Here is a 144,179-nt window from a genome sequence, read left to right as displayed (position 1 = left end):
CGAGACCAGAGAGAAATGGAAAATACAGCCTGAACAAACTTAAACGTGAACGAGAAAATTCCCCAGGCACATCAAAAAACACCAGGATGTCCGGTCGGGTTTCGCAGTACGAAGCTAAGCGTGATTTTCTGGCTGTTCTGACCCACAATCCTCTTCTCTAAGCGCTCAGGCTGCGACAGATCGGAGCGAGGGTCAAAGTTCAAGACGCACAATCGAAACAAGTAAAAATAAAAAGAGTGCCTTCAGAAAGCAGCCAGCACTGCTCCTTTGTCGGCTGATCTGAGAAGATCTAAAAGGTTAAAACTGAAACACAATCAAATTAGAACAAAACAAAACAAACATCAGCAGATTGCTGGAAAATGGAAAAAAAGATCATTTATGAAACAGAAATATGATTTGTTTGTTGAAAACCATCGTGTTAATTACCAAAACAATGTGATATACATTCAGAAAACAACACATCTTTATATTATCTAACAGGTCACAGAGGTGGTGCAGCGCCTCCGTCACGTCTGCTTACAGTCACTGAGAAGAAGAAGAAGAAGAAGAAGAAGAGGAAGAAGAAGAAGAAGAAGAAGAAGCGGGCGGGAGGCGGGATAAAGATTTTCTGCAGTCTGGCGACAGATGTGAAATAATATTACATAAATGTAATAATTTGTTTCACTATCACGCAGGTTAATTAGTTTGTGGAAATGGGTAACCTATTTCTCATTGGGTAATTTGTCACACACTGACGAGGTAGCCAATCAGTGACCCTGCTGCTGGTGGGATCATTTCTCCCAGAATGCTGTGCAGCGAGTGTGTCGCAGGAAAATGTGGGAGCGAGCCAATGTTTACCTCCTATTTATTTCACACAAATAAATGAAATCAGTCAATAAACCATCCAAGGGTGAATATGGCTCTCTCTACCCGGATTATGAATGAGAGCTCATTAATTTTCCCGTGTGTGTGTGTGTGTGTGTGTGTGTGTGTGTGTGTGTGTGTGTGTGTGTGTTTGTATACATGCATGTGTGTGTTTGTGTGTCCTCATGTTATATTTGTGTGTAATAATGCACGTGTGGATGAAATGATGTGAATCGACGTCTGAAGGTTTTTGTGATCATCGCGACAAAATACGGAAACTCGTTTGACATTTTGGTGAATAAGTGAATCTGTATTTTTGACGAACGTTAGATAAAAAGATCAAATTCTGCTCTGTTATGAAAACATCTTATTGGCTACTTCTCAGGTGGATTCACCTTTTTTTAAACGTAAAAAAACGACTTTTCTCATATGACTGAAAATTTCCACATGAAACGTTTAAACTTTCTTGCGGGAATCACAGACATTAATACACGATTTGCTTTTTTTCCTCCTATGTGGATTATCTGCTGACAGTAAAGCTATTAGCCAGCTGGTGGTTAGCTTAGCTTAGCTTAGCTTAGCTTAGCCTAAAGACTGGATTCAGAGGGAAACAGCTAGCCTGGGACCGAAGCCAGACGTAACACCTCGTCGTTATGACAGTAGAATAAAATCTTGTCTGAGTTTGGGAGGTTGGAGGAATGTTGGTGGCTTCACACCCACGTTATGAATCCAAATTCATGGGAAGTTTAATGTTTTCTGACAGGCAGAGTCCAGCGGCGTCTTGGTGATTGTGATGCCAGATGGCGGCGAGAAAATTCCATTTGAAGGTTTTATTAATTCTCGTTAAAACGTCGAGGTTCTCCGACGCCGTCTTCGCCGCGCGGCTGACGAGGCTGACTGACATCTCGCTGCTCCCTCCATTTGTCATTGTTTGAAAAGGTCTTAATTGTATTACATGCAAATGAAGAGATTTGATTTTTGCCCATTATCTATTCATAAGAGAAAATGAACAGAACATTAGTGGGTCACCAATTGAGGGAGGAGGAGGGAGGGATGGGGAGGAGGAGGAGGAGGGGGAGGAGGAGGAGGAGGAGGGAGGAGGGGGAGTCAGTCAGACAGAGAGGAAGACGGTACAGATTAAACTGCGCTGTACGTCTTCTGACTTTCTGTTTCTGTACATAAGCAATCCTTCCATCCTCTTGTTCGAAGTGTGTGTGTGTGTGTGTGTGTGTGTGTGTGTGTGTGTGAGGTCAGGCCTGATAATTAACCTCTGATGACTGAAACACGCCGATTACAGTCAAACTCACGTGACAAATCAAAGTGACAAGCTTCCAACACGCCCCGGCGTCGTCCCCGCGGTCAGCCTCAGACCACGATCGCCTGGATTACGTGCCACATATATAATAATCAGACCTGCGTGCACTTTAATTTGATCATATGGTCATAAAAAGAGTTTAAAGGGTCAGTCGAGAGAACAAACAACAGTGTAAAGGTTTAGTTTTTTGTGTGAAAGAAAGAATGAAAGAACAGGAACCACCATCACTTTCATGTACGTTTCTGCAAACCATCATTACGTTACATTTGTACGTTTAAACATTTCTCCATTTTGTGTCGTTTCACGTTGAGATTACATGAATGCTAAACAAACTGCCAAGCCAGAGACCACTGTTCAGGATGTTTCAACATTTGTAAGCATGAAACCAACATGTTAGCAGCACATCCCCTCAACAGAGATCTTTGACGAGATGTTTGTGCCTGAAAAGACGTCGTGACAGTTTCCACCTGTCTTACCTGTGTGTGCAGTCGTCTAACTGCTACGAAAAACAGGAAATCTTTAATCAAATATTTGGACATTTTCCAGCCCTGTTTGTCTCAACAAGCGCAGAAACATTAAACTATAAACTGAAACGTATCCCCAGTTTGCATAAGCGAACAAAACCAACGTTTATTCTGCCGATTGCGTCGATAACGCTGTAGAGAACCTGAAGAAGAAGCAGGACTTCCTGTCCGTCGTCAGCTGTGGATGTGAAGCCGCTGCCGCCTCGCACGGATCAGCGCCAGGCGTCCACACGCAGGGCGGCTCACGGGTAAAGCAGGACACAGTGAAAGCCTGATGAAGAGGGACAGTGAAGTGTGTTGGTCAAGAATGAGACTCTCTCTTCTAGGAGACCCTCCGAGCCCGAGCGAGGCAGTCTGTTATCGAATGCTGTTGTTAAATCACAGCTTAATTCCTCTTCCATCATCATAACCATTTGTTTTCCTCAGCGGGGGAGAGGGGGATGAGGTCCGGAGGAGGCAGCCGGCACACTTTCTCTTTACTCTTGACTCTTGCTCTTCAGTGCTGCCAGTGTTTCTGGTGGCCATCGCATCACGACTTCACCTCCGAGCTGATTCCTGCCATTGGTCATGTTTGACACCTGGTCTGCAGCAGGCGGAGGCGGCTGCACTCAGGAAACACTCGTTTTATAACCTCTCTCTTTCCTTTCTCTCCTCTCCTTAACTTTATAGGAGCTTTTGTCACTTTCCTGGCAGCATCCGATCGTTGTCGCTTGATCGAAATACTTCAACAACTTCCAACACTGTTCACTGTTTCCAGAGGATGAACCCAGACCTTGTGATGCATGATGTCATCTCACCAGGTGTGTTTCAGCTTCAGGCGGGTTCAGAAGTGACGACCAGCGAGAGAAGTGACAGCTCGTCCGGAGGTTAGCGTAGCCGCTTTAGCATCAGATCTATCAGAACAAAGAACGACTCTGGAAAAGACGTTTTCTGTCGTCTCTCCGCGGACTCGTCTGGTCGGAACGCTCGTCAGCTGTTGATCTGATTGGTTGAAGTTAGCGTTTATAGACGCTGAATGACAGATGATTTGTCCGATCCCCTGCTGGGCACCGTCAAGATTTCACTTCTTCTATTGGATGGATTCATGTTCCCCAGAGGATGAACCCTCCTGACTTTGTTTGTCGATCCTCTCACTTCTCCTCTCGAGCCACCACGAGGTCGATGTCGAGGTTCTGAGTTGGATGTTCTGTGGGTTGACTGGTATCAACACTTTGGTCTGGACTGAAGAATCTCGTTGTCCCCAGAGGATGAATCCTGAGTTTTCATCAAGTGTCACCATGAGGTTGATATTTTTGTCTGGATGGATTTTCTCAGACTGTTTAACAAATATTCATGTTCCCCGAAGGATGAACTGTAATTAGTGATAATAATCTTATTTTCCATCTGGTGACATCATCAGATCAGAACTTTAATTTGTCCAAAACTTTAGTTCATGGTCAAATACAACCAGAACGAAAACATGAATTATTAATAACTGTAAAAGTGTTAAGATATTACTTTAATTAATATATATGTCAAAATATTTGGATATTAATGTACTTTAATAATCTAAAGTAGAGGTACAAGTAAATAATACGTATAATTACATGTATGTTTATATTCTGGTTGACAAATTCAGCGTGATGATCAGAATTAATGTGAGTTTTTTAATCCAACTGGTGAAAAAACTATATTCTAAAATGTGACATGAAATCTGAAAAGTAACTAAATGTATTTGTGTAACTATGTATATTGTGTTATTTACTTGTTTGTTGTCTTGTGTGGTGGATTTACCTCCTCCAGCAAAACGAATTTAAATAAATATGTTGTAAATAAAGTTTTCACGTGATGTTGTGGAGTAAAAAGTAAAATATTTGCCTCTCAGATTTAGTGGAATGGAAATACTCAAGTACACAGTATTCAAATGTACTTAGTTACATTCCATCACTGGCTAATTAGTAGATGTTAGCATGCTAACGGGGAGCTAAGATGGAGCACATGTTAAACATTAAACCCGCTAAACGTCTCATTACGGGCGTGTTAGCATCCTGACATTAGCATGTAGCTCAGAGCGAGTTCAGCCGCCGTCCTGCAGCTTCAGTTCTCGGCTCACGTTCCTTCACATCCTCTGAATTAATCCCACAGACTCACAACACTTCTCTACATATTTGACCTATTCATCCAGACATCTGACACACAGTTAAACAAACAGAGCGTCGCCCGTCCCCAAATCTAAAACCCATTCCCTCCACCTCACCCAATCGCTCTCCCCTAACCCTCCTCCTCCTCCTCCTCTCTGCAGCTGCCCTTGAGCTTTTCTATTACCGCATGGAAAGCACCTCGCAGCCCCTGACAAGCGCGGCGGATCGACACTAAATCAGAAATCAGTGCCAGCCGCAGATCTGAGCCACCATGAAGGTCACAGGCCCTACACTGCATGTCGTCTCAATCGGGGGAGCAGGAGTAGACACAGCTAGGGTGATGTGTGTGTGTGTGTGTGTGTGTGTGTGTGTGTGACTGTGTGTGTGACTGTGTGTGTGATGTGTGTGTGTGTTAACAGAGGAGGAGAGTGGAGGATGGAGGATGGAGGATGTGAAGAGAGACAGCAGGTCAACATGAACGCATGAATCCAGGTGGAGGAAACAAAGAGAAGTGAAATCACACGAGAATCAAACAAACCATTTTGATGTTTTGAAGATTTATGCTCATGATTCAGATCAACACAACAGGAGGCTCCTGGTTCTGGTTCTCTGTGGTTCATGGAGGTGTGAAGCTTCCTCTCATCTCATGGGATTGTCACACACTGCCATCTAGCTGCACAAAGGAGGACGACGCCTGTTTAAACTGCAGCTGACTGTGTTGGAACTTCATATTTCACCTCCAAAAACAACAAAAAATAGAGTTTTACTTTGGATGTTTTTTGTGACATCACGGCTTGTTTTGAACACAATGAACGAGTTCTGTGGACAAAGACAGACTTTTAATGTGAAACACTTTTAGAAAGAGGCGTCCTCAGCTGATTACAAACATTTAGATAATAAAATGTGAGTTTAAATATGGAAGTATCACTGAAATCTGAACATCTGATGAATTCAGGTTCAAACTTCTTGTTTCATGTCGTTGACGTTTTAGAGTCAAAGGTTTTTACAGATTTCTCTTTTCATCTCCTCATAAATCATAAAATACTGTCGGCAGCCACGAAAAGAAATCAATTATTTCCATGTTTTTAAAATTGTCTATAATGACAATAACATTTTATCTATAATCTTCTATAAATCAGGCTGTGAAACTCTGGTGACTGTCAGAGAGGCTGAAGTGAAGAATTCTGAGAAAAACTCATTTTAATATTCTGGATTTTAAAATTCAGACATTTTAGACAGAAACTGGTGAAGAGGAAACAAATGTTAACTCACATGTCTCATCATTAAAACTCCCCCGATGATCTAACTGAATATGTAAACATTTCCATAAATGTTCAGAGGAGAAATATGAACTCAAATTAACACCTAGATTTTTATTTTTTGACATTTTCTTCTCACTAGATGAGAAGAAGAAATCTGATCAGAATATGAAAAAATGTCTTAAAATCAGACGGTGAAAATATTCAGCGCGACACACGATGAGCAGAAAGTGAAATCCATCCAAACCAAATGTTGTTTTACTTTATAAGGTTCTTCACTCTAAAACCCCAATTAGTTAATTGAACTCCAAACCACTGTTGGAACTGATTACATAGACAAACTGCAGTAACATTCACTCAGTTTCTCAAGTTAAATGACCTTTAATCAGTAATATGAAGTGTTTTTCTCAAGTTATTTAGTTCTCACAGTAAAAACAAAAGCAGGTACAGCTAACATACATTTTTTATATGGAGTTTTTCAGTTAATGTTTACTTTTATGTTTCAAGGTGAATGAACGTGTCTAAAGTCTGTTACAATTGATTAACACGAGGTTGTAATAACATACTGGGTACTTGGATCATTTTAAACACATGCAGACAATTAAAATGCAATTCACTGTTTTATTGATCAACCATGAAACATTAACCAGACAATATTTATATTGTTTTGTAAAATTCTGTGATTAAACATGATTATATGCAGACTTTTAACTGTGATGTTAGTGAAAATACTTAATATTATTAATAATAATAATCAGTCAGACCTGGTTACACTGATTACATATTTAGAGATTCTGTGATGAAGATTTTATTTCAAGAAGATTTTAAATCTTTAAATCTGTCGTAATTAATTATTCATTATTCGATGGGTGTCAAAGAGTTTGATTTTCTTTTCTTTTCTTTTAAAGAAGTCAAAATTGCACAGAAACACTGTTGTTTGGTCACCACATGTACGTTGTTGTTATCTGCTATATCACTGTTGACTAATACAATAAGAACAATAATCATGTGCAGATATTATCCAGTAAATCATCAGCTTATCAACTTTAAAGGATAACAGAATAAATAGTTTTTATTCTTTGTGATCTATTCTGGCACTGTGACCATAAACCTTGTCCCTGATTTTGACTTTATAACTGGAGAATGTTTTGTTTTGATTCAGTAAAAGTGATATTAACCTAATTATTCTCTCAGCATAAACCAACAAACCAACAAATCCAGATTTAATAGATCAATTCTTCTGTTATTATATCTGAAGCTGAGCATGCAGCTGATGTTCATTGTGTTTAGTTAATGAACACATGATGAACTCTTTGTTCCTGTAACAAAGAATAAAACACAACCAGCAGTTTGTTGTGCTTGCTTCTCTTTTTTTTATCGTCCTGGATGAATCGCGTCCCTCCAAAGCTTCCGTAGTTTGAGTCACATGAGCGGTTTGTTGTGGTCGTCAGTGAATTTAACCTCTTTTAAAAACATGCAGCCGGCTCACAAACTGCTGCTGAAACGTCACATTCACTGACGTGTGTTTAAATTATCCGGTTAACGTAACGAAGCGTGTCATCTTCTCATAATTACCGATAATTAGCGCGGTAATAATCGAGCGGAAGTGTCTCGTGTTTCTGTTTACGACCGTTATAGCGTAATGACGTTAGCTTGTTTGTTATGCTAACGTTCGCGCTAGGCTAGCTATGATTCCGGCTCGTTTTCAGATTAATATATAAACGGACTTCATTCTGCTCATCAGTTAGTCGTTAATCGTTAATATTGACGTCATGCTGCGGTGGATCCTCGGTGGTCGCGAGGCTCAGGGCTCCGCGGAGGTAAGAGAAGTAACGGAAGCTAACGTTACCTGAGACAAGCTAATACTGAAAGTGTAAGCTAGCTGTCAAGAACATTAAAATGTACAAACTGTGAGGTAATTTATTACAGTTCCAACATGTCCAGAGTGAACAAACGCTTCTAACACGGGAAATAAGACGTGAAACATGAGCTAGCTGTCACGTTACTCCACCAGCTTCATGTTTAATGTGTCTTATTACTCTTTTTATCTCGATGTGATGAATGATGATGATGTCTGAGCTGATGCATCATGTTACTGTCTGATCTCCACAAGCTTCATGTGTCTGTAGAATAAGATCTGCGAGACTGACGAGCACTGATGGAAGTAACTGAGTATATTTACTCAAGTACTGCGATTCTAAGGTACTTGTACGAGTACAATTGAGGGAACTGTTGTAGTTTTTTTTACTCCTCTACATGAATGCAGTGTTGGGAAAGTTGTTTTCAAAATGCAAAATATTACATATGATTAGTTACCTTCATTTCAGCGTTACTGTCTGAGTAGAGTAATGGATTACTTACTACTTTAAACAAAATACCCTCATTTCAGTCACACAGAGACTGAACACAGAACTTGTAGTCTCGGCTGTATTAACGAACAGGTTCTATATTAATATGTTAAAAAAAAACAACAGTACACGCCTCACTTCAGTAACAGGCATTGTAACATGTTATGTGACATAACTGTAGTAATATATTACTGAAATATTATTAGTAACGTGTTTTATCTCGCTGTCACCGCTAAAAGAAATATATTGATGTGTTACCCAACACTGCATTTATTTAAAGTCAGTAAGTAAGTAAAGTTTATTTGATAAAGCAGCGTTCACACAGCGAGGTCACAAAGTGCTTCATGAATAAAATCAGTTTACATATCGAACCAACAACATGAACTCCTCTCAAATCAAAAACAAAACTCAGTCAGATGAAATAATCTGACAGTGAAGTGAACGAAGCAGCGCTGGAAATGTTCAGGAATCCTGAAGGATGATTGATCGAGTCGGCTGTTAGAATAGTTTCATACTGAACAACATCCAACACATTTCATACATGTTGAGCAGATAATAAATTTTTTTTACTACCAATTCAAGAAATTGCTATAAATTTGCATTCCTACTAGTTAATTTGCTGAAGAGCTGCAAAATAAATCGATTTACTTAGTTGTCAACTATTAAATGAATCCCAAATTACTTTGATAATCTATTTCAGTTAATAAAAGATAAAAAAATAAGTAAGAACAATCTGATTTCAGCTTGTTAGCTGTGAATATTTTCTGGTTTCTTTCCTCCTCTGTGACTGTAAACTGAATATCTTTGGACATTTGAGGATGAAACACCCATTGACATTTTCTTTTTCAACCAAACCACTAATCGATTAATGTGGAAAATAATCAACAGTAAGAGGAACTGTTTGTTGTAGCTGTAATAATTCAGCGTCTCTGAGCCCAGAGAGTGAAACCATCTGCCGAGTTTAAAGGAGGAATGGAAACAAAAGACGAGTCGCTGATATTCAGCGCAGCTCTGGACTCCCTCGGCTCTCTCTCGGCCTGTTTGTCTCAACACTTTCCCTCGTGTGTCTGCAGAAAAGCCCCGTGTTGTGCATCGGAGAGGAACAGCCCAAAAACTGGTTCACTGAGCTGCAGGTGCTGAAAGGACATTTTGACATTGTTCGATTTCTGGTGCAGATTGATGACTTCAGGTAAGCGGAGCACGACCCCCCCTCTCTCCTCTCTCTCTAACCTCTCTCCTCTCTACCCTCGGCTGGCCTCTATCCCTCTGTGATTGACAGGAGATCCTCACCTACGGAAAACTTACAGAGCATGACAAGAGCCCAATCATCACCGCTGTGTGATTGTGTGTGTGCAGTGTACAGTAGAGCTAAAGCCTGTTAATGCTGTGCACACACACATGCACCTGCTCTCCTCTCGGCGCTGCTTTGTGGAAGCATGCTGCACACTGGCATGGTACAGTGCGTCTGCATAAGTGCTCAGATTGGGATTTATAACACAACTAAGTGTGTGTGTGTGTGTGTGTGTGTGTGGGGAGGTGGGGAGGTGGGGTCGCGTCACGCCTGGTCTCCCCCAGTAATAACCCCCTCCTCTGGGCCTCGTCCTCTCCGCTCACAGGTCCTCAGTCGGGGGCAAAGGCCAGAAAATTCTCTCCAGATTGCTTTTGAAGTCCGAAAATGTATCCTGGACAGTTCCTCCCTTCTTATTTTTACCTCTCTGTTTTATCCTGCTCATCCTGTCTGTTGATTTTGGGAACAGGGCGGTGGATGGGTGAGGGTCAGAGGCCAAGTGAAGGTGGAGAGCCTCAGGACAGATGTTTTTCTAAAGAAGTCTCAGGTGGAGACGGAGCTACTGGAAGTTATTATTAACCTGGAGGCTGTTCAGACCCGGTTTCATTATCCACCCCGAGTGATCCGATCACAAGAGGGAGTCCTCTGAAACAAGAAGAAGAAGAAGAAGAAGATAAGAGAGCCCAAACATGTCGTTTACATTACAGTGAACCACGTGGAACTCAGGCAGTGTGTGATCCATTCTGTCTGCTGTTCTGTCTCCTTCTTCTTCATCTTCTTCTTTGTCACTGTCATCTACATCCTTCTTTCTTCTGTCTTCTTCTTCTGTCTTCTTCTTTCTTCTGTCTTCTTCTTCCGTCTTCTTCTGTCTTCTTCTGTCTTCTTCTTCTTCCCTTTCTTCATCACCTTCGTCTTCATCCTTTTTTCTTCTATCTTCTTCCTCTTTTTCTTCTTCTTCGTAGCTGTCGTGTTTATTTTTCTGTCTTCTTGTTTCTTCTTCTGTCTTCTTTCTTTTCTTCTTCTTCTGTCTTCTTCCTTTTCTTCATCGCTGTCATCTTCATCCTTTTTTTCTTCTGTCTTCTTCTTCTTCTTCTTCTTCCAGAATGTGGTCACATGCAGCTCAGGCCACCGCTGAATGTGTTTTGAGTGCTCGGATCTCAGATGTGTCCTCAGTGCGTCTCCCTGACAGTCACATCTGTACTCTGAGCTCCAGCTGTGATCAGATCACTCAGCACTGATGATATCATGTCAGGTACGAGTCCACATGTAAGAGACGACTCATGGCTTCCATCTTGTTTTGCAGATGTGCCTCAGCAGGAGACGACGGCCTGGTTCTGGTCTGGAATATCGAGGTGACACATTTGTAACTGTAGTATTTCAGAGCGTTGTGATGCTGCAGACGACACAGTGCAGCTAATTGCTTTCTCTCCTGGTGCCCGTCAGACCGGAGAGAGGCTGCAGGAGCTGCGAGGACACTCTCAGCAGATAACAGCCATGACCACCTTCACCTGTGATGACGGACTCACCTCGCACACCTCGCTCATCACGGCGTCCTCAGACAGAAGTCTCAGCGTATCCTCTTACAACACAGACGCTGATCAGTCGTATGTCATCGTCGTGTTCTGAGTTCAAACTTGATTTCCTTTAACTTCACATGTCAGCTGTGGGACCCCGATACAGGAAACAGAGTTCAGACCATTTCAGACCTTCAGTCCTCTGTGAAGGTACATGTTTAATAGTTACACACTGTCAGCTGCAGCACTGACAGTACTCCAGTGCTGTTATAACACCAACAGTAGATGTTAGCAGGATCACTTTAACCTCTCAGTCAGTATAAACACGATCTGAGGAGAGTTGCATGAATTAATAAGGTTATTATTCATATTTATGGTCTAGAATTGGATGCTGTTTATTGAATATTGCAGTTATAGTACAAGCTAATTCTTAATGGATCCTTCAGTTGATGATTTTACCACTTAAATCAATCAGAGTCACGACTGAGGCAAAACACAAACCAACAAAAATCAAATTCTACTTAAAAAAAAAAAAATTCCAACATAAAAAAAAACAAAACAAAATCTCCTAAAAAATGTTTTCAACTTTTTCACAGATGGAAAAAAATAAATCTTTGGTTCATGTGTTTGTGTGTGTGAGACAAGAAAAAAATCAGTATGAATGTTTTTTTCCACTCAGTTTCACAGATGGAAAAAAAAATTCTCCAAATTAGTTTTTGTGCATTTTCACAGATGGAAAAGACAAAGAAGTGACAGTAATGTTACTGAACCTGTTCGATGTACGTAGATGTTATTAAAACTCTCAACATGAGCATAAGCACAAAAATAAACACACAGATTTTCTTCTCTGAATGTTTTAACAACAAAAAAACTAAATTACTTATAAAAACAGGAGAGAATTGATCACCAGAGGAACAGAATGGCTCACCGGGCGTCAGATCATGTTTCTTTTGTTTTCATGTTCAAACCTATATAAAGTCTATGTATTTATGGGAAGACGGCAAACATTCCTCATGACCAGACTGACCGTTAAAGTGAAACTGACGAGCAGTGAGAACATTGTTTGTGTACACAGAGTTTACTAAAAAGAAGGTTTTTGAACAACTCACGTTAGCAGTAGCTTGTTCCGCTCGCCGCCGTCCTGCCAGTGGAGAAGTGTCGATCTCAGAATGTGACGTAACCTGGAGGACAGTTAAGGTGGAACGCTCCTAAAGCTTAGTTCCATATAAATGCAGGATAATTTGTTGTTTTGTCGTTAGTGAAAAACAATATTGACCTTGTAGTTGAAAAAGGAGCCTCATATAAGAAACAATACTAAAATCAAAAGCTGGAAAAGTCACGTGAGATCTGGCGTGGATAGTTGTTGCTGGAAGACAGTAGTTCCACCATAACTGTCCTCCAGGTTACGTCACATTCTGAGATCGACACTTCTCCACTGGCAGGACGGCGGCGAGCGGAACAAGCTACTGCTAACGTGAGTTGTTCAAAAAGCTTCTTTTTAGTAAACTCTGTGTACACAAACAATGTTCTCAATGCTCGTGTTCATGTGTAGAGACGCTGGTGATGCTACCAGCAAAGTTTCATGTTGTGTCGAGACTTCTTACTGTTTTAAACAGAGAGATTTTGATGCTATCATAAAAGTGCCCGTAGCACTCCCACTGAAAATGAGTTTGACCTGAAAACGAAAATACAGTAAATCTTAAAATTGCCTCTTTAGTCGTAATTATGCTTTTACACAAAGGTTTGACTCATATACATTCACAGAGTTTCACTTTAATAAAAAATCTCACCTTCAGTCTTTCCTGGTGAGAACATGTCTGAATGCTTCGTGCAACAAAATCTTTAAGAATTTAAAAAGATAAAAAATTGCACCGTAGTTTAGAAAGAAACTAATATAAAGCATATAGATATAAACATCTTGGTGCCTAACGTTGGAGTTTCTTGGATATTTCCGCCGTCTGCTCAAACTCAATTAACTCTGTTGACGAGAAATGAAACGGAGTGATTAAAACGTCGACTCTCACGGTTCTTCTGCCAGTTATGATGGAAGATAAAACTGGTAATTATCTCGTCTTGATCATAGTTGTAGGTTAATTGCATCACCTGTAGGTTAATTCTATTAGAGTTCTTTTCATGGCTGATGTTAAAACGATCACACGTTCCTCACATGGCTGATCCATGGTGTGTCTCCGCAGTGTTTGCTGGTGTTGGAGCGTCTGTGTGTGTGGATCTCCGGCGGTGAGGAGTTGTGTGTGTGGAACAAAGACTTCCAGCTGCAGTGCCACAAACAGAACCACAGCGACACCGGTGAGCACACTGTCACAGTGAAGGTGCTGCTTGTTGCACCAGCGCCGCTCCCCCCTGACTCTGCTGTTTGCACACAAACTGATGAGTGTTGTCGACGTGTTTGTTGGCATTTTGCAGGAATAACGGCTTTGATAGAGCTGCCCAAGAACTGCCTCGCCGCCGCCATGGATAAAGAGATCGGTGAGAGACGGTAATGTTCTGTAACATCAGTTTATGTTGTGAGCAGACGGATGAAAACATGTTGTGTTCTCTGCAGCGATCTACAGGCTGACGGTCTCCACTGACTCCTCTCTGTCTGTGGCTGAGATCCGATGTCTGTCCGACCACCAGGACCAGATCCGATCTCTCATCAACGTCAACGGTCAGTCGGACAGGAAACAAAGTGTCGCGTCCAGTTCCTCAGATATCCAGCTTCCTCCAGGAAGTGGAGACAAACTGTTAACACATTTACAGCCAATCACTGCAGGTTCTGTGTGACCTCGCAGTTACTTTTCTGCAAGTTTCAACAATAATAAAAAACACTGCAGGCGTATCCAGCTGCAGCCAAAACATAATGTGAAGGAAGTTTATTCAAATCCAAATCAAGTTCTTGACTGATTTAGTTACAGAAGATCAAAACTACATCTTCATAAATATTGTATCTGAGGAGTTACATGCGCCTATATTTCAGATATTTAAATGATTTTACAAGACGACAGACTTTTATTGTTTTATTCCACTTAAAACTGCAGAGACAGACGCCTCCATTATCATACCTTTCACAATAAAAGCCCGAGATAGAACTTCTTACACGGGAAAACTTTAAATCAATCAAACTATTTTACTATATCACAATTTATGTTTTAACAACAGTTACTGTCATTATTTCTTCATAATGTCTGGCAAAATAAATAATGATATTTCTTTTATTTTGTTTTCCTTTACCACCTTTTGCTGAGACGACACACTCATCTCATATTTACACACAAAAAATTGCCACTATGTTACTGATGTTACCTTTAACCGTTAATGGAGGTCGTATAAATCTGGGATATGAATCAAGGCGTCGTTGCCAGTTTGTGTGACAAAATCTGTTTATATGTGATAAAGAAAAAAGTCTCTGTATAAAGAATACAGACGAGGAGCACGTGTGTGTGATTGTACTGAAAAGGGAAGCTACCTTACACAATTTCTACTCGCAAAGAACGTCTGAAAACATCAAAACATTCATCGTGATGTTCTGCTGTGAAATCAGACATATTCAGGGCAAAGCAAGTTTATTTGTATAGAATAATTCAGACACATAAAAAGACATTAAAATACATACAAACAAGCAGGAAGACACCAAGAAACAAAACAAGTTCACAAAATAGGAAAATAAGCTTGAATAGAAGATGTTAAAAGAGAGAAGACTAAAGAATAAAAGTCACAGTCTTGATTTAACAGACGTGAGACGATCAGACCTGCAGTTTGTTCCAGACGTGGTTCAGAATAACTGAGCGCTGCTTCTCTGTGTTCAGTTTGACTCTCTGGACTGAAAGCGGATCAGAACCTGACGACGTGTTTGTATTATTTTCCCCTCGTGTTCCTCAGACGGGCTCTTCGCCAGCGGCTCTCATGCTGGCGAGCTCATCTTGTGGGACGCCATCGACTGGAACATCCTGGCCTATGAGCACATCCTGTGGGAGGAGTCACAAGCCTGCGCTCAGGCCGAAATACGATTGGCCGCTCCCAAACCCAGCGAGATGTCCATCCAGCACCTGACCACCAACGGGAAGGTGAGGAGGACGAGCGTGTCACGTGGAGAATGATTCCTACGTTGTTCTGATGTTGATCCATGATGTATGTGTGTTGTGAAGCTCATCCTGGCGGCGGTGGGCAGCGGCCTGTACGTGTACAGCGTTCTGAGCAAGATGGTGGTCGCCTACAGGAAGGTCGCTCATGACTCCAATGTCTTACACACCATGCTGCTGTCCGACAGGTGAGACATCACACACTTCCTGCTGCTGTCCGACAGGTGAGACATCACACACTTCCTGCTGCTGTCCGACAGGTGAGACATCACAAACTTCCTGCTGCTGTCCGACAGGTGAGACATCACACACTTGTGTGACAGGGATTATTTACTTCAGAGGATTCGTTTTGTCTTTGGATGAATATTTTATTTACCAGTTTGCTTCTGTGAACGAACTGTTTGACCTTTGACCCCTTCAGACACAATGATCTCTTCTTACAGCCCTCCTGTCCTCAGCTGCACATCTGGACCAGCTGTGACACTTCAGCCAAAGACAGATTGAATCCCTTTTATTAGAATACATTTTAGTTTCACACAGACATTAAATTAGTTCGTCGTCTGTTTTTCTCTTCTGTTAATCGTCTTGATCTCTCTCAGGTTTGGAACCTGCAACAAGCGTGAACTTCACCTGTCGTCCACACGAGGGCGCCGCCGCTCTTCTTCTTCTTCTTCTTCACTAGAAACTAAAAACAGAAGTCCAGATCACAGTGAAGATAAAATCAAAAGTCAATTTGATTCTTATGTTTTCCTAATCAAGTAATCTATTACTTTCTCTCATTAGATAATGTTGTCTGGATCTTTGTGCACCAAAACATTTACATGATGGTTTTTGTTTGTGTGAACTAAAATCAAGGAAACAAACTTCAGTTTATGTTGAGTTCTGGTGCATTAACATGAAAACTTTAACAGCTGCAGCGCTGAAGATGAATCCAATCCAATAATATTTGTTTTAAAACAAAAAGAAACAGCAAACATAACCAAACACTGACTGACTGTTTATATCAGTGTCTGCACCTGATGAACCGAACATAAACAAATACATTCATGAAGATTTCATGACTTTAATCCTCGTAACAGAAGAATCCTGTTATTAAATACACATTTTTCACTGTCGTAGAGCGCGTTTTAGAATAAACGATGAATTGATTAGTTGTGAAAATACTCTCAGACACAGCTGAAGTGAACCGACCACATCTGCGTCCTGATCACCACACAGAGCAGCAGTTGTTGAGATTTCCGCGTCTCTCTGTGTTTCAGTGAACTCATGTCGTGCTCTGAAGACGGCAGCGTGAGGATGTGGGAGATCCAGGACCTGCCGCTACCTGCTGAACCCGCCTCCGCAGGTGAGACACACGTAAACGTCACGCAGGTACATCGAGGAAACGGGATACTCTTTCTTTTGTCGTATGAAACGGAAAGAAATATCAGGAATTTTTTTTTCCCCCATGTGTAAAAACAATAGAGTTTGTTTTAGGACAGTTAGTTTTGGACAAAAAGTGGGAAGAATTTGCGTTTTCTCGAGCAAAATGTTTGTCCTGAACATTTTTTTCACATATAAATAGAATATTTGTCTGAAACTTATTTTAAGATCATTTTTCTCCAGTGTTTTCTTTCTGTTCTGCACACAAAGGAAAGAAGAAAACAAATGTTACCTGAAAAATTTGGTTTCACACATGAAAATACTTTTTTTCAGGAGAAATATTTCTCTTGAAATTTTGTTTTCACTTAGTTTGACACTGGAAAATATTGTTGTTTTTTTCCCTCCTGACATCTTTTTCATTCTCATTCAATTTCACACAAAGAAATACAATAACTGAAAACAATTTCTCCTTATAAACTGCTTCACTTAGTTTCACACATGGAAAACTGGGAAAAAAATGGATTTAAAAAACTTTCTCCTGAAAACACAGGAGAAAATAAATAATTTGAGGCTGTGTGTGTGAAAAATTAATGAGAGAAAAAATAGCAGGAGAATAAATCTTCCAACTCTTTTTTTCATTTTCAAAATTTCAGGACAAAAATTTTCCTGTGAAAATTTTTCAAGATCATTTTTGGCTGATTTTTATTTATTTTTTTTAAAGTAGAAAGTCGTTCCCAGTTTAGGAGACTGACTTTGGCTCAGGTGACACTTCTTCAGGAGGTTTCTGATCTGTGAAATCAGGTGAAATTTTCTCCTGAAAAAACATTTTCCAGATAATTATTATATATTTTTTTTTTCCCAAGTGTGAAACCAAATGAGAAGAAAAAAAGTTTTCTGGAGATAAAACTTATTTTTCGCTGAATGTTTTATTTTTCATTTCCACACATGAAAAAACAAAATGTAATTCCCTGATTCCGGCTTGTTAAATGTGAATATTTTGGTCTTTGGTTTTGACGGCGAGACGTTTGAGGACGTCGTCTTTAGTTTTGGGAAACATTGATCAGCGTCTTCTGGATCAAACAGCTGATGGATGAAGTGGTTAGCTGCAGTCTGAGTCTCCTCTCTGTGTCCTGCAGGGTTCTTCGGGATGTGGACTTTCAGTCGGTCAAACAAACAGACCGGTGCTCCGATAAAGAAGGTCACGGACGTCCCGAACATCCGGATGCTGGAGCTGACGGGCGATCTGATCGGACACTCGGGGGCCGTTCAGGTAAGATTCACGTCGTACGAACTCTTCTGCTTCGTGGTGTCACAGCAGCGTTTTAACGATCTTCTGCTCGTGTGTCAGATGTTCGTGAACTTCGGGGAGAACGGTTTGGTCACGTGTTCGGCGGATCACCTGCTGATCCTGTGGAAGAACGGAGAGCGGCAGTCTCACCTGCGCAGCCTGGCGCTTTTTGAAAAGCTGGAGGAGAGCGGAGGACTCTGACCTTTAACCTCTAACCGCTGAGTCGCTGCCTTAAGACGAGCAGAAGTGATGTTGTCGATGTTACTGATGATTTACTGTGATGACTGTTTGTACTGAATGATCATGTGATGGTTGTTGTTTGTCTCTTCGTTGAATCAAAGTATTAAATTAAGTTCTAAAAACTCAAAGTAAAAATACCTCATCTCAGAAACTACTGGCCTCGTTTTTATTTCCAGCCTGGAGAGTTTCTGTGACGGGTCGCCACGTCAGGGCGAGCAGGTGTTCTGTTCTGTGTTCTGTTGGCGGCTGCTGCCTCGGTCCATTGTTCTGTTTCACACACAAATTATCTGGAAAATGTTTGAAATGTTTTCTTCACACTGTTCTGCAGGTTATTTTTAATTGTCACATGAATCTAGAAAGAAATTATCATGAAAATAAATGTAAAAAAAATTTTGGGAAAAAAAGTTTTTTTAAATGTAATTTTTTGTGACTTTTTTTTAGGTAAAAATAATTTTGGGGAGAATTATGTTGGGTGCAGATCTATCAACAAAAACAAACAAAATATTTTGTTATTTATATATTTTTTGTATGAAAACTTTTACTTTTTTAAAAATGTTTTCCTCTTGAAATCTTTTACTTTTCATTTAAATTAACAAAAAAAATTTCCTTAGTCCCTCAAGAAAAATTCTTAGAATAAACAATTTTTTGGGCTTGTAAAAATTTACAGGACAAAAGTAAAAAGACATTTTTGGGGCTTTTTCTCTGCATGTTTTCTCCTGTTTTTTACTCAGGAGACTTTTTTGGGAGATTTGATTTTTTCCACGTGTGAAATTGAGTGAAGAGCAATTTTAAGGACAAATTGTTTCAATTTTCAAATGTTTCACTTTGATGCAGCATGTAATCTGTGAGGTAATGAGTAACTGAAGTAAATCAAATAAATCTAGTGTAAGAATATATTTGACCCCAAAATGTGGTGGAGTGGAAGAATGATGTAACAAAGTGAAAATACTCAAATACCCCAAATTGTATGTGAGTAAAAGTAAAGATAACAGATGCTACAGCGAGATATTATTTAAAGAATCTTTAATGGTCTCACAATACATGTGTGTGTTTGACAAACATCAAAATAAGACATCGTAATCAGAGAGCAAACTAAACGTCTCAAACATCTTCAGCGACTCTGATGAAGCTTTTATTTGTCTTCTACGCAGTAAAATCTTCACCACGCGTTACAGTTCTCACGGCCGGAAATGATTTGTCTTTGAAAAATAGTTTGTACTGCAAATTACATCATTTTCTAATTATTGTTCTGTTTAGAAATGATACAAAACAGCAGAGGATTGGCACGTTGTCGCGGCCGTCGGTGTCCGAGATGAAGGAGAGGAGACAGAAACACCGCGAAGGCCGATCGTTACGCAATCTGGTTCTGAGCTCGGACGACTCGGAGCGAGCGAGGCGTCCGACGACCGGCTGCCGTCTCAGCTAATTGAAATCATCGCATTCAGTCAGTGCAGCTCGCAGAAAAGGCAAGTTTTCTATCCCACGCGCAAATCTGGAAATCGTCTTTGTGAATAGAAATCTCTCGTTATCGACTAGCAAAAATATTCTCTCAGGATCAGTGAGAGCGGTCATGAAACATTCAGAGCGGAGCCGCGATTCACGTCACTGTAGAAAACTCTTCTTTTACAGACGTCGAGCAGAAATCACTCCTGCGACAAAAACAAACAAACAGCCAAAACAAAAAAGGAACATCAGCAACATGAAAGCATTAAAAATGATCATCCAGGTGAGTATTTACAGGACAGCAGGTACGTTAGGTAGTTTACAGTGTATCGCGACAGTAGCAGAACTGAACAGTGAGACTTGATTAAGGCGTTCGTTAAGACCTCGGTCATCAGTTTAATCACTTCATATCAAACATGGACGGGACCAGTTTGTCTCCTTAAAGGTGTAGTTTGTAAGAAATGGCCAGAATTAAAAAAGGTAGCTCGTAATCTATAAGGGGCAGCGTAACCGCTAACTGCTGCTCGCTACACTCTTACAGCAGACAGAAGTGGAACTACAGAGTGCTGCAGGAATGAGCCGCAAAACCTGACCTCCCGTCCCCTCATCATCAGAGATTTTCATGTTTTGTGTTACGATATAAAAAGCATAAAAAAAACCACGTCAGGTCTGAATTTAAAGAAATGTTTACGTATATTAAAAGCGCTGGTTGCTAACAAGTAGCTAATGCAGCGACAGGTTGAACAAAGGGGATAATCTGCTGAAGTTAAAGAGAGAAGAAGAAAAAATTCAGGAGAAAAATAATGAAACCGAGCGGACAAAAAAAGATTTAATAAAAAAAAAATTGTGTGAAACTCATGAAAAAAAATTCCAAGGGGAAAAACAAGTGTTGAATAATAAAATTCATTAAGAAGAATTTTTATTAGCAGAAAAAAAAAATTGTCGGAAAAAAAGTTTTTTGTGTGAAACTGAAAAATAAAATTCAGGCGAATTTTTTTTGAGCAAGAAAAAACTTTTTTGTGAAAGCGGGCAAATTGTTGCTATGACATTTAAAATTCTTAAGGATTTTTTTTTTTTTTTCTCCATATTTATGTTTGAAAGCAAGTTTTTCTTTTGATGGAAATTTATATTTAATTCATGTGAAAAAAAATCTTGAGAAGATTTTAAAAAATAACTCCTGGAGAAAAATAAATGAGTGAAATTAAGTTCAGAAAACATAACGAGGAATCCTGTGATTTTTCTTTTCAGGAGAAAAAAAAATAACATGAAAAGTTTTTCTTTGTGAATTTTTCTTGAGGAAACTTTTTGAAAATGTACATGTGAGACGGAGAGAAACAAAATGTAGGAGAATAAAAATTCATGTGAAAAAATAAATGTTTTCTTGATGTGTGAACTAAGAGGGAAAAAAAATCGGGTGATTTATTTTTTGTATCTGAATCAGTGAAACTTTTTAGAGGTGGGGAATGTTTTAAACTTAAATTCTGGCCATCTCTCACAAATTCGCCTCTTTAAAGTGAAATAAAACAAACTAACTGAATTCACATCTGATCCGACTTCAGCTGATTCGGGATTTGTCTCGTCGTTGGAGGATGAAACGTCCGAACCTATCGTGACAGAACGATCAACACGGACCACAAAGCAACAAACCTGAAGTCGTATTCTCTAAAAACATCTAACACATGTATGGCTTCTCTTGTGTTTTCTCTCTCACAGACAGGAGGAAGTAAAATACTTTAGTTTGTGTAAAGATGACCAAAGAATAAGGCACCTGTAAAGAGCTCTCTGTGCCTTTGGTTAACTCGTTAACACTAACGGTGTGTTTCCTGGACGAACACACACTGAACACACACCACAACACGTCCTCCGTCACTCACACTGAGACCAGAACGATAAAACATGATGGAATTAACACAACGTCACCGAAGCAGCTCAGGTAGTTCATCTGCAGATTTAACCTCTAATTAACATTTTAAATACAAACATCTTTATAAAATAACATCAGTGTGCTGCTGTAGGAACAGCTCTCCAACACCAGCTCAGCTTTAAGGGTTCAATGTAAGAAGAACGCTCCATGTTGATCAGCAGATCTAAAGAAAATTAAATGTGAGGATTTGCTCCTTATCTTTGTCTCAGACTTCTTACTCCAGACTACAGAGGAGTAATATTTCCTGTTGATCTGATCTGGAAAATGATGATTGATTTCATGTTTGTGTCGTACTTCTGCAGCGCCGCCCTGTCGCCACCAGAGGGCAGACACACAACACGACCTTTCATTGTGTTTCTCTCAATCCAAATAATCTGAAAATCATGTGCTGAAATACCAAATGACTGCGAGGTGACGTGCAGCTGCAGGTTGTTGGATTTAACTAAAACAATGTGAGAGCAGACCGACGCTGCAGCCGGATCAGAACACGGATCTCCTTCATATTCACACCCAACGTTTATGTTGTTCAGATGCTCGTCAGTCAGATTTGTTTCTTCTTATGAGGTGAAAACTTCTACAGTTAGTGTCACAAAGCAACATCTGATGTGTTTATATAACTGGGTGAAGGAGCAGTTCAATAAAATATATATATGTAGTCCTCCTCTCCTCCTCCTGAGGATATAAAGTCCTCCTCTCCTCCTCCTGATGATATAAAGTCCTCCTCTCCTCCTCCTGATGATATAAAGTCCTCCTCTCCTCCTCCTGATGATATAAAGTCCTCCTCTCCTCCTCCTGATGATATAAAGTCCTCCTCTCCTCCTCCTGATGATATAAAGTCCTCCTCTCCTCCTCCTGATGATATAAAGTCCTCCTCTCCTCCTCCTGATGATATAAAGTCCTCCTCTCCTCCTCCTGATGATATAAAGTCCTCCTCTCCTCCTCCTGATGATATAAAGTCCTCCTCTCTCCTCCTGATGATATAAAGTCCTCCTCTCCTCCTCCTGATGATATAAAGTCCTCCTCCTCCTCCTCCTGATGATATAAAGTCCTCCTCTCCTCCTCCTGATGATATAAAGTCCTCCTCTCCTCCTCCTGATGATATAAAGTCCTCCTCTCCTCCTCCTGATGATATAAAGTCCTCCTCTCCTCCTCCTGATGATATAAAGTCCTCCTCTCCTCCTCCTGAGGATATAAAGTCCATCCTCTCCTCCTCCTGATGATATAAAGTCCTCCTCCTCTCCTCCTGATGATATAAAGTCCTCCTCTCCTCCTCCTGATGATATAAAGTCCTCCTCTCCTCCTCCAGCTCGTCTGCGGTGATCACAGTCTGCAGCGACCAAACTTCTCCTGACTTTCCATCAGCAGGTGGAGGAGAAAACGTTCTGACATTCAGGTTTGACAAAGATCTCCACCGTCTGCTTCCACAGAGCACAGAGGACGATGACATGGAGGATTTTACCATAACAGCAGATTTCTGGGTGAGATATTTCACCACAAGCTACACGATCTTTAAATCCAGCAATCGTCACCAGAGATGGCTGGTTCTCCCTCCTGATTGGACCCTGGTACCCGGCTCACCGTCTCTGGAGCTCGTTCTCTCTGTTCGGGGCCCGGCACAGGATGGATCATTCAGGATTTGGTCCCAGACACAAGTCAACGTGTCAGTCAGATCACAGCTCCTCAGAATGAATCAGTCCAGCTGAGCACCTTCACATGTTGGTGGTCTGAAGAGGGAGTTGTGAATCATCACGTCTCTTCCACACAGACAGATGCAGAATGATAAAAAAAAAATACAGACTGAAAAGCAAAAACAGCAAAAGGAGCTCAAACTGAAAAGGTCCCGATTAGCTAAAGTGCAGGTTTGTGGTGTGTCACACTGTATGGTACAGATTGTCAGGTGAGGTCCACACAGGTGCTATTAGGAATACTTAACAGGGCCGTAAAAAGTGGCAACAGAGAGTCGACGGGCCCTCAAATGACAACCTGTTCTCCTCCGACTCCACACCAGCTCCACTCCAGAAAAGAGGCTGTGATTTGAGATGGAAACGCGTCTCAGCGTCCGTCAGTCAGTGATGTCCGCTCTGCCCGTACCGCCCGAGTCCAGAGTCGCCTGGGCGGTCCACAGAGCTCCGTCGATTCACCGCTGAAGAGACTTCAATGTTCCAGCGAGGGCCGCACCGTCTGTCCCGCCCCGCTCAGAGCGACAGAGGCGACGAGGAGTCGGTCAAGAAGGAGGAGGACGCAGACTCTTACACTTCATCTCGTCCAAGCCCTTCCAGTACTTGTAGTTCTCCGACAGGTGTTCCATGAGACCCGGCAGGCAGGCGAAGGCTGCGAGAGACAGAGAGGAGACAAACCATGTCACATCCAGGCTGAAACTTAAAGGGTCATTTCACCAGTTTTACACATTAAAGTGTGTTTACAGAAAAAAGAAGGGTGTTCTTTTTTAATCGCGATTCATTTTCTGAATTTTGAAAAACACATGGAACATTTATCGGAAAAATTCAACTGTGAAATCTAGCTAAATCTTTTTTTCAGTAGAAAAATTATTATTTCATTTTTTTTTAATTTTCTTTTATTCAAAATGTAAAACTTAAAAAAAAAAATTTAAATGATGTTCAAAGAAAATTATACTGTTCCTTCTGTGTGAAAGAATGATCGAAAAAAAAATAAATCGAAAAATCAATATTTATTTTTCCTCAGGAAGTCAGAAAATTCCATGTGTGAAAGAAAAAAAACAACTGGAACTGATTTAAAGAAATCTTTTACAGGAAGGAAAAGAGCAAAAAAACTATTCCATGTGTGGAACTGAGTGAATTATTTTAATAAAAAGAAGGAAAAATAAAAATCACATGTGAAAGAATAAAACATTTCAGTGGGAAAAAATATCCCTGTCTGAAATCAATTAATGAAAATAAATTATTCTATTTTTTTCCCCCCTCAGTAGAAAATAAATTAAATCTTAGTAATATTTCACTTTTTCCACTTAGTTTCACATTAAAGAAAATTGTTCCATGTGTGAAAAAGTGCAAACCAAAAATTTAAACCACTTTTTTCCCCCCAGGATAATTTCTTTGTGTGAAACAGTGAAAAAAAACATTTCAGGGAAAAATATTCCATGTGAGGAGTTTTTTTAATTAATGTGTGAAGCGAAGAGAAAAACAGTTTCCCAGGACAAAAATTATTTTCTGATGTAAAGCAAGTGAAAAAAAATAAAATAAATAAATCTGTGTGTGAATGTTTCACTGGGAAAAAAATGTCCATGTGTAAAATCAAGTAAAACAAAACACAGAAAAATTCCCAGGAACTTACACATATCGTCCCGGATTCGTCATATGGAGATAATGACTTAATTTAATTTTGTTTCTGGTGAATTGTTCCTTTAAGACTTTCCAGGAATAAACAGTTTCACTGTGGTGAAAGGTGAGCTGACGAACACACCTGCTGCCAGACGCTTCCTGTTGTCCTCCCTCATGAGGACGTTGACAGGACGGTTCCTGTACAGTGGCTGATGTTATGTATATACACTCTCCCACATTACAGGAGTCAGAGGTCTCCGTGTGCTTCAGTCTGCAGAGTGTGTGTTCTCAGTGCACGACCTCGTCTTGTTTACGTCCTCGTTTCCGGTCTGTTGATGACCCACGATGCATCTGTGCAGCTAACGCCGACCCTGACGCTGACCTTGCTGGATCGAGAGCGGCTGCATGTGTGTTTTTATGTTTAGAAGTGAAGTCGTACACCCCCATCCTCCCTTCCTCCCTTCTTCCCTTCCTCCCTTCTATTTTCCCAACTTCCTCCCCTGACGCCCTCGCAGTCTCTCCCCGTCCCACTGGCGTTTGGAAATCTTTCCGTGACATCAGAGCGCTGTTGACAGTAAACAACTGCCCTCTTGGGGGAGACTAAAGTAAAAGGGAGAATCAGTGGGAATGTGAAGATATATGCACCGAACTATCCCTTCCCTCTCCTGACTCCTCCTCTTCATCTCTGTCCTGTGATTCCCTGATCTGCAGAAACCTCTGAGTGAGGATGGGAACGTATGAGGTTGTTTAATCCCGACAGTATCGCTGTTTTATTAATGTGTGCTGTGATTAAAAGACCTGGAACCAGTTTAATTTTATTCTTTGGAACAATTTTTCCAATGCATCAGTGGATAAGCATCAGTTAAAGTCCCCAATGTTCATTTATCTCAACAATTATCAGATATTTTGCCTTGAAAGTTGCCTGGCGACAGATGGAAGAGCGACGTGACAGTCAGGTTAATAGGAAACAAATCCAAATCATAAATTCGTGACAACAATCCTGCAAAACTAACAAGTCCATCAACCTCAAGTGAACTCAGGGGCCAACCACACGGAAACGCCTTTGTGTGTAAACGCACATGTTCTGCATCGTTTTGTCCGATCGTCCACATGGATCCTGTAAACGCACTTTTTTAAAACCTGATCTCAGGGTGGAAAAGTCTGAAAACGCCGCCCTTGCGTTCTCGACAGCGAATCTAAATACTTTGCATATTGCAGACGCCATCGCCCCACCCCTCGACCTCTAGCCTCCGACCTCATAACCCTGCGACGTCTCATAACAACAACAACAATGGCGGACTACACGCTTGTGTTCGTGCTGCAGAAGATTATTGAGTCTATCAGAGTTACTAGGACAAAATATTCTGCTGCTCTGCCACGACGCTGAGCAGAAAAGGATTATGGACAACCGACTAGACATTTTTGTCTTCTTCTTGTTGTGTTTGGATTCTCCTTCTACTGTCTGTTTTTTTACAATGCGTAAGCTTTATGCACTTGCTCATAAATTTGAATTTCAGGCGCCACCTATAGGCTGGAATATGAACTGAAGCGTGTTGAGTCGTTCACAATGGATCCGTTTGGACACAAATATTCTTGAAACGATGCCGAGGAAAACGAGGGGAAAAAAATATGGTTTTGGTACGTGTGGACATGGTCTTAGGATGCTAACAAGCATGCTATCATTAGTGTGTTAACTGCGAGCACTCATTTTCTACTTTGATATGATTAATATGAAAAGTCAAAGCTTGAATGAGGAGTCTCATACTTATTCAAACAAACATTTAGACGTGGTTTAAGCTGCTGAAAGGCTTTCTGGCAGCCTCTGATTTTCAGTGGTATTGTTGAGAATTCCCTGCTGCTGATGATCGCAGCGGGAAGTGGGAAACCAAACTAAAGGAAGCAAATATGTCTGCGGAGAATATCAGAATATCTCCTGTTACTGCATCTTTGTCAGCAGTCTGAGGAGAAGTCAGACTGCGTCGGATGTTTAAAAAAAAGCTAAACGAGGAACTTTTTTGTTTCCATGCTCGACCTCTTGACTTCATTTTGGAGGAGCAACAGAAACTGTTTAAACTGAAGGAGGACGATTGAGATAATTATCAAAGAACAGTGCAGAATGTGAAACTGTAACTAATGTGATTATAAGTGGAGACATCAAACAAAGCAGCTGAGGAAGCTCCACAAAGACAATTATTCTAAGTGCTTAGGATCTTTGAATGTAAACATTTAAGTTTGTTAAGTAGCCGTCTGACTCTACAGTAAATATGTGCAGGACTTTATTTTTAGGAACACACTAGCCAACTTGGAAGTGTTGGAAAATGGAATTATTAAACACACCGACAGATAAAGAAGAGGCAAAACACAAAGATGAAGAGAAGAAGATGATGTTCTTACCATCCCAGGCGTCGAACATGTCGGTGATGAAGTAGTCTATGAAGGAGATCTGAGATTTGGGCACGCTGCAGGTGTTCCTGTCAAACACCGGCATCACCACGGGAAGCCCCTGTCTCTTCTCCTCGTCCGTCTGCAGGTCAAACACACACACATCACAATCAGCTGAGATGAATCATACAGAAACACTTGTGTTCTCAGCTGTGTCAGTATTCGTCCCCTCACCTGTGCAAAGTACTCCTCAGAGATCCGTCCTGCCCACTCGATGCAGAGCTCCAGCGGTCTGCAGGGGTTCGCCACATCTGCACACTTGATCAACATCCTCTTTATCAGCAGCCGGTTCTCTGGAGAGTTCCTGATGTTGGCCTGACCGTCACAGTCGCTGTTCACGCTCTGCAGGAACGACAACACACACACATGAGCATCGGCACACACACAATAACACGCTCTGCTGACACGCCGTCTCTCAGTAACACTTTATTTCAAATCTCTTAAAATGTATCTCACAATTCTTCTTGTAATTTGGCATCACATTTTTTTGATTTATGATTTTCCAGGACATTTTCTGTGTTTTCTTGTAACTTTTAACTCATACATACATACATACATACATACAGCCTTCAAAATCACAGATCTCTAAAAAAATAATTGTAATCTTCTTGTCTGAACTTTCTCAAACTGATTGCAGCAGCACTCACACTCGTGCTGGTCTCTTCGATGGCCGCCATCGGCTTGTTGATGCTGTTGACGAACTTGCTGACGTGCTCGAAGTGTCTCGTCATCTCTGTGGCCAACACCATGTCGATAATCGCCTGCCGAAGCGTCCGGAACTGATTCCTGTCAGACGTGAAGGAGTTAAAGTTCAGATCTGGGATTCACACTGCGTTGTATCTACAACATCGCCAGGATCAGCTGCTACCGACCTGTCAGTGTTCTTGAAGATGTTGCTCTTGCTGTCTCGGACGGTGAGCTGGAAGGCGAGCGCAGCGTGGTGGCTCTCCAGCACGGCCGTGTCGTTGTACAGGATCGCCAGCTCACTGCCGGCGTTACATAGGAAGGAGTTGGTCCGGCCCGGGTGGTCCACGTCGTGAACCGTGGCTGCGATCAGAGCTGCAACCTCGTCCAGCTGGTCCAGACTGCTCTGAAACCAGCAGAGACAGAACCGCGTCAGAACCGGACTGAACCTTTGACGTGCTGTTTGTTTTATAGTGCTAAATATAAAAACACCTCAGAGCCTCACACTGGACTGAGACAGGAGCACATATTAAAACACAGTGCAGGTGTGTCAGTAACTCCAGATGTGTGTTTCCTCTAACCTTGACTCTCTCTTTGCGCAGGAAGTAGGCAGTGGCGTGCAGCACGTCTGCGGCGTGCGTGGAGTTGTGGTAGGAGTTGGAGGCGTGGTAGCTCGCCTCCATCAGCTGCAGCCAGGAGCGCAGCGTGGCCTCCGAGCAGTTCAGGAACTCGCACACGCCAAAACTGGTGAAGATCTTCAGCCCGAGGTACGTCAGCGGTCTGCAGAGGAGGAAAGAAACCAGAAAACATTCAGAGAGTTTCGACTTTGGTTAATCGTTGAAACTCTGCGATCTTTCTCCTCATTCTGGCGGCCTTGATTCCACATCTTCATACCTCTTGTGTGTTGCTGCCTCCAGCTCCAGGATGTTGAACTCCCAGCACTCCTCATCATTCAGCATCTCAGCGATGGACGGGGGGACGTCATTCAGGGTGACTGGGATAGCCAGCTGGCTCTGACTCATATCTAGCGGACAGACAAGAAGAGTGCAGCGCTGAAGGTGAGATGACCATAAAAGGGGCAAACAGAGACGGAGCTCTGAGTGGGATTCCATGGATAAATCACAAATGGCTGTGCCAATCTTGGCTCTCTAATATCGGTATACATGAGCAAACATACTGGCACTCTGGTCCTTCAGGACTGTGGTACAGAGATGTTGTTAGATAAGATTGTTTAAAGAGTCGGTGAGAGCAGACGGAGCTGCAGCTCTGAGATGAAGACGCCGCTTTCTTGGAAATTAAACTCTTGATTCAGATCTTCTCTCGGTTAAGTGTTCTTATGACTTCAATCATTATAATGAGGATTACATAAGAAACTCAGCTGAAAGATTCACACTCCAGAAAGCCACAAGAACATTTTAAAGCTTTCAACAGGACAGTTTCACTCTAAACTTTATATTAACTCTTGAGATTCAGTCACGATCAATAATCTCTGTGATGATGAAGGCTGCGGGCTAAATCTCCTCCTACATGTTCTTTACTCATTAACATCTGGGCTTCTCTTATATCATCTTTAAAGGTACAGTTCAGTCATTATCTCCTCCCCCTCATGATGAAGATGTTAATTTGACCTTTAAATGCTTTTAGCTTAGCTTAGCTTAAGATTTCAGCTTTAAGAAAGGTTGTAAAAAACATCTTTTCAGGATCTCGGGGCTTCTGGAGATTTGGATTTCACTTGACGAGCTGTATGGAGACACACAGTGTTTTTGTTGTTGTTTCTTATGTTTTAAATCAAGTCCAGAACTGTTTCATGGACTACGACACTTCTACTGACTTTCCATCAGCATTGAGGGAGGTACGGAAGCCCTGAGGGGTCAGTTCATGTTGTTTTTCTTTCCCTGTGGATCCATTTCTGTGTCTGATCTTAAATGATTTTCTCTCCTGCGTTTATTACTTAAGAACTAGTCGGAAAAAAAAAGTTTTGCCAGGAAATTTTTCTAATGTTCTTTCACATGTGAAAACAAGAAAATTACAGAGAAAAAACAAACACTATTAAATGAGCTTACAAAGATTTATTTTTTCTCCTGCCAAGAAATATCTGGGGAAACCACCAAATCTCTTCACTTCCCCTCAGGGCTTCTGTTGAGACAATCTAATGACTGAATTTGTATTTTTGGCTGAACTTTTCCTTTAAGAGTGTGAGTCAAATGAACGTCACTGTCAGTGTATTTAATCTACTTTATGGAGAAACTTTTCCTCTTTCTCTAGAGCACCTTCACCCTTTCAAATCTGATCCATGTTGGAGTTATATAAAGTATACAATAAATACAAAACTAGGTACTCACCTGAGCTAAATGAATTTCTTTGTGGACAACACAGAACATCTCATTAAACCTACTACTCTCATTCTGTATACGCGCCTTGAATCTGGAATCAGGAGTCGATCAGCTGAGTTTGGTTTAGCCTCGCTTGGAACGACGGCTCAGATCGGGTCAGACAGTTAGCCTGCGTCTCTACAGAGTCACTGTGACCGCCTCACACCAGATTAAAGTTCAGATTAACAGCTAATCCACTCACGGCTCTAGCTTCATACTTAACAAATAAACTGATCTTCTCCTCTAACTCTCTGCAAGAAAGCAAATAAGTGTAGTTTCTCAAATCTCAAAGTACTTCTTTAATATTGTTTTGTTTTTGCAGTGTTAGTACAGAGCAGGCAGAAGGACTGATTGTGTGTATTATTCTCTGTTGTTTATTGTTGGTTGTTAAAACTCACTTTTGCAGAAGACATATTCGTTCCCAGAGAGTCTCCGCAGTCCGTCCTGGAGAGAAAAGAGGAAGAAAGAAAGAATGCAGTGGGTTAATTAACTGTAGAAGAACAGTGAGTATATATATACATATATATATATATATATATCTCAGTAATTTCCTGAAACATCTGGACATGTAGCTTTTAACTTTATTCACTCAAACAGACGTAAAAAGAACATTTTTTGGGGAGTATTTTCAGCAGAGGATTAATCAATAATTTTCACTCTGATTGAAGATTTGGGGTTACTGTTTATCATTAATATGACCTGTGTTTACATGCAACAGTTCATTTAATCAGACACACAGCTGTGTGACATTCGCCACAGTGATGTTACAACATGTTCCCCGTCAGATACGCGTTCTCTTTTGCTGTGTTGATGGATTTCTATTGAAGTGTTGCAGTGTTTCTCTCTTCACCTTAGAAGCTGCCATCTTTAGTGAGTGGAGAAACAAACGTCACTACACATTTTCATCACGATGGTGGAAACGAGACGCAGCTGGAGGATTATCAGGTGAGATCTTTTACAAGAGACAGTTTTTATTTTGATCAGTTTATGACGCGGTTTTTAATCTCAGAACTAGAGTTTAAAGTCAGAACTGTAAGAAGAAAAGTCTGAATTGAATATTTTTTCTACAGTGACCCTAATCCTCTTCCGTACATTTGGAAGCCAATTATAATCAGCTCACTGACGTGTTTTCAGAAGTTTTTTAACAACAACGAAGCTCTTTGACACAGAGGAAGAAGATAAATCAGGTGTTTGATATGAAAGAAGGTTGTCAGTCTTTTTTATGAGACTTTTTTAGACAAGAATAAAAAAAATATGGCTACAAAATGTATAATTTGCTGTGCAGAAGTCTTCCCTGCAGGACTGATTGATCTGAAAACCTACAGCTAATCCTGTGTTCAGAGAGTCAAACATGTGCGTGCAGTGACTCACCTCACAGTTTGACTCAATCAACAAATCAAAATATAAAAAAATAAACAGCGACTCGGCTGAATCTGACTCTGGAGGCCAAAACATTCTTGGTTCAATAAGAATGCATGTTCGATTTCATCTGCATGAGGTAACAACATTTTTACAACGTGATGGGAGAAAGATTATTTCTGACCTTTCCTTATAAAGAGCTTTAAACGTGTGAACTTATGAATGAAGTATCTACGCTGCCTCTTACACTCATGAGCCCCCCGACCAGGTCGTTGGTGTGGGGGTCATCTTCTTTGGAGGCGAGCTGAGGCGAGTAGAGCTCGGTGGTTCTCAGGATCTCCAGCACGCGATCTAAAGCCTCAGCTACCGTCACCGGGCTGCTCTCCTGGGCTGCGTTGATGATGTTTATTACCTGAGGAGGGAGGAGAGGGAAAAGAAAAATCCTTATTCTGCAGCAAACCACACAAACAAAGAGCGTCTCTGCAAGACACGCTGCAACAGAGCGCTCCTTTCTTTATGCAAGTGTCATGGAGACATGCATGTGATGCTGGGGAAGTCTCGTCCAGGGCAAAACAGCTAGAAAACACAAAAAGCTGCAGTCAGACACATGAGAGCGTCACAGGACCCGTGGTGGGATGTGGAGCGAGACAATGTGACAAACTGTACACTGTACATGACCGGCAGCACCTTCACACCATGACAGCAGGGTCGGGGAGAATCCACAGATCACAGACACACTTGGTTGTTTTCACTAATACGTGATGTTTGCAAATAGACACAGGAAAAAATCCCCCGACGTGAACTTTGACTGTGAACGGTGCTGTGGAACATCAGACATGACACTCTTTCATAACTCATATTCACCACGCTGTAAACAATCCCAAGAAGTCAGCTTCCCAAAGTGCACAGAAATAATGAGATGTTTGTTTTACTGCAACTTATTCAATTCAAATTACAAGAAGTCGTCTGTTTAAAGAGGCACTGTGTTGTTCTGAAAATGTTACGTCGTCGTTTTAAAAAGGTACACGGGTAAACACCAGGAGGGGGAACGATGTTAGAAAGTTTCTGCTTTAGGTTTTAAACACTTCTCTTGTCCATAAAAGAGGCGCGTAGTAAAAAATAGGCTTTCATATCAGTTCAAAATCACTTGAAATTGATGAAAGTGCACTTTCACTGTCAAAAGAAATTTGGAAGAGTCTCATTATCCAAACTGTGTGATCGCTGTCAGCGCCTGGAGGATCTCTAAGCGACATACCTTGGTGATGGGAGCCTCGATAGTCATCGAGTGAATCCTGGCGACGGAGGAGTACCTTCGATTCTGTAAACTGGGAGCTGAAATATAGAAAACAATGATTTTCAGCGTGGCTCACTGATCGTCACAACACTGTACCTGCAAACAGTAAAGCACAGGACCTGCGATTGTTGGCCACGGATTAAAGGAAATGTAAATGTAGAACGAAAGTTAACTGGAACGTAGTTTGAAAGTTTGTACGGTGGTTTTCATCCGATTCGAGAAGAGAAGCAGAGACTCCTGAAAATAGCAGCAGTGAGTCGAGGAGGGAGGTACGTAGTGTCATCAGCCCACGACGCCTCTCTTTAGGATCTCTTTAGTTTAAGTACCGACCATAACACAGTCTGACTCACTCTCATCAACGGCCCATTCTTCCTTTGTGTCCCGGCCTTCGCTTTATTCTCAGAGCAGTTATCTCGTCCTCTCTGCCTCTCATCTCCAGAACGGCACAAACTGGAGCCCCATTCGTTCAAAGCCTCAAATAGAAGATAATGTATTTTGAATGGTCTTACCATCACTACCACGAGAGCTGAGCGATCTGGCGTCAATTGAATCTTTCCTCCTGTCCCGGTGACGTAGAGAATGACACTCTGAGGAGGAAAGGAAACGTTCAGTATGTCTCAACAGATTTATACCGAAACAGCCGAGTCTCAGAGCTGCTTCCTTCTAAGTGTTGGTGATTGACCCTCTGGGATCTTCAGACGGGTATTTATGTTTCTGAAAATGGGACTCTTACAAAAGCTTGAACTTATTAATAATACACAAGATTCAGAAGTGCTTCAGAGGATAAAACACAACATCTAACACTGTTCCAAACATATTTCCACACCACTCAGACTTTTCAGAACAGCTGGATGAAAAAATATTCCGTCTACCGCTTGATCAAAAAGATTTTTAACCAGATTACTGAGTTGCAATTTTTCCTGTCTAGGTGGCCTAAAGTGACGCATTTCTGGAAAAAATAAAAAGCCTTATATTTGTATAAGAAAATAATAAGTTTCTTTACAATAATGTTTTTTTTGTGTTACTTTCAGTAAACTAACTGCAGAAGGTGACTGTGCAGCATAAATGGAAGAGGGTAATAATGTTTCATGACTCTTTATTTCAGGTGGCAACATGTTGGCGGTTATAATATAACAGATAATACGAATAGAAACACGTTATATTACTGCCTAAAGTAATATATTATTATAGGTTACTTGTTACAACACTGATAGAGAATAATAATAAGCACTGAAATGTTTTTGGTTCATGTCGAGGAGAGCGAACACTTCTACTGCCTTTGTCTGGATCAGAGTCAAGTTAAAGTATCTTAAAGTATAAGATATATTTAGTATGATGCAAAGCAAGAAACATCAAGTGACTCATTAACTGATGGATGCAGTTACACTGTTGACTTCTCTGATAACCGCTCACTACATTTTGTCAGTGTCGCAGCTCCACAGCTTAGCTCCGTGATTCAAATGTAATCTGCAGGACTCTGCTAATGACTGCTAATCTAACTCGTCTGGTTTCATTTAAAACACCTACATGTCCAGTTCAGGTTTAATAAATCCGTCATGTTAACTCACCTGACTGAGAATGTTCCCCGCTGCATCGCTCTTCCTTGTTGAACTTGTGGACCTGACAGAGAAAAGAGAGCAGGAGCTGATTAAAGTCGAGATCTGGACGACGACCAAGAGTCACTGTTGGTTCGCTGTCAGGAACACAACCAGCCTCATTTCCTGTTCCTTGAAAGCAGCACACCGGCAGGATTACTTCTCTTGATTAAAGACTTAACGGGAGCCAGCGATTTGATGTTGTTCATACTGAGGATATCTTTTCATCCCCCCTCAACAAACCAATATCTAAATGCAGCGCTGAAATGTTTGATATCTGAACACTTCACTGTGTTTGTACATCACCTGTGAGAGAGAGAGACATGTCTTAAGTAGATTCTCTGGAGCTGCCACCTGTGAGTGGAAAAGCTGCTTATGAATACAGAGAAAATATTGGAGCTCTGCCTTACGAAGCATGACGTTAGTATCTGGTTTATGGAGCGATTTCCTCAGTGAACACATGTGGAGACTCTCTTTTCATGATGTGGGTGATTAAATAAATATGATTCAATTCAACACTTCTAACATATCCAGCGGCATCCTGCAGGTTTTCATGCATGTTAATAGTTGAATCGATGGGTCTTTAAGCTAACGTTGCTCGTGTGACGAGGCTTCAATCCTTTACAGCGGTGGTGTTCAAACTTTGTGTGCGCAAGAAACATCGGGAGCCAAAATCTCAGGTATTGTATTCATACCTGTGCAGAATAATCTCTGTAACATGTCATCTTATCTTTCTGTACATGTTTCTTTTTGGTACCCAGGAGGGTTTTTAAACTGACTTTTTAGGGTGTAGAAATGTGAACAAAGGACTGATACAGTAAATCAAAATCTCATTGATTACTTGTTCACACGGCATATTTGGGGACGACTGCTTTAAAAATGTCCAGTTTGTAAGATAGCCGATTGTTGAGTCTCATTACCAACTCGTCAGATGCTGATGCTTTGTTTATCCTTTATTAGCATTATGTTTGTCTGATTGTGTGTTGGTGTCTGTGTTGTATCCAAACTCTTTATGCTGACGTTACGTCTGTGAGAAGTGGGTCTTGATGTTTTGGGACACTCACAAGTCATTTGTTGCTACCTGTAGAGCTCACTGTGAGTAGTTTGTGTCTCTATAAATGCTCCGCGATGCCATTTCTCACCAGTAATGTTCGCTGAATAACAAAAACGGCAACATCATCTAATTTGAAAGATATTAATTGGCGTCATTAAATTGAACAAGAATGATGATAAAATGTGAAAGGTGAAATTTATTTTAGTGTTTGTTGTGTTCTTCTTCTGCCTGTGAACCTTTCAGCACATTCTCCATGTTTATAATAACATATTTTCATGCAGGTGACAATTTGTACAGAACATCCCGTTAGTCACATTGAGGTTATTGAAGATTTGGATATGAAGAGCCTCTAATCCAGTTACAGAAGATTTTCCTCACCCAGTGACTCACGGCACCTTTACATTGTGCTGACTGTGCATAGTGCACATTTATGTCACGATGATTGTGTACATCCAAACATGTTGTATATTTAATTATGTACAAAATCAGAAAAATAAATTATTTAGTATTTTGATACGTAGAGATGAATGTCTGTAATGTTTGTTAATTACTCAGACGCTCACACGAGTGTCTCCTCTTACAGCCACTCTCTGTAAATGTCTCAGTCACTTGCTCTCAGGTCTCCAGCGCGTCCCATACTGAGTAAATAGGATTAAGACAGTATAAACACTTCTAATGACATACACGGCTGCCAGATTTAGCTGGCTTCATTGTAATGGGCTTCTTGGGCTGCAAAGCACAAACAGACATCTAAAAACATCTTTTGAATTAACATGAATAAAGCTGGGAAATAGTTGAGATTATGATGGCCTTTAATTGAGAGGAAAAGACAAACAAAGCTGACCCTAAACCTGCTGTAAGTCTGGAGTGCTTAGACAAATACTGCTAACTAAACAACACAATGAAATGGAAACCGTGGGCTGCAGCCAACAACTGGGTGGGAAACGATGTGGAATAAAGTGTGGTTTCAAGTGCTCAGAGGAAACTGTTCTAAGAAAGGGAACAGTATCAGATCAGTGATAACCTGAAGGGATCTCTGTGGTCTTCAGCTGTCAGCTGGATAAATGTCTCTCAGCGAAGACGCACTGAAGACATCAGTTAGTTTAAAATATCATCAAATACTTCACTTTTGTTCCCTCTTTGCATCGGCTCTGTTCTATAATGTGTGGTGAGAATACCCTGATAATACCATTCAGTTTGACACTGCACAATTCAGGTTGTGTGGATGACTTCCATGGTTTCGGGAATGGGATCAGTCTCTGGCATGTCTAAGGATTCCCAATCCCAACAAGCAGGAATGAATGCCATGTGGCTTTGGCAGGCAGATGCCAACGGCTGACTCACCTTATGCACACACGATGAAAGAGAGCAATGAGCTAAAGCTAGTCTCTGTGCAGCTTTTCCTGAGGTATAAATAGCCCTGGCGCCTGGCTGCTAGCCCTCCGGGGCCTTAGAGGGGGATCCTGGTACTTAGCCGTAGCTTAGCATAGTATGACGTTATTGGCCTGGAACCCAGCTGAGAGCAGCGACACACCTGCTTCAGAGTAAGTGTGCACGCTGCTCAGCAGGGCTGGAGGCCTGCGAGGCTGCGTGCCCCACTCAAGTATTTAAATCTGACACTTTAGCCTGCAGTTCAATTGAAGTATTTATGTAAAAGTAAATGCCAGCAGAGTTTGTAATTTACGTCCAGTTTGGACTCAATCATTCACTCTTGATTGGGCCAAGCTGTGCTGTAGCATTAGGACGGACGTCTGTTCAAGCTCCACAACAGAGAAACTCACTGTAATCTTCAAAAGTGAGTTTATGAGTCCGAGGATTTTGTGAATTTAATTTTATAGCAGCATTTTCTCCAAGCAGCTGCTAGTAAGCTAAGGAATTATCATGTTGAGCTACAAATCAGCACATTGGGCAGATCTGAGAGAAAGTGTTCTAAGTGTTGCTGATGCGCAGATGCTTCTCATTTCGGACCGGTGCAGTGAACGCAAAGAAAGGTTGGAAGACGATGATTTGTACTGCCACTCAAAGCTCTTGTGTGGCTTCTTCTAGGAACTTCTCCTGATCTCAAGAGGTCTCCACATTTTATTACAGTAGCCCCTTTTCAGATAGAAATGGCGGCACATTTGCTGAAAGGTAAAGGCAGCAATGTGCCGCTTTTTCTTTTTAAAAGGGAGGTGTAATATTCCTCCTTTCCTTTTTTCCACTGGAGTTTAGAACTGGGTTCTTAGCGATCATTCGTAGCTTGCTGCTACAACAACAAGCTAACACACCCAAACAGCTACAGAGACCGAGGAGACGCTAGCATCTCCTGGATCTCAGCGGCTGTCCAGTTGCTCATCTTGATGTCCGCGGATGAAGTGATGGACTGACTGCTGTGATCAGCTGTTTCCTGGTTTTAAAACTCTGTGGGTTGGACAACAACCTTGGATTTAGACAGCAATGGAGGCGGAAATAAGTGTATTGGCGGACCAAAACAGACCCCCAATATACCTCCTTCTGTCTAAATCCAGGACCTAGCTGCAAAAAGGACGGCCAACTGGCGGCTTACTGCCCAGTATAAAAACGGCTAGAGTAACTAAACAGCCAGTGAGGCATTTTTGTATATACTATGAACATTAAAGTGTACAGTAGCTTAACTATAACGGTAGAAATGTCAAGCCAGATAAGGATTAGTGGATGCAGATAATGGTGTACTCGCTCTGCCCTATTTAAAAGATTATTGAAATGACATTACGTCATCTGTGTGACACATGAGATGATGACTTCACTCACCTGATTATTGTTGTCTATATGAGGCCTCTTGATGGATACAAAATGACGAATCTTCCTGTTGGAGGCGACACAAAGAGTCTGTCAGTAATTGCTGTTATTTGGAAATGTACATTTATCACTTTGGCTGGATTAATCAGTGCTCACCCTCCCTGGCCGATGACTGGTGTTATCTTCACATGTTGCTGTATGCTGTCGCCTGACTTCTTCCTGGCGTAGTAAATACCCTGCCACTCCTTCAGAGAGAACAGAGCAGTCAGGAAATGATGAAAGTATCATCTGAAGTCACGGATGGGTTAATGGACGGATGTGAGACACACCTTTCCTTTCTTGATACAGGTGTTGATGGTGTCCAGCAGGTCAGCTCTGTTCTTGTCGCTCTTGGGGAGTTCAGTCAGTTCCTTCCCGATCAGCTCCCCCTTGTGGTAGCCCATCATCCGCTCAAACGCTGGGTTCACGTACTGCGACACAACCAGGAAGACGAAGGCGTTAAAGTCTGTTCTGCTTACAAGTATTGCCTGATTTATGTGGAATAATTCAATATATTTACAAAAAACAATGAAGTCGATGAAGTAAAACATTAAATATATTGTTTTTCACATGTGATAATTATAATCCCCATGTGAAGAAAGCAGATTGTGTGCACATGTGATTCAAACGCAAAGATGTACATTTCAAAGTTAATTTCCCAAGTTGAGTATGAATGTATGTAGGATAATTCATGTGTGAAAATGTTAAAAAGCCAACAACTTGTGAAATTCTGAAATTATTTTATTTTCACCTATTAAAATTACAGCTCACATGTGAAAAAAGTGGAATTAACATGTGAAGAAGCAAATACGTGATTTCATGTGCCAAGTTTTGTTTCCACATCAGTAAATTAACTCTGGTGAAAATGTCCAGTTCGCTTTGGGAAATTATTTTCTTTTCACATGTTCACATGTAGTTCACATGTGACAAAGCAGATTGACAATGTGGAATCCACATGTGGAAAATGTGATTTCTACACGTTTGTGTAAGGGTTTTTGTCAAAAAGGAGATGCAAATAATCACTTTTGTATTTATATTCGTTCTCCACAGCATCCCAACTAATTTAGATTTAAAAAGCCTAGACCCTCCCCTGCCTCCCCCTTTCAGGAAAGGTTTGAGACTTTGCTCATTCTGACTCTACGTATGCAGGTACACGCATCATCCCCACCTGTATTATGTGGTCTTCACTGGTGATCTCCACAGCTTCTTGACAGAGCTCCAGCGCAGTGAAGACAGAGTTACAAGCCCTGCGGATTAATGAAGCCACAGCACCAGGATTAGTGACACCCTCCTCCTCATGTGTCTGTGCATGTATGTATATGACTGCATGGTGTTTTGTCTCTGCTGTACCTGAGTTTGAACTGGCAGCGCACCTCTCCGTGCTCGATCTGTATGAGCTCATTGTAGCAGGCTGACACGCTGCTGTTCTCCACAAACCTCTGGAGGCCAAACAAGGTTAAGTGGTGTTTAAAGGAGAAGGAGAGAGAGACGGGTGGAAAATTGAATGAGTCAGGATTTACTCAGTAGCGACTTGTTTTCCAACCTCCTACGTCATTTTCACACCATCAGACACCGCTGAGAATGAGTGCTCTTTCTAAACTGCTGCTATTTTAGTGTCTCGAGTCTCTTAGAAAGGCCAATAAAGACAAAAAACATCTATCAGAAACGAGGAAACACACTCAGTCTGTTAGAAATACACAGTTAGAAGCTGAGGAATGTAGTTGGACGTACTCTGCTGAATCCAGCACAGAGGAGAGGAAGAACAGATGGCTCCTCCTGGTCAGCCGGCCTGCGAAGACAAACACAAACATCCCTTTTTCACTCCAATTTGAAAACAATGTAGCTTGAAGGCTTGTAAACATATTTTCTGCCAGCAAAGTTACAACAAATATATATGTATTTGTGGTGATGTCATGTATTTCCACGGCCCAATAAGGATTCAGAAACATTTAAATCAGAAACAGTCATACTCCTAAATCATGTTACAGGTTAATAGATGAGATTTGGAGCATTAATACGGCAGCAAATAAACTATTTGCCATGTAAAAATATTATAGTTATCTCTGTGCATTCATGTTAATGCATTTGAGTCTCTCTCTGTCCTCCCTGCACCTCTTTTCCACATGGCGGCCTGTTAAGGACCTCTCGTAGCTGTTTGTGAACACATTTGAGGAGAAAGTAGGCTGTGTAGTAACAGAGTATTGACTCATATTTGATCAGCAGTGCCTAATTTAACAGTTTGATCCGAGATACATGAGCCTCTGTTTCAAAGCTCAACACAGTGTGGAGGCCGACTCATCAAAAACTCTGTTTTCAAACTAAAAAATAAACTAAAATATGATTCTGAAAACAAATCTGAGCCAGAAAAATGCTGTGCAGTAACAGAATCTCCGCTGATATCTGATCAGCACTGTTTAGTTTGACCTATGTTTCTTGAGCAGTGTGTGCTAAGATGTTGTTTTCTTTTTCCCCCTTTAAACTTTATTGAGCAAGCATTTGTTTTGGACTGAGATGCTAATGCTCCAGTGTGATGACTTATGTCCAGTGAATGTGAAATTTGTAGAGGAAAGGTTGAGTTTCATTCATGTTTAATTTAATATCCATCAGGGGAAAACAGCAGGGTGGACAGCCTGACATGATTCTTGCTGAACTAATGGAATCAGTGCTTTGCAAAACCAACATTACAGTGAATTTATCAGTGTTCCAGGTGAAAACGGTTATTTGAGGCTTTTTGACTGAGTAATTGTTTTGTTTTTAACTTTTATTGCTGACGTTGTTTTAGATTTGAAGGTTTTCAGGGAACACACGCATAACAGAGGATATGAAGATCTACAAAAGCTAAGATCAAACTTACCTTTGTGGCACAACCGCGAGAATGACTGTGTTTTCAGACGGCTTTGTGGCGCGGATCAACCTGCGAATAAAACAAATTGAACGGATTAAAAGTCAGCAGGAGTTCATTCCATTCACACTTTGAGCTCATGAGCGGTTGCTTGGACTCAGGTACATACAGGACAAACATGTGGGCAGGTTTGAGGGTGATGTCATTACCACAGGAGAAGAGCAGAACATTTCACAGAAACACCAAACACATCTGCTTCAAGCCACACTGCTGGCAGGACCGACGGGGAAAAGAAGACAGCAATGGAGGATGAAATCAACAGGAGGAACAGAGGGAACAGATGATGGCACTGATCCTCAGGGGGGATACGGACGGGAACGAGGGAACAGGAAAGAAAAAACTGTGTCGAGGAGATGAGTGAAGGAGCAGCTGCCAGACTGTGGTGATCAGCAGACAGCGGAGACGAATGATCTGTTCCTGTGATCGGGGAAATAATGAAGCACTTATAATAAATCACTCCGCAAAATATATGGTGGTGGCTTTTAGAAACCAAGAACTTTGGATGGCCTGGTGCTGTTTCTAACAATAACTGCATTCAGCCACAGTCTGAAGAGAATCAGGACAGAAAGTCCAAGTAGTCTTGACAAAAAGGCCCCAGCTTCAACAGAAATAAAAGGTCTTTAAAGAAGTGATGCCTGGAAGCTATTCACACAGGCATTCAGACGACCATGGGACACACACACACTGAACTCTTTCAGCCTCGGGATTCCCCGTTCAAATGCTGTAAACACAAGTCCTTTGTTCACTGATGTGAGAGAGCAGAGAAAGAACATACTAGTTATTTGCAATAATGGAAGATTGTTTGTAATTCAAATGTGATTGCAAAATATTCATTTTTGTTGGTCAGTTCAACTTCAGCATTTGAAGGAATCTGACACGTTTGAGAAATTGTTGAGTGACCCGACGGATGTCCCAGTCGCCACGATGACATGTCAGCATTTTACATTTCTGATAACCACTGTGTCTTACTTATCAGATCAACATTTCTGTGTGTCATATCACGTCAGATAATACGAGCTGGCACAGACGGTGCTGGCATGACAGCGGCCTTCCAGTGTTTGCAGAACTGCTCATGAAACGACTGGATGTTTTTAACGTCACGCTGGGACATTTTCCAGCTGGGTGTTTTAATGGGACAGCAGGAATACGGGTTACTTTTAATGACATGTTTGGACAATTGTGGTGACAGAAAAAGATATTTTGAGATCTTCTGATAATTTGTCTGTGAAAACTTGGTATTTTTGATGAGACAGGACATTGTTTCAGCAGTGTTTGAGGCAAGAAAGTGGATATTTGTTGATATATGTTGGGAAAAATTTGCAGCTGTGAACCGTACATTTTGAATGAAGTGTTGTGACATTTTCCAGCTGTGTTTCTGGCAACAGAGCTGAATATTTTTGATGAGATGTCAGGACTGTTTGCAGTAGAGAAACAGGTATTTTTAATGAAACGATGGGGTATTTTCTAGCTGTTTCTGTGGCGATACATCCGGGTAGGGTGAGTGTGTTTTCCTCACTCTAAGTGGTTTTTGCACCTAACTGTAGCAGAAAATAAACACAGTGTTGTTACAACATACAATCGAACATAAAGAGAAGTTTCAACATATTCGTGTTTTGCAGAAACGTACACAGTCAACATGTGCGATTGAGTTGCAGCACGAGGAGGAACAGTTTTCTGCAAAACATAGCTCTAAAAATACAAACCTAAAAAATCTTGAAATGCCAGAATGTACCAAGAGACTAAATTAGCACAGACCAGTATTTCCAGTATAAACTCAATAAAAACCTGGCAACAATGAGTAGTGAATGAGATTATTCTACAAGTTAAAGAGGTTTGTGAAAAGTGTCCAGGGGTTTTGTTGGACAATGGACAAGAGGGAAAAATACAACTCATTTTCCTGCTCCTGCATGTGCACTACAGAACTCCTGGTCCCCCTGGGCCAGTATCCAGCTGTCATGTCAACAAACATACTCAAAATGTGTAGTTCAGGCTCGCTCGAGTGCGTCTCTGTTTCAACAGCCTCTTATGAATTATAACATCCAGTATCAACTGCTGCTTCTCTTTAGAGCAAAACACTGAATTGAGAAATCTTGAAGAACACGCGCTAACAGACTACAGTAACTCGGTGTTCAGCGTCAGGCTGGAGACGCCTGCGGTGCCTTCAGTGAACACCAGATGGCACCAACAAGCCCTCCAGTACAGTGCCTCAAAGCTGAAGTGATTTAGACAGACTCAACTCTGGAAGTTGTTGTAAACTACTGATTTAGGATTAATATCATAGAATGGACGCTTTCTGTTTGAAGAGAAGGTTCATGTGGTCTCTGTTACTGAAATTATTTCACCCTCTTGGCAGACAGAAACCTATCTAACATGTCAGACATACAGAAAAGAAGCAGGACGAGGAATCACAGTGCAGTTTGACATTTAAAGACTTGGGACACATTTTGGGAAATAAACTTATTCATTTTCCTGAGAATCAATCAAGAAAAACAATCAATACCTAAACAGAAGATAAGCACAGCCTTGTCACGACATAAAAGTTGAATTCAAAGAAGTTTCAACATATCTGTGATTTGCAGAAACGGTTTGTCAGTAATTATTTTGGCATTGGTTGAAATGGTTAGCTTAGCATGAAGACTTAGCAAGGGGGACAGGTCTTAAAATACTCCTTCCACCACTGCTGAAGCTCACAAACTAACATCTTTTTTCCCTAATTTATAGAGTGAACATGAGAAGTTGTACGTTACGGTATGTCTGTTAATTATTAAGTTTTAGAGGTGCTTGAGGCAGAGTTTCCCCACTTCAAGTCTCTGTGCTAAGCTAAGAGTCTGCTGGCTGTAGGCTTTAATTTACCTTGAAGACAAATGTGGTATCGATCTCCTAAGTTACTCTAAGAAAGAAAGCCAATAAACGTATTTCCCAAAATGTCCAACTTTCCCTCAAAGCAAGCATTAATACTGTGCGTCAGTTGTTTAAAGATTAAATAAGAAAACCACCACAGAAGCAGTGACAGCAGACACACAGGTGAGGCTCACCTGCACACAGCTTCAGGCTCAAAGTAGCGCGAGTGACGTCCATCAATGACTATAATCTCATGGTGCTTGTCCAGGAAACACTCGACGGCGGACTCGGGCGTCCGTGCGATGTTACACCTGAAGCCGGCGCGCTCGCAGGCCCACCAGAAGGCATCGCTCTGGCTGTCCTCCTTGGCGAACACCAGCAGGACCTGCAGAGACGGGGAGGAATGGACGCCTGGGTGAGACAGTGCTGCTGCGACGGTGATAATTACAGAGTATCTATGTTAGTAGGCCTACACTACATTTACTACTCAGACAGGACATTCTCCAGAGCAGCTGCAGACATCCAAGAACCTCATGTCAGCTGTGTTCACCTCAGACACCACAGTTACTCACATTTATGGCCCTGAATATTACAGTACACAGGTGTAAACTCTTTAGCCATCATTTAGTGAACACAATTTTGTGATTACAATGAGCTCATTGCCATCACCCTCTGATGTGATGTCCTCTCTCGGAGATATTTAATATATGAACACCCAACCTTCCTTTTAAGGGCTGGTGATTTTATTTTATCATTTTAATGAAACTGGATATAAAGTTTTAAAAGATTTGTTACACTGTTCAGCTGCCAGATGGCTTTAAACAGAGTGAGTTATACTACGGGGGGAACAGTTTGTTAAGGATAACACCAGGACTTTACATGGTACTAGCTGTCTGTGCACGTTTCCCATAGTGCTACTAGCAACACTTTCATTTTGTATAATGTATCTATTAGGAGCTGGGATGTACACAAAATGTATATTAATGGTTAAGAATACAAAAAACAAAATGTGATATTGATGTGTAGGGCCTGTCATTACAGAAGCACATTGCTGCCATATCCGGGTGAGAAAAACAGATTAGTGTTAAAATGTCATTAACGTTAAACGTTTGGTTGTTATGGTTTTGTAAGCTATAACAAGATATATTCATGTTATAACAAGATATCACGGATCTGTGGTGAGCATTTATACCTGCCTTGCTGGCAGTTGTGAGGTTAGCCAGCCGTACTTTCCCCGTCTAACACACCGACTCCTTCGACCGCTTCTGGGCTAGCCCTCAACAAACACACCGAGGTGGAGCGGCTTGGTGTCGGCGAGCTGGCCTTTGCGGCCCGGGCAGCTCGCCCTTCGGACATCCAGCATGTCGCCACGCCAAGAGAAGCTCCGGGGGGAAGTAACGGGAGGGACTATAACGGTAGATGGATGTGGTGTGTTTACAGGGGAAGCTAACGGCTCCAATCAGCCGTTGAAGATGGCGCCCCGTTCATTCCTATGACGCGTACAAGCTGAAAGAAGCTAGGCTAATCTGTCAGTTGGTATTTCGCGCTGTGTGGCCCGAGCGTGCGCACTGGAGACTTCCGCCGTCCGAGCCGGCTAACTTCCGGTGGAGAGCCCACTAACTTAGATAAAATAATTTAATCGTGCGGCTCTTCTAGACTTTCCAGATGTAATCAGACTGAATGTCTCAAATGATGATATCCAAACGAGTCATGTCGCGGGGTTTGTGATGCTAAAATACATTCATCCACCATTTTACAGCCGCTTCTTTCACCATGTTAGCTTATGTGGAAATGTCTTTTTGGACCGCAGTGACGTACCACGTGACGATGTAATTTTGTTTTAAAAATATTTTATTGTCTCTACGTTAATGTTTTATGTGTTAAAATGTGTCTGTTCACTCCGGAAACTGTGTAACTGTGTAATTTTTTTTATTTTTTATTTATTTATTTAAACAGATCATTACATGAAAAATGACATACTCTCATAAAAGTAACATTATATGATGTTTTAAAGTAAATTCACACCTCCTTTCACAGACCAAAATGACAATTATCTGTGGTGTATATCACATTGCAAAGGTAGATATACAAAATAAAAATAAAAAAAATAAAAAAGAACAAGGGAGAAAGGTAGTAAATTATAAAGCAAATGAAGTAGAACATATAAACTAGAAATGTTTACTAATTAACTGTAACTGTGTAATTCATTGTTGCCTTGAAATTTGTAAAAATAAAAAAAATAAAAATCTTTGAAGTTGTAGTTACACAGTTTGGCCACTACAACAGCCTGGCGCTGTTCCTGATGGATTTATTGTAACAACAAACTTTCTTGTCATGATCCGAAATGTTTAATTTGTTAATGTGATATGATATTACATCGTAACGTGTTAAAAAATACACTGTTAGATTGTGAAACATTTCATTTTAGAATATTGTTATAAGAAGGAAAGTTTTCATGTCATGATACATTTGTTTTTTCACTATAACATGAAGAACATCCTAACTTGAAACATTTTACTTGCATCTAGGTTATAACTCTATTGTTATATTTAAGTATATTTTCTATGGTTTCTGAAAAAAACAAAATGCCACAATCAATAAAAAATCAGCTGAAGCCTTGCCAGAAAATGTTTTTGTTTGTGTTTAAGTCTCTTCTGATTTCACCATGTAGAGACTGACTGTGTAATAATTGTGATTAATTCAAAGGACACTGCCTTCACCTTCTTCTGAGGATATTTCTGAAATGGGGCACATATGTTTTTATTGTCATTTTGAGGATGTTGTTGTGACAGACACATTTTCCTACTGGTGAGTCAGCTGGGTTGAGGAGGGAGACAGAAGTATGTTCATTTGAGTCAAAGCACTTTTTCATATAATGTATTCCATTTGATCTGTTTGAAAGGTTATTAATAGGTAATACAAAATACTCCTCCAGCATTAAACTGAGCAGCATCACTCATGAAAGCTGTTTCACACCAACAGACGTGAAGCCTGCAGAGTGCAGAATCCTGTTTTTGATCCCACACTGAGTTTTGACCACGAACACACCAGCCACCTTTGGTACAGTGATGAGGAAATACAGCAAGCATACAGTAGACACACACACACACACACACACACACACACACACACACACACAGGCAGCTGGTCTGCAGCCAGAGGCAACAGTACTCAGCTCGGCCTCGCAGCAGCATCACCTCCTGACTCCCTCTAAGGACAACAAAGGATAGAGTGACACATGGAGGTGCAGCAGAGAGAGCGAGGGAGACAAAGGACTCTCCACACTTCATGTATAGTTTTGGTTTAGTTCCGATCACACCTGGAGTTTGGAGCTTATAGATTTTGATGGTGTGATCAGAGTCAGAGGAAACATCCTGCTTTCATGATTATTGTACATTCATTTATTTAACAACGCTCATTTTTAATGAGATGGTTTGTTGTGTTTCGTTCCTGCAACATTTCTTTGCTGGTTTTGTTTTTAATGTTTGCCAACTAATAAAGTACAAAATAAAGTAGATTCCAGGTGTTGGATTTGTAGCTGTAACCCTTTTTTCCCCAGAAGGCTTTGAAGACGGGATATCTGTCTTTTGGAACAACACCCTGATCATTCTTTGTGTATCCAAAATGCTCCAGTGGGACAACTTCAGTATGTAATTTCTGCCACTAGGGGTCTCTCTATCAAAACAAAACATAATCTAGACTCTCTGGAGGAATAAACACCTGGAGTCACACCAGATTCTGTTCTGATCCGGAACTGTTCACCGACAGGAGCAGAGCTCAGAGGTGAACTTTTTAACTTGTGGGATTAAAAAGGTGATTTCTCTTCCCTCCTGTTGATCAGCCTGACTGCAGCAGAGGTTCTGTTCTGTTCTGCTGACTGGAGCTGGAGGGGAAATGGACTTTACTTCATGAAGGTAATTTGTCAGAGAGGAGAGAGGAAAAATACATTTTATTTTTGGGGTGAATAAACACAAATGATCAAGCGATCCAACTCACTTTGCTGGTGGTGAACGCACCTTTTAACAACCACATCTACTGATGTGACTCAGGCACAAAGGTTCACAGATGAGGTAATGTTTTAGAGTTTTATTTACGTCATGCTCCTTCCTCAACTTTTGGATTTCTCTAGTTTGAACATTGTTGGAAACATCTGGGATAATGTGAGGACAAATCTCAACAACAGAGACTTTGTTTGAGCAGGTTCGTTTTTGTATATATCTGTTTAATTTTCTGTTGTTCATGGAAAAATAATTCACCATGTCAGTTTTTTGAGAGCGAGAACAGAAACTCTCGTTGCAGCTCAGCCTTCACGGTTACGAAACTGTGACATTTCAAACCGCCATTAATAGTTAAAAATCGATCTATGGCTCCATCTCTACTCGGGACAGACAGAAATCTGGAAAAGCACAGGTGAGAACGACAGAGGAAGATGTAAATAAAAGAAGGAGGGAGACGATGAGCTGGTATTGGTGAGTGCCTGTGAAAGGTCCACAGTCTTTGATCTGGCGCTGGCTTGTGTAACCATGGTGCTAACATGTGAAATTCCACACACACGGTACCCAGTCGAGCCTGAGACGACGCCGACCGCACACATCTCTGACCTGCCACCCAAATATGTCACCAGCGATGAGCCTGGTAGGAGGCGCCGCCGGTCTGATGAACACACACTCAAACAGATACGATGTTAATGTGACGGACTGCAGCCGTGAATTTAAAACGTGTCTGAGACGCACGCTTCTCTGAGCGTAACTCACCGTTAATGCTACACAATGTGCTAATGTGTGTTTACACAATAACCTGGTTACAGCCTCTTTAAAGTGAGTACATCATTTACATTCGTGCTGTGGATGAAAACAGCGTACAGTTAGCCTCCAGTTGGCACAGCCTGATCCTCGCCTGCAGCCCAGAGCTGACTCACAGTTTCAGGGTTCAGAGGTTAATCCTCCGTGTTTGCACAACCAGGCCAGATGCCATCTGACGGAGGGAGAATCCCAAACACAGAGAGGTGTCATCGGGCTAACTAGCTTTGAGCACTTTATCTGTGTGGGAGCGTAACCCAGTCTGAGCCCGTCAGACAGTTAACATGAGGGCCGCTGAGATCCTGCACTCAGGTCGTTATGTAACACTTTGTATAAAACAATCAAATATAAAGAATGAGATCGATGACTCTGTGACAGGAGGTGCTGCTGGTGTCAGCATTTGTTTGAACTGTACCTGATGAAATGATCACAGATGTCAGTTTTTGATTTGATGCAACTTTCTTTGTTTTTGCAGTAAATTTAAAATATTAGATGAATTAGACATAATTTGATTTCTTTACTGTGTTTACATGATGTGTGCTTTGCTAAGCATCCAGTAAATCATGTGAAGTAAAAATAAAAGTGACCTGACTCGAGGTCCACTGACAGAACAGCTGAAATGATGAGTTCAATTCTAGTCAACAAAGGATCTTTGTTTGTTTTGAGTTGTAGAGACAAAGTCGCAAAGTATCAGAATTTTAACAAATGACATCAGAAATCAGCAGCGGTTTGATAAACGATGAATCTTTTCAGTCATTTTGAAAGAAAAACTTCTTCCGCTGGCTTTTGGATGAGAAAGTAGTTTGAATATGAACGTTAAGACATCATGACGATTCATCAAGAAGATAATCACCAGATTAATCGATAACGCAGATCATCATTTCAACTCCCCACAAAATTAAGATTATTTGATAAAAGTCAAGAATAAACTTTTAACCACTTTTCTAGCTTCTTTTATACAACCTGCAATATTTTCCACAGCTTTCACAGATGATTGCTGTTATTTAGCGTCCGCTTCTCATCATCCAGCATTCACTGCACTTCCTTTAAAAACAGCCGTCTGTCGCTGTTAAAGCTCGGACTGATAGTGTCAGTCACACCATCACATGAACACACCTCGGTCCACAAAGTCTGCCCAGCACGACAGGTATCACAGGCTGTGTGCTTCATGCTAACGTTAGCTGCTAAAGGAGTGTGTCTGCATTATTTTTACCACAACAATATCAGGCTTAAAGGAGCAGTCTGTAGTTTTGTAGAAGAGAAGAGAATGATCTGCTAAACAAACTGAGCTTAAAGGACAACACAGTTTATACTGTTTTACTTGGTTTATATGTGGCGGACCCTGCCACCTTTGTAGATGTGATTAAACAGCTTGTTTAATCACTCAAAGTTTGTATTACTACCCAGCTGATATTGTAAATATTACACGTATTCAGGTCATGTTTTGTTTAATCAACTAATATTATTCAGTTTTTGTAAGAAAACTACAGATTTTCACATGAGAGCGGCTGAAACAACTGAATTTGTGACACAAACAATCATCAAAAGTTTTGCTGGTGACTTATTGTTTCAGATAATCGTATTTTCATATTCATGCAGACAGATCCACGTTGTGTATAAAGCATTTCTATTGTATTTCATGGTATTTATTTAAGTATATTTTTATTTACTCAGTTTAAAATTGAATTTCTCCTACAGGGGATCAATAAAGGAACATCTTGACCTAATTTATCTTAACTTATCTTCTAAGACTGGCTTGTAGTGAAGGTTTTACAAACTGTACTGCACTTTCATCCTCATATATACAGTAAGCATGTGTATATATGACGTACCAAAACATGCAGCATGTGTGTATCTGTACCTTCAGTTATGTAATGAGTGAAACATGAGCGATGAGATAAGCTGCAGGAGGACGGACCTGACGAGGCTGAGACTCTCCAGGACTGTGAGGCAGTAACAGTAAATGTCAAGGAAAAACTCACTATATATAACTCTCTCCTGCAGAGAATTTTATCTCCCTCTTTTCATCTCTCCGGTCCGGGTGGAAGGAGTGAAGCGGGAGAGGTCGCCGGTCCAGCAGCAGGCTGGAGGTCCGGCTTTAGCTGGGCTGCTTTAGGAGAGCAGTTAGAGGGTTTTATGGGGCATGAGATGAGAAGGCTTTTTTAATAAAGCCCCCTGGTCCCTCCACCTGCCTGCACGCTGCCACAGATCCCTGCTGCGATGTTATTTGGTATTGTGAGTGAGGAGGAGGAGGAGGAGGAGGAGGAGGAGGAGGAGGAGGAGGGATACTGTGGCTGAACATGCCAGGCCTCTCACATCACTGAACTCAGAAACCTCTGCAGATCAATCAAACCGAAGCAAATTCAGTCAAAGCAACAAAGCAGCTGATTTTCTGCACGTCGTACCCACATCTCAACCAGCTGACAACCTGCAGGAACTCCTTGTTTCTTTGTTACATAAGGATAAATCTGACTAGCACATGTCCTAATCCCCGAGCAGAGGATGAGCACAGACAATCCCCGACTCAACTCCGCCTCATCTTGTATATTACCAAGCTCTCCACGGGCTGCAGGAGCTCCCAGCAGGACCGACAGCAGAGCAGAGTGTCTGCACGCAGTTTCACATGAACACTAAATCCTTTTAAAGAAATGAATGTACAGATGTGATCAACAACCAGCTCCTACAGTGAAATATCTGTTTGTGTTTGATTCCAGTTTAAGGACATATTATTAAGAAGGAGAGGATCCAAATCAGACAGAATCTTAAATCAACAGAAATGAAGGGAGATAATTCTACATTCTTAAATTGGAAATGTTGTTTTAAAGGACTGAAACTTTCTTTTTGACCGTCAAAGAACAATGTTTGTTCAGGAGATCCAGAAGTTTCAGTCCGGATTATTTAAAGTTTATTTTGTCATAGAACGGATGAATTTACCTGGTATCATTATAACAAGCGTAAAAATGTTGTGTTTTGGTCTTTAAGTGAAATCAGACAGCATATTGTAAGTTGGTTCTGAATGTTTCAGACGTCTGTATGTGTTTTTGCTGAGCTGAGGTGGTTCCGGCCTCTGATCACAGGACGCCTCATGGGCGCCTCCCTTTGGAGGTTTTTCCGGGCAGGACCAACTGGGAGGAGACCCGGGACAGACCCAGACCTCGCTGGAGAGATTATATATCTCATCTGGCCTGGGAACACATGGGGATCCCCCAGGAGGAGCTGGAAAGCGTTTTCTGGGGGAAGGGACATCTGGAATAACCTTCTGCGTCGGCTGTACCACGACACGGATAAACAGACGAGGACGGATGGATGGATTTATATCATCCTCAGTGTTAATTACAGGTTTAATCCTAAATCTCATTTACTACCCAGTAAACACAAATGTTATAAAATCATAATAGAAGACTCTGAAGCCAAAGAGACTTTCTTCAGAGGAATATATGATCCATGGAACAGGCAGAACAAAGCAGCTCGAGTTCAACCAGCAGAGGAGGAAACTACACGGGTTTCCTCGATGAATCAATGCAGCAGAACATGACGGTGTAATCACGTTCACTACGGAGCCCCTGAAGGCCCAAACAAGACACGTGTGACATCACAGAAGAGCTGAGAATCTCCACTTTAAACACATGTACAGGACGAGTGGTGTAAAGGTTATTACTAAACTATTAAATACATTTTTGTAAAGAAGGCGATCTCTCAATGATCTGCACATATAAAACCTGTGTCAGCGCTCACCTGACTACTGTTTCACAACAGACCTGAATAATTGTGAAACAGTCCTTTAAAATTGTCTCGCTGGCTCATGTAAACAGTCTCCTGCAGCACAAGACGAGAGACGGAAAATATTTAGATTAAGAAAACTATTCCAACACACTTCAAGTCAATTTACCAGCAGGAAGTCAATGTGACTCGTTTTTTCCCAGTAGAGAGAAAATGTTAGCAGAATATCCTGACGTGACTCGAACACAACACAAGAGTCCAAACAGTCTCAGAGGGAGTTTAAAAGTCAAGTGTGCTGAGAGTAAACACGTCCTGAATAAACACCTGAGCAGAGGTGCGCTGATCAAACCTTTTCATCCGTCTTAATCAGGCAAAAAGTACAGAAAATATGTTGCAACCATTTATACACATATCACGATTTCAATCAGATCATTTTTGCATCACAATTTAGATTTTTACTGAGTCGTGTTTTTTTGACATTTGTTGGTCGAACGAACGAACATGTTTCCTCACACGTGGAGAAAAAAGACTTCATTTTAAACACAGGTGGGAAGTTATGAAGTACAAATACTTCATAACTGTTTCTAATGTTTCAGGTACAAACATCTGAACTTTCTCCTCCTCACAGCTTCAGAACAGACTCGTTACTTTAGTTTGATGCATCTGAGGTGAATTATGGATTATTGTTATTCTGCGTCATCACGTCGCCTTCCCGACATCAGCAGACTGATTTTAAAAGCCGTAAGAAGGCGTAAACAGACAGAGAGGGAGACTGGAATGTGGAGAAAAGGCGTGTTAGTGTCTCGTATCTGCAGAGAGTTTCTGATTTTCTCTCTTTGTTGCTGCTCGGGACGCTTTACCAACCCAACATGTGTCTATTTGACGTCCTGGGAATGAGACTCAACAATCAACTGTCTTTGTGGTGCGTTCAGGAACAGCTGGGACAAATCCTACTGATTCTACCTTTAACTTTAATAGTCTTTGAGTTCTATTAATATGACGTGAGCTTCAGTTAGCTTCAGAGGGTCCTTAACGACTGTCAGGACACTCCCACACAGAGTTTAGAAGCCTGTGACTTCCATCCAGTTAGTTAGAAATAAAGAAGCTTCCTAGTTTCCTACGACACAGCACTTAGACTCAGAGGGAAACTCTTTACTTGAGGTGTAAACAGCTTAAACATGAATGAATGCTCATTTATGCCTGTTAATAATCCTGACAGGCTCATTTGGACTTTTCAGGCCGCGTTCCCGTCTCCAACATGTTTCTCTTCTTGTCTTTGAGTGTGCGTTTTTCTGTGAATGCTCCTCTTTTGTAAAAGCCTTCTTTATGTTGATTAGGCGACGACTCTGTGCTCAGTGACCGCACCAGGTGAGCTTTTAGAAAGATTACTTGGGCAGGTTTAACTCGTGGTTCTGCTCCGAGCCTCCATCAATAAAACAATGGTTATCTGTAATCCACAAAGCACCAGCAGCATCCACTGAAGCTCAGGATATTCTCAGTCCAGCCCACTCTCTCTCTCACTCAGACACGACGTGTTGCTTTGTTAGATTGTACAGTAACTTACACACATCTTGTTTACTGTCTGTGCCGACTTTAAAAATGTATCTATCTATTCATGTATCCACCCCCTCTTTTTCTTTTCTGGGTTTGTTTTCTTTGGCACTCGTGGCTCCAATATAGTTTATACGCACAAGAAGCTTCTTACTTATAAATCACAATAGTTCAATACAAAGTTTCTGCATGATCAACTGGAAAAATAATCAACAACAATCAATTCACCTCTGATTCCAGTCTCTCATGTCGACACCTTGTGATGTGCATTCAACAGTTTCTTTGTGGTGAATCAGGTAATCATATAAATTCAGGTTTTAACGCGGTTATCAATCATAATCTTTAGTTATTGCACAGAAAACAAAGAGAGGAGGAATCAGCTGCAGCACGCCTGCAGGAGTTTGTTTGTCTCTTACCTGAATGGGCTCTTGAGTCAGTCTCATGGGTCCTACACATTCTTCTGTAGCTGAAACCTGCAAACAACAGACGACACTTTTACAAACAGAGCACAGAAAACACTCTAAACAACCAGCTGGGAACTCTTCTTACCATTTTACCGTTGATGTCCAGGAGCATATTGGCATATTGCTTTTTTTTTTTCTTGCACAAACTGTTTATGTTGCAGCTTAAATGGTTTTTCCTCTCGTTCAGCTTTAAAAAGGTCCTGAGAACAATAACGTCTTCAGTAAGAAGCAGCTCCTCCGCTGCAGATGGATATTTACATGCAGTCTAAGCAGCCCAGAGTGAACCTGCCTGCTGTAAACATCTTTAGAGGGTATTAGCAGCCAGTCACAGATTGAACACACAGGTTTACTTGCATAATCTGGCTGCAGGAGCATCACACTCTGTGCTGTTTATGTGTGTGTGTGTGTGTGTGTGTGTGCAGGCTTCTTAACCCCATGCGTCACTCTGGGGTGAACAAGCGACTCAGCTACATGTGCATCCTCTGAGCGCACACACACATGCTCACACCACACAATGAATCAGCACCACACACACGTTAACTCCGTGTGTGTGTCACGGCTGGGATTCTACCCGTCAGGTATCTGGTTATTTCTGAGCAAATTCTGAGTCACTTCTCCTCGTCGAACGATGTGGTTTCTCTCTTTTGTTCATGAACACAGTCATAACCCTCAGGAGGGGATGTCTGCAGATGAACATCTCCACCCGGCTGAAGATGAATATCCACGAGGTGTCCACAAAAACAGAGCGGGGAGACGAAGAAAGAGGGAGGAGGAGGAGGAGGAGGAGGAAGAGGAGGAGGGGGCTCGAAGCTCCGTAATACTGCACGCCACGCACAAACTGCTGCGTGACTAAAGTAGTGAGGTCGCCGCTGACTCAAGAGAACATCAATAATATTTGTTGGTGGTAATTAGACTTAAAGGTGGACACACCACAAACCACAGCTGCACTCACACAACCACCAGCGTCATCAACAGGTGTTACTGCTACACCTGCAGAAATGATGGAGGTAAAGGATAAAAGAAATGTGGGGAACACTTTAGATTATTCAGGTCTTTATAAGATGCTTGTTGAACAGAACAGTGTAAGAAAACATGTTTACAGACGTGTAAGAAATAAAAGTCTTTTGAGTTTCTCATAATTATTTATAAAGACATTTCCTGAGTTTATCTGACCTTTACTCACGTTTGCTGTTGCTTAACACATACAACAGTAACCCTGATATCAACAACATAAATATTGATATTGTGTTAATGATACTATCTTTATACAATCTCAAGTGTAGATCATGTTATGAAGACATGTAATGGTGTGATACGGGTTTAGAGCCAACAAAGAATGCAAACTGAGGGTGAAACCTCCGACTCTGACACGAGACACTGTAACCTAATCGAACCAACTGGAACAGTTTTGGTGTCTTTAACCAACGGAACTATAAACCAGAGATGTTTATGATCAGAAAGAACTTTAATTTTTTTGCTCTTCGTACTGTATGTTGTCATTAAATTGGAATATTATGCTTATTAGGTCGCTCTGAAAGTGTTGAAGAAGCCAAAGATACAATCTGTTGATCTGTGTAGTCCTCAGACCACAGAGAGTTTCTTGAACCTCTACTAGGGGTTTCACACTGGCAGGGCTCCGGCACGGTTCTGGTTCCCGAACGCAACTTTGAACTGGCCGGCGCGTTCAGACTGTAAAAATAACTGGTTTGGAACCTGAAAAGTCGGTTCTCAGCGGAACCTAAAAATAGTTGGTTTTTCCTTGGGAACCGTGACATCATCAGTGGGCGTGTCGAGCAGGAAAGCAAGAAGGAGAAGGAAAGAAAGCAGAGAAGACGATGGAGAAGAAAAATGTTCAGTGGTTGGCAGAAGAAACTAAGTGTTTGGTGGCGATTTGGGCATCACCTGAATTCCAGGAGAAATTAGAGACCTCCACAAGAAGAGCAAACTATACAACAAACTTTGGGAAGAGATGGCCAAGGCTGGGTTCACCCGAACGCCAGACCAAATAATTAATAAACTTAAAAAACTGAGCAAACAGCTGCAGTAACAAAACAAACGCTCGTCAATAATCCACACGACCTGCCATTTTGCCGTTGCTGTGTTTACTTCCGCCTGTGTGACGCGGAATGACGTCCTCCCACTTTGGTTCCACTCAAACTGGTGTGAAAGCGGGCTGGTTCGTCAGACAGCACCAAGGCTCTGAGACTCCAGAACCGAACCAGTGCCAGAACCAGAACCGTGCCAGTGTGAAACCGCTATGAGTGTCAGTTCCATGTCGTTGGCCATCTTGCTGAAGTCTAACGGGCCAAAGACGTGATGTCGGTCAGGTGGGAGACGACCTGAGTGCACAAACAAGTCAGAAAGCTGAGGAGCATCTGGTGGCTCAGTGTCGAGGGCAGAAGACTCGTGAGACAAAAGGAAAGTTGTCGAGCGCTTCTGTGATGACAAGAAGCACAACCTCCGACGATGTCAGGAGGCGCTGAGGCTTCACGAGAAAGTGAGTAATTCTGTTTTCACTCGAGGACGCCGCAGCCAGATGTGAACCAGGACAGGAAGGAAGGAACAGCTCAGTAATCACAGCTGGAGAGGGATCGGTCCACGGAGCTCGGACATGATGGAGGAAGTGTTGGGAGAAGATGTCCCGGAGCAACATGGAGTCTTAGATCAGGTGACTTCATGGAAATACAGGAAGTGGAAACAGGCAGAGGAAGATTTAAGAGGTGGAGAGAGTTCAGAAGACGGATGTGTTGGTCCACAACCGAGAGACATGTGAGGAAAGGAGAGGACAGAAATATCCAGGAGGAGTTACAAAGGTTGTCTTTTTCATATTGTTGCTCATAAACACCTTAAATCGAATACTTTCATGTTTGTGTATGAAGAACACAAAAGTCAAACTAGAGCGAAAGTAAAGTGAACTAAAGAGAAAGTCGCCCACATGAACAGATCTCGAGTTAAAGGCTTGACGTTTCTGATATTTAAAGTATTTATGTATCAAAAGTACAAGTTAATTACACATATATTTACATTTATACACATATTAACTTAATCAAAAATGTACCATCTACATTCCAACATCTGGACCTACAGTGTCCATTACTTTGGGAATACGTGTGATAGGATAAAGTAATCAGGATACAATGAAAAGGTAGTTGTATTATGGTAAAGTTACAGACATAGAGGAGGTATTAAAATGACAGAAACATCCAGTAAAAAGTGGATTACAACTTTAAAATGTAGAATGATACAGTACAAGTCTGTAATCTTCCACACGTGACACTTCAACAACAACAACGTGTTGAATAAACCACATTAAGATGAAATAAAGGGCGTCTTATCACTTATAAGCTAATCAAATTACATTACTTTCACATTGTGATACTTGAATTACGTTACAGATATCTTTTAACTAGTAATCAGTAACTAACAGAATTCATTTTTAAAGTTTCCCTCTTAACCGTGGGTACAATGAAGTCAGTGAGTTAGCAGTGGACTCTGACTGGAGCCATGTAGATTTTCTTTACATTTGGCAAATTAAAAGTTTGCCGGATTCACTATCAGTAGTTTCTGTTTACGAGGAACTCATGGATGTACGTACAACTATCACCAGATCACTTTGACACTGAGAAAATCTAAAAACTTGATAATTCTCAGTTAAGTTCTGCAGCTATAAGAAGCATCTTTGTCTCCTGACTTTGACCGAGCTTTGTAAAGCAGCCAGTCATCAATAACCAAGTTCTCTGTTTCCGATCGTCACCTGCCGTCTTCCCCTCGAGCAGTTTGAAACCTCTGACGCAGATTCCAGCTCAGTCCACCGGGTCTTTGTCTGTCTCGGTGTGTTTTGGTGAAGCGCTTTGTAACGACGGCTCTGAGAGGTGCTGTATAAATAAACCCTTAATTACTCACTGGGGCTCAGGTACGTCATGTCACTGCATACACATTGTTATGATACAGATTAAACAGCGCTGCCATTACGGAGGGCTGCTCGGCAGTTTATCCTGCAGAAAGGCAATGAAGCTAACAAAGTTACAGCATGTTTAACGTCTTCGTTTGAAGGTGTTTTCACTGTTTACCATGACGGTAGATTAGAAGGATGACAAGCGGGTTTACATTACAGCCGGAGAACAGAAAGGCCTGTTTACACTCACGGGCCAACCTAATCATTTTGGGTGAGTGTCAGAGAGGGGAGTGGACCTCTCATCTGGACCCGACCTCCCGTGTGGATCTCACTCTGACGATCTTTGACTGTTGCAGATCAGTGACGATGCAGCGTGACGTCACCGTGGCCTCCAGCTGTCTGATTGACGCATTATGTCACTTTCCGTCCATCTGAACGGCAATGAGAGGTTATTTATTCTGTGTATTCGGAGACATACCGAGCCGTCATCACGTCGTATTAGTCAGCGACGTTAACAGCAGGCCCGGCTGTTTACGTGGATCACAGTCCCTCCTGTTATCTGCGGTGCCGTCGGCCTGCTGGAGGGCCCGGATGGACCCGAGTCGGCCTCCGTCTGCGGCACTTATCTTCCTCGAGACTTCTTTCCACAGCAGTAAGTCGCGATAAGCTCACACTGATCAACTGATACTCTGATGTGGGTTATCTTTATCATGTGAGCATCTCGGCTGCGACTGTAAAATCTGATACGACTCGACCAATAATAGCACAAAGTACAGGCTGTTATTGTGCTCAGGAACTGGACCCGGTTAATCCGGCCCGGGAGGTTCTTGTTGTCACTTATTAGTTTGTTGGTTTGTCGGCAGGATTTCACAAAAACTACTGAACGGATTTAAACTAAAGTCGGATGGAGGACGTGTCTCGATCCAGAACAGACCTCAGTAACTTCTGATGTGGATCTGGATAAAAGGGACAGTTCACTGCTTTTCTTTAACTTTGTTCTTTTTCTTTTACATTTCTATTCTCAGGAATAAAGAATAAATGTTGAACAAATAAAGCTAAAGTACGTTTGTTTGGGTTAATATCAATACTTATTTTAATCTATGAAGGTTTATCATAACCTTTTATTCTTTGTATCCATATTTTATATAGATTTTTATTTACATTTTACTGTTGTTATTATTATCATTACATTCACTTGATCAAACTTTTTATATATTTTTATAATATTTCATCTTCTTCTTTCTTTTACCATTATTTTTTTTGCAATCTTTTAGTATTTGAACAACTCGTTTTATTGCATTTTGTGTTCTTAATGTCTCATGTCTTAGTTTAAATCACATGTAAAGCACTTTGAAATGCATTTTGACTTTGTAAAGGTCCAATATAAATAAAGTTTGATTGATTTACAGGTTGAATCTTCTGTTTCTCTCTTGTCACAACACCGTGTTAATGCTCTGCTTTAGGTTTAGGAACAAAAACCACATGGTTAGGGTTCGATAAACATCATGGTTTGGGTTCAAATACCTGTTTTGTTCGCCACGATCACACATGGAGATGATCTGACTTCCTGTGAGAAATAACTGGTTGTAGTTGCCACAATAAACACTTTAAATTTGATCAGGTCTTGTTTAATTGTCACCATTTAAAGTTTGACAAATTCACTATCAGTGGTTTCTGTTCGAGATGAATCCATGGATCACTGGATCACTTCGACACTGAATAAAACTTAAAAACTTGATGATTCTCAGGCAAGTTCTGCATTTATAAGAAGCCTCTCTTAGAAATATCACAAGATAAAAAGTGGATTTCTTTAAGGACACCTGCGGACGTCTCCATCCACGATCGTCACGACCAGAAGAGGAATAAAACCTCCGCAGAGCAGAAGCACGACGTCGTGACGAGAGAGAAACACAAAGTTCTGCCTGAACAAGCAGAAAGAAACGTTCAGATTCAACATATCTGTGGTTTAGCAGAAACGTACTCGGCTAACATTTCCTTCTCTCGTAGTTAATGCATTTTAAAGACTCCCAAAGAAAAGCAGAGCAACACGACTGTGCTGGTGAAACATCAGAGTACGCTCCGGTGAGATAACGTGCATGTAAACACACACCTACAGGAACTGCTTTGCATGTAAACAGTTGTCCCCGTCCAACATTCAAACTATTTTCCACTTCACAGCCTGATGACATTCCTGCTCACACACACGAACACACACACACACACACCTACACACACACACACACACACACACACACACACACACACACACACACACACACACACACGGGCTCAGACTGTGTCCACACTGAGGAGGCGACATCTGAAAATGTATTTTAACACAATGTGAGTCTGAGATCAAACAGCCATAATCTTCCTAGAAGCTCCACTAATTTTTCTAACTAACTTCTGTTTACTTCTGAAGCTACTAAAAAACAAGAAAACCATTAAAAAAGGTTCTCAAATAAATCTGAAAAACACGTAATGTCAATGTAAGAAGAGTTGATGTTGGCGTCTGAACTTCAGCTGCCCTGTTGGGTCGAGGTTTTGTCTCCGCCCACCTCTGACTGAGCAGGATCAGGGATTTACTACACTGACTTTTTTAATATGATGCTCAAACACAATTTCAAAAGCTCTTTGTTTTGTTCACATGACAACAGATTTAAATTTATTCACACTGGAGTGTTTTCAAAATGAACTCCTCAAGTGTGAAAAACACCGCAGAGTGCACACAGTCGACTCAGTCTCTGTACAAACAGACTCTGCTGAGAGTAGAAGTACTGATTCAGCTTCTTTACTCCAGTAAAAGTAATAGAGTACTCAGAGTATCAGAGTAAAAAGTCTCCCTCTGAAGGACATTTGTGGTCAAAGCTAACTGAAGCTCACGTCATATTAATAGAATTCAAAGACTATTAAAGTTAAAGGTAGAATCAGTAATGATACAGAACATTTCTGGCTCATAGTTGCAGTAAATTCACTGTATTCATTCACAGTTACATAGATAAAAACAATAATATTTCATCTATGCTCAAATACAGTAATTTGATGTAAAATTACATTATGATACTGTTAATATCTGTAGTTATTGTACATGTGCTAAATTACGTAATTTGTCTTTAGTATTCGAGCAACATGCTGTTTTTTATGTAAACCCAAACATATTGCCTATTCGCTTGTTAGCCTCTTAGCATCTGTGCTGTTAGCATGCTGTTAGCCTTCTGGTATGTTAGCATTACAATATATTATTGTTCAGTCACTGTTTTGTGCTGTACTCTGACTACAGTATTTCCTTCTAATGCACCTTTTTTTTCCACACCTCAGAATGACAGTTATATTCCAGATAACTACCCATCATGCATTGCAAAAGCTTAAGTACAATAACAAAGTATTTCCCACCTCTTGACAAACTTTTTGATCAGTTCTGCATGTTTAGTCACTAGAACATCAGCAACAATCATCCTGTTAATCACAAATGAAGTGTTCTATGATGTAATGAGTATAATTGACATTTATAATATAAACAGGATAAAAAAACAGGTTTTCCAAAAGAGCTACACAACAGATTCACCCGACAAAACTCAGATTATAACTGGAGTGAGATCAGAACTGCTTCACAACGTCTTCAGGAGTCTCTGTTAGTTTAAAGAGTCTCCGTCTTTGGATTCTACTTGTTGAGATCTGTAAACTTTTTCTTCTCCAACCACAGATTTTATCATCACACCGGTGTTCGGATTCATTCTGTCGCCGTCCTGTTCATCACTCTGTTTCTCTTCTTATTAACATCAGTGTGTTTGCAAAGTCAAACACAGACAGAAAGACACTTTCTGCAAACTGCTGTCAGATCTGAAGAACTGCACGATTAGTTTCAGAACATATTCTTTTTCCAGGTCACAGAACCTGTTTTGTTTGCGATCACTGAACGTTTGCTGAAAAAGCTCAAACTCTGCTCTGTATGTTCTTACACCCTGCAGCCATCCCTGCACAGGACGCCAGCATCAGACCCTCACATGCCACCGCTCACACTCTGTTCTGACCCGAGGGCTCAACAGATGACTTGTGTATACAAACATGCACACACACGGCAGCGTGATCAACACTGTGGCTGATTACGAAGATCCTGCAGGGCGGCAGATGGTTTTAATAATAAATGGTATCATTGATCCTCAGAGAGAGAGAGAGGAACTGAGGGAAGAGCAGCTGACAAACCAGAGACAACACAGCGACTGTGACACCCCGAGATAATGACACGAGTCTGTTAAAGGTATTAAAGGAACAGATCGGAACCAAAAATAAAAATCAAATCTGTAAAAATGATCAAAAGTCAGGTGAAGTGTCGTTCAGTAGTCCACAGAACAGTTCTGGAGCTTCACAGTAAAAGAGAAAACAGGAAGAAAAGAGCTGGAAACTTGATTTAAAACAGAGAAACAACAACAACAAGCTCCAGATCCCAAACTGACTGAGTGCTTCACTTCCTTAAAAGGCTCAAATGAAAGTGTTCAGAAATAATTCATAGCTTTCCTGCTAAAAAGCAGAGCGAGCCAGGAAGCGGTTGGATGCTAACGTTGATTATTGTTTTCAAATGTGTTGTTTCACTTTGATATATGAGCCTCCGTCCCTGTGGACTTTCATCATTCATGGTCTTTAGGTGGTGAAAACATAAATATTTCTCAGGTTAACTACATGAACAGGACTTATAACCTGGAAATCAGCAGTGATGTCAGAGGAAAATGGCCGCTGGGCGTCTAGCGGAGATCTGTTCTGCAGGTTTTGTGTTTTCCTGCTCACAAACCAACAACCCAACAACCCAACAAGCAGACAGGGAACAAATACAACAACCTCCCTGACGTGATAAAGGTCTGTTTCATTTTGTCAGATCGGATCCAGGCCTGAAAGAGTTACTCTCCTCTGAGGGTCTGCTGACACGATCATCTGCTGCACCACTTCTTAACCAAACACAGCGATATCCTCTGGGGGTCGATCATAAATATGAAGAAGTATCTGTTCACATGCTCCCTCATGACAAGACGTGTACACAACCGCACAATGATCTTTAGACCGATGATCTGATCCCCCAAAGAGTCTGAGCCGCTCTCAGTGTTCACATTCGCTTATTAATACGTATAATCTCAGTTTATCAAGACGAGGATGACGATAAGCATGTTTCAAAGTGTGTTATATAACATTAAAACGCTCTGTCGTCCAGCTAATACGTGGCTCTTTGTCCTAAAACACTTTACATACTGTTCACTTATGTAACATGAATGAAACATGGACGTGTTCACCCGGCAGCAGCGTTTTATCACCATGATATTCACATTAAATCTAAATCAGAGCTGCAACTAATGATTATTATCACCGAGGATTCATCTGTTGATTATTTTCTCGATGTACGGTCAGTTGTTTGGTCGATAAAACGTCAGAAAAGGGTAAAAAAAAGCTTAAAATGACGTCTTTAAATGTTGCGTTTTGTCCACAACTTAAACATGTTCAGTTTTAGGTCACAGAGGAGGAAAAACCCTCAGAAAGTATTCACATTTAAGAAGCTGGAATCTGAGAAATTAGACTTTATTTTGAAAAAAAAAAATAACTCAAGACGAACTATATATCACAGAAAACATGAGCTCCTTGTTGCTGCAGAACTTGCTTGAGAATCTTCATGTTTTTAAGTTTTCTCCAGTATAAAGTAATCAAGTGATAAATATCTGTACATCCATGAGTTTACTGCAAACAGGAAGTGCTAACGGCTAATTCTGCTAATATAAACAAATACAGGCTCAGGAACATGGAGATCAATGTGTAGCATAAAGCTAACTGTAACCACAGAAGTCAGACAGTTACTCATGTATTTTATAACTCATGAGCACATATTACTTTTGAAATAACTGCAATATCAAGGCTGCAACTAATGATTATTGGCATTGTAGATTATTTTCCTGATGAATCGATCAGCTGTTTGGTCTTTAAAATGTTGATAAATGTTTCCTAAAACTCAAGATGTTCACAGAGGAGGAAAGAAACCACAAATATTCACATTTAACAAGCTGACATCAGAATTTAGACTTTTCTTTTTCTGAAATTGACTCAAACTGATTTTTCGATTATCAAAAAATAGTCGATTAATCATTTTGAGGAGGAAGAAATACAGATGTTCCCTCCGACAGCTTCGTCAGCGGAGGATTTTCTGCTTTTCTCTGTTTTGAATCATTCAACACTGAATATCAGAGCCGCAACTATTGATTATTTTCATTGTCTTTTCATTTGTTGATTATTTTCTCGTTTATAAAATGTCAGAAAAAAAGCTGGAAAAAGACAAAGATAACGTCCTCACACTGAGATATTCAGTTTAAATTCACAGAAGAGGAAAGAAACTATAAAATATTCACATGTTCGAAGCTGCAATCACAAAATTTTGACATTTATTCTTAAAAATTTACAGCTGATTAATCATTTACTAAACTAGTTGATGAGTAATTCAATAAACTAATCGATTAATCGCTGCAGTTTGACTCGAGGAGTCAGAGTGAAGTCACGTAAAGATCGACTGTAACTCATCGAGTGTCGGGTCGGTTCTGACCTCCTGACCGTCTTGTGGTCTAAATGTCAGCTACAACATAACCTTGTTTACAGACTCTGATCAATATGAGCAACAATGAAGTGCATCTAATTGATTAGTTCTTATGTAACGAGGCAGCGAGCCTCAAGGTGTCATCAGTCACAAGATCATCTGCTTTCCAACTCAGGATAAAGATAAACTCTTGTTCTCCTCGTCTTTACTCGACACCGCGACCACAAACCGCTTCAAAACAATCCAAAATGTAACAGAAGTCATTGATCAGCCAAATATCAGCATACTTAAGTAAAAGTACTCACTGTTACTGTGCAGCCGCTCAGGAAATCAATACTTTACACATCTTATTATGTGAAAACTGATAAACTGACGAATACGCAGCTTTGTAATGTTGTTGAAGGTCCAGTCAGTGATCACTGTAACGGCTTTAAGTGATTTATAAATGATTCATAATCAATCAATATCTTATCTTACCCTCTAACATATTTAACAGAGCATGGTGAGAAGTAATAAAGTACTTCTAAAGTACATCAGATACTGTAAAGTAAAATAATAAACCGTAAAACTGTCAGGGAACTTTTTATGACTTCAGATAACTTCAATAAAATTTACTGATAACAACTTTTACTTAAGTAAGGTTTCAAATGCAGGACTTGTACTTGTAATGGAGTATTCGATCAGCGTGGTATTAGTACTTTTACTTCAGTACACGATCTGAATACTTATATATCCACACAGTGCAGCAACGACCTGAGAACATTTAGGTATCGACACCACGATGACAGAATGTTCAAATACAAGTAAAAGTAATATCACGCAAAATGTACTAATATATAAAAAAGTAATAGTACTCACTGTGCACCCACTCAGATGGTCAGTACTTTATACAGTAACTGTGTATTTAATTACTCTGACTGATATGTTGGAATGTGAGCAGCTTTTTTAACGATGTCAGAGATCATTTCAACGACTTTATAAACTGCTGACGTTTTAATAATACGACGTGTATTTTATCAGACGACATCGTGGATGCGAGTATATTTACTCGATTACTGCTGAGATACACACTGTATAAAAATACTGTATAAGAGTACTTTTACTTCTCATACTTGAAGTTCAAGTTGCTGATCACACTTCAGTTGTTCTTGTTATTGTAATGGAGTATTTGTAGATTACTTTAGGATCTGAGTACTTCATCACTGCAGCTCTGTTGTCTCGTTTGAATAAATTCAGATCTGTGACTGACTGCAGAAGGCTTTGATTAAAGGAGCATTACGTAGAAATGTTAATGAGAGGGGAAGGATATTTATTGAATAACTAGATAATCATGACTGAATAAACAAACTGACCTCACAGGACAACACACATATACTGTTTTACTCTGTTGATACGTGGCGGACCCTGCCACCTCTCTAGCTTTCAAACAGTGGATTGAAACGACACATTGCTCCTTTAATAAAAGATTGACTGTGTGAGGTTTGGACACAGAGGAGGAAGAGGCTCGGGCCTCATCTGCTCACACACAACAAACAAACAAACAAACAAACAAATAAACAAACAAACAAACAAACACACACACACACACACACACACAGACAGACAGACAGACAGACGGGCCTCCTCACGTGCGGTGTGCTCTCACTACCCTCTGCTGCTGCTGAGGATGAGGAGGATGAGGATGATGAAGATGAGGATGAGGATGATAACACACTGTTACCTTGACGCTGGTGTGGCTGGTCTGCGTCTCGGCCTCGATGCGGACGTGTCCCCCGCTGTTCTCCTTCCGATCCCGGCACGAGTTGTTTCGGGAGTGTCGGTTCTGGTAGGTGATGACGGACGGGATGGTCTCCGCCGCGTCGGTCTTGATGAAGAGCCCGTGCAGCGTGGCCGCGGTGCCCTGAGAGATGGTGGTGGTCTGGTGCGGGGAGTTGGACTCGTCCGAGTCTCGGCAGTAGATCACCCCGCTCTGAGAGACGTGGATACTGGGAGCGCAGCCCATTCCTCAGCGGTGCCGGAGCCGGAGCCGGAGCCGGCGCGCAGAGGAGAATCGCTCGGGTACCACCACCTTCCTGTCGGCCGCAGCTGCCTGCACACAGCCGGCGGTTTTCTCCGGGCATCGGCCGCGGGCTCTCCTCCGCACACCTCCGTCTGAGCACATGAAGGGACGGAGGGGAGGTGTCTCTAATTCACGCTGGGATCATATCCAGCACTGGAAGCTGTCGGGAGGCTCTGATGTTCGGCTTCCTGACGGCCTGTACCACCCGCTGAACGAGATGAGACTGTGGACGGAACCACCTGGCTGCTCCTCATCACCTCCTCCTCCTCCTTCACATCCGGATCCGTCGGTCGTCTCCGTCCTCGGTCCTCCTCTGAGACATCATGCTCGTCTTTATGAAATCTCCTCTGTCTCCACTCCAGTTTATTCTGCTTGTCGATGATTGGCTGCGGTCCATCCCCCTCTCCCCCTCTCCCCCTCTCCCTCTCAGTGTCTCTCTCTCTCCCTCTCATCCCTCCATCATGACCCCTCCGGTCTCCCAGGGGCCTCCTCCTGCCTCCAGGGGTCATTTAAAGCCTCTCTGTCCTGAATGAGACACGATGCTGTCAGGAATAACGGAGGCTGGATGGAAATCCACCTCCCACCTCCTCCCTCTGCTCCTATTTATAGATTCATGATAAAGACTCTCAGAGGTCGTCTCTGTTGGGTCGGTTCTGGTCTGACCTCTGACCGTGGACTTGTGACATCAGAACAAAGACCATTAACTGTTGCTGCTTTTTCACCACAATCAGCAGGTCTACATGGGGGTTTTTAAAAGATCCCCTTCCCACTTCCTGTGATTTTTATCTGACATCATGTTTCACATCAGGAACAACAGCAGTAACAGTCCACAGGAGCGAGCGGCAGGAAGCGTGGAGGTGACGTGACGATGTTACCTGGATCATAAGTTTGTACATTTTTAGTGCGGTATCGTTATTTAGGCGCCACCACAGGATGTTGATAAGACGTCATCACCATAGATCCAAGCTGAGCCGAGCTGATGAAGAAGGGTGAGGGTGGTCCGGCTCAGCTGACCCGGTACGGTGGCAGCTGGTGATCCAAATCTCAAGAACCAAAACCGACCCAATCGGTTGGATTGCTGGCACCATCATTGCAGTTCGGTCATGAGCTGCTGTGTCCTGCATCAAAGTCTGGCGCTGTTTTCGACCCAACTGTCCACCCCGTCCTCCTGACCAGCCGACCACGCCACCTGACTTCCTCCTTTGCAGCCTTAACAATCAGTACATCCACTCGAGGTCGCCGCCCAACAACAAACGTAAATACGGATCGTAACAGAGAGCTGAAGTCACCAGAACCTGAACCGCCGTGAGACCTTAGAGATCAAACCTTTGTCTGGTACTGAATGAAGAGAGACAGATCATTTATTGATCCTGTTTGAATTGTGTCATTGTGTCGTCTCCTAACTTCAGCATTGTAGAGCTGCTCCTGTATCTCAGCAGCTCACAGAACTGAACCAGAACCAGAACCGGCTCTCCTCTCACAGAACTGCAGTCGTCCATATGAGCAGATTTACTGTGACGTTCATCTCGTTCACGACCTTTTCTGACCCGTGTTGGCTCCATGTTGGTGTTGAGACACACACAGCTACATGAGGTTTGACTTTAATCACAACAAACTGACACTTTATTGACACCGTGTGTGATTCACGACACTATCCAAACAGGATCAAACATCTATTTGTCTTTCCGTCGACTGCTGAACACGTTTGATCCAAATTAAGGTCCCAGCGCTCTATAAGCTGCTTTCACAGTCGTCCTACAGAGTTTATAAGAAACTAAAGATAAGCTGCTAACTGTCATATATGACACAAATGCAAACAATATTCACAGGTGACAAAGTTGGACCAGAAACATTTCGGCATGTTTTCCTTGAAAAATGACTTGAAGCAGCTTCAGGGAACTTTGTTTTGTTGTTAACTTCACCAGACTTCAGCTCAGCTTCTTCCTCAGACTCTCCTCAGCTCATCCTCACACATGAGGAATAGTTTTAATTTCATGACGTTGGATTTAAAGTTTCAACCTGACACCGTCCAGACAGCCGTGTGAAGTTCCCTCTGCTCCTTTTAAAGATCGGCTGTCACTTCCAACATGTTTTGAAGCTTCATCCGGGTCAGAACATCGACCTCTCAGTCTGTGTTGAGTCCTGGTCCAGTGTTTCTGCTGCCTCTGAACTGAAGCTGCCGTCAGACTGATCTCATCCAGAACTTTCAGTTTCATGAATCCAACAAGTAACACAGCAAAAATATATATTACTGAGAAAAAGAATAACGATAATAAATGTACAGAAATAATCAAACTTCTCGCTGATGTTCTCGTTTGCTTATGAAATGAAACTGAGACAGTTTCACAAACTGTTAAAAACTTTTTTTACTTTGTTTTTCTTAAACAATTGATCGTAAATCAAGTTGGTGATCAGTCAGTGGATCGTTACTGTTCCCCACAGATTAAACAATGAATCAGTAGGTGAAGAATTAGCTGGCAGACGGTGAAACTCACAAACACTGAGATCACGTTGATCTCATGTCAAACAATCACCTCAATACGTCTCCTATGATCCAGGATCAATCAGACTGATCAGCTTTCTTTGCACACAAAATAAAACAGAGACTTGTAGACACGAAGATGGATCAGTAAAACGAAATAAGAGTGAAAACAGTGGAATGAAGGACTCTACAGTAAACACAAGATGTTAATAAAGTGTTGGTTCATGGAATAGTGAAATAAATATTAAGTGATATCAATAAAAACATCTGCAGAGCAGGAATCAAAGATTTAAGGGTAACGATGCAACAAGAACACGTCCAGACGAGAAGCTGAAATACTTTCTGGAGGATTTGTTGATTGTAAGAAGAAGTCGAGTGTCTTCGTGTCGCTCCTGCCACCTTAGAAAATCTAAATTCTGTGTTTGAATTTCTTCTCCAAACCTACGTAATGCTCCTTTAATCAAAATGTTCCACAGTCACAGATCTGATTTAATCGACTGTAAACAAACACGACAGATGCTTTTCGAGCTGCAGTGAAAAAGTATTCGGATTCTAAAGTAATATAAAAATATTCCACTACAATACAAAAAAATTTAAGTATTATCAGCAATTTGTACTTCAAGTATGAAAAGTAAAAGTGCTGCTTCAATATTTCCAGAGTTGAAAGTATAAAGAAGTAAAAAGAGGAAAACAACTTGAGTACAATGACAGAGTCAGATTTGTTCCTTAAATAAATAGTAATCGAGTAAATGTACTCTGCATCTGATAAAATGTGTGTTATATTAAAGGAGCATTCTGTAGAAATGTTAATGAGAAGAGATTGACTGAACTTCACAGTAACTGAGGTGGTGGAGACCAAAACCAGAGCTCATAGTGAGCTAACTCAGATGCTAATGTTGCTCGCTAACTGCTGACAATCACCACATTCTGTCTCTCTACATGCTGCTGACAGCTTTAATCCTCTGCACGGATGATTCTTTTGTTTACAGTTTGAGGTTTTTGTTTTCTTACTTCCTGTTTTGTGTTTTACAGTTCGTCCTGTTCACACCATTTTCTCTCTTCTCAGCTGTGTTTGTTTGTTAATCAGTCGTCTAAATGTTTTCGGTTACTCTTTGTCAGTTGAACTCTTCAGTTCTGCTCTGTTCAGTTTTGTTCTGCAGCCACAGCCAGGATTTTAGAATACTGAGCTCCATAAAGAACATTTTGAAGACTAAAGTATGAATCTGCACATTTCTCTGCATTTTGACTCAACCGATGATCATTCAGGAAATAATATCAGTTACAGGAAACGGATGAAAACTCAAATTCGGACAGAAGAAGAAGAAAAGTAACAAATTTGATTTAAATGATTCAACTTATCTAAACTTATTTCTATGCTAAGAAGAATTTATTTAGCAGATTAATTCATTTGACTGTTTAGAAACATTGAAATGGTTCATAAAATAATCATTAAGAAATCATAAAGGTCTCTACAGGCGTCTTGTGAATCTTTGTGTGTTTGTTGTGTTTTGAGTGACAGCGTTCCTCCACGATGCTTCAGATTAACATAAAGCGTTAAATGAATGAATGTATGAATAATAAATACTTTTACTTGAGTAAAAAGGATGTAAACACTTCTCCCAGCTCTGCCTTTAAACCTGTGTGGTTTCTTTTATCAGATGATCTCCTGCAGTGCGCCCCCTGGTGGCAGCTGCACACTCTGCCTCATCAGCAGCACCTCAGATACTTATTGATTAACCATGTGGTGGCTGCACACATTAAACCTCAAGTCATCTAATGCACATAGATCTGATCATTTAGATATAAATCAACTTCTTCAAGGGTTAATTATGAGGAAAGTTTTCACTTTTCTTCACACATTTGTCAGTCTAATAAACTCATTGTGTAAATAAAATAGAATATGATAATTTTATATCAAACATAATTAATTAATGGGAATTTTATAGTTAATCAAACTTTAGTTGACTGTTAAACTATGAAGTTATCAGGCTGTTGTAAAGGTTTATAAACATTAACTTTATCCATTTCTCATCAGAATCATTTGATAAAATAAAAACCTTTAACATGTAATCCACAAAGTAACTAGTAACTAAATTTATCAAGTAAATGTAGTGGAGGGGAAGTGTAAAGTACCAGAAATACTCAAGTTACTTAGTTACATTCCATTACTGCTTCTTCTTCACTACACTTCAGAGGGAAATATACTTTTTAACAGCTGCAGTTACTTTACAAGGCTTCACATACAGCACATTTACTGGCTTGTGTACTGTAACTAAGTACATTTACTCAAGTACTGTGCCTCAGTGTGAGCAGCAGAACTTCAGTGTGAGCAGCAGAACTTCCTACCTTTCTGGGTCCATTTGGAAGTGCAGCCCGCTCCTCTGCTGACGGTCCACTCATGTCGTACTTCCTGGATGTTTGTCAGAGTAACGTGGTCGTTGTGAAGCGTCTCCACTGACTGTCTGCTCAGCTGTGGAGCTGCGAGGTGTCCGGCAGGTACTGACTCTCAGTCGGCCCCTGAACTTCACAACCTCCGAGGCTCAGCCTGCAGCGGCGGGCTCGGTGTCCGTGCGGCCCTAGTGTCCGCAGCCAGGCTGGAGTCCAAGTAACTATGAGTATTTACACTACATGTAACTTTATACTGGTACTCCACTGCTTCCACACGTGTGCCTGACAGCTTTAGTTAATATATTTACATTTAGGGCATTTAGCAGACGCTTTTCTCCTTCTGGGAGGGAGTCATGCTCTGCGGGGTCGAGCTGAAGTCTGAACAAATGAGTCTGGAGTCTTTTGCAGAGGATGGAGAGCGATTCCGCTGTCCTGACAGTGGTTGGTAGTTCGTTCCACCACCTTTGTTCTCTCTCAGTGATGGAGGTACCAGCCAGCCAGCTGATGTAGAAGAGTGACGTGCTCTCTCTGGGGTGTCTGGTATGACTGGTGTTTGGAGGTAGACGGGTTCAGTTTCGTTGACGGCCTTGAAGGCCAGCACCGTCGTCTGGAATCGGATACAGAACTCAACAGGAAGCCAGTGGAGGTCATGGAGGAGGGGGGTCACATGGGGGAATATGGGAAGATTATAAACGAGGCGCGCTGCAGCGTTCTGGATACACCAGATCTTTAACCAGTTATTTTTCAGATTACAGATGTACTTTTCTGTACTCGAGTGTTTCCATTTCATGCACCAACGCTAATGAGAGCACTGCAGAGCAACAGCAGTGGAGCCAAAACACCGAGCTGAAAGAGGCTAAAACGCCCTGCAGAGCTGAGGAGTGATTCTCAGACTGAAGCAGCTTCAAGTTCAACAAACACACGTGACGATGTTTTCACGTCCACTCGTGCTGTTTTATCTGTTCATCAAGCGTTCGGACGGTCCGGGAAGCCGACGTGGCTGTGAAGAAAAACAGATGGTCTTGTGCTTCATGGAAAAGATGAACTGATCCGTCTGTACCAGCAGAGATCAATCAATCACGGGCCACTTAGTGCATCCATTAGTCGAGCGTCATTGAGGTTAACCAATCATGAAGTGCATTCGAGGAATACGAGTATTCTCAGAACTGAGGATGAAGCTGCGATGATGACGGCTGGAGGATGTTTAGAAATCTCTACTCTGCTGAAAACGTTTGTCTCTAAACTTCAAGTGAGAGACGAAACACTGGCGTCAAAGTGCTCCTTCAGTTACGTTACGTCCTGACTGTGACCCTGTTCACACAGTTTACCTGAAGGAGGATTCGAAGAAATGTGGACGTTGGAGGAACCAATCACAGAGGAGACTGTCATGTTGGACACCTCGGAGCTGACAGTCTGCTGCTGACCCTGACAGCAGTCGTTGACAAAACATCTCCACTCATGGTCCACTAACTTGTACTTCCAAGCCCTTATTTGGACTGTCAATTCAAAATCACTAACACACACTTTAAGGCATGTGGGAGTGAGAGCGGTGGAAGAACTGCCTCGTGTTCTCGTGATCACCTGATTGTGAGACAGTCTCAGTTCGTTACTGTCGACTACATACGACCTAAACGAGAACATAAGCGAGAAAATTCACCGTTTCTATACTGTCGTTATAGTTATTCTTCAGGCCTGGTGCTGCTCGTACCACTTTTGTCCACAGGGGTCGCCAGAATCAACAAAATAAAGTACAGAAAGACTTTTTGTTTAGGCTGTAAAATGTATTACAAATCAGTTTTATCATGCACAAATTCCCTCCGACAACATGGAAGAAATAATTCTAATATAAATTTTTCTTCCAGCTTTTGACTTCTCCTCTCTCCGTCTGAACACACATATCTGAACTTTCTACTCCTCACAGTTTAAAAAAACAGGCTCGTTACTTCAGTTTGATGCATTTGAGGGGAATTGTGGATTATTTTTATTTGGCGTCATCACACAGAGAGGGAGACTGGAATGTGGAGAAAAGGCGTGTTAGTGTCTCGTATCTGCAGAGAGTTTCTGATTTTCTCTCTTTGTTGCTGCTCGGGACGCTTTACCAACCCAACATGTGTCTATTTGACGTCCTGGGAATGAGACTCAACAATCAACTGTCTTTGTGGTGCGTTCAGGAACAGCTGGGACAAATCCTACTGATTCTACCTTTAACTTTAATAGTCTTTGAATTCTATTAATATGACGTGAGCTTCAGTTAGCTTTGACCACAAATGTCCTTCAGAGGGAGACTTTTTACTCTGATACTCTGAGTACATGTCAGAGCCTGTAATCTATTACTTTACTGGAGTAAAGCAGCTGAGTCAGTACTTCTACTTTTACCAGAGTCTGTTTGTACACACATATCTGAACTTCTACTGGAGGACAGACTGTGTTAATTCCTCTGCATCGACAGTACACACATATGATGGATGATACTAGATGCAGAAACTGTTCTTGTGTCTGTAGCGCCTCCCTCAGGAGAGAAGGAGGAACAGGCTGTGATGAGTCTGCAGGGATGTTTCCAGACCCTGGACATGTATAATTCCTGGATGGAGGGCAGGTTGTCCTGATTGTCTGCTGTCATCAGTTTCTGACCTGTTTGAACCCAAACACTGATGGACGTGCAGAGAACAGACTGGATCACTGCAGAGTAGAGATGCTTTAGCAGCTTCGCTCCTCACTTGATTTGCTTATTTAGAGGCTTCAAAGTCTCAAAACCAACGAAAAATAATGAACTGAGCTGAACTTCTCAGTTTTTTAAATAGATTGAATTCTTGTGCAGGCTCCTCAGCCGGCCAGCAGAGGGCGTGAGAAGCACAGTAGATAATCTGTGACCAGCTCCAAACAGTCTGTGGGGGTTTATTTCCAACCTGTCAGTATTCTTCTGTATCATGATCACAAACTGTGAGGAACCGTGTGAAAAGTGTTGATGGAAACAAGAGAACACAACAAGTGTCACAAGATTGTCTCGAAGAGGTCAGATCCAACAGCGAAGAGAGAAACTGGATCAGACTGGAAAACAATAATACATTAGACATCTAAAGACGATATTTCCCTCGATACAGGTGATCTAATTCTTCATGAAGTAGATGAACTGACTGTTGTGTGTTCATCGTGTATATAAATGAGTAAAATAGGTGAGATCCTGTTGGTGGAGGACGGGTGGAGGCTGAGGATGCTGACCGAGCGTCACGGTGTTTACCAGCAGGATGGATTTCTCTCTCTTCTGCTCAACTTGCAAGAATGTGTAGCTTACCCTGTTATGACATAAGCAGGCCTTTGTTCCCCTAAATCTGAATTATGCACGGCTGAACTGAATCCGTCTTACACACACACACACACACACACACATACACAGACTGCTTATGTTACACTTTGATGCATGGAGGAGGCTTTCACACTTGTTTGTGTGTTTGTCCATACGTACATGTGAACATACAGTACATGACATCCATCACTTTCATCCAATCATCGATAAAAATGTAAAGATTTTTCACTTCCTGTAAGACTTTTCTGACACTGTCAAGATTGATGAAGTTCAAACTGTCTGTTATAATAAAAACGACTCTTTATCAACAAGCAAACTCACACTGGAGGAGCAGATGTCGTTCTGAATTCGAATTCGAAACTGAATGTTCATATTTTATATATAATGTGAGAGGAACCCAACAACAGGCTTCACTGGTTTGTTTAATTTACAAGTTGCCGTCGTTTGTTAGCAACTTTAGCACCAAGATATCTGGCTTGGTTTGTTGTTTTTTGTCCTGACTGAATAAATTTGGTCTAACTTGGTATTTCTTTTGTAATTATGTGACACTAAACCTTAAAAGGTGTAACTTGTACCTCTGCTCACGTTATTCAGTGGCTGTAGCTGGTTGTCGTCAGCTAATTAGCGCAGTTAGCCATGAAGCTAGTGGCCTTCTTAGCTAACTGGAGTCTGTGTGGTCAACAAGACTCAGCAGCCTCCCAGTGAAGACGTCTCACCGCAGACTGGGACTGAACTCAGTGTGAAGTTACTCTGTGAACTGAGGATTCGTTCGGACCGAACCAGAAGAGACTGTGGAGACAAACCAACACTGTTCTGGTGACTTTGGTTCAGTTTGTGTCCAGTTTGAATGAAGTGAGTTTGACGATGAGTTAACGAAGCAATTAAAGTCATCTTAGGTCAGTCAGAGACAGAAACTTGAATTCAGAAGGTGGATGGATGTATTTTTCTGTTTATAATGAAAATAGGCGTCAAATTATTTTCCTTCTTCACATATTATGAGTTTATTTTGTTGACTTATTCGACTCAGTAGTGAACTGGCTGTTTCTACATCTCCCAGCTGAAACTACAGGGCTATCAGAAGAGCTGGTTAGCATGCTAGCTTCAGTAAAAACCTCTCTATCACAGTAAATTGATGTCTTTGACTTTATTTCAGCACTGTTGTTTCTTCACATTCTGTTCTTATCCTTCAAATTCCCCCTTTAAGTTTGAAATGAATGTTGTTTGTTTTTCACATCCTGAACAAAGATCTCATAACCTCCCTTCATCCACTGGAGCAGCTGCGCGTCAAGACAAAGATCGCTCTTGCAGACATCTGCACATCTAACACGCCGGCAGCGATGGCAGGCGATGGTGCCGCAGCTCATCGGTAGAACTCGAAATGATACGATCAAACCCTGACCTGCCCGCTGCCTTCTCACCTCTCCCACCTTTCATATCAGCCCGAGCATCAAAATGTTTCGACAGCAGACCATCCATAAGGCCTGACAGCTTGTTGTGTGATAAGAAATGTAATTTTCTTAATACTGAAGATGAAAACTTGGTCTGAGGAATCGAAATTTTACAAAAGATTTGTGTTTTCATTAACATGTAATGTGTGCAGGCAGTGAGGCTGTTCATCAGTGTCAGGCGGAGACACAAGGAAACCTCACAGCGGAGTCTCAGCCGCTCAGTCACAGTGTTTGGCTCCCGGCCCTGCGAGGCAGCACGTTCTGAATTTATATCAGCAAGTCTGATGCTATTATCTGTTGTCTGTGTTCATTTGTTTCAGTTTATAATCAACGTTCTCACATGAAAAGTAACAGCTGGTTATTGTTGTTGTTTATATAAATCTCTCAGGGTTTCAGTCTTAACGAACGTGAGATGTCAGTAACTCAAAGCTCCAGGCTCTCTGTCTGACCTACAGAGGTAAGATGTAAAGGTGACAGCAGTACTGCCAGTCGTTTTAACTTAACAATTGATATCATCTGATCATGTCAGTCCATCACTTTAGTCTGGGATGAAGTGTCTTAACAACTAGTAGATGAATACATTCTGTACAGACATTTATGTTCCCCAAAGGATGAATCCTAAAGACGCTGCTGAGCTTCTGACTTTTTCCGCTTTTCCCACATTTTCTGAGAAATGACACTGAGAGGAAACACACTTGGACATAAAAGGAATAGATCTGTATCATCTGAAGCTGTCTGAGAGTACAGCCGAACATTAGCGGCACTCGTGCCACACGGAGATATTTCTGTTCACAGAGCTACAACTACAGATGTGAACACTTCCTCCGGCATATTTCAGAAACGTAATTTGCTAAAGTGGACATTAATTATGTCAGAGTCCGCTCCGCTCAAAGATAATGTACATAACTTCCAGAAAGGACACAATGGGAAGCATCTGATTCGATGGAGCCTAATGAGGCTTCATCAGCAGCACTTAATGGCTTCTGCTATTCAACCAGAACCTCTCAGGGCCAAATGAAAAGCTCAGATTCCCTTAAGTGGGTCCTCGTCTGTCCAGAGTCACTCAGGAGCCAAATAAAACTCCCGACGCAGACGGGTTGAAAGAGGAAGAAAATACTTTCAGTGAGCGTCCAAACGGAAAAGGTCTGTATGCAAATTTCAAAAACAGACCAAATTAGCGAGCTTAATGAAAAGTGTGTCCGAGATTTTAAAAAATGTATGTTGCTCATATCTGAATATAATGTGAAACTCATGTCCTGAAACGGCGCTGATGGAAAACACTTTGGCCTTGCAAACAAACGGCTTCCTGCCAATCTCACCATGTTATACAGGAACGTATAGTGGATGAAAAATAAGCAAACTGCATGTTCACTAAAACTATTAAAGCCTGTATGGAGCTGCTGGCTCTGCACATCAGACCTGGTGAGTGTTTCTACATCCTGTAACATTACAATTAAATGCCAGGAAGGTACATTATGAATGAAGTGGATGTGTAGCAGATGTTTGCATTTTAGAATCCTGTATAGTATAAATTCTCACTTTAAGTATCGAGTGCAACACTGCTGGGTGTAATGACACAGTCATCAGCTGTAATCACAAACTGGATCCTGTAAAAAAGTCTTTAAGAGCCAGACTCTGGTCAAACATTTACACAAAAGTCAACATTAATTTTACCCCCTTTGACAATTGTTTATATTGGTAACGCCTTTGATTTATGAGCCCATCTTTGTTCTGACCCTCACCAATAGTCATGAGCTGAGGGTAGTGACCGAAAGAACAAGATGGCAGATACAAGCAGCAGAGATAAGTCCTCCGTAGGGTGGCTGGGCTCGGCCTTAGAGACAGGCTGAGGAGCTTGCACATCTGGAGGGAGGTCGGTATAGAGACGCTGCTCCTTCGCCTTGGAATGAGCCAGCTGAGGTTGTTCAGGCATTCTCAGATCAGGATGCCTCCTGGGCGGCACCCTTTAGAGGTTTCCGAGGCATGTGTACTTTGTTGGACCAGTTATAGGACTGTTCGCCTATTGTTAGCATGTTAGTCTGTTAACATGTTCATAGCCTCTTGTTATGTTAGCATGCGTACCATCTGAAACTACAATATTCTTCAGCTCAATTACTGTATGGTGCTGTACCCTAATTGCAGTATTTTCTTGTAATGTACAGTTTTCATTTTTCTGCTTAACTGATGCTTTGTTGTAAAAGAGGAAACAAAGTTCAGATTCACACTCCCTCTACTTTCTGCTGGTCTTGTTCTGTCATTTTAACTTCAGTTATCAGGAAGTGAAGCTCAGACAATTGTTGTACTGAGGGGTGAAATGGCGCAGAAAGGAGTTCAGCTGGACCAAGAAACAATTTCTTGTCCGATCTGTTTGGATCTACTGAAGGATCCGGTGGCTACTCCCTGTGGACACAGCTACTGCAAGAACTATATTAACGATCACTGGGACACAGAGGATGAGAAGAGGATCTACAGCTGCCCTCAGTGCAGGAAGAGCTTCATACCGAGGCCTGAGCTGCTGAAAAACACCATGTTAGCAGTTTTAGTGGAGGAGCTGAAGAAGACTGGACTCCAAGCTGCTCCTGATAATCACTGCTATGCTGGACCTGAAGATGTGGAATGTGAGGTCTGCACTGGGAGGAAACTGAAAGCCCTCAAGTCCTGTCTGGTATGTCTGGATCACAGTGCAGGTATTCTGTCCTTCTACAGCGTCTCTGACACCATGACTCTCCTCCACAGAGTCGAGACCACATTCACTGAACCTCTCTGTGCTGGACTTCGGTTTGGCTGGTTTTCTGGATACTCTGCTGAGTTTTGTGAACTCAAATAGACAGAAGTCATTTCAGGGTCAGTGGGTTAAATTGTGTGTTTCATTTCATTTTCTTGTAATGTACCATTTTTAATTTAAGAAAAAAAATGATTCAGAATGCTGCTTTCCCACAATGCACTGTAAAAGCATAATTACAGGAGTTTACTGTCAGGATTTACTGTGAAAACCTGCTGTTTGTTAACACTGTGCAATGAGACTTAATAAAGCTCGAGACAGTTTACTCTGCAGGGTGATGTAATATATTCTAAGGTTTATATGCACAGTCAGGTCAAAGTGCAAAACAGCCTATAAACACACAAATGTATGAGCATCATGTGGTTCATTCCCATCCATCCATCCATTGTCAACCGCTTATCCAGGGTCGGGTCGCGAGGGCAGCAGCTTCAGCTGCGAGCCCCAGACTTCAATTTCCCCGGCCACATCGGCTAACTTTGACTGGGGAGAGACCCAAGACCCATTGCTCATGACCATTGGTGAGGGTAGGGATGAAGATTGACCGGTAGATCGAGAGCTTTGCCTTCCAGCTTAGCTCCCTTTTTGTCACAACCGTGCAGTGAAGTGCATGCAACACCGCACCTGCTGCTCCGACTCTCCTGTCGATCTCACGCCCCATCATCCCCTCACTCGTGAACAAAACCCTGAGGTATTTAAACTCCTTTACTTGGGCAAGGACTCATTCCCCACCCGGAGTAGGCAATCCACCGGTTTCCTACTGACAACCATGGCCTCAGATTTAAAGGTGCTGATCCTCATCCCTGCCGCTTCACACTCAGCTGCGAACCGATCCAGTGAGCGTTGTAGATCTAAAGCCGATGGTGGCATCAAGACCACATCATCTGCAAAAAGCAGTGCGATCTTCATGTCACCGACCTGTAATCCCTCCACACCACGGCTGCGCCTCGAAATCTTGTCCATCCATATCACAAACAGGATTGGGGACATGGCACAGCCCTGACGGAGGCCAACACCCACTTGGAACAAGTCCGACTTACTTCCGAGTACACCCACGCAGCTCTTGCTTTGAGAATATAGGGATTTGATGGCCCTGAGAAGGGACCCCCTCACCCCATACTCCCGCAGCACCTCCCACAGAACATACCTGCGGACCCAGTCGTACGCCTTCTCCAGATCCACAAAATACATGTGGACTGGGAGATTGTACTCCCAGGCCCCTCCAGGATCCCTGCCAGAGTAAAGAGCTGGTCCATTGTTCCACGACCAGGACGGAATCCGCATTGTTCCTCTTCAATCTGAGGTTTGACAATCAGCCGGACCCTCCTTTCCAGCACCTTGGAGTAGATTTTCCCAGTCAGGCTGAGTAATGTGATACCTCTGTAATTGGCACACACCCTCTGGTCCCCCTTCTTAAAGAGAGGGACCACCACACCAGTTTCCCACTCCTTCGGCACCGTCCCCGACCCCCACGCAATGTTGAAGAGGCGTGTCAACCAAGACAGCCCCTCAACACCCAGAGCCTTCAGCATTTCTGGTGGTATCTCATAAATCCCTGGGGCTTTGCCACTATGGAGTTGTTTGACTATTGCAGTGACTTCACCCAGGGAAATCGGCGATGATACTCGGTCATCTGCTCCAGTATTCCTTCCACTGCCCTATGGCCTCCACAGTTGAAGTCAACAAGGTCCCATCCTTGCTGTACACAGCTTGGATGGTTACCCGTTTCCCCGTCCTGAGGTTCCGGACGGTTATCCAAAAGTGCTTTGGCGCTGCCCAAAAGTCCTTCTCTATGGCCTCGCCGAACTCCTCCCACACCTGCTGCTTTGCCTCTGCCACAGCTATGGCTGCTGCCCTTCGGGCCCGTCGGTACCCCAAAAATGCCTCAGGAATCCCCTGGGGCAACATGTCCCTAAAGGACTCCTTCTTCAGTCGGAAGGCTTCCCTGACCACCGTTGTCCACCATGGTGTCCGAGGGTGTTCTAAACCTGACAAGTGAAAATGTGCAAAGTGAGGACAGATACCTGGTCAAAATACTACTAGCTGCGGCTAAGAAGGCAATCACCAGAAAGTGGTGTAGAGAGGACCCTCCCACCCTGGAGAACTAGTTGGATATAGTTGTTGGATCCTCGACATGGAAAGACTTACTCATATATTGAGATTACAACAAGCTGAATTGAATTTGAAATGGGACAAATGGACAGAGTACAAGTCTCTACAGAGACACCACTGGAGACTGAATGAAATTAAAGTCATTCAATTAATGTATCATAAAGGCAGTTAACCCACTGACACTGTTGTTCTTTGCTGTTATATCATAAAAATTAATACAATTTGAGTGATAAAAAAAGACCCTATGTCCACAGGACACAGCTGCAGCTTCAACAACGGAAGCTTTGAACATCGTCAATTCAGGTTCGAAATCCGCAGCCTCCACAGGGATGCTAGAGTAGCTCCTTCAGAGATGGGAGTTGAAGGCTTCTCGGACTGGGGCCTACTCCTTTAGGCTTACCAGGTCTGTCCGGGGTTTCCCCTGCCACCGAACCCAACGCACCACCAGGTGGTGATCCGTTGACAGCTCCGCCCCTCTCTTCACCCGAGTGTCGCCAACTGGAGCCCCATGTAGGGCCCCAGCCAGGACCTCCAAGAAGGCTGAATACTCCGAACTGCCGTTCAGGGTCTCTCTCTTCACAGCTCTGTCTGTCATGGGGTCTTTGTGAACCATACTTAGTCTGTCCCCTTATTTGGGACCAATTTGCCATGGGAGACCCTACCGGGAGCACATGTCTCCTGACAACCTAACTCCCAGGTTCATTGGGACACGTGAACCTCTCCACTACGATAAGGTGATGGTTCCCGGAGAGGTGGGTCCTTCCCCTCAAAAAACAATTGATGGCTCATCACCACCAGCCTAAAACCATCCTGCATAACCTGTAATGACACCTTCACTGAGAGAGAGATACAGAGAGAGAGAGAGAGAGATACACACAGAGAGAGAGAGAGAGAGAAAGAGAGAGAGAGAGAAAGAAAGAAAGAGAGGCCAAGTGCAGGATTTTCATGCCGACCTTTATATCTGCCTGCAAAACTCTTCTCACTGCTCTGTCCTCTCTGCCTGGACTGCAATGACCATCTATCACAAGTCACAACTACCTGTAATTGAGGGATGGGTACTAGTTTTAGCTCGTACTAGCCAACTATCATCCAAACAAAACTATGCCAACTGAGTGAACATTTGTTCAGGTGGACACACTGTTTTTAACCAGATAACAAAAAGTAAATAGAATCAGGTGAAGAGTTTTACAACAAAAAATGTTGATGTTTTCAACTTCGATGTAAAAGAGGAAACAAAGTTCAGATTCACAGAGCTGCTCCTCGTCCTGGACTGAGCCATAGGTTGATAACCGGTCTTATCTCTTATCTCTGATGACTTATCTTGTTCTGTCATTTTAACTTCAGGTATCAGGAAGTGAAGCTCAGACAGTCATTGTCACTGAGAGGTGAAATGGCGCAGAAAGTAGTTCAGCTGGACAGAAAAACAATTTCTTGTCCGATCTGTTTGACTTTATTGAAGGATCCGGTGGCTACTCCCTGTGGACACAGCTACTGCAAGAACTGTATTAAAGACCACTGGGACACAGAGGATGAGAAGAGGATCTACAGCTGCGCTCTGTGCAGGAAGAGCTTCACACCGAGGCCTGAGCTGCTGAAAAACACCATGTTAGCAGCTTTAGTGGAGGAGCTGAAGAAGACTGGACTCCAAGCTGCTCCTGCTGATCTCTGCTATGCTGGACCTGAAGATGTGGCCTGTGATGTCTGCACTGGGAGGAAACTGAGAGCAGTTAAGTCCTGTCTGCAGTGTGTGGCCTCTTACTGTGAGAAACACCTCCAGCCTCATTATGATGTGGCTGCTTTGAAGAAACACAAGCTGGTGGAGCCGTCAGAGAAGCTCCAGGAGAACATCTGCTCTCGTCATGATGAGGTGATGAAGATGTTCTGCCGTACTGATCAGCAGTGTATCTGTCATCTCTGCTCTGTGGACCAACATAAAGGCCACGACACAGTGTCAGCTGCAGCAGAGAGGACTGAGAGGCAGAGAGAGCTGGAGGGGAGTCGACACAACATCCAGCAGAGAATCCAGGACAGAGAGGAAGATGTGAAGCTGCTTCTACAGGAGGTGGAGGCCATCAATGGCTCTGCTGATAAAGCAGTGGAGCACAGTGAGAAGATCTTCACCCAGCTGATCCGTCTCATGGAGGAAAGACGCTCTGATGTGAAGCAGCAGGTCAGATCCCAGCAGGAAACTGAAGTGAGTCGAGTCAAAGAGCTTCAGGAGAAGCTGGAGCAGGAGATCACTGAGCTGAAGAGGAAAGACGCTGAGCTGAAGAAGCTCTCACACACAGAGGATCACACCCAGTTTCTACACAACTACCCCTCACTGTCAGCACTCAGTGAGTCTACACACTCATCCAGCATCAAGATCCGTCCTCTCAAGTACTTTGAGGATGTGACAGCAGCTGTGTCAGAGGTCAGAGACAAACTACAGGACGTCCTGAGAGAGATATGGACCAACATCTCACTGACAGAGACTGAAGTGGCTGTTTTACTGTCAGAACCAGAACCCAAGACCAGAGCTGACTTCTTAAGATATTCATGTGAAATCACACTGGATCCAAACACAGCACACACACTTCTGTTTTTATCTGAGGGGAACAGAAAAGCAACATTAGTGAGTCAACATCAGTCTTACTCTAGACACCCAGACAGATTCACTTACTGGCGTCAGGTCCTGAGTAGAGAGAGTCTGACTGGACGCTGTTACTGGGAGGTGGAGAGGAGAGAGATAGGAGTTGGTGTAGCAGTCGCATACAAGAATATCAGGCGAGCAGGGAGGTCAGATGAATGTGGATTTGGATTAAATGAAAAATCCTGGATGTTATATTGTAACACCAATAATTATACCTTCTGGTACAACAATGCCCAAACTCCCGTCTCAGGTCCTCAGTCCTCCAGAGTTGGAGTGTACCTGGATCACAGTGCAGGTATTCTGTCCTTCTACAGCGTCACTGGCACCATGACTCTCCTCCACAGAGTCCAGACCACATTCACTCAGCCTCTCTATGCTGGAGTTCGGTTTGGCAGTAGGTTTTACGGTTTCTTTTTTGGCTCAAGTTCTGCTGAGTTTTGTAAACTCAAATAGACAGAAGTCATTTCAGGGTCAGTGGGTTAAATTGTGTATTTCATTCCTTCAGACTTGTTGTGTTTCCATCATTGTTGCTGAGAGCTGATTGTTGTGGCATTTCTTCACTGCACATAGATCACCTGTCAATCAAACATTGTGGGCGGTACTTTGACGTCTTCTTGTTGTTCTGTAAATGTTTGACATTCTTCAGGCGGCGCTCCTTGCCTGACCACTTGTAGGTTTGTTGGCCTGTTAGCATGTTGACATTTTTACCTTGTTTGACCATTTTGAAGGCCTGTTAGTCTCTTAGCATGTTCTTAGCCTCTTAGCATATTAGCATGTGTACCATCTGAAACTACAATATTTTATAGCTCATTTACTGTATGGTGCTGTATCCTAATTGCAGTATTTCCTTGTAATGTACCATCTTTAATTTTGTTTTACATTTGCTTCACAATGCTGCTCAAATACTAATTCACAGCAGCTTACTGTGATTTTCTAAATGATTTCCCACAATGCACTGTAAAAGTATAATTACAGGAGTTTACTGTCAGGATTTACTGTGAAAACCTGCTGTTTGTTAACACTGTGCAATGAGACCAAATAAAGCTTGATACAGTTTACTCTGCAGGGTGATGTAATATATTCTAAGGTTTATTTGCACAGACAGGTCAAAGTGCAAAACAGCCTATAAACACAAAAATGTATGGGCATCATTTGGATCTTTTCCCTGAAAAACAATTGTAGCAATATTCTGTAGGCCTGTTTAAAGATTCATCATCACCACCAGCCTAAAACCATCCTGTATTACCTGTAACCACACCTTCACTGAGAGAAAGAAAGAAGGAGAGGCCAAGTGCAGGAATTTCAACCCGCTCTTAACGTCCATCTGCAAAACTCTAATCACTGCTCTGTCCTCTCTGCCTCGCCTACAGTGATCATCTATCACAAGTCACAACTAGCTGTAATTGAGGGATGAGTACCAACTTTAGCTCGTACTAGCCAACTATCTTCCAAACAAAACTATGCCAGCCGAGTGAACATTTGTTCAGGTGGACAGACTGTTTCTAATCACCAAATGAAAGTGAACAGAATCAGAGGAAGAGTTAGAGAAATATCAGCAAAGTCTGAGGAGCCAAGAAACATTTTACAACTAAAAACTTTGATGTTTTCAAATGTGGGGCAGGTTTTAACTGAGGCTTCGGTGTAAAAGAGGAAACAAAGTTCAGATTCACAGAGCTGCTCCTCGTCCTGGAGTGAGTCACAGCTCGATCAGCCCTCCCTCTTCTTCCTCCTCTCACACAGCAGCTCCACTCTGTCACTATATTTCCTTGTTCCCTCCCCTGCAGATCTACAGTTTGTGGTTGGGCCTAACTGAGCTGACAGGTTTTATAGGCTGCACAAACACATCCTGTTCAGATCAGAGCTCAGACTAGTTTCAGTTATCAGGAAGTGAAGCTCAGACAGTCGTTGTCACTGAGCGGTGAAATGGCTCTGAAAGCAGTTCAGCTGGACCGAGAAACTATTTCTTGTCCGATCTGTTTGGATCTACTGAAGGATCCGGTGACTATTCCCTGTGGACACAGCTACTGCAAGAACTGTATTAAAGACCACTGGGACACAGAGGATGAGAAGAGGATCTACAGCTGCCCTCAGTGCAGGAAGAGCTTCATACCGAGGCCTGAGCTGCTGAAAAACACCATGTTAGCAGTTTTAGTGGAGGAGCTGAAGAAGACTGGACTCCAAGCTGCTCCTGCTGATCACTGCTATGCTGGACCTGAAGATGTGGCCTGTGATGTCTGCACTGGGAGGAAACTGAGAGCAGTTAAGTCCTGTCTGCAGTGTGTGGCCTCTTACTGTGAGAAACACCTGCAGCCTCATTATCAATCAGCTACATTAAAGAAACACAAGCTGGTGGAGCCATCAGAGAAGCTCCAGGAGAACATCTGCTCTCGTCATGATGAGGTGATGAAGATGTTCTGTCGTACTGATCAGCAGTGTATCTGTTATCTCTGCTCCATGGACGAACATAAAGGCCACGACACAGTTTCAGCTGCAGCAGAGAGGACTGAGAGGCAGAGAGAGCTGGAGGGGAGTCGACACAACATCCAGCAGAGAATCCAGGACAGAGAGAAAGATGTGAAGCTGCTTCAACAGGAGGTGGAGGCCATCAACGGCTCTGCTGATAAAGCAGTGGAGCACAGTGAGAAGATCTTCACCCAGCTGATCCGTCTCATGGAGGAAAGACGCTCTGATGTGAAGCAGCAGGTCAGATCCCAGCAGGAAACTGAAGTGAGTCGAGTCAAAGAGCTTCAGGAGAAGCTGGAGCAGGAGATCACTGAGCTGAAGAGGAAAGACGCTGAGCTGAAGAAGCTCTCACACACAGAGGATCACACCCAGTTTCTACACAACTACCCCTCACTGTCAGCACTCAGTGAGTCTACACACTCATCCAGCATCAAGATCCGTCCTCGGAAGTACTTTGAGGATGTGACAGCAGCTGTGTCAGAGGTCAGAGACAAACTACAGGACGTCCTGAGAGAGACATGGACAAACATCTTACTGACAGTGACTCAAGTGGATGTTTTACTGTCAGAACCAGAGCCCGAGACCAGAGCTGACTTCTTAAGATATTCATGTGAAATCACACTGGATCCAAACACAGTAAACACATTTCTGTCATTATCTGAGGAGAACAGAAAAGCAACATACATGGAAACACAGTCTTATCCTGATCACCCAGACAGATTCATTTCTGCGATCAGGTCCTGAGTAGAGAGAGTCTGACTGGACGTTGTTACTGGGAGGTGGAGTGGAGAGGAGACGGAGTTGGTGTAGCAGTCGCATACAAGAATATCAGCAGAGGAGGGAGCTCAGATGAATGTGGATTTGGATTCAATGACAAATCTTGGAGGTTATATTGTAGAACCAATAATTATGAGTTTTATCACAACAAAGTCAAAACTCGTGTCTCAGGTCCTCGGTCCTCCAGAATTGGAGTGTACCTGGATCACAGAGCAGGTATTCTGTCCTTCTACAGCGTCTCTGACACCATGACTCTCCTCCACAGAGTCCAGACCACATTCACTCAGCCTCTCTATGCTGGACTTCGGTTTGGCAGATGGTTTCAACGTTTGTTCTCTGACTTAACCTCTGCCGAGTTTTGTAAACTCAAATAGACTGAAGTCATTTCAGGGTCAGTGGGTTAAATTGTGTGTTTCATTTTTTCTTCAGACTTGTTGTGTTTCCATCATTGTTGCTGAGAGCTGATTGTTGTGGCATTTCTTCACTGCACACAGATCAACCTGTCAATCAAACATTGTGGGCGGTACTTTGACATCTTCTTGTTGTTCTGTAAATGTTGGACTTTCTTCAGGCGGCGCTCCTTCCTGTGTCTGTTCAGCCACGGAGGCTCTCGCTGCTCATGATGACTTCAGTTCACATCATCATAATCAATAAGGAGATGCTTCATTATTTGCTTGTACATAGCTGAGATTCTGCTCCAACAAACTGACTGTTTGGATGAAGTGAATCTGTTCATGAAATCATTGAACAAAGTCGTTTAGCAGAGTTTGGTGACGGGATGTGTGAACAAACTGGAACTTTCATGAATCATGAATAAACAAATGTGAACAAAGTCTGAGTGTTCAAATTTCCTTCTTAAAACAGCTTTGTAATAAATCACTCATGGTTAAAATGTCTAACTTAAATATTTCTGTACAGTAGCAGAAATCTGTTTAACTGTTTACAGAAGACTTTAGTATCATGTCTCTGAATCAGAATTGCCACTGAAAGTAAAGCTTGTATGATACACTGGATCCTGGAGAAGACGCTGATCCATCCAGCATGAATATCAGAATGAAACCAACAATTTGAACAGTGAAACTTTGTGAGACAAATAAGTTCATACTTTTTTTTTGCACCAGCTCAAACTTTATGTCGTTTAGTCCTGTGTGTCCGTCAGTCTCCCCTTCAGGTGTATAAAAATATCTTAATGGATTTTCCAAGTTCTATATATAGATCTGCTTATCTTGGGAGACACAAACATGGTGTTTTTTTCTTCCACTCACCACCGACAGTGTGGATTAAACCGAGGCCTGATTTTTCTGCATCTGAATGGGTTGACCTTTTCCAACAGCCTGAGGCACCTGCACACCTGAGGGACTGAGCTCAGACAGGTGAGGATGAGCACTGTGTGTCCTTGAGTCTCAGCAAAGTCTGTGAATGTACCTCCAAACTTTTTTCCCGATTACGAATTTCATTGTTAGTTCATATAGTTTAAATTTTATTTTCCTTAAAACGCAAATTATGCAAGAAGAGCTGCTCAGTTGTGGAAATTGGTGTTCAAAAATCTGGTGCTCATCAGTTTTGGGATCTTGTTCTTTTTTCAGAAATGTAGATGAAGTCTGAGGCGCTCAAGAGGTTAATGAGTTAAAAAGCCTTTATATAATCGTGTCTGTTGAATCACAATGACAGTAAAAACATGCTTACGTGTTTCAGACAGACAGGTAAGGTATCTTGTCACATGATCAGTGAAGACAGGTGAGCTGTAACGTGATTGTTCTAGATAACCACGTGACAGACAGATAAGGTATCTTTTCACATGATCAGGACAGGTTGGTATTCACAGAATTAGGCGGATAAAATCAAAACATTAAACATGTTTTGTTGTACAAATCAGAAAGAATAAGAAACAAATATCTTTAAACTTCTAAATATGTTAGTTCACTCAGAAATGCATCAACTTGTCATTTATCAGCTGCCTACAATTACTTTTTCCACTTTTAAGGCCTCAGTAGAAAAACTGTTATTAAAAAGAATGGTTGTAAAAGTCTAGATGCTCATTCAAACTTGCCTGTGCTTCACAGATGCTGCAGAAACACAACCACAATGATTATATCGCATGAATAAAGAAATCACTCTTTGCTGTCCAAGAGCAATTTGTCCTGTTTAGTATTATAGATAGTTTGTGTTCAATATACTGTAAATCATAAACAAAAGCTTAGATTCTTGTGATTCATGCAAACCATTCTCGAGATAAAACCACATCAGAGAGATCCAATCAACAAACAAACAGACAAACAAGAGTTGACGAAGCCTCTTGGTGATCTTTCAGTAGAGCATCGCATCACATCTCCTCTTAATTTCAAATGTCCAGAAGATCAAATTTAGTCAAATATTTACAAAACTAGTAGTGACAAAGTAGTGACAATCCTCAACCGTGTGTCTTTTTCTATGCTTTTATATGTCAAAAACTGCTTCAATTACAAGCCATAACGTACCGGTATATATAAATGTTTGATCAACACCCCGTTTTACCAGTTTGGCGCCTCTATGCCTGCCCTGGAGCCTGCAACCACCAATGAGTGATCGCACAGACCCTCCCCTGCATTTAGCCAATGAAATTTACAAACCACCAATATACAGTTTAAATGTGTCTTCTAAGGCCTATACATGGAAAGCATGCAGGTTTATGTAGTTTATCGCATTTGGCTCTTTGAATCGTCTGTTTTCCCACCATAAGCAAATTGTTTTTGACTATCTAATATGACAAAGTTACTGTTAATAAGGAAATAAAGAACTATAATGAGTTTAATGCTGCTGTTGCTCTAATGCAGAGGGATTTTAAGGTCACAAAATGGCATTTCTTTGCTGGACATTTTCCTCCGAAAAACACCTGTTAAGTGTTAAATCTTCAGTGATATTGTTGTAACATTTTAACTTGGACCATGTCAGACTATATGATGTGGACCCATTGTGTTTCCAAGCTTATTTGAACACTTACAGAGAGCTTTAAAGAGCACAAAACTATGCCTGTACTCCAAATGGTTCAGCTTTGAGCTTACATTCTGCTGGACTTTGATAACAGATACATATTTTTATGAACAGGGTAGTGTTTTTTATGTTTTTTGTGTTTCCCCTGCAGTCTTCTCACCCTCCCTGAAACGAGCCAGACTGCAGCGCTGGAGGTTTCCAGGGTTTGTTTGTGACGGCGTCACACCAGGCGGGCGTGAAGGCAGCTTAGTGAATGAACTCTGGGTGTGAAGTGGACACTGTATAAATCACAGCAGGTTGTTACACGAGTTAGACGTCGCTGTTGTGTGAATATAAATGTCCCATCATACAGTTTTACTATCAGACCGTGGAACAGGTGGAAGGGAACCTGCCCAGGGACTCTGACTCCTCTGTTAAAGCCTTCTGTAATGTTCTACACATGATTTAATCCTCCTGCTTCTCCTTCTGAGCTTCTTTACATCCAGTATTTTACCTTGTTTAGGACGTTGAACCTGTATGTTTCCTGTCTGTGTGCACTGTTGCCTCGCGGGAATGATAATTAATTCCACTTTATGCTGATTATTGTGTATATGTATGGAGGGAATGACAATAAATTCCACCTTGACCTCTGACCTCTGTTTTCCATGTTCATTCTGTTAATGGAAATTGTCAGAATAGTAAACTGTTTTTCTAATGATCAGAAAATCCTCTTAAGCACTCATGTCCAGGATGTATATTTTATGTGTTTTGATCACATTTCCTTGTTTTGTTCTATCCCAGCCTAGTCGCCAAAATAAAACGTTGGCTCTTTACGTTTCTGCAAACAATAGATGGATCACATTTTGATTTTTGTACAGATTAAGACATAATTAACGAGGCAGTGGAGACGTGTACACTTCTTCCTACTCCTTTCTGAACATGAACACTGTGTAATGTTCGAGAATCTCTTAATTTGAAGAGTTTCTGTTCTTTCCGTTTTTGTTTGTTTTGTTTTCTTTTTATCAAATTATATCAATCACAAAAAAGTACATTATTAGGACGTGGTGGTGGTGGATGGTGAAGGATGGTGGTGAATGTTTGAGGGTGGATGGTGAAGGATGATGGTGGATGTTGGGCGGTGGTGGTGGTATGACACTGGGTGGGATGGTTGCCACATGAGCGTCTGTTCAAGCCGTCTCTGAGGGAATCTAAATGAGACGTTGGGACATTTTCCAGTCGTGTCGACAGAACAGTGTTTTTATATCCAAGACTGGATCTTTTCTGAACACTGACTGACTGTTTTATAAAATGTGAGATTGAAACGTAAAGAAATGTAAGATTTTTAACACATCAGAGGCAGAAATGTGAAATACCAACATTTATTCTGGGTTGTTGCTCCTCAAAAATGTATAAAACATTTAAATGCTTAATTGTTAACTAACATTTAATTAACTATACATTTGCATATATAATTGTTTATCTTAAGGATTATAAAGTGTTTCCAAATATGTGTATGATTATTAATTACCTACATGCATTATTAAGTATTATGAACATCAGCTGCAACTTTTCGATGAAAAACACTAATGAATAGATTATGAAGCATTTCATTGTTTGTTAACACAGTGAAATAACTGTTAACTAATGTTTAATTACCTATACATTTGCATTTTATTATATATCGTTTTTTGTAATATGTTAATGATTATAAAGTGTTTCCAAATATGTGTATCATATTATTAATAAACTACAGTTTTTATTAATAATTCAGACATCAGCTGCAACTTTCCAATAAAAATGTTAATAGATAGATAATAAAGCATTTCATTGCTTGTTAACAGTGAAATAACCGTTAACTAACGTTTAACTAACTGATAATTTTTTTTTAAATGATATAATAATTTATTTTAATGATTTAAGTGTTATTATATAAATAAACATATTAAGGGATGAGAGAGGATGAAGTGTAGTGACATTAAACTCATCTTCCATCACGGATCAGCTGTTAATCGATCAGCTCTGAGGATGACGGACTGCAGCCACCTGAGATGATGACGTCATGACTCATGAGGTTTGAGCATCGTTTGGCACCAGCTCCTCTCTCTCTCTCTCTGTCGTCACTAACACGTAGCTGATGGGATGAAGGAGGAGGAAGAGGAGGAGGAGGAGGAAGGCTGCTGCTCGCTCCATAACTTGGTGTGAGTGTATAAAAAGGCGCGCGGGGCGCAGAGCCTCACTTCCTCCGCTCAGGTGCGCCCTGCAGACAGAGATGCGCGTGATGGAGCGCACGTTCCGCGAGCAGCTGTTCTTCCTGCTGTTGTGCGCGTCGGTGCTGAAGGGAGACTGCAGGTACATCGAGGTGAGTGTCGGCACACGCGCACACACACACACACACCTCCGCAGGTGACTTGTTCTAAAACTTAGTTTCTCCGCAGAACAACGAGATCTCCAAAGATGAGTTATATTCTTTCTTCAACTCGGAGCTGAAGAGAGAAACAACGGAGGAGTTAATGTACCGTCGACCTCTACGTGAGTCTGACTACACCTTCATCACACCTGCTCTGTGTTTAATGTTTATAATGTTATTTTATTCATTTTACTGCTCAGAATCTTTTCATTTTATATTCTTAATTTCTCTGATGTGATGTCATCTTTTAATCCTCCTTTTATTATTAGTTTTGAATGTATTCTTCATTGTCTGTGATTTTTATCATTTTCCCCCCAGTTTACTTGAAATAACTCAAACTAAGTTTTTGTGTTTTTACATCATAAATGTTGTTTTATTTCACCTCAGACTAAACTTTGTGTATTTCAAGTGTTTATTCTGTAATACTGTCTTCATGAGTTTCCTGCTTTTTGCTCGACTGTCAAAGCAATCTGTAAACTGTGTTTTATATTACAATATATTTCTATACACACTACAAAACCTCAAAATCTTACTAAGTATATTAGTCTAATTTAATCAAAACTATCTTTTAACACTTTTTAACATTTTGTCATCATTGTTTTTAAGATATTTTTTATGTTTCATTTCAAACACACATCATTTGCAGGTTTTACAGCTTATGTGCGTGTGTGTGTGTGTGTGTGTGTGTGAGAACGAGATAAATTTGAGATATTTTCATTTATTTATGTCTCACATGCTTTTAGAACAAAATTATAAAAACACATATTAGATATTTCTCACACTTCTCTTTTTACGGTTTCTACAGTTTCAGGCTGTTTCATGTAAGAGAAGCAAAAGAGTGGATCAGCCGATCAAAACTGTTTAAAATACAGGATAGGTAATAACAAAAATAAATATGTGTAAATAAAAATGAAAGGGGCAAACTCAAAATATGTATTTTTTTTCCATCAGTTAATAAACAAGCTGCTCTCAGAGGAAAATAATAGGTGGCAGGGTCCGTCACATATAAACAAAGTGAAACAGTTTAATTTGTTTTGTCCTTTAAGGTCAGTTTGTTTATTCAGTCATGAAAACAGAGAGGTTGATCAGATCTACATAATGCTCCTTTAAATAACAGAGAAGTCAAAAAAGGTTACAGTACAATCATCACAGTGTAGAGAAATTAAAAGAAAAATATAAAATACAGAGTAGATGATAAACAAATAAGAGTAAAATGAAAGTACAGATAATAAATAAAGACTCCACAGTAACTGTTGCTGTTTCTGTCCTCGTCCTCGTGTCGTCAGGCTGTCTGGACATGGTGGCTGTGGAGGGTCAGTTCACCTTCACGGCCGAGCGTCCTCAGCTCAGCTGCGCCGCTTTCTTCATGGCCGAGCCCAACGAGGTGATCACGGTGGAGTACGACAACGTCGACATCGACTGCAGGGGAGGAGACTTCATCACGGTGAACTCACACAAACACACACCTCGTTCTCTCCTCCATCAGCTGTGAGGTGACATCTTAAAATGATTCATTTATTTAAAGTCTTCTAACATCTCTGTCTTAGGTTTGTTAAATAATTCTGTACGTGTGAAATCTGATGTAGTTTTGTTTCTGTCGTACAGTCCTGAGCTTGTTTTCAACCTGAGCTCAGTCACTCGCTGTACTAAGCTTAGAAACACTTCCTGATTAACACAACTGGATATAACCTGCTTACTCCAGGTGACCTTAAATCTCCCGTCATGGTCGCACGTTAATGCTCCCGACACGCTCGACACCAAGATGGTCCAGACCTGCAGCTCAGTATCCAACAGAGCAAGATCAACCAGTGCACTCATTATTTGTAATAATTTAACGTTAAATAAATCATCTTCGACTCAATCTGCAATCCTATGTTCAGCTTCTCCCTCTTAAAGGAACAGTTCAACAAAAAAATGTAAAATTAGTCATTATCTGCTCACCTCCCTGCTGATGACAGTCAGGTGAAGTTTCACAGTCCAGAAAACAAAGCGTTGTGTTTTTCTTCTGAACGACTGAAGTAGGCAGAGACTTGTTTTAAAACTAGTCTGGTTGAATCAACATCTCCAGAAGACTCGAGATCCCAAACTGATTTGAAAAAACGTTATTTACACCTTTTTTTTTTTAAGCCCCGTGTGGTGAAAATCATTTCCTGTGTCTCGTGAAGGTGTTTGACGGCTGGGTGATGAAAGGAGAGAAGTTCCCCAGCTCCCAGGATCACCCGCTGCCTCTGTACGAGCGATATGTGGATTACTGCGACTCGGGAGCGCTGAGGAGAAGCGTGCGCTCCTCTCAGAACGTCGCCATGATCTTCTTTCGGATTCACAACGCCGGCAGCACCTTCACGCTGACCGTCAGGAAACACATCAATCCTTTCCGTGAGTACGATTCTCTAACGTGTGCGTCTGTGGTGACATCAGCTGGCACATCTTTTAAACCTGTGATCGATTCTCTCAATCTCCTTTTGTTTTTAAAATCACTTCATTTGTTTTGTATTCTGTCAACAGCAGCACTTGTTTCAGTCAGTTTAACAACCAAGTTTTGACAGAAGAGAAGCTCATTATTGAACCCTTTACTTTCTGTCGTTGTCGTAACAAACTGTTCCTTGAGAATCCATCCTTAGATTCCGGTGTAACGTCCCTCCCTCCTCTCACCTCCTCTTCTCTCGCCTCCCTGCAGCCTGTAATGTCATCTCCCAGTCACCAGAGGGCAGTTACACGATGGTGATCCCGCAGCAGCACAGGAACTGCAGCTTCTCCATCATCTACCCGGTGGAGATCGACGTCTCTGAGTTCAGCCTCGGACACTTCAACAACTTTCCAAAGGTGAACCGACGCATGAAATACTGATTTCTGCACTATATCCAGGTTTGTATGTGATTTTTAGAGGACGTTTATAGGGCAGGACCTCAGTGATTCTGAGTCCTGGCTCGGGCCCGGAGTCTCTAAGAACCTGACCCTGAACTCTGAAGTCAGTCGTGGATCTGGATCTGTAAAAATCCAATTAAGATTAAAACTAACTGCAGCTCAATACTCTATTTTATGTTGTGACAACACTGTGCTTATGCTCCGGTTAGGTTCAGGCACAGAACCACTTAGGTTAGAAAAAGAGCATGTTTTGGATCAAAATACAGGTTCTGTCTCCACAAACACGGCTGGAAAATGACCCGATGTCTCCCTAAAAAGTGTCCAGTGGTTTTACAAATGTTCCTCTGTCACGTCACCACAGTCAGCTCATATATGAAGCCATTCTTGAATCCATTTCGAGAATCTGTAGCCTTCCAGGACATGTGGGGTCCTAAAGAGTCTTTCACTGACTGGACTTTAATTGTTTCATTAGTATGTTTTATTTCTAGTGTTATTACAGATGCTGGCAAATGCTGCTCCACTAAATCCTGCTGATTAGGTCGCATTTTTACAATTAATCGATGAATTATTGCATCTATAAAGTTTTAAAAATTGCTCATCAAAGTTTCAATTGTTTCTTCTGTCCAAAACACAAAAAAAAACAGCAAATCCTCACTTTAAACCTTTTAAAACGATTAACCGATTATCTACAACTACTGTTCTTTTGATCAACTCATCAATTTATTGACTAATCACGAGCTGTGTGTCGATGTCCACAGAGGTCAATGCCCGGTTGTGCAGAATCAGGAGATTTCGTGCAGCTGTTGGGAGGAAGCGGCATCGACACGTCGAAGCTGCTGCCCATCACGGACCTCTGCATCTCCTTCACTGGACCCAGTGAGTCCACGCTGACCTGCTTCTTCCTGCAGCATCAAACCCCGCTGGCTGAACTTAAACCTAACGTGTCTTCTCGTTTCCCTCCTGCAGCCCACATGAAGATCGGCTGCGACAACACGGTGGTGAGGATGGTGTCCAGCGGGAAGTTCGTGAGCCGAGTGTCGTTCAGCTACAGGCTACTGGACAGCCAGGAGCTGCAGACCATCAAACTCAACAACGTGGAGGATTTCTGTTTCAACAACTGAACCCGACAGGATCCTCCAGTGACACACGCATCATCTGACTGCAAACATTTTTTAAATTCTTCTGAAGAGCCACAGATCCACCCGGTCGCGCCGTCTGATTAGGTGAAACGTCTTAAATCCGAAGACGTAAACATAAAAGAAAAATAAGATGAATTACGATCACACGCTTTTTGTTTTCGTTCCATTTTTCCATCTTATTTCAGTCGTTCCGTTGTCGCTGAATAAAGCTCGATGAAGTGTCCTTTTGTGTTTGGTGGAACTGCTATTGTTTTTATCTTTTGTGTATTTATTAAGACTTACTGATGATGTTGTTATTCTGTTACGCTGTATGAGTTCGTGGTCAACATTCTTGCAAAGGGACGGTGCTAAAATGAATGTTACCTTCTGTTTATGTTGCTGAACGACACGCGATGTGCCGAGTTCATTTCCTGCAGCAGGTGACGCAGGCGAGGGCGACGGTGAAGTGTTCCATGTAATAAATACAGTGTTCATTGCCATGATGCGGTTCAATTTGTATAAAACCTTTTTGTAATAAAACTACATCGCATGACAAAGCAGCTGACGGTGGTTTTCGCTTTTATTTCAGTTGTGACAAAATATTACTCATGTTTTTATCCTGCAACACTCAACAATGACGAACACCTTCAAGACCAAGAGGGATCGATGTATCAGTGTCAGGTTGAGATTCAGCACGATGTGTTTCAGGACAAATGAATCAGGTTTCAAAACTGATTCCCGTCTTTGCCTCTGCAGCCAAAGTGGAGAGTATGTTCCAGAGTTTGTACATTAAACATTTTGGATTGACTGGATTCAGCATCAAGGACGGTTTAATCTAGTTTAATTCTGATTCCTGCATTAAATTCCACAAACAGTTAAAAGGAGGTTGGTTGATTTAAAGATTCAAACCAAACCAGAGGTGGCTGCTGATGTTGCACAGCCATAAAACTGCCTCGAAACCGTCTTCAGTCTCCTTAACGGACTAAAAGTCGATTTTTTTCACACTGTTGAGACTTCAAAGCCGATTTTGTTTTGTTTCTTCTTACATTTATCGACACAACTGGAGGTTTGAGATGAAGCATCCATCAGCACTGTTGGTCGAGTTACCTTCAAAATGCAATATATCACATATTACTGGTTACCTTTGTTTTAAAGTAATATATTACGTTATAATATTTTCGTATTGCTTTCAACAAAATGCCCAAAATAACCTCCATAGAAAAATGAACCAGATGAGATGTTTTTAAATAAATGAGAGGTGTTGCACTCACAGACGAAGGAACACAGTCTGAAATATTATGTTTAAATCAAATGTTTTATATATGTGGAGAAATATGAGTCTATGTTGGGCAAAGTTTAAGATAAATAAGATGAGATGAGATAGAAGGGCTGATGACTTTTAAGTAAAAGTGCTGTTTCATGTTGTATTAGCAGGAAGTTTTCGCTCCTCTATGAAGACATAAAGATCACGTGTTGTTTTTCCAGACGACAGAAGATGTTTATATTGAAATAGAGAATATTCAGCGCTCCTCTGACGTCTTGTGAGGTCGGTTCTGTCTGTTCTGTGCACTGCTCCATTAAATTACTTTCAATTCATTAGTTTCAGTGGAGGGACACATATGGGAGGTGTTCACTGCTCCACCTCTCCAGAACTGGGCCTGTTGGTGCAGCAGTCATACAGACTTTAAAGGCACATTCTGTCTTTATTACAGTCACTGTTTCTGGTTTATCATATTGTCTGAGGTTATTGGGGAAAGATTGGAAACCTGATGCGTTAAGTTACTCCATCACTGCCTAACCTTCAGAAGTCCAGGAGAACACACCTCCATCTCACACCTGCTGGCTGAGAGATGTCCTATATTTTATAAAACAGGAAGATTCAGCTCTCACATCGCGGCTTGTGTTCCAAATATGATGTCATCTGTGGTCCAGTTCTCTCATAGTGAGCAGACTGACAGGATGTAGTCTTCTAACAGGAGGATATTCTTTGTCTCATGTGTATATTCATATTTATTTTGTTTGAGTTTTTATTAAGTACTTCTTTTCTTCATTGTTCTTGGTGTTCACTGAGAGTGTGTTTGGTTTTCCTCTTCTTTGTTGTGGTCTAACTTTTTGATATTTCGTTTTATCTCAAATGTGACAAATTGTTTTAGATGTGTGTTTATTTACTCTCATCACAAACTTGTTATAATTTCATTGGACCAGGTCAAATGATCACCTTGTTTCCGAGATGAAACTGTTCTCCAGCCTGAACTATCTCATCAACGTTTGGATGATCTGCTGTTAAAACACGAGCACCGTAACATCGTCACTGACTTCTATGTTTCTTTACTGTTCTCTATTTTCTTGCGTGTTCGTGACGTAAAAAATTGTGACATGCTACAAAAAGAACAGAGAGGCATTATCGTCTCTGGCAATATGGGAGGACTGATAACAGATTTACCCACATTTAAAAAACCAGCACATAAACGTTATTTTAACGTATAAATGTTTTATTGGAACCATTATGACAAAGGTTCTCTCGTCATTTTAGCCCCAAACTGGGATCCAAGACATTTGTGTGCCTCGCCAGAATGTTTTGTATACTCTGTCTGTTACTTTAGTGAACTGTGTGTTCTTGCAGTCTGGGGACGTTGGTACACATTAACAGATGGACTAACACATTATTGGCTTGGGTCTTTTCATGAGACTTTATTATAAATCATAAAGGAAACCATCGGCCTCCTGCAGCAGCACAGGACAAAACACAGCTGCACAGCTGCTTCACTCCCGCATCATCTTTTCTCTGATATTCAGATTCGAATTAGTGAAAGATCACTAGAGGTGCTTATTACTGTATATCTATATACATGTATGTGCACACACACACACACACACACACACACACACACACACACAGATTCCTGATGTGGATTGCGACCACACACTCGTTCATCACCAGCTGTGGCTGCAGGTGTCTGTCATTGATAAAAACACCTGCAGGCCTTTAATCAGCGGTCGCCTCATTGGGTCGCACCAGTCAAGCCGTTATTCTCAGAGATATGACCCGCTGCTCTCTCCGCAGTGACAGCGAGCGGCCGTTATATTGCAGAGACAGCGATCAAAGACACTGACATCATCCCACATCTGGACAGATGATGAAGTGGAGAATGTTCTGATGAGAACCTGAAAGGTATCGAGCTTATTAACCTGGTGAGACGTGAAGGAAAGTCTCAATTATATCTTATAAACAACATTAAACAGCTGAGATTTACTAATAAAATGTTAAAGTATATGAATGTTTATTTGTCTGTTATTCTAGCTGCTGTGTAACAGGCGGGGACAATCTAAAAATGCCTGAGATGCCCATAAAAACACAACTCTGGTACAGTGGTGCTTTGAGCTAAATGACAACATGTGTCTGTATAGCAGGTACAATGTTCCAGTGTGTTAGTGCGCACATCTGTTTAGCAGGTATTTGATGGTGAACTAAAGTTCCAATACAAATGAAAGCTGTTGTTGGAACGAGAGGTAAAGTCAGAAGGATTCATCCTCTTAAGAGCTTTTTATACGTTTTAGTTCAGGCTCTCTTTAAAACTCAATGCTGGCGCAATAATGTTTGAGTGCAGCATGAAATTATTGTCTAGAAATCCAATGCGTGTCACAGCGTCGCGAGCGTGTCCACCCGGGTGTTGTGTTTCCATCGATATCAATCAGATTCTGAGCCAATAAACTTCTTCAGAGTCAAATGACCTGCGTATGAAAGCTTTCCCGCTGAGGACAAGAGCCAGAAGTCGGTGGGTTTATAACGAGTGTCAAAGCGTATTATAAACATTTCATTTATGATTTATGACTTTCTTCTGAAGCTCTGTAAGTACTCAGGAGTTTGTAGGTGTAAAAGTTTGAACTCACTGAATTATTTTGCCTACATTTTTGTTTAATAATGCAAAAATAATCCTGCAGATGAGCTGAAACTTCTCCTATTATCTGGATAACACAATGGATCCACATCATACAGTCTCACATGGTCCAAGCTAAAATTCAATAACGATATCACTGAAAATAAACACTTAATACATGACCTTGTTAAAACTTCGTACAGGCTAGTTTGTTAGCTTGCCTGCTTGTTTGTTTGTTTGTTTGTTGATTGAACCTTGCTGATGTGGTTTCACCTGCACAAATACAATCATGAGACTCCAAGCGTTCTAATGATGTATTCAAAGACTACACACTTAAATTACTACTGTTCGCATTGTTTGGCGACTGTTTCACAGTTTATAACCGTCACTTTTACCTCGCAGCAGTTGAAATGCTTCATGACTAAAGAGGGTTTTGGACCGACAGTGTGACAGTTACTCTACAGACTGAGAAAATCAAGCGTGACATTTGAATGTGGCCTTTCTGAGAGGCACAATTATCAATACTGTGTCAATCACTCAGCGGGGGCTTAAAGAGGATTCAGACGCTCAATACTCAAAACATCACAGCCTCATATTGATCTTTCAATAGGAGATAACTGTTATTTTCATGTCTTTTTTTTTTAAGATTTTGTATGAAAATTATTTGAATTTTACTCAAACTGAAAATAAAATGTTAAATAATCAGAAACATTTTATTGAATGTTTCATTTCAGCCTTTTTAAACAGATTTTTTTCCCTTTCATCCATTTTTTTTACATTTTTTGATGACATTACCATTTTATGCTGCATCTGATTAACTTAATAATTAGCATTATTTGTATAATGTTCGTGTGTTTCCTCCCGAAGAAAAAACATTATAAAGATTGCAGCATGCCGACCACATCATACACACACACAGTGCAGAGGGATGCACACACACACACACACCTACACACACACACACACACACACACACACACTGTTAATACTGAGCCTCGTTAACACTTGCAGCTGTGTAACTATTCACTGTAAGATGTTTTAGTCCACATGGTCCATTTCATGATTCACAAATCTTCACTCTCCTCATCATCAGCTGAGGCTAAGATAATTAAAACACACACACACACACACACACACACACACACACACACACACACACACACAAACACACACAGGCAAGTCACTCCTAACGAGGAGTTATGACACAAACTGTGACGCACAAAGTGACGAAACAGGAGGACAGACAGCATGTGGGAGATAAGAGCTGGAGGCGGATTGTAAAGACATTCGTCGCAGGTAGCAGCTACGTTTGGACGAGTGACACTGAGGAGAAACTGTCCTACGCATGACAAAAAACAGCAGACAGGAATGATAATAATATAAGTCTAACGTGTATATTCCTTAATTACATCTCCAGGAGCTGCTTTCTTCACCTTTCTTCCATCGCTCTTCTGTCCTTCTTTATATCAGACATTTCTTTCTATCACCAACAACTTGATGTGTTCATTCAGGCGTTGTGTTTTGTCTTTGTGGTTTTAGACACACATTAATAATACTGTCTCTGACCTCCATCAGTCCTGTCTCCTGTCTTTCTGCTCTCCAGACCTCCATCATCTCTCTCAGCATCCTGTCCTCGTCCTCTCTGCAGGGTTAAAAACACAAGAACCTCATTTTTCTTATCTGTCACATGTTTCTTTTTTCAGTTTCTGGTCTCCTTGTGATTCCAGAGGCACAAAGGAAGCTCCTGACAACAAAATAACAAACCAGTTATTGAATTTACCTTCAAATTGCTCTCAATCTAGACTGAAACATACAGATATTACAACACTGTCTCTCCCATCATTTCGAGTTGCACGTGTTCCTCGGATGCAGCCATTTTTATTTTGTTAAACATTTTGGAACAGTCCACTAAAAGTCCAGTCACTCTGTCTTCACACCTCCATGCTGATATAAAGTCAGGTGAAGTGTCGTCGTCAACAAAACATTTCTGGAGCTTTACAGTAAAACAGAGCTGCAGCATTCTGCTAAACAACTGAAGCAGCTGGAGAATAACATCGTTTTAAATCCTCAGAGGCTTCTGGAAACCTGGATAACTCCGGATGAGCTGTACGGAGAGATTTCATGTTTTTTCCAGTTGCTGTTTCTTTTCCAATTAAAAACAAGAATCCAGCTGCTTCAGTTGTTTGGAGAAGGCTGTTTGCACGCTTGATGTGCGATCCGGCTCGTGCACTAACTTTAGACAAGGGATGAGCTAATGCTGTTAGCTTACAGCTACAGTTTTCAACTTTACACATTAGTCAAGTTTTAATTGGTTTTAATGTCACATAAGTAAGCTAATGTCTCATTTATGTTTATGCCGGTATTTGTCCTCCACACTAACAGGACGTCACGATCGTTCTGATCCAGGAAACTATCAGAGGACTCAAACGTTGCGCTCACAGTCTCCCCTTCATTTCGTCAGAGGAAATTAAGAGACAATTATTTGAACATTCTGAAGAGTTTTGGTGAAGTGGAGGGTATTTATAAGAGTGCGAACATAAATATCCACATTTAAAGATTGTCAGATGACACTCACGATTGATTGCAACCTTTGAAAAATGGAACAAAGAACGTAATTACTGCGTGGCATCTTCCCAGGAGAGAGGATGATTATCCTGCTCGATTACAGCCAATCACACAAATTGCATTGTAACGCCGAGGGTTTGTGCGAGCACCATCTGCGCGCATAAAAGCATCACACTTGTATTTTGTTTCAGTAATTTTCCTCCACGTCACGGCTCAGAATGTCACCGCAAATCAACCGTCTGGTTTTGGTATTCTGGGAAAAGGGACGCACAGAAGGAAAACCCTGAGAAAAAGAAAAATGCAGCTTGAGTTTACACTTTCGTCCTCCCCAAGGTGAGAGTATCAGCATTTCTGCTGGAGGGGAAGACGTGTCCGTGTGATTGGCTGATGCCGCTGGACCCAGGTGGTCTGTGCGTACTGGGATCGCCATGCGTCATCGAGACATGGCACGCAGTCACTTCCCAAAAGCCCAGCCTCCCTCACCCTGTTGGATGTCCAGTAAGTGAAGGCTGACTGACAGCGCGCACACACACACACACACACACACACACACACACACACACACACACACACACACACACACACACACACACACACACACACACACACACACACACACAGAGTGCTGGAAGGTAATGAAGTACACTTGAGCAGAACTTAGAGATACAGAATGTAACTTTTTATATGTTTGAGTTGCATTTAAATTATTACAAATATTTCCAGGAATGTTCAAACTCTAGAAAATAGCACGTCTAATTTTGGTTGCCTGTCGAAATGGCGATTTTGGTTCTTTAACAAAATAAAACTCCCAGGATCCTTTGCTACTTATGTCTTTTAAATTTGTCTTGATTAAGAGACCAGTCAGTCTGCCTCGTCAAAGGAAGCTCATCTATCATTGTGCAACCAAAACAGCAAGGAAGAGACATTATTCTCCCCGGTCACCTTTCCCAGGTAACGGTGGAACAACTGGAATAACTAGAAAAAGAACAAGAAGCCCGACGATGGAGGAGGTGTAGAGGGAGGTGATAGAACCTGAGCTAAAACAAGAGAACAGACGGATATTCTGGATGAAGAAGCTCCGGTGTTTTGTCAAAATCTGTTCAGTGTTTCCTCTTACTCGTTCCTCCTGAGACGCTCTGATAATACTCAGTTTCATTCCTGTGTTATTAGTACAAAATTAGAGGATCTACTCACAGCACTAAACATGCAAACATGCCCAAACACACACTCATCAATACACACTGTGTGCTCAAACATCAGAACATGCACCCAATAAATAATCCGAGACAGAAAAGTCCAGTTTCCACATGATACAGAGCTGTTTATTCACTGCAGGTCCATTCAGTTTGTACACGAGGTCACTCAGCAGGTGTGATTTATTTTGAGATTCTCAAATTGATGGTCAGAATATTTAAATGTTTTCTGGTGCAACTCACAATAGATTCAAACAGATTAAATGTTACAGACAGGAGAGAACAACGCTACACAACATAACTGTGATCCTGTGTGTTTTTCCATGACTCCAGCTTTGAGCCAACACGAGGGGGGGAAGTCGTCCTCCTCGGGGAACTCGGACTGACAGCAGGACTGACGAGGTACCAACATGTTTCCTACTAAACGCACCATCAGGACGCGACGACGCCTCAGAACACAATTAGGAGATATTTAACTTTTGACATTTAAAATGCAGCAGCAGCTGGGGCTTCCACTGGGACAACAGAGAAATGACAACAAAGGATGAAAAGACAAATTCCTAAATGACAAAAGGTGCAATTTTAAAGGTTAAAGCCACTGAATTAATTTTTCAGTATCAGAGTTTTTTTTTTCTCTAATTCTAACAAGTTTGGAATAAAAAACTGCTTCAAACACAATAAAAATGACAACTGAGACAATTTAGGAAAAGGGCACTTTGTATAATCTAGTTACAAACATCACACTAATATAAAAACAGACTTGAATTTGGATCAAACCAGTTATTGTTTAACAGCTCCAGGCTGAAAATTTGCAAGACAACAGAACAGAGCGTCTCATCCTATGAAGCAGGAAATGCTAATACAATAATTAAACTGACGGGACATTTACTGTGTTGTTTTTAACATGTTCAAACTGTAGATAGATTTACAGTCGGCCCACATTTTGGTTCCTACTTGTTTTTCTTCTTCTGCTCTTGGAAGAAGTCGTTACAGGCGACAGTGAGCGCGGCCACCAACACAACAAACTCATTGAAATCCACCTCGTTGTCTTTGTTTGAGTCCAGGTCGTTCATGATTTTCTCCACCAGCATCGGATCCTTCTGGGACTGAAAGCAAAACACAGAGGAAGAGAATATTTAGTCTTTCGGCCTCTTAATGAGCTCCTGTGTTACTCTGACTGTATCGACGCTTCAGATCCCTGACTGAGCAATTAAAAAGTAGCTTCAACAGACGCTAGGTTCATGTCGTGATATCAGTCCGTGCATGCAGGATGAGTAACACGCAGTCGTTTGATTGATATTGGAGCTTAATATCGACTCGAGGTAAAAGCAGTCATCCGTGTCGGGCGGAGAGCAGATGATGTTGCTGCTCAATGATCCGAGAGCTGCAGCTGATCACACCACACTTACTGCTTTACTCATCTGAGAAACAAGACATGCTTTCCCTTTTCCACCTCCTGACCTCCGAGGCAACGCTGATCTTCATGCTACTGCATTCATAAAACACAACCTTTTATAAGGATGAAATTAAAATCCATCAAAATACCATCATACTGCTTATTTGTTTGGTTTTTCAGCTTTTAATGGACAAAGTTGGTTTTATTTTAGGACTACTTTAATGTTCCCTCCCGATACTTCTCTCCTTTCGGCCTCTCCACTGAAGAGGTGCGTCTCTGGGCTGTTAGATCGAGCGGACAGGCTGATAATTAAAACGCGACGGTAAGCTGACAGAGAATTTCGTGGTTCTGGTGGTCCACAGGACAAGAGGGAGGTAGATCGGTGGGACCCACACTCATAGCTCCCATGTCCTGTTTTAAAACCAGAGAGAGGAAGAGAGTCGTGGTCCACAATGAATGACAGCCAAGTAAATTGCGTTTCTATAAATCTAGCCTTTTAAGCTTTGGAGTAGAAGAATTTTGCCTTTTCTTAAACCATAAAGGATCTTTAACTTTGAAGACACGTAGTTTTCAGAGATGGTTAAACTTCACAACACCATGAAAAATAAAGTAAGTCAGCTTCATGACCTTTTTTTCAAACTTACATACAGTTAAATCAATAAAATAAACACGTAGTTCTAAAATAAACTAAAAGGCAATCTATATTAAACCTACAGATCCTGAACTGAGAGCCAATTTAAGCTAAATTGAAAGACTAAACACCAACGTGCTTCAGACGTGACCGTCCTCTACAGCTTCCTTCTCAGTCCTGAACGCATCTTTTTAATATTCCCACAGTGTTCCAATATTATCCCAATACTGCACAGTGATCTATCAAGCCTCTGCGCTCGACAGTCAAAGTTTCCTGTCAGAGGAGACTGAGGGTGAATGTTATGCTGCGGCTGCATCTATTCTCAGAGGTGACTACGGCCCGGGGGGATGTGATGACATCATGGGAGAGTCTATATTTGGAGGCGATATGGGCCACTGATGATGATGATGATGCGTGAGCACCTGAGGCTTCCCGTCCGCATGAGGGAGGACAAGAAGCCAAGATAAAAAAAAATATCTGAAGGCATCAGAGGTTTTAACTCCGAGTCGTTGGCCGGTTTGTGGACGGTCTCAATCATTTGTACAAACTGCTATCACACGGACCCAGGCTTATCTGGAACGACCTTATCTATCTCCTCCACAGCCTTTATTTCCCACAGTGGAGCCACCAGCGGTTACACTGACAGCAGCGAAGCAATCAATGAGAAAACAATTTCCTCCAACAAGGTCAGGAGGCTGTTTCCTAAATCATCTGAAAAACTGGATATCAAATGTAACTTTGTAAGGAGAGTCGGGCAGGAAAGCCGCGTCCACGGGGTTAACATCCTTAATGAGCGCGTTTCAGTGATTACTGTTGGTCATTATAGATCCACTGACAAAACACAGAAGTGAAGGTCACATGATGCACAAACATACTGAGACGTCTCCGTCCCGTCAGCACTTTGCTTCATTCTGTTAAAAACTAATGTGCTCTGTCTGTGTTCACATCAACTTAAATGTTTGCTCAAATGGAGGACGGTCACATGTTTCCTCTTCGTTACACTTTATATAAATGTCCTTATAATAAGTGTTGGTTATACGTAATAAAACCCTAAATAAGTCCTTATAAGACACTTATTAACATTAAAATGTTTATATAAGTGTGTTTAAGTTCTGTTTATAGACTGCTTAATTACATTAATAAAGGTTTGTAGTAATTATTTATGATAACATAACAGGCACGCTAAGTTTACTGAGCTTTTTGTTGCTTTATTGAGATAAATGCATATTTAATGTGCATTTATTAACAGTTAGTCAAAGTAATGTCTTATTAAGTGTTCATAAATTATTTAGCGTCTGTGAATAAGTATCCTTGTTACGACAAACACGTTTATTTTCAATTATTAATACTGTTTTAATGTAATTCATTTAAATACGCAGTTTATATGAACTTATAAGAGACATATTGCTCATCAACCAACACTAATAAAGACACAATATCTCACAATCTCTTTCTATTAAATGTATTAAAAAGCAAAGCAGTTTGACAGAAATCAACCTCAATTTAAAAACACAAGAATCTCAAAGAACAATAACATGAAACGTGTTAAAATGTAGACTTCATTGTGAGAAAGTCTGAGAGTTATAAGTATCATTCTGTTATTATTAAGACTGATAATATTAAAATGACTTATAATGGCCTTGTAACCTATTAACTAACACTTATTACAAGGATCGTAACATAATAAGTTACCGTTTCCTTTTGAGAAGACTGTGTTCTCTATTCGATGTAACAAAAATCTCAGCGAACAGTTCGTCTGAATGTCTGACAATTTTAACTAAACTACACGATAAACTAGAGGAGCGACAACATAATGGTGATGCTGTGATGTTGACTCTTACCGTGAGGAAGTCGGTGAGCTCGCTGTTCAGCAGCTCCTTCAACTCGCCCTTGTTGAGTTTGAATTTGTCTCCATCGTTTCCAGAGTAGTTGTAGAAAACTGTTATCAGTGCATCCATGGCACCCTCGAGCTGGCTCGGCATTCTGCTGGGAGGATGAGGACGTCTTGAAGCTTCCTGAAAATGAAAGTGTTTAAAGATTTAACACATTTTAAAACAATAAAACTAAGATTGTTGACCTGAGAGTGAGAAACAGGCTTTGTGAGAGGTGTTGTTACCTGGTCAGAGTCCCGTACGAATGTGATGAGAGACGCTGCGGCTCAGCTTGTTTATTAGGAAATGAGGAAGAGCTAAGTGGGCGATCCTCTATCTTTGTGACGATAATTAGTTCCACAGGTGAGACTCCCATGGTAACTGTATTTCTTTCCAGGTTTTAATCAAGGCGGTTAAGTGAACAACAAAACATGTGCCGGTGTGACCCTGGAGCCCCGCTGGGGATTCATCAGAGCCCGAGCCATGCAGCGGCCTCCACATGTGTCTGCATCAGTTACAGGTGATCAGCAGAGGAGGAAGAGTCAGACCTGTCAGAGAAATCTGCTCCTACACCTCATAATGGAAGATCAATGTAGATAATCTGATTGTTAAACTGTTTTAAAAGCATATTTCTATTCAATTATCTGTTTTTTTAATGATTCAAAGATTCAAAAATATTTCTAAATGCATTTATTCACGTTATTCTCATTAAAATGTTGCAGGATTGTTGTTTATATATTTGCAATGTGTTTGTGTCCTTGTCTTGATGACTTTTTGGATTCAGAGAGAGGCTTTCTGGCACAACTTCACCTTCTGCCACAGTGAAAAAGCCAAAAAGCTCCAGCAACACTTGTAGCATGAAGAACATGGCTGCATACAAACATCCCGACGTCACAGCACTCGCAGACTCGTGGATTACCCACAATTCATTGCAATACAGATGTGACATCGGAGAACTTATTATGAATGTCAAACAGTTACTTTATGATAACGTTACTTGAGTTGTGTGGGCCAGAAATAATATTCAACCACAGCATGATACAGAAATATGAGATCAAAACACATTTTATCACCATCGTCTTCAGGCCCGTCAGTGGCTTGTATTTCCCTCACAGTCTCACACACTCACACACTTGATGTGATGACACTGAACGCGTCACTGAACATACGACTGAAGCCCGTGAGGGTTCAGTCCACAAGTCCAGAGGGTGGAAATTTGGATTCCGTCGACACAGACATGTTTCGGCTTGTGTGCTTCATCTGAGCCACCGGGACGGTTTTGATTCACACATTCACAGCAGACACATCCTGCTGGGTAATGACAACAATGTCAAGATTAAAGCGAAACTCTCGCCTAAATGCAACCAAGGCTTTATTTGTGATTGAATATGAGTCAAACCTTCGTGTAAAAGCATAATTACGACGAAAGAGACACTTTTAAGATTTACTGTAGTTTCGTTTTTGGGCAAGCTAATTTTCAATGGGAGTGCTACGGGCACTTTTACGATAGCATCAAAATCTCTATTTTTAAAACAGTAAGAAGTCTCGACACAACATGAAACTTTGCTGGTAGCATCACCAGGGTCTCTACACATGAACACGAGCATTGAGAACATTGTTTGTGTACACAGAGTTTAAATAAAAAGACAAAAAGTGTCGATCCCTGAGTGCGACCTAACAGGTAGGAGAGTAATGGTGGACCTCTCCTCAAACCTGCCTGTTAGGTCGCACTCGGGGATCGACACTTTTGTCTGCCACCGCTGGAGATCCAGCTCCTACAGTGAGTAGTTAAAAACACATCTTTTTAGTAAACTCTGTGTACACAAACAATGTTCTCAATGCTCGTGTTCATGTGTAGAGACCCTGGTGATACTACCAGCAAAGTTTCATGTTGTGTCGAGCCTTCTTACTGTTTTAAAAATAGAGATTTTGATGCTATCGTAAAAGTGCCCGTAGCACTCCCATTGAAAATTAGCTTGCCCGAAAACGAAACTACAGTAAATCTTAAAAGTGTGTCTTTCGCCGTAATTATGCTTTTACACGAAGGTTTGACTCATATTCAATCACAAATAAAGCCGCGGTTGCTTTTTGGCGAGAGTTTCACTTTAACTGAAATACATTTCCTGTATTTTGCTCAGACAGGGGTACTGACTGATGTTTTCCTAATCCGCTGTATGGTGGTGAATATTGTACTTTGAAACAATCTTATGGTACTTATGAGTATGCGCGCACTGACTGTTGTAAAATCTACTTTCTTATTTAGATTTGTTATATCAAGTGATACTGTATTTCTCAACATGTTCTGCTGGTTTAACTTCCCATCAGTGAAACACGTCACACTTGCAGAGACATGTCTCTTTGCCAGCAGCTCATCACTCTCTCAGTTTCACCTTGTGATTTGAAATTGTCATTTTCTCAGTGCGGGGTTTATTTTTAGCGACGGCAGCTTTCACCTTTTGTCTTTCTGTGTCTGGACATGATCGTCCCCCCCGTCCTCTGTCACTGTGTCATAACTGACAGTGGAGAATAACAGTCCACTCAGCCCTCAGCCCCCTAAGACAACACCTGAGGGACGTCAGCTGTCACGTGTGCCTGCAACTTTTCTTCCACTCGCAGACACGTCCACGGAGAAGATAAGTTTCCATTTGTTAAGGTGATGAAACAGTTTCCCCTCACAGCTGCTCGTAGTAAATGATGTGCAGGACAGTGACCCGTGAAAGCTTTAACACAAAGTGACATCATGTCAACCACTGAAATGATGTAAAGTAATTATAATATGGCTGCAATCACAACATGCTGAGTGATTTTTAGATGAACGTTTGCCTCATATCGTAGATATATCGCTGTTGTTTTTATCCTTTTATCATCCTCCATCTCGACATCACTGTAAAGGAGGAAACTTCCTCAACGATTGTGTATTTTAAAGCCCTGCTCACGCTCTTTAAGGGCATGAGAAGCTTTCCTCCTACCTTTACGACGGATGATGTATGGTGTCGTGTCTCCTCATGTACCGTCGGGTCCTCTGCCGCCTCTTAAAGGTCACTGCAAAGACAAACAGGAGATGATGCTTCAATCAGAAATGTCTCGCTTCAACTACATTAAAAGACAGTTATAATAAAAATATATAAATCAACTACTGGACTACGAGTTGATCATATTATTAATTATAATATCACAATCAACTTTTCGCCCTCTGCACAGACGTCTTCCATTTAACACACCGAAGTGCAACAGCTTTCCTGTTGATGGCACAAAACACTTATCTACCTACAGCCAATTTCTCTGAACGACAAACTGAGAAGGGGTGACTTTTATATATAACTAACTTGTTTAAATGATCTGAAGACTTAAAGTCAGGCATAATTAGGGTTGTGGCTGCTTTGAGTAACAGGAGGAGACAGTCATGGGCAGAGCCTGGAGCTTCTGGGGGAATAAAAGCCCAAGGAGAGCAGAGAGTTTGCTTATTTAAACTTTTGAGATTAAAAACAGGATTTTCTCTTCACTCTCGCCCGTCTGGAGGAATCATGGAGGTGCCGAAATCCACTGAAAGGTCCATCACCCCTCTTAGTGGACCGCTGAATGGATGGGAAACGTACTGAATTAACTTTACATACAGGGAAGAGACGGAGAAAAGAAAAGACGCTGCAGGATAACAGAAAGTAACAGTAGTATCACCAAAGTAGTTGTTTAACTAACTATGCTCGCTTCAGCTCCAACCATGTTCCACTTCTTCAGAGTTCAGCGAGGCACTGACCGCGAGTACGACCAGCATTGGGTTTTTATTTCTGGCTCTTCAGACATCTTTGGGTGACATCACTGTGGCTCTGTACAGTCAACGCTTTAAACAGGGAGACCTTTGATTTTCATTGCATTTTATCATATTTTTATAAGTCATGCTGGTGGTCAGTTGGGTGGTCCACCATCTTGATTCAGACTGAAACAACTAAACATTATCGACTGAGTGATTCTTTGACTTTTCATAGTCTTTCAAACCTCTGCAGGCACAAAGCGAGGGGTCGTAACGAGCCTCACGGAGCTGCTATCACTGTGTCTTGTTTCCTTTTGTCTCACTGAGGTGTGAAATCCAACCTGCTGATGTTTCTCTCTGACTCTGTATTCTCAGGTTTGTCCTCTTCTCTGCTCTGCACTCGAGGCTTTGTTTGGGTGGATCTTTGCTCGCACCTGTTGATGAGCCCTGATATGAATCTCTTCCTATTTCTTTCATGCCTTCAGTGGTGCTGTCACGCAGCCTGAAGGAGCTTTTGCAGAGGAGGAAATGAAACTATGATGAATCTATTCTCACGACTCTGCATCTCTGCTCATATCTCAAAGTTGGTCAATGAAATGCACAAACAACTCAAACCCAAGGATAAATGACGCTGTGTGTTTCTGAAAATCCGATATGTTCAAGCTTTACATTTCTTCACGCTAAATGTTGCATTTTATGTTGTAATTTTAACACAAACACAGTGTATTCACAACGTTGTGCTTGTGATCTGGTTAGGTTGAGGCACAAAAAACACACCATAACTGTCTGGCTTGAAATACCCGGTTCTGTCGCCACAAACACAGCTGGAAATGTCCTGACGTTTCACTAAAAATATCCACTGATTTCATGCTTACTTATGTTGAAAAAGTGTATCCGACATATTCAAATCCAATACAAATTCAAGCCCATCTGTGGTTCGCAGAAAAGTACAATACCAACTGTATATTCCGGTGACTGGGCTGTAATAAATGGATGCTTTTATAAAGTGCTTTTATCTAAACTTTTATCCTCAGGTCCTCGGCAACAAACCTGCCAAATGTGAAATAGATCAGATGAAAAGTTCAGATGGACAGAGATTCCTCGCTTACAGTCAGCTGATCGATGTGCACAAGTTTAAACGTGTGGAAGATTAGCAGCTCAACAAAGACAAAGCACTGTACTGTATGTGTTGAGAGGAGTTCATTGCTTGGTCCTATGTGCGATACACCAGAAACCTCATCAGTGAAGTACAGAGAGCGTTAAAACGAGCTCTCTGGAGCCGGACTGTTCCTTCGAGCTGCAGCGGCTGTACAGCTCGGTGGACGTGTCCTCTCCCTCGGGAGTGAGGAGAGTCTCACACCTTGTCATCGTCTCCTCAGACACCTACATGTAGTGCTGCATGTTAGTGATGTGCTGAACAGTGAGTGAGATTGTCATTATTGTTACCAACACTTGTCTGGCAAGTGGTGGCACAGAAGCCAAAACGGTTTGTGATGGTCCGTATCCACTGCAGCTCTTGATCATTGTGGCACTGAAGCAGGTCGTTCTTATCGTATCTGACAATGTGCCGACAGCCACCCTCTACTTCTTGGAGGGGGTCGATACTTCTGGATGTGACGAGTCAGTCGGAGGCCAGGTCCTCTACCTCGAGCTGACAGTTATTTTTGACTTCACAGTTTTTCCTCTGGGTTTGACTTGAAATGAAAACCCCACAGGAAACATCGAGCCCGAGGCCGCTGCAGTGAGAGTCTGCAGACAGCGTGCAGCGCTCGGCCTCACTGAATGTCGTCATGAATCACCGACGTCTGGAATTTCACAGGCTGTTTGCAATTTGATTCAATGTCTCTTCACGTATTTTAATGAATGGGCTTCACTCATGACATAGTGACTGAATTAATCAGAGAAATATCATCACAGTGGAAATAGATGTGCAGCTAAAAACAAGGATAACAAAGCTGAGCAAAGACAAAAAGGTCAAATATACTCTGAGCTATAACTATAAGGGGTCAATGTGAATAAAAAGCAGGGATGACTCCTCTAAGTCGTCTTCATTCATGTTTTGTTGTCCTTTGTGTCCTCTGTGTTCTCTTGATTGTTACTGCCCTCTGTTGGCCGTTCAGTGGTATCAGCCTGTTGTTCATCATGTTGATATCGAACCTGTTCTGTCCTCTGCTCAGTGAGTATCATGTGCACTAATGTTTGTTTATACTTTAAACATGTATTGTGTGTTGCCACAGTGGGTCCACACTGTTTACACTGCACACAACAGTCTCACATCCTGTTTCTACAATACAGTCCAGTGATAATTGTTTCCTACTAAACCACAAAAGCAGTAACACATTTTTTTCTCTCAACTGTAGGACTCTTTAGAGCTGGAGCTGAATATCCGACTATTCAGATATACGTGCATTTGATAGGTGTTCAGTTTTTAATTTTGGAGACCAGGGATGTGTGAAGTTATTTTGGTGACGTTTCCATTTTTTGTAATTGCACTAACCCTAACCCTGATCTGATGAAAGTAGATTGTGAACTCGAACTAAGCATGTCTGAAATGCTGAATCAAGCAATAACCATGACTAGAGGTCAGGTAATGCAGCCTATTCTTTCAAACTTTTAAAATAACTTTAACGTTAAAAAGGACCTACTTGTAAGGAAAATTGTTGTTTGATTCTCACAACCAACTCATTAAAAACTGATGCTTTGGGACGGCGGCCGACCCGTCTGACAATCCTCAAAGCGTCATTATTTCACAGGCCGAGTCTCAGAAATCAACTTTTCTCACAAATAGGACCTTTCACCAAGTTGTTTGTGTGCCTAAACCTAACAAGAACATATGCACAGAGCTGTGACAACACCAAGAAACGTGTTTTCAATCTGTAGTACATTGGCAATTATAGTTGATATCTGCTAGATTTGCACTCAGCTTGTGGATCTTCAGGATACACAGCTGGATCATGGCTTGGCTCTAAATGATTTTATTAAATGGTGCGATGATAACTTCTTGGATCTTAATGTAAGGAAAACAAAGGAGTTGATCATTGATTTTAGAAATAACAGTGCAGAGCCTAAAAAAAGCCAGATACATGATGAACCAGTCGGGATTGTGGAAACCTATAAATACTTAGGAACCATATTTGACTCCCATCTTAAATTTGACAAAAACACAGAGTCACTTGTCAAACGGGGACAACAAAGAATCCACCTGATGCGGAAACTAAATTCTTTTAGTGTTTCTAAAACCATTTTATGTTCCTTTTATCATTCTTTTATTGAGAGTCTCTTAACGTTCTCTTTCGTTTGTTGGTTTAATGGTCTGTCAGTGAAGGACAAAAACAGTCTTAATCAGATCGTTAGAGTCTGCTCCAAAATTATTGGAGTCCAGTTATCAGATCTGAGTGTGCTCTGGAAAAAACGTGTTGTCCAGAAAGCATAACGCATCCTGAAGCAGGGAGACCGTGTCGTGTCCAGTGAATTTACTCTGATGCCCTCAGGGCGACGCTACTCTGCCCCCCTGAGGAAGACAAATCGCTACTCAAATTCTTTTATCCCTTCAGGTATTAGGTTGATGAATGCCAATTTTAATGAGTAGGGTTGTGCTTGTTATTTATTTATTTATTTATTTACTTGTATATTGCACAGGTACATGACATCGCTGTTGGGAACCATGAGTTGAAGTGATTTACTGATAACTGAGAGTTGTATGTCAGAGTTGTATGTCTTGTTTTGTTTTGTTTTTTCTTTCTTTCTTTTCTAACTTAATATAACTGGGAGCTGTAAACTGAATTGCCCGTATGGGATAAATAAAGTTTTCTGAAGTGAACTGAACTGTAGTTGATATCTGTTATATTTGCACTCAGCTTGTGTTTTTGGTTTTGGAGTAGACTGTACCTTTAAGTTTTTGTTAGATTGTTGGTCGTTTATAAGAATCTGGGAACTCTTGGACATGTTTCGACCCTTTGTATCATTATTGTTTGATGAAAATATCTTTGACAGGCAGTGGATTGGACTGTTTAACTTCCACATATCACGACATCATGAATGAGTATAAATAACTGCTGCTCACGTCTGTACTGAAAAACTAAAACCTGAAATAGAATCTGTTTAATGTTTCTGTTGATGTTCTGTTATGATCTGCTGCTGACCCTGATGGAAGCTTATGTTGACAATAGTAGGAAGATATCAGTTTATATTATTGAATGTCTGAGTGTAAAGTTTACAGAATCACATGATGTTTATGAAATCAAAATGACTGAGTCACACCACAGAGACGAGAGCGGAGGTCGCTGCTGCAGCTCAGTTTCCAACAATGAAACCTTTTTTTTCTGAGCACAAACTCAAACTGAGCAAAAAGCCAACGCCAGTCTGACATCTGAGAGGAAGTGCTTTTGAGTTCACGTCTCGTTTGACAGCTTTTCGATGATTAATGACTGTTCAGTGGGCTCATGTTGTGTGTATGTGTGTGTTTGTGTTTCATAATCTGGGAGTGAGGGAAACAGAAGCTGATTATTAACATTCAGCGTGAATATGACTCGCTGCATTTCACATTTCATTTTCATTAAAGTCATTTGAAGCTGCAGGTTTAAAGACACGTCCCTGGTTTGGGGAGATAAAGTCAGATTCAGCAGTCGGCGGAAGCTCTCTCTCCAGGATTTGGTTCAAAGATTGGGGCTGTTGTGGCCCGGCTCCTGAGTCCTGGCTGCCGTCCTTGTGCCCATGAAAAAGAGCCTTTACAGAGTGCCTTCTTTTAAAACACAGGGGGTGGGGGGTGGAGGTGGGGCTTGAACATACATAAGAGGCTAAGACGGCCCGCCAGTCCAATTTGCTGTTGCTTAACCTATACGAGGAAGCTGATTGGACCTTTCCATTCATTTAGAGCCTCTTTATTCTCTCCTGGGGCTTGTTAGAGAGTAATCCTCTTGGATCGGTCTTCTATTGGAAGAGAAACACTGCGTTAGTGATGGGCACAGGCTGGTTACTCAGTACTGAGGCTTTATCCTGGATGTCGGGTGAGGACAACGTGACTGGGGGACAGCCCCAGGGCTCGGTTCTGCAGCCTTTCTGGGACTACCTCCACCAGAACCACCACGACCTCCTAAGGAGCCCTCCCTTCCCTGTGGTCCTGTCCGTCACCACCTACTTCCTCCTGGTAGGTGTCTACACCGTGCTGGACCTGCTGGCGCCCACCTGGCCCTGCATTAACTGCTACAGGCTTCATCCTGACAGACCCGTCACCTGGCAGAACATCTGGACCACGCTGGGCGTCACCATCTACAACCACCTGCTCTACATTTTTCCTGCTACGGTCGCCCAGTGGCTGTGGAGGCCGCCCACCCCGCTGCCCCGTGAGGCGCCCACTTTCTGGAGCTTCGTCCTGGGCATCCTGGGCTGCATGGTGGTCTTCGACTTCCAGTACTACGTGTGGCACCTGTTGCACCACCAGGTGCCGTGGCTGTACCGCACCTTCCACGCTGTGCACCACCAGTACAACCAGACTTTCAGCCTCGTCACCCAGTACCTGTCCGGCTGGGAGTTATTCAACTTGGGACTCTGGGCTACGATAGACCCGATCCTGCTGCAGTGCCACTGCCTCACAGCGTGGGGCTTCATGGTCTTCAACATCTACGTCTCCATCGAGCAGCACTGTGGCTACGACTTCCCGTGGGCCCTCCATAACCTGGTGCCCTTTGGCCTCTGGTGTGGGGCGCCCAAGCACGACACTCACCACCAGCGACCCAGCACTAACTTTGCCCCATTCTTCTCTCACTGGGACTGGCTGGGGGGCACACACACTGTGCCAACTCCCTCCAGCCACGCTGCAGCCGGAGAGCCAGACAAGACGAAATGTAGAAAAGACTGAAGAGCTTGAGTTAATCTCTCACTGACTCCGTCCCTCTTTTACTCAAACTGCCTCTTTTGTACCCGCTCTCATTCCAGCACACTTGTTTTTTTGTCTCCTCTCTGCAGTTTCTCTCCTTCCCGTCTGTTTGGTATTATTATATCGATCACTTCCACTGCTCGCTAACAGTCTAGGAGTTTGATCATCACTCTAACATTTCTTAAACTGGTTGAGTAGAATGATCTTTTATGTCTTTTTCATGTGAATGTACTGTCATGTTGTCTCAGCGGCATTCTCAGGTCTGTTTCCCTACATGTGCGGCATGTTTGAGCTACCTTGACAAATAAAAGCAGAGTATAAAACCACTCACTTGCCGGCTGTTTCTTTGCGTGTCACTGATTAGATCTTATTGAGCGGTATTTTCTGATGGAGTGATCTGTCAGAGTGATTACACACATTAGCACGTACATTCCCTCTCTCTCCCTCCTCAGCTCCGACTCTCACTCTCCAGCATGAATAGTTTCCTTTTAGCTGCATCCCAGTATGATGCGTGGCCGCAATACTAATCTATCATCCTCTCTGAGAGACAAAACACTCTTACTGTTTACTGGTATCGATTAAAAGACAAATAACAAAAGAAAGACAATATTATTGTGATACAAATTTTTGGCATGTAACAATAATAAAATTAATATTTTGTGGTTGTCTTTGGGTTTATAGCAGCAGGGTTATTGTTTTAAATATCTCACTATGTTAAGACCAACAGAGGTTACTGTGGGAACCAGCTAAATTAGTTCTGCAGTAATTAAATGTAGTTTAATTTATTTGCACTTTAATAAAATAAATAAATAAAAGGTTAGACATATAGGTAAGAAACATTATAGATTGGTTAATTACACTCCCTCTGAGGGAGTCCTGTGAAGTCTGGCACCAGGGCGTTTTATAGTGGATCCTCTTAGACCTGTATGTTGGGGGGGTAGGGCCTCCATGGATCAGAACTGCTCCATCAGATTGGGTTCTGGGGAATTTGGAGGCCCGGTCAACACTCAGCTATCTTTACTTTACATGAGTATTAATTTTTGCATTTACTTTCTACATCTTTGCACAAATATCTGCAGTTTTATACTCCTTACATTTTTAAACCAGGCATGTTTTTGAGGTGATTAATCAGATTAATTATGGATTTTCTTATTTTTCTCACTTTGTTGCTGATCGGGCTTTATCCAAAATATGGCAATTTGATGTTCTGAGAATGAATCTCCTAGAATAATCCGAAAAACATATTTGCGACTCGGAAAGATGGAGAAAGTAAACAATGAGTTGATGGTAATGTGCATATTTTGGAGATATTTTTTTCACATCTTCACTGATCTGTTTTCTTTCCTCTTCCTTGTCACTTAAAACAACAGAAACTGTTGTCAACGTGTTTAAACACTCTGAGTGATAAAATACACAACATCGTCCATCGCTGTGTCTCAGTTCAGGGTCTGCATCCTCTGAAGGACTCGGTCTTTGTGGTCTTTGAAGGCGAGTCCTTCAGAGAGACCTTGTTAACCTCGTCAGCCGTTGTTAAATGTGACAGTCTAGCCTTTGGAGCATTTCCTGGTTGCGTCACCAGATGTTTTACCCTCAACGTCGCGATTTTTGCTCGACAGTGAAGATCTACGCCACGCAATGTCGCCATTTTCTCTCTTTCTTTCTTCTTTTTCGGGCTCGCAAAGAATCTTGGGATATGTGAGGCCACAAAGGATCGTAGCGGTGTATCCTCCAAAAACAGGGAGCAGAAGGAGCATCTGGAGGAGCCTTCAGACTGGGACAGCCTTTGAGCGGCGTTTTGACGTAATCGGCCTTCAAATGCTCCTCTGAAGGACGCAGACCCTGAATTGAGACACAGCACGTGTTGCTCCAACATACCGACGTATGAACTTAAGAAAAACGACTTCCGAGGAGCACATGAATGCAGCATTAAACTGTATCTGTGTGCGTTTAGGAACAGCTGGGACAAATCCCACTGATTGTACCTTTAACTTTAGTAGTCTTTGAATTATAACAATGTGACATGAGCTTCGGTTAGCTTTGACCACCTTCAGAGGGAGAGTTTTTAATATGATACTGAGTACATTTCAGAACCTGTAATCTATTACTTTTACTGGAGTAAACAAACTGAATCAGCACTACTTTTACCAGTCTCTTGTTTATTTTTAGTATCTGTACTTCTACTTGAAGAAACAGTGTGTGGACTTTGACACCTCTGCTGCTGTTTGAACTGTCATTTATTGTCACTCACCCTGAATGTCACAGCTGTAGCTTGTATCCAGTGTGGCTGTCTGGTCGCTGAGGCCGCATCCTTCCGGACCTTGAAGGCATCATTCACCCAGTCTTTCATATCAACGTCAAAGTCCAGGAAATTGGAATAAAAAATAATAATTCAGCTTGTTCACTCCTTCAGTTAAAAACAAGTCTGCTAGTAGTAGTTCGAGTCCAGACTGTGTCGTGAGCCACTGCTAACGTTAGCTAAACTTTCCCAAACAATGGCTTCCCAACAATCAGGGCTCATTAAAACCCGGGAAAATGTCATAATCATCACAGCTAATAAATAATGTTCCAAAACGGCGACAGCTTCATCCAGAGCCACTTTTAAATGTCCTCCATGACTTTCAGATCGTGTAGCCCATATCTGGATCCAGTAGCTGGTGAACAAGCCGCTGTACGGAACCGTAATCCCGCCGAGCCGTGAGCCCAGATCTCCGTCCGGCGTCCTGCTGCTGAGCTGCTAGCTTAGCAGGGCGCTGAGCTAACGGCTAACCGTCGTGTTGGCTAGCTGGTACTTTTCTGCTGCTCCATGAAAAGAGGAATCCTAATTTTTAAACAAGTGAATCTAAACTATTAAAATAGTTTTTATAGAGGTACCTCCATATTTAGGCTCCATTTTATAATTTAACTTATAATATTTTACGTCACTACTGAGGATTTCATGCGGAGAGTGTGATTGGACATATGGGATGTCAGTATTGCGTTCTGGTTGTTGATTGGTCAGGGAGGACGTCCTCCACTGAAGCGTCACTTTACCTGTTTTGGCCCTCGGAGGTACCCGTCCTTTCTGCCTTCTCCCTGTGTTACCTGTTCTGGCCTGCAGGTATCGCTGTTGAAAAATTATATATTAATCAGATTTTTAAATAATAGATTTAGACATACATGTTTTTTTGTAAATGATTCAGATATTAAGTAATGTTATATTGTTAGCATTTACTCTCTTTTTATATGTTGGTCTCCCTCTTATCTCACAAATGGTGGACAACATCTACTGCATTGATGAAGATATATATCCAGTATGTACAGTATATGTATTTATTATTTTATTTATTATTTTATTATAATTCTATTTTATTTCATTTTATACCAGCCAAGGACATTTAAGAATGGACTATTTTATTCATAATGCTAATAATGGAATAATAATAATATATATTAATTCACATTTCTCTGATTTTAGGTTTAACTGTTATGGTTATATATGTATATTTTTTTTATACATGCCAGTCAAGGACATTTTAGGGTTATAAATATTTTTTATAGATATTGTTATGTTCTTAATCCATTTTATATCTGCACCGAGGATATTTCATAATGCATTGTTAATATACTGTCTATTTGATTTTAAATATTTAAATCTTGATGATTACGGTAAATTGGCTTGTGAAGGTTATTCATTTGTCTAGTTTAATGAAAATTAACTTGAGAATTACATATAAACAACTTCTTAAAACTAAACGTGCCTCACTCTATGAATAAAGGTAGGTATTTAAAGAATGTTAAAGTAAAAAAATAGGCAGTATGTTACATTTCATCACAAGTGTAGAGGTCGACAGAAGCTGGAGAAAGTTATTCTGAGAAAACTCTTGAACACTGTTACAGTAAGTGAGTTGTTAGAATATCAGGCTTTGATATAATGATAGAACATGTGTATAAAAGTTTAAAAAGTACTAAGTCGTCTCATAATTTCTGCATAATGTGTAACTAATATCTGATTCTGATGAGGGTTTAGTTACATTTCCTGCCAGCAGAGGTCACTTTCCCTCCCAACAACACAGATCACAAAGCTTCAGACACCAGAATCAAACACAGGCAGCAGCTTCTGATTCTGACTGATTAATCTCCAGCAGAATAAATCAAACACTTTTCCCACTTTGTGCAGCAGCATGTCTTGAAATACGACACAGGAAGTGCAGTGTTGTGGTGGTGTAGCTGCGACCCGACCACTTCAGGCTCTCCTCTCTTTGTTGTCATTGAACTGGCAGTCAGAACCGGTCTGACGTGTTTCTGGTTTACCAGGGAACCAACTGTTGAAACAGGTCATGTGTATTTTAGAAACACAGCATGAATTTGCCTCGAGCGTGTCTGACTGTGTGAGCTTATTGTACTATTTATTCCTGAGCTGGGATCTGAAGTGTGAAGTAAATAAACAGAACTGTATCACCTGGTTAAAACATTGATCTCAGACTATTTCTTGTTAAAAGACTCATTTCTAAAGATCGCGCCTGTTGAAATTTGATCTCTTGTGATTTGTTAAGCAAACTTTACTCTTCACACTTGATATTGTATCAGTGCAGAGCCTTATAAGGATATCTATTAATACATTCTCATGTCAGTTTGTTGGTTGGTTTGTCAGCTGGATCAATAAAAAGTACTGAACAGAATCCAACAAAACTTGGACAAAGGATGGATCTCAGTCCAGAACAGACCCCGCTGACTTTTAGGACCAATGCAGGTTATTTTCTTTTAATTTGTTTAACTTTTCCAGACGGGACATGCTAAAACATTTTCCTAAATTTCCCAGGGAATAAAAATCTTGATGAAAAAAAAAACTGGGCGTGTTTGCAAACCAGTTGATACGACTCGCAGAGAGCCAAAGTCACCACGGGACGTTATCTGATCAAATCTTTGTCTGGTATTGATGAAGACAGACAGATCATTTATTGATCCTGTTTAAATTGTGTCATTAATCTCACACAAGATGTTCGTCAGTTTGTCGTCAAACTAATGAAACATCAGACTGTGAGAATAAGTCATTATAAAGCCGACACAGTGTCGTTAGTGACGTTGTCTCCTCACTTCAACCCTGCAGAGCTGCTCCTGTATATCAGCAGCTCACAGAACTGAACCAGAACCAGAACCAGCTCTCCTCTCACAGAACTGCAGTCGTCAATATGAGCAGATTTATGTGATGTTTATCTTGTTTGTGACCTTTTCTGACCCAGTTGGCTCCATGTTGGTGTTCACTGAGAGCTTTAACACACAAAACTACATGAGGTTTTACTTTAATTACGACAAACTGACACTTTATTGACACGTGTTTTTGTCTCTCTTCGTTCTCTAACGTAGAAACATGGTCATGTGAGTTTCACCTGCAGTCCAGTGACCTCAGCGCTCTCGTGTCTTGTGGTCACAGGACTGTTGCAACTTACGAGAAGTTTGAAGCTCATACCATACATGTTGCAATGTGGAAATATGTGGAAACAAAACCCACCTTCACACGTGTGTGTGTGTGTGCAACAGTGTGCAGCGGTGACTCTGATGAAAAGTATTCAAAGGGTCTTAAACAGCTCATAAAGTATCAATGACTGAATCTCCTCACTGTGTGTTTATATCATCAGCAGAAGTCATTGATCCTGTTTTAGCATCAGGGCTGATCAGACAGGTGATTTATTTAGTCTCACGCTGTAACTGACTCATGTCTGAACGCAGCTGTGTGAATGGAACAGGGAGCGGCTCTGTCCTCTACATGTGAAAAGAAGGTATTCTGCTCAAGAGTGCTGACAAAAGGTAAGACGACACTCTTTGACAATCATTTACCCAAACAGCCTGCAGCTCGGCCTGCACTGGCCTTTAAAACAGGAAGTGTTGACCTGGGGGAGGGGAGACTCTCTGGGTGGGGTTATCACTGCACTACATCTTATCTACAGATGAAAGAGCATTCAGTCGGCTCACAATGCTCCTTTGTCGGTCACCTTTCTCGAGGAAAGTCTGTTGTGATAAGCAGATTTTAATGACATAAATTAACTTAGAGCAAAATAAGCTTTCGCGATGATAACCACAGCAAAGATGGCGGCGTGGCTTCAGGCTGAGTGTTTGGTGAACAGGTGAAACTCGTGGGAGGACGATGCGTTCAGGTCGTCGTCTCAACATGCCTCACCAGGCTCTGACACGTTCCCTGCACTCTGACCCACTTTCTGTCTGTCTCAACAGCTCAGTGAACACTGAACGACTTGTATCTACAAAAGAAAACTTGTCTGGACACTTTGATGACACAAACAAACAGCTCATCACATTCCATGAATTCCTCAAATTCACACAAGAGAACGATGAGTCGCGTCCGGGCCGGTGACTCACTTCACGCAGGAATTCGACGGGTTATGTAATACGACAGGAGTTTCACAGATACTGCATCCTGTGTGTTATCTGTCAGAGAGACGATGTGACGATACCACCTTTGTACTCATCAACACAAGCGTGACGATTACAAACCGCCATGAAACGTGTTGCAGGCTGCAGGAGCGGATATTAAATACACCTCTGCTGTCAGTGATTTGACTAAAGCAACATACAAGTCCTGACTTCATCAATACTCTCTTGTTCCATTCCTCTGAGCACATCAGGCTGATTTGGTTATTCTACTACAGATCTCATTGGTTTTAAATATCAGAGCTGCGACAATCGCTCGAAAATGGCCTAAATTCTCTGATTCCAGTTTGTTAAATGTGATTATTTGTGTGACAGTGAACTGAAGATCTTTGTGTTGTGGACACAAAACAAGATGTTAGAGGATGAAACACTGATCGATCACCACATTAAATGACCATAACAATAATCTTTAGTCACAGTCTTTTTATATTAATTGCAAAAGTAATATGTGCTTCACCCTTCAGTCACAGATCCCACATGGAGTTAGTTACAGGCTACAACTTCAGTCCTGCTTCTTTAGCCTATATTTCTTTGCATTTTGGGGAATAAACTCCATTAAAATAATGCAGAATTAGCCATTAGCACCTCCTGTTTGCAGAGTACTCATGTACATACAGACAAATGTCATGAAATCACTTTAATACTGAAGAAAACATAAAACATGAAGATTCTTAAGCAAGTTCTGCAGTTCTGTTTTCTATGATTTGCTGGGAGGATTGTCTGATTCCAGCTTCTCAACCGTGAATGTTTTCTGGTTTCTTTCTTTTCTGGTTTCTACATTTGATCCCACAGGGAAATACTGACACAACACTGAGATCATAAAATTTAGATTTTTAATAAAAGATAAATACAACAGGGCTGAAAATAATCGTTAGCTGCAGCCTGAGTAGAAATATTAGGGTAAAAAACAGTTTTTGTGCAGCCGACAGGACGAAAGCTCAGTCTATATAAAACAAGTAAAACAAGTATTCACATTTTGACACTAAAAGCAGCTCATAATAACGGCATCTTAAAATGCACTCAGCGCAGTCATCTTCACATTTAAAGTTCATCTTTGGTTCTCTGATGCGTTGAGGTCGTGTTTGTTCAGTCCGAGTTCCAGCAGGCCTGAACGCAGCCGGTTTCAGTTCACCAGAGGGAGCGATGCCAGAGTTCCCATCAGTCTTTGCTCTGTGATATCCCACTAGCAGCTGCTGCTCTGCGTGTTCCCGCTGTCCGACACGAACGACTTGCTCTTCCTGGAGTATTTCATGGAGCTGAAGGAGACCCTCATCCTCTCCACAGTCCGGCTGCTCCGGCACAGCAGCGTGTTCTTCACGTGGTTCCTGAAGTCCTCCGACACAAAGTAGTAGATGAACGGGTCGAGGCAGCTGTTGAGGCTGGCCAGGCACAGCGTGGAGATGTAGAAGCTGTAACCGTTGTTGACCACGCCGTCCTTCAGGAGAGAGTAATGCACCACCAGCATGATGTTACTGGGGATGAAGCAGACGAGGAACGTCACCAGCACCGTGACGATCAGCACCACGGCTCTCTGGCGGTTCTTTGAGGCCGTGCTGTTGTCCTCCATGCTGTTCCCCAGAGCTCTGAGCAACAGAACGTAGGCCACAACGATCACCACGCAGGGGACCAGGAACACCACCATCCCCATGAAGATGAAGTAGTAGTACGGCAGCTGGACTGAAGGGAACGGGTTGAGCCGGTCCTCGATGACGATGACGTCGTGGCAGGTGGTGATGTTGGGGTCTTTGACCTTGACCGTGTGGTTGTAGAGGTACAGCGGCGTGGTGGTGAGCCAGATGAACGCCCAGATGGCCACGCAGACGCCGATGGCCAGTTTGTTGTTCTTCCTCTGCTGGGACAGAGGATGAGCCACCACCCAGTATCTCTGCACGCTGAGGCAGGCGATGAAGAGGACGGAGCAGTACATGTTCCCGTAGAAGAAGCCCATCAGAACCTTGCACAGCCCCTCGCCGTAGATCCAGTCGTTGCCGCTGAAGTGGTAGGAAATCTTCAGGGGCGTCCAGATGACGAAGAGCAGGTCGGCCAGCGCCAGGTTGGCCATGTAGATGGACGACGGGCTCTTCTTCTTGGTCCTGAACAGGAACACCCAGATGGCCATGCCGTTGGCGGGAAGTCCCACCACGAACACGATGATGTAGACGATCGGGATGAAGACGGTGGTGAGGCGACTCTTCAGCGTGTCTGCGGTCGTCGGGTCCACGACAGCTTGACACGAGTTTTCAGGGTCCTTGAAGCCGATAAACGTTCGTCCTTTACCTGAAAATGGACGAAGTACAACTTTCAATAAGACTAGAAGGAAGCACATTTACTGGAGTAGAATTTGAATTACTTTACTTGATTATTCCCATTTTCTGCTACATTATAAAGGCAAATATTGTACTTTTATTTAATAACTTTAGTTACTAGTTACTCTACAGATTACATGCTGCATCAGAGCATCAACTGTCTCTGTGGTGCGTTCAGGAACAGCTGGGACAAATCCTACTGATTCTACCTTTAACTTTAATAGTCTTTGAATTCTATTAATATGACGTGAGCTTCAGTTAGCTTTGACCACAAATGTCCTTCAGAGGGAGACTTTTTACTCTGATACTCTGAGTACATGTCAGAGCCTGTAATCTATTACTTTACTGGAGTAAACAAGCTGAATCAGTACTTTTACGTCTATATTTAAAAATACACAATTCATTTCTGTATTTTGAAGAAAATATCGTCACATTTTTTACTCTAAATACCTCGATATCGATATTTTGTCGATGCTGTCAGCATGTCTACTGTTACAAATATGAACACAATGAGATTTTTAATATCAATAATCATCAGTTATGTGGTTTTAATGAGTAACTGCGTACAGACAAGAACTAGAACAGGTAGAGCAGTCATAATGACGTCACTTTACTGTCAGGAGCCTCTAAAACAACACACACCTGTCCGGTCCGCGCACGAGCACATGTTAAAAGTTGATTTAACGTGCTGCTCTTATTTCTGTCTGTGCTGAAACTGGTAACAACCCAAGATTAAAGATTAAAGATTAGCTCCAGGTCTAACTCACCTCTCCCCTGGACTCCATTATCACAGTCACTTCCGGTTTTATCTGCAGCAGCTGAGCAGCACAAAAGCACCAGAACCAGCACCAGCCGACACCAGCCCATCTCTGTCCTCTGTGTGTACTTCGACCTTCTCTTCTCTCGTAAACTCCTTCAGAGTCTCTCCTTCTCCGTCTGAGAGCGACACGACAGTCAGCGGACACGCCCCGAATCTACCTTTTGTTGTGCGCCCCTGACGTCATCTCGGCCCCGCCCACCGGGTGGGTGGAAGTTTCCCCATCAGAAGTTTCCACCAGTGGAGGAAAAAAACGCTCCACATGCGTAAATAAACACATTTCAGAGTTGTTCTTCAGGTTTGAGTGTGTAAATACCTCACAGGTGGGATGTCTAAAGGAGCATTACGTAGTTTTTGGAGAGGAATCTTAATATTTACAATATTAATGAGGTAACAACTGGAGATCCACGATAGATATCAGACAGATAGATTATCAGCCTGATAATGGAACATTTTTATTGGTTATCGGCAGAGAAGAAGAAGAACAACAACAGCAAACTCGCTGCTGTAGCTGTGTAGAGCCGCGTGACGTAGACCAGACACACACGTCGTCACTGGTGTCTACAGCGAGCCTCCACGAGTCATAACACAAACTCTGAGATATATATTTATTCCATCAGAGAATAAACAAGCTGCTCTCAGAGGAAAACAAGGTCGCTGAACACTGTTTGAAGCTGGACAGGTGGCAGGGTCCGCCGCATGTAAACAAAGTAAAACAGTATAAACTGAGTCGTCCTTTAAGGTCAGTTTGTTTATTCAGTTTATTCAGTCAGTGAAGATGTTTCTCCAACTCTGCAGACTGCTCCTTTAAATGTTTTTTCACTCATTTATATTTTGTGACACTTTTTTTCGTCGCTGTCCGTTTGAAGAAAATGATAATCGTCTTTATTCTGATGTGCAAAAATAAACCTGCAGACGTCCTGATGATGCTGCCGTGACAGAACCACAACTGTCAGCCCGACGTGGTCCGATGTGAAAGTTAACAAAAATATCAGAAAATCAGTAGAAAAGGCAAAAAAGTCAATTTTGTGACCCCAGAAACTCTTTTTTGAGCCTCCAACACAAATATAAACTCAACACAGATTTTATTTATGCAAACTTTGTGTATATAAAGTAGTCAAGACAATTCTATAGAGGAAGAACAGCCGATACAACAAGCAAAATAGATTTAAACTTCCAATCGCCAGTGTGTTATATGAAAGCAAACTTAAATTATTTAAGTCACGGAAAGAAAAAGACATTTAAAGAGGAGCAACTAAACAAGAAACTGTTAGTTGCAGTGCGTCTTTTAAATTTACACAAAATAACCAACTGAACTATAGAAGAGATCTTCAGTTCAAACCCGTAACAAGGAGGATAAAAGAGCGGTTTATTCCAGCATAACTGTTCGGATGTTTCCTCCTCCAAACCACAGCAACCAGCTGTTTATCTGAACGCTTCATCACCTGCAGCAGTATTTATATCACACACAGTAAATGTTGATTTAAAACTGAATACCAGCGACTGCAGAGCAGCAGAGGCGTTCAGCAGCAGGACATTACCAAACAGGTCGAAGCACTTTTCTGTCTGCGGCTGCAAAATTTACTGACAAGTCACATTTCATCAGAGGTGTGAAGTAACTAAGTACAAATACTTTGTTGTTGTACTTCAGTACACGTTTCAGGTATCTGTACTCTGACTTTTCCTCTATACGTCTGAACACAAACATCTGAACTTTCTCCTCCTCACATTCTAAAAACAGGCTCGTTACTTTAGTTTGATGCATTTGAGGTGAATTATGGATTACTGTTATTCTGCGTCATCATGTCGCCTTCCCAACATCAGCAGACTGATTTTAAAAGCCGTAAGAAGGCGTAAACAGACAGAGAGGGAGACTGGAATGTGGAGAAAAGGCGTGTTAGTGTCTCGTATCTGCAGAGAGTTTCTGATTTTCTCTCTTTGTTGCTGCTCGGGACGCTTTACCAACCCAACATGTGTCTATTTGACGTCCTGGGAATGAGACTCAACAATCAACTGTCTTTGTGGTGCGTTCAGGAACAGCTGGGACAAATCCTACTGATTCTACCTTTAACTTTAATAGTCTTTGAATTCTATTAATATGACGTGAGCTTCAGTTAGCACAAACGTCCTTCAGGAGGTTAAAAACAATAGATTTTGAAAACAAGGAACTCTCAGCTCGACCTTTCCAACTACCTGCCTGAGCGTAAAGTCAGTAAACAAATAAAAAGGTTTCTGCTCGGCTCACCAGGTTACATTTAAAACCTTTGCTAAACTACGTAGAGAACAAATTCATATGTTTCACAATCATAAAAGGCTAAATTAACTCTGAAAACAAAGGAATGAAAGTCACCTGAGGCTCCACAGTCACACCTGAATTTATAGAGCTCTAAAGTCTCCTGACAGGCTGCAGAAGTCACACAAACAACTTTTTTACTACTCTCTAAGACTTTTAAAGGGAGAAAGACACAATCAGCTGGACTTTTACTTTTATTGACAAACTTTAAAACGTAGTTATACAGATAAAACTCCTGACTGTAAAAACACAAACGAGATATTCACACACACAGAGCATCATGGATCGTACAACATGCTACATTTCACACGTTTATGGTCTCAAAGCTTTTTAGCACTGATAGAGAATTCATCTTGATAAGAATCACAGTGTGGAATAAAATATCAGACACATTAAAAAGGAAAAGAGTTCATCCAGAAATTATCATTTACTCAGGTGAAGTCTCGTAGACACTTCTGACTTTACACCATCATCATGGAGGAGATGATGAACGGATTCGTATGTTTGGGTGAACTGTTCCTTTAAATATTCACATCCCGGTGAAACTGAACCAAGTGCTTTAAATAAAAGTTGTTCCATCATGTAAAAAATTATAATTCTGTACAAAAATAAAAACACAGTAACTTAAGACAACTCAGCCCGTCGAGGAGAAGACTCTCACACACCTGAAATAAAAACAGAAATCAATGAAAAGATTCACGTGTTAGCTTAAAACCCGGCGGCGCTCTAGCACTCGGTGCTGCCGGTGTTCCCGGTCTCTGAGGTGTACGTGTTGCTCTTCTTGGAGAACTTGAGAGCGCTGAAGGAAACCCGCATCCTCTCCACCGTCCTCTCGCTCCTGCAGAGGAACGTGTTCTTCACGTGCTGCCTGAAGTCCTCGGAGATGAAGTAGTAGATGAAGGGATCGAAGCAGCAGTTGAGACTCGCCAGGCACAGCGTGGTGATGTAGAATCCATACAGGCTGTTTTCAGCCTCGCCCAGCAGGTGGATGTAGTGCACCAGCAGCATGATGTTACTGGGGGTGAAGCACACGAGGAACATGATCAGCACGGTGACGATCAGCACCACGGCCTTCCGCCGCCTCTTGGCGATGGCTGGGTCCGCCATGCTGTTCCTGAGAGCCCGGAGCATCTGGACGTAGGATATGACGCACACGACGGCGGGAACAACAAATCCCAGAATTCCCATCGTGAGGAAGTAACCCGCTGCTGTTTTCTTCTGACTGGGCCTGGTGACGTCGTGGCAGGTGTGGATTTGGAGGTTTCTCGAGTAGACGTCCTGATCGTAGAGGTAGAGCGGGATCGTGATGAGCCAGACCACCAACCAGATCGCCACGGAGACGCCGACTGCCGTACAGTTGTTTCTCTGCCGCTGGCCGAGCGGGTTCACCACGGCCCAGTACCGCTGAACGCTGATGCAGGCGATGAAGGCGATGGAGCAGTACATGTTCCCGTAGAAGAACGCCACCAGAACCTTGCACAGCCCCTGTCCGTAGATCCAGTCGTTGCCGTTGAGGTGGTACGCTATCTTTAAGGGCACCCAGATGACGAAGAGCAGGTCGGCCAGCGCCAGGTTGGCCATGTAGATGGACGACGGGTGCTTCTTCTTCGTCCTGAACAGGAACACCCAGATGGCCAAGGCGTTGGTGGGGAGCCCCACCACGAACACGATGATGTAGATGATCGGGAGGAAGACGGTGGTGAGGCGACTCTGCAGGACTCTGCTGCCCTCGGCGCTGACCCACATCCCTTCATAGGTCTCTGTCCCACCGAAGCCTCTCGTGTCCGTTTCAGGCCCGTCTGAAACAACAAATCAATTCATCGGTTAGTCGATCAAAACACAAACAACTGCCAACTCATATAATGTGAAGATTATTTTCTTTGTTGGACAAAAGAAAACATTTGAAAACGAAGTTTGTGAAACTGTGAAGAGAAGTTTCAGGTTTGATCGACATTTTTATATTAAATGATTAGTAAATAAATGATATAAAGTCCTCCTCTCCTCCTCCTGATGATATAAAGTCCTCCTCTCCTCCTCCTGATGATATAAAGTCCTCCTCTCCTCCTCCTGATGATATAAAGTCCTCCTCTCCTCCTCCTGATGATATAAAGTCCTCCTCTCCTCCTCCTGATGATATAAAGTCCTCCTCTCCTCCTCCTGATGATATAAAGTCCTCCTCTCCTCCTCCTGATGATATAAAGTCCTCCTCTCCTTCTCCTGATGATATAAAGTCCTCCTCTCCTCCTCCTGATGATATAAAGTCCTCCTCTCCTCCTCCTGATGATATAAAGTCCTCCTCTCCTCCTGATGATATAAAGTCCTCCTCTCCTCCTCCTGATGATATAAAGTCCTCCTCTCCTCCTCCTGATGATATAAAGTCCTCCTCTCCTCCTCCTGATGATATAAAGTCCTCCTCTCCTCCTCCTGATGATATAAAGTCCTCCTCTCCTCCTCCTGATGATATAAAGTCCTCCTCTCCTCCTCCTGATGATATAAAGTCCTCCTCTCCTCCTCCTGATGATATAAAGTCCTCCTCTCCTCCTCCTGATGATATAAAGTCCTCCTCTCCTCCTCCTGATGATATAAAGTCCTCCTCTCCTCCTCCTGATGATATAAAGTCCTCCTCTCCTCCTCCTGATGATATAAAGTCCTCCTCTCCTCCTCCTGATGATATAAAGTCCTCCTCTCCTCCTCCTGATGATATAAAGTCCTCCTCTCCTCCTCCTGATGATATAAAGTCCTCCTCTCCTCCTCCTGATGATATAAAGTCCTCCTCTCCTCCTCCTGATGATATAAAGTCCTCCTCTCCTCCTCCTGATGATATAAAGTCCTCCTCTCCTCCTCCTGATGATATAAAGTCCTCCTCTCCTCCTCCTGATGATATAAAGTCCTCCTCTCCTCCTCCTGATGATATAAAGTCCTCCTCTCCTCCTCCTGATGATATAAAGTCCTCCTCTCCTCCTGATGATATAAAGTCCTCCTCTCCTCCTCCTGATGATATAAAGTCCTCCTCTCCTCCTCCTGATGATATAAAGTCCTCCTCTCCTCCTCCTGATGATATAAAGTCCTCCTCTCCTCCTGAGGATATAAAGTCCTCCTCTCCTCTCCTGATGATATACAGTCCTCCTCTCCTCTCCTGATGATATAAAGTCCTCCTCTCCTCCTCCTGATGATATAAAGTCCTCCTCTCCTCCTCCTGATGATATAAAGTCCTCCTCTCCTCCTCCTGATGATATAAAGTCCTCCTCTCCTCCTGATGATATAAAGTCCTCCTCTCCTCTCCTGAGGATATAAAGTCCTCCTCTCCTCCTCCTGATGATATAAAGTCCTCCTCTCCTCCTCCTGATGATATAAAGTCCTCCTCTCCTCCTCCTGATGATATAAAGTCCTCCTCTCCTCCTCCTGATGATATAAAGTCCTCCTCTCCTCCTCCTGATGATATAAAGTCCTCCTCTCCTCCTCCTGATGATATTACATCAGGTGCAGTGTTGTAGTCCACAGAACATTTCTGGAGCTTCACAGTAAAACAGAGTTGCAGCGTTCTGCTGAACACCTGAAGCAGCTGAGACTTGATTGAAAACAGAGAAACAACCACAGAAACATAAAATGTCTCCTCACAGCTCGTCTGCTGTGATCTGAGTCTCCTGCAGCAACGAGATCACAAACTGATCTGGAACAACGTTATTTACAACCTCAACATGTTGTCGACCTCGTGCTCACACTTCAGACGGGGCAAAGTTCAGCTTTTATTCAAGCAGCTGCAGTGATGTATAAAGATTCCTCGTTTAAAAAACGGTGTAAAGAATGAATGTTTCATCAGCTTGGGGCCTCCGTAGACTGCTTGTATTCAATTTCCAATTAAATTAACTACAGTGGCCCTGATCCTCTTCTGAAGGTCATCAATGATTATTTCATATTTGATACAACCTCCATTGGAGTTCTCACTTTTTATACTTCGGTTTTATATTTTCCTGTTATTTATTGTTTTTATTCTACATTCTGTGATTCTGTCGTGGCACTAAACTCAGCTGCACTCTGAATGAAGACACTGAAGGAATTCTGACCATGATAAAACCCAGTCCTGTCCCTGATGGACCCTGAACCTGACCCGGGCCTGCAGGTCAGCTCAGGATGTTTATGGAAAGCAGAAGTTGGACAGATTTACATGCAGGACCTGAGCGGAGAGTCTCCCCTCATCACTTCCTGTCAGCTGTGAGCTCCGAAGCTTCTGAACAACCAACACACACACACACACACACACACACACACACACACACACAGCGCTTATATACGATCTTTGTAGTCCAGTTAAATCACCGAGTGGATTCTGGTTCCGTCCGAACGTTTCTCCCGTTGAGACAAAACGAACAACACGGATGTAAATGATTAAATAAATGAATAAAGAGATATAAAAGGAGGAGGGTCTTACCGTCCTGCTGCGCCCCGCAGCTGAGCGCGCAGCACAGGAGGAGGACCAGGTGAGTCCGGCTCGGGGTCATGACTGGACTGGGTCGGTACTGAGTGCTGACGGGCTGCAGGAATGTCCGCGGGTGTGGCTGCTGCTCTTCTTCTCCTCGCTCCGTCTAACAGCCATCTGCCCTTTGCTCGAGGCTGCTTTCACACCTGCGTGACGTCACCCGGTCAGGTGACCGAGCGGAGCACCTACAGACACGCCTCATGTGGCTCCTGACGTCACGGACAACCCGGAACAGACAAGTCAATCTGTAATCAGTACACCTGCAGGATCAATAATGTCTGAGTGGAATGTAACTAAGTGCATTTACTCGAGTACTGTAATTACGTTACTGCAGAGAGGAATATTACTTTGTATTACTGCCGAACTTGATTACAATTGTAATGTACCTGTTAATTATAAAGTTCCATTCCGTGCTACTTTGCACTTAAATTACTCCATTACTTTTCAGAGGAAAGTACAGGCTGAAAGGAACTGAGTATATTTACTCAAGTATTTAAGTATTTAATTACAATGTTGAGGTACCTGTACTTCCATTTTGCTGCTTCGTATTTGTACTCCATTACATTTCAAAGGTGAATATTGTTTATTTATTTAAATCTTTTTAAAGTGGAGTAGAATTTAATGTATTCTACTCCACTACATTTGTTTTATATAAATAAATAGCTACTAGTCAGGATGTAACTAAGTACTTTACTCCAGTACTCGTCATACGGGTGACTTTCAGCTTCCTACAGATCTGTATATAAAAGAGTCTGGTGGTTTTAAAGCACGACAGCGCAGTGAGATGATCCTGGCGGACTGTTTGGACCTCCGTCAGCTGAGGTAAACGGGAGCAGTGATGGAGAACCGGTTCTGTCAGCAGTAAATAAACATCTGCAGCCTGATGTGAAGCAGAGCGCTCCACATGTGTCCACATGAACAGGACAGACGTGGTTTCTCTTCCTCATAAAGTGGATGTGAGGGGAAATAAAAGTGGGTCAAACTATAATCTTCATTTAATCACCTGCTTTATTGACCCGGCAGTAAACATCCTGCTGTTTGGACTCCAGAGGCTCGTCGGCCTCGTTCACCAAATCAGTGACTGAGTATTTTCATCCAGGAGGCAGAAACCCATTCGTGGAGCTCGACTGATGACTTAAAGAGGATCAGAGAAGCTTCTGTGTTGTTGTTAGTGACTCCTGGGTGTGTTTCATTCTGAGGAAGTACAAATAGAGATATCTGTGTGCATCTGTGAGAGAGGGTGGCACAAAATGGCTGACAGAAAGCTCGTCCAATGAGCAGCAGCCATGAATATTACACTCATTTACCACTAAATACTAGTTTAGCAAGAAACACAGATTGGGATTATTAATGTTTGAAGCAGTTTCTGGCCTGATGGATGAATAATATAATATTAATGATAATGAAAATAAGCTTTAGAATAAATGTTGATAATGTGTGTGAGCTCACTAACACCTCAAAACACTTGTATTGAAAACTTTATCGGTAAAATTTTACAATCTGAGCGACAGGAGAAAGTTACTGAACACACTGATGTAGAGGAATGAATATTGAGGGAATATTGAGGGAATGATGAAGGAATATTGACGGAATTATGAGGGAATATTGAGAGGATGATGAGGGAATATTGAGAATTATCAGGGAATATTGAGGGGATGATGAGGGAATGATTATGGAATATTGAGGGAATGATGAAGGAATGATGAGGGAATATTGAGAATGATTAGGGAATATTGAGGGGATGATGAGGGAATGATTAGGGAATATTGAGGGGATTTTAACTTTGAATCATTTTTCTATGTTGAAGTCTGACGCAGCAACAAGGCCCCAAAGAGGGGAAGAGTTTGAGCTCTCTCCACGCTGACGTCACATTATTTATTACTGGAAATTATTTTGTGCAATCAACAGTTTTTGGTGAATGGCTACCAAAAGTCCCTCTACACTTGTCCCAATGTATTTTTAGTGTATGCGTCAGAAAAGCTTGGAAGCTACATGTTACTGAAAATATGAATACAAATTAAATCAAGTTTTTTAATTCAAAATATTTATTTTTTAAATATAACACATTTTCTTGAAATATTTATTAAAATGTGTCTGAGATTTTAATTTAAATATTAATAAAAGATATGTCTTTTTAAATTAAATATATTTTAATAGGATTTTCTTTGTACTAAAATATGAAGTACAATTTTATTTTTTAAATTCAAAATATTGTTTAAATATGACACAATTTTATCAAAACATCAACAAGAAATATGTTGCATTTTCATTTTCATTTTTTTAAAATAGGACATTGTAACTAAAATATGTTTTTTAAATCTTTATTTTTGAATGCAAAATATGTTTTAAATATGACATTCTATTTAAACTATGAAAATAATCCAGAACTTTAATGAAAAAAAAAAAAATTCTTTCTTTCCTTTCTTTCTTTCTTTAAAAAAAAAAAGATATTTGGATCATTTTACAGCTGTAGATGTTGAAGAGTGAACCCAGTTTAACTACTTTAAATACTTTAAAACCTTCAGTTTATCACAAACATTCAACATCAGGAGCATCTGGAGGTACAAGGTTTTCACCAAAAAGTACAATAGTAGTCATATGAAGTGAGATGTAGTCGAGTACATTAGTGTAAAGATGCATAAAAAGAAAATACTCAAGTACCCAAAATAAAGAACAGGTCAGACAGTTGTTTCAGTTTGGATTAAAAAGTTTTAAAAAGTATTTATTCAGTCAACATTTCCTTTACATCCAAACATAAGTCCATACACACTGGTAGTTGATATTGGAGTTTATCCTTCAGGTGATCTTTTACCAACAGTACAGTTGCATCACCTGCTGGAGGAGAAAACAACTTGGACGATGTTGTAAATCGACACGATGCAGATAAAGTACTTCACATTTCCCACCAGCAGAGAGCAGCAGGAAACCAGAGACTGTGAGCAGGTGAGGCTTTATATTCATCACACTCTCATGATGATGCTGTAACATATTTATTTATTTACAGACCAACGAGACAGAAAGTGGTGAATATTTTCATATAAAGTAAAAAGTAAGACTTTACTGACGGCTTTATAAAAGTGAAACATAAGTGCTTTAAAAGACGTTCAGCAGATTTATATACAAGAGAAAAAGGAGGTTGTTTACTTCCATTACATGTAAGAAATACAGCTTATAAACTTAAACAACACAGTGCAAAAATGAAAGCTCTTCATAGTATCGGCGGAGTTTCTCTCCAGAGCACTTCGTCGTCTAATCTCCACTTCCTTCCGTTCATTGTTCTTCACTTCATTCATCGCTCAGAGACGCGTCACTCTCCAAGTATTTCCCTCTGTTTGTTCTGATCCGGACGCAGTAAGCTGAACCCTTAATACTGTGCTCTTCAGTGACTGTCACCTGGACTTCACCACTAAATATTTCTGCCATCTTGGACAGTAAAGGAACAGTTCAGACACAAATGTAAACCCACTCCAATCCTCTCCTCCTCCTGATGAACGTGAAGTGTCGAAGTCCACAGAACAGTTCTGGAGCTTCACAGTCAAACACAGTTGCTGGATTCTGCTAAACGACGGAGACTTAACGATTTAAAACAGAGAAACAACAACATTTAAAGACACAAAATGGCTTTATACGGCTTGTGCAGAGTTATTCAGGATCCCAGATATGATGGACTATAATCTGAGCTGGTTGAAGGGATGACTACAGCGTTCCCAGAACAAAAAGCTCCACATGATGGACGATGACGTTGTTTATGAATTTGAGGTGTTTGAAGCGTCCTCCTCTCCACCTGTTCAGCCTCGTATGATTAAAACAACGTTGGCTGAATAGCAGAGGAAGCTAAGCTACGACAACGGTGTAACTGCGTGTCCTGGGTTCAGCTAACGGAGCTGGTCTGATAAGATAATAATAAACAGGACATGGAGACGTGATGTTGGTGCACTGAGCAGCAGCTTACTTCTTTCTCACCCTCGCGGCACGTTGTGGCTGCAACACATTCGATGAAGACAGGACGACAAATTCCAAAATATTAACAACAAACACACTTAAATCGAGTTAACTACTGATCCTCCTCAGCCACAGCAGAAGCACAAATATCCACGAACAATGAAGATATGAAGGGACATGGAGGACGGAACAAACGGGTTCTGGAGCCATTTTTGTTCTACTGTGAAGCTCCAGAAATGTTCTGTAGACCTCAACCGACAACCTGCCTTTAAATCGGTGTGAAGGGAGGAGACGACGACTGAATTATAATATACTCCTTTGAGTATATTCAGTAACATACTTTAAGACTTTAACATGTGAATACTTGAAGTGAAGTGTTCCTTTAGATTCTCAGCTGTAAGAGTCCGGTCAGTCGTTCTGACCGCCTGCTGATCCGTCACACCAGCAGTTTCTTGTACTGGCTGTTCAGGCTCTTCTCTAAAGAGTCTGACGTGTTTATTCTGGAGCTTTCTGTGCGGCTGGACTTCAGGATCGCTCGGCTGCTGGACCTGCATGAATCCGTCGCTGAATGACTGATGCTCTTACTCGCCCTGATCTTCTCACACCTCAGGACGCTGGACAGTTGTCTCTGACACTGGGACGATCCAAAGTAGTAGACCAGAGGATCCAGGAGGCAGTTCAGACTTCCCAGACACAGGAACACCAGGTAGGCTACGTAGGAGCCGTTGGGATCCTGCTGCTGGTTCTCCTTCATTCCCTCGTGGAACTGCAGGTAGTGGGCGAGCAGCAGACAGTTTGTGGGTGCGAAACACAGCACAAACATCACCAGAACCGTTACAGCCATCACCACCGCTCTTGTTCTCCTGCGGGAGCGTCCTGGGACTCCGGCAGGGACCCTGCTCAGGCACCAGATCACCCGAGCGTAGGACACCACCGTGACGAGTAGCGGCAGGAAGAAGAGGGCGCAGCAGAGGGTGACGAAGTAGATCCTGTACTTCCAGATCAGATCGTCTATGACCTGGACGTCATGACAGGTGGTGATGTTCAGTGCAGTGATGTGATGAGTCTGTTCGGAAAGGACGAGGGGCACCGAACCAGCAAAGGACAGAATCCACATGGTCACACAGGCGATGATGGAGTTGCGTGGCCTCCTCCAAGTCAGAGAGTTGATGGGGTAGACAACAGCGAGGAGCCGGTCCACACTGATGCAAGCTATGAGGAGGACCGAGCAGTACATGTTCCAGTAGAAGGCCTGCGGTGACCACACGGCACATGAACGGTCCGAATACCCAGTCGTTGCCTCTGAAGTGGTAGGAGATCTTGAAGGGGAGCAGGATGCCAAAGATCAGGTCAGCACAGGCCAGGTTCAGCATGTAGATCGCTGCCGGTTTCTTGGGCCGAATCCTCCGGGCGAAGGCCAGCAAGGCGCAGAAGTTGATCGGCACGCTGATGAGGACCAGCGAGTAGAAGGACGGGATGAGGACGGTGGACACGGGGCCCGTCAGGAACAGCAGCACATCCTCTGAGATGATCTGCCTTCTTGATTTGGTTGTGTTCGACTGCCCACCAGCTGTAGAATTATTCGGTTTGATTAAATTATCCTCCTCTCCGTAAATAACATCCAGGCTGAAGGGTTCATCTGTGACTGTTTCGTAACGGAGGCCAAAGGTCCTCCCAAAGTGTCCTCGACTGCCTGAAGGAGAAAATACATGTGTTAGAGCAAAAACACATTTAATGTTTTCAGTGTTACTGATTTATATTGAAGGAACAATCCACCCCAATATCAAACTTCAGCCCTCCTCTCCTCCTCCTGATGATATAAAGTCAGGCGAAAACAGTTCTGGAGCTTCACAGCAAAACAGAGTTGCAGAGTTGCTGCTAAACAACTGAAGTAGCTGGAGACTTGATTTTATGAAAAATGTCTGAATCTGAAACATAAAACACTTCAAGCAGCTCCCGATGAAGTTTCCTCTCAGATCCATCATGTCACGCAAGCTGATGTAAATTACATCATATCAAACATCTTCTGACATCATTTATTAATATTAACGTGTGTGTGTGTGTGTGTGTGTGTGTGTGATGCATCCACATTGTGAAGCAGAAAGTAATTTGAAGTCTTCTTACGGTTTCTGGCAGCAGCAGCAGCACACACGCACATCAGGACCACCAGCAGAGCTTTAGGACAAACTGAAGGAAACATTCTGCTGACTGAAAATAAAAATAGTTAAAATATCCGTTGATATCTTTTCCTCCTCTGTCACTCTCGACTCTCCGCTCTGTCCTCTTTGCTGCTCGTCTTCACTCACTCACAGTTGAACTGAGCTGTGGTTCCTCCCACAGTCCAGAGGGTCTCAAATGACCCCGTCCACCAATCAGCTGCCGCCTGCAGGCTCAGACACATTCCTCTGCAGTGATGTCATCTTCCCGTCACACAGCAGCAGCCGCATCCAATCAGACACGCCGCCTAATGAGCCACATCCAAAACAGGCCAGCTCCTGACGACCATGACATCATTCGTTTACTGTGATGCCTTCTGAACAATGTTTACAAATAAAAGTAAACTACATATATGTACATGTCATCTCATCTGATATTCAACAGTGTTTTTTTGTTTTTTAATCTGATCTCCAGAAATAAATAGATGCATGCAGTATGCAGCAGTAATCTGCAAAGTGACAAGTAACTAGAGTTATCAAACTAATGTAGTGAAGTTCAAGTAACTTAATATTTCAATTAATTTACATTAAATGTACTCAGTCACTTTCAACCACTAATTAAAATCAATATTTCCCTCTGCAATGAAGTGGAGTACAAAGTAACTAGTAACTAAACTCATTAAACAAAGTTAATTGAGTAAAATGCCCAGTATTGTCTTGAATGGAAGTATGATGTTACAGAAAGTGGAAATATTTTAGTAAAAGTTGTGCTTCAGTAGAGCGCTTGTAAAGTAAATGTACTTAGTTACTTTCCACCCCTGTAATCCACTCAGCCCTTCATCTGAAGTCTGTAAATCTGTAGTCTGATTACAGCCGCGCTGGTCATCACTTCATAAGTGCAGCTGCTGGAGACGAACACACGGGTGATGATCTGATCTCATCTTATTTATATGGACTTCGAGATAAAACCATCGTCAGAGCAGCTTGAGGGCGAACAGACGGTAAACAAACACAACGATTATTTGTTTTACGTGAAGCAGCTCATCTCTGAGGATCTCAAGAGCTTCCTGTGTTTACAGCAGCCAAATACAGATAGACAGTAAATTACAGTAAGGGCAGTCATATTATTAGAGTTCCTTGTTTACATTTTTTTTAAAAAGATTAATCGTGATCGTTAATCTCGACCTCCAGCTGTCTTGCATTTTCCCCTTTTTTAGCCTCTGTGATAAACGCCTACATGTTTAGGTTCTCATGTAAACCAGCTGTATGGAACTGAATCGAGCCGCTGCTCCCAGGAGAGCACGCCAGATTTATTTACGTCTTGACACATGACCTCAAAGTTCCCACTGCATCTGGAAGATACGAAGAAAACAAGCTGAAGTCTGAACACTGTAAAAATGACGACTGGCTAATAACAGCACTAGCTGATTCACAGTAGTGTACTGTAATTATGTTCAGTTTTAAAGATGAAAAACACAGTAAAATATTGTGTTTCTACAGTTGTACAGTGAAAATACATTATTTTGATGTAAACGGCAAAAATACTGTAAGCTAAGGGTAGGTTAGGACCTTGTAGGTCTATAACCCTGTTGTTAGTCTTTAGCATGTTAGCATTTGTGCCTATAATATCTCATTGCTTAATGACTGTATGATGCTGTACCCTAATTACAGTATTTCCTTCCCAGCTTGCAATTTATTGTTCTAAAAAGGTTCTGAGAATGTTAACGAGAATGTTCTCGTAATGTTTTCAGCGGGAAGTTTTCGTTAAGTTCCCAGAATATTCAAGGTAAACGTTCTCTAAAAATATAACAAAAATGTTTAGTGATAACCTTTTTAGAATTTTTACTAAAAGCTCTGTTAGAACATTATGCCCAAATGTTCTTAAAACATTTTAGATTAAAGTTTTTAATGTTCCTGGAATTATACTATTTTAGTGTTGGATAACATGCTTTAAAAAAAATCTATTAATGTTTTGCAGTAACTTTTCATTAAAATATTTAAACATCAAAACATCACGACAACATTTTGATAATTTCCTTAACTATTGGAATTGGACTATTAACAAATGTAAAAGTTGAATAACATCAATATACAAAAGTCTTTCAACAGATTTATTTATTTATTTATAAGGATAAGGATTAGGGTTACGTTTTTTCAATTGAACTTTCCCCACTAGACATTCTGCTAGAACCAAAAAGACAAAAGAATCAACAAAGACTGGCAAATCCCCCAGACATGTGCACTTTAAACCTAAACTTTAAACTTAACTTTTTGGCAACAACAATAATGTAAAACTCTTGTGTTGATCTGACATTGTCATCCTCCTGAATTTATCTCTAATTGTGTCACCCAGATTGTCCATACTGGCATTTTACATGCATATTAAATGTCTTTCAATCCCAGGAGAGGGATCCGACTCTGTTGCTCTTCCTGAGGTTTCCTCCATTGCTCACCCAGTAGGAAATCTGTCCCATGTTGCCTGTACTGTAGAATTTATATTGTAAAGCCCCTTGAGGTAATGTTGTGATTTGTGATATTGGGTGATAGAATGATTTGTTGGATTTTGCCTGAATATCCTTGACTCATTGATTGTGATTGCTTGTGATTGTCACAAGTTAGAATTACACTTAGGTAGCACGCTATGAATCATGATTCACGATTCACAAATGGCCCGTTGGAGATAAATCTAAAAGTTGTCTGTGTTTTCACTGTAAATTTGAATATCAATGTTTAGCTCACAAAACCCAGCTAATTACATCTAAGATACAGTACACACCAGGTTGTAGGCACTGGTAATAAAGCCACCTGGTCACCCTTCTTTTTATATTCTCAATTTGTCCTGGAAAAGTAGAGACTAGGACAAATGGACATCAGAGAAGGGGACAGTCATGTCAATTAATCCCCTATACCTATATCATTCAGAAGATGTTGTGCTAAACTTAGATTTTCTCACCATTTTAAAGGTAGGCTACTAGGCCTATGTGTAAGAATCAGAATGACACTGATGGCCATCAGGACAACTGCAGACAGCGACCTGTTGCACAGGAGCAAGCAGCCAGTGGCCAGACAGCATGGATCTGGCATTAGTTGCTTTGTAGCTAATAAAGTCTGCAGCCTAGCCAATTTATCAGTCCTGGGACGGCTGGGAGTCTGGATACATTAGTGGCGTCATTGTGGTGTGTTTGGTCGTGTCTTGGCTTGCACTGGCTTTTCTGAGGTAACTTAGCCTGCGTCCCTGGAGGTGGCATGGGTTTATGACATTTTATTCAAAAAAAAGTTCTGTCATCTGTTATCTAAGGACTTAATAACATCCCAAAAACATTTTCAAAATGTTGCTTTGAGAATGTTCTTCCTTTGTTAACATATCACATTACAGAAAAGTTTTATAAAAAAAACCATTCTGCAATCTGAAGCCATAATAAAATCCTGAAAAGATTTTCTGAAGGTTGCAGTGAGAATGTTATTCCTTTGTTATCATGTAATATTGTGGGAATAATTTATAAAACAATGTCCCTGAAACATCCTCAGAATGTTGCTTTGAGAATGTTCTTCCTTTGTTAACATATCACATTACAGAAACGTTTTATAAAAAAACATTCTGCAATCTGAAGCCATAATAACATCCTAAAAAGATTTTCTGAAGGTTGCA

General features: G+C 41.8%; 8 protein-coding genes and 1 pseudogene across 13 annotated transcripts; 4 read left to right on the top strand and 5 right to left on the bottom strand.

Moving 5' to 3' along the window:
- The first annotated feature begins 7,455 nt into the window (after positions 1-7,455).
- wdr41 (WD repeat domain 41) lies at positions 7,456-18,334 on the top strand. The gene is made up of 13 exons (XM_030436747.1): positions 7,456-7,881; positions 9,483-9,598; positions 11,001-11,049; positions 11,141-11,269; positions 11,359-11,421; positions 13,407-13,518; positions 13,636-13,698; positions 13,775-13,879; positions 15,091-15,275; positions 15,357-15,478; positions 16,550-16,635; positions 17,789-17,922; positions 18,001-18,334. Exons 1-13 carry the CDS (start codon positions 7,834-7,836, stop codon positions 18,139-18,141), a joined length of 1,353 nt encoding a protein of 450 aa, XP_030292607.1. The 5' UTR covers positions 7,456-7,833; the 3' UTR covers positions 18,142-18,334.
- A 4,472-nt stretch (positions 18,335-22,806) lies between these two features.
- On the bottom strand, positions 22,807-72,203 carry pde8b (phosphodiesterase 8B). 3 transcript variants are annotated; one of them, XM_030436739.1, is made up of 22 exons: positions 72,064-72,203; positions 54,672-54,728; positions 44,380-44,570; positions 41,297-41,356; positions 40,174-40,231; positions 39,793-39,881; positions 39,611-39,689; positions 38,733-38,873; positions 38,560-38,648; positions 38,416-38,470; positions 34,566-34,617; positions 33,507-33,584; positions 32,959-33,035; positions 31,951-32,115; positions 30,743-30,788; positions 28,867-28,996; positions 28,554-28,752; positions 28,161-28,378; positions 27,936-28,074; positions 27,463-27,630; positions 27,241-27,370; positions 22,807-23,878 (listed from the first exon to the last, which is right to left on the bottom strand). In XM_030436739.1, the coding sequence occupies exons 1-22, from the start codon at positions 72,115-72,117 to the stop codon at positions 23,772-23,774; spliced, it is 2,382 nt and encodes a 793-aa protein (XP_030292599.1). In that variant the 5' UTR covers positions 72,118-72,203; the 3' UTR covers positions 22,807-23,771. The 3 variants fall into 3 exon arrangements, with proteins under 3 accessions (XP_030292599.1, XP_030292598.1, XP_030292600.1); XM_030436738.1 differs by lacking the exon at positions 72,064-72,203 and adding an exon at positions 66,897-67,661; XM_030436740.1 differs by lacking the exon at positions 72,064-72,203 and adding an exon at positions 54,805-55,018.
- Positions 72,204-79,171: 6,968 nt separating this feature from the next.
- LOC115593002 (uncharacterized) lies at positions 79,172-88,021 on the top strand. Its single transcript, XM_030436318.1, is given in 6 exon segments — positions 79,172-79,475; positions 83,024-83,029; positions 83,434-84,774; positions 86,165-86,178; positions 86,265-87,573; positions 87,576-88,021. Coding segments are annotated over 6 exon segments (3,393 nt in total). The 3' UTR covers positions 87,995-88,021.
- Positions 88,022-92,773: 4,752 nt separating this feature from the next.
- Positions 92,774-97,519, top strand: crhbp (corticotropin releasing hormone binding protein). Its single transcript, XM_030434916.1, has 7 exons — positions 92,774-92,928; positions 93,005-93,098; positions 94,263-94,420; positions 95,142-95,352; positions 95,654-95,799; positions 96,600-96,717; positions 96,808-97,519. The coding sequence occupies exons 1-7, from the start codon at positions 92,839-92,841 to the stop codon at positions 96,960-96,962; spliced, it is 972 nt and encodes a 323-aa protein (XP_030290776.1). The 5' UTR covers positions 92,774-92,838; the 3' UTR covers positions 96,963-97,519.
- A 7,178-nt stretch (positions 97,520-104,697) lies between these two features.
- On the bottom strand, positions 104,698-120,952 carry s100z (S100 calcium binding protein Z). 3 transcript variants are annotated; one of them, XM_030434762.1, is made up of 5 exons: positions 120,365-120,952; positions 111,463-111,535; positions 108,739-108,998; positions 108,464-108,637; positions 104,698-105,701 (listed from the first exon to the last, which is right to left on the bottom strand). In XM_030434762.1, the coding sequence occupies exons 4-5, from the start codon at positions 108,602-108,604 to the stop codon at positions 105,546-105,548; spliced, it is 297 nt and encodes a 98-aa protein (XP_030290622.1). In that variant the 5' UTR covers positions 108,605-108,637; positions 108,739-108,998; positions 111,463-111,535; positions 120,365-120,952; the 3' UTR covers positions 104,698-105,545. The 3 variants fall into 3 exon arrangements, with proteins under 3 accessions (XP_030290622.1, XP_030290621.1, XP_030290623.1); XM_030434761.1 differs by lacking the exon at positions 108,739-108,998; XM_030434763.1 differs by lacking the exons at positions 108,739-108,998; positions 120,365-120,952 and adding an exon at positions 111,857-111,875.
- ch25hl2 (cholesterol 25-hydroxylase like 2) lies at positions 117,050-118,442 on the top strand. The gene has a single exon (XM_030434760.1). The coding sequence runs from the start codon at positions 117,199-117,201 to the stop codon at positions 118,096-118,098; it is 900 nt and encodes a 299-aa protein (XP_030290620.1). The 5' UTR covers positions 117,050-117,198; the 3' UTR covers positions 118,099-118,442.
- Positions 120,953-125,161: 4,209 nt separating the features above from the next.
- Positions 125,162-127,820, bottom strand: LOC115592244 (proteinase-activated receptor 2-like). Its single transcript, XM_030434807.1, has 2 exons — positions 127,613-127,820; positions 125,162-126,816 (listed from the first exon to the last, which is right to left on the bottom strand). The coding sequence occupies exons 1-2, from the start codon at positions 127,710-127,712 to the stop codon at positions 125,723-125,725; spliced, it is 1,194 nt and encodes a 397-aa protein (XP_030290667.1). The 5' UTR covers positions 127,713-127,820; the 3' UTR covers positions 125,162-125,722.
- Positions 127,821-130,131: 2,311 nt separating this feature from the next.
- On the bottom strand, positions 130,132-134,592 carry LOC115592242 (proteinase-activated receptor 2-like). Its single transcript, XM_030434802.1, has 2 exons — positions 134,385-134,592; positions 130,132-131,754 (listed from the first exon to the last, which is right to left on the bottom strand). The coding sequence occupies exons 1-2, from the start codon at positions 134,452-134,454 to the stop codon at positions 130,682-130,684; spliced, it is 1,143 nt and encodes a 380-aa protein (XP_030290662.1). The 5' UTR covers positions 134,455-134,592; the 3' UTR covers positions 130,132-130,681.
- Positions 134,593-137,121: 2,529 nt separating this feature from the next.
- On the bottom strand, positions 137,122-140,712 carry LOC115593273 (proteinase-activated receptor 1-like; annotated as a pseudogene). The gene is made up of 2 exons (XR_003986278.1): positions 140,499-140,712; positions 137,122-140,067 (listed from the first exon to the last, which is right to left on the bottom strand). The product of XR_003986278.1 is annotated as a proteinase-activated receptor 1-like (transcript).
- Positions 140,713-144,179: the final 3,467 nt, after the last annotated feature.

This window comes from Sparus aurata, chromosome 12, assembly GCF_900880675.1.
Source record: "Sparus aurata chromosome 12, fSpaAur1.1, whole genome shotgun sequence".
Lineage (NCBI taxonomy): Eukaryota > Metazoa > Chordata > Actinopteri > Spariformes > Sparidae > Sparus > Sparus aurata.
The sequence above is the reverse complement of the archived record's forward strand: the minus strand, read 5'-3'. Positions and strand labels throughout refer to the sequence as shown.

Coding starts and splice junctions, on each gene's coding strand:
- wdr41 (XM_030436747.1), top strand. CDS start 7,834: ATGCTGCGGTGGATCCTCGGTGGTCGCGAGGCTCAGGGCTCCGCGGAG. Junction 15,276..15,356: donor ACCTGACCACCAACGGGAAG/GTGAGGAGGACG, acceptor TGTGTTGTGAAG/CTCATCCTGGCGGCGGTGGG. Junction 16,636..17,788: donor TGCTGAACCCGCCTCCGCAG/GTGAGACACACG, acceptor TGTGTCCTGCAG/GGTTCTTCGGGATGTGGACT.
- pde8b (XM_030436738.1), bottom strand. CDS start 67,178: ATGGGCTGCGCTCCCAGTATCCACGTCTCTCAGAGCGGGGTGATCTAC. Junction 34,618..38,415: donor ATATAGACAACAATAATCAG/GTGAGTGAAGTC, acceptor TTTCTCTGTCAG/GTCCACAAGTTCAACAAGGA. Junction 28,075..28,160: donor ATCTTCAAGAACACTGACAG/GTCGGTAGCAGC, acceptor CACGTCTGACAG/GAATCAGTTCCGGACGCTTC.
- crhbp (XM_030434916.1), top strand. CDS start 92,839: ATGCGCGTGATGGAGCGCACGTTCCGCGAGCAGCTGTTCTTCCTGCTG. Junction 93,099..94,262: donor AATGTACCGTCGACCTCTAC/GTGAGTCTGACT, acceptor TCGTGTCGTCAG/GCTGTCTGGACATGGTGGCT. Junction 96,718..96,807: donor CATCTCCTTCACTGGACCCA/GTGAGTCCACGC, acceptor TCCCTCCTGCAG/CCCACATGAAGATCGGCTGC.
- s100z (XM_030434762.1), bottom strand. CDS start 108,604: ATGCCGAGCCAGCTCGAGGGTGCCATGGATGCACTGATAACAGTTTTC. Junction 105,702..108,463: donor AGCTCACCGACTTCCTCACG/GTAAGAGTCAAC, acceptor TTTTGCTTTCAG/TCCCAGAAGGATCCGATGCT.
- ch25hl2 (XM_030434760.1), top strand. CDS start 117,199: ATGGGCACAGGCTGGTTACTCAGTACTGAGGCTTTATCCTGGATGTCG.
- LOC115592244 (XM_030434807.1), bottom strand. CDS start 127,712: ATGGGCTGGTGTCGGCTGGTGCTGGTTCTGGTGCTTTTGTGCTGCTCA. Junction 126,817..127,612: donor TAATGGAGTCCAGGGGAGAG/GTGAGTTAGACC, acceptor GTCCATTTTCAG/GTAAAGGACGAACGTTTATC.
- LOC115592242 (XM_030434802.1), bottom strand. CDS start 134,454: ATGACCCCGAGCCGGACTCACCTGGTCCTCCTCCTGTGCTGCGCGCTC. Junction 131,755..134,384: donor CTGCGGGGCGCAGCAGGACG/GTAAGACCCTCC, acceptor TTGTTGTTTCAG/ACGGGCCTGAAACGGACACG.